General features: G+C 38.3%; 1 long non-coding RNA gene across 1 annotated transcript; it reads right to left on the bottom strand.

Annotated features, from left to right (window-relative positions):
* Nucleotides 1-27,061: 27,061 nt before the first annotated feature.
* On the bottom strand, nt 27,062-97,823 carry LOC120541140. The gene is made up of 3 exons (XR_005635951.1): nt 96,972-97,823; nt 96,717-96,827; nt 27,062-28,090 (listed from the first exon to the last, which is right to left on the bottom strand). It is a non-coding gene; the product is annotated as an uncharacterized LOC120541140 (long non-coding RNA).
* Nucleotides 97,824-144,179: the final 46,356 nt, after the last annotated feature.

Here is a 144,179-nt window from a genome sequence, read left to right as displayed (position 1 = left end):
TGGACCTTATCCAAAGTTAGTTCCAATGAGATTCCTTCAAGCATATCGTGGGAAAGCTTGCCATTGATGCCTCATTGTCTGAGGTAAACAACGACCTCTGTGATGAAATGCTCCGGAGAGATGTCAAAACACTGTTGGATTTGGAACAGGCTTATTTTTGGTTTAGGGTCAGGTGACAAATGCCCTGTTCAGCCCACCATACAAATAATTGAAATTTGAAATGTATACAGAACTTTTCTCCTTACTCAAAGTGCTTTACAGAAACATTGGGGGACCAATTTAACCACCAATGTGTAGCACACACCTGAATGATGCAATGGCAGCTATTATTGTGTCAGTATGCTCACCACACATTAGCTGTTAGGTGATAAAGGGGTGAGAGAAAGAACCTAATACAGACCGGGGATGATTATGAAAATGGATGAAGCTGTGATGGACAATTTATCCAGAACTTCGGGATTAACCCTACTCTTTTCAAAAGATGCCAATGGATCTCTTTACGACCAGAGAGAGTCAGGACCTCAGTTTTAACTCTCATCTGAAGAACGGCACAATTTTTGCAGCATAGTGGGACATTGGGATCCACAAAGAGACCACAAAGTAAGCTCTCCCTGCTGGCCTCGCCATCGCCTCTTCCAGTAGCAACTCTAGCTTTTCCTAGTTGGTCTCCATTCCAAGTGCTGGCTGGGCCAAAACATTCTTAGCTTCAGGTGGATGACCTGTTCTGAAGCCAGAGTGGTATGGCTGCTGAAATATGACAACATATCTGAGCCAGTGCAACAACACCGATAGCGATATATATAACTGAGCCGATGTATGTAAGTCAATATGTATATCTAATCTAATATATATGAGCTAATATGCATACTTGAGGCAATGTTTCTAATGTTTGCAGGCAATACATATACGCAAAAGTAAGTCCAGCATATCAATACATTTATCTGAGCCAATGTATTTATTTACAAACTGATATTTTTCTGTCAGTTTTAAAAAGTGTATGCTATTATGAAATATTGTGCCTTCAGCGTTGCTTTAAATGACAAGACTGATGACATCTTTACCAAGGAAAGGTATATCATTCCAGAGATTAGGCACAGTAATAGCTAAAGGCTATGCCTCCAAAAGTAATTTTATTTCTGCTAAGAATTATAGGAAACCTGCATCTTGTTTTGGCAGTAAATGTTTGATATTAATAAATTCTGTAAGTCAACTGGTGTTAAGGCATCATAACAAGTCAAAAGGATAACATTACATTTGAATATACACTTTAAAGGAAGCCAGTGTACTGCTTTGCATTAGAGTAACTATACTTCAAATAAAAATTTGTTTATGGCTGCAAGTTCTTTTTACTATATATATATATATATAGTATAAATGGTATAAGTTAAGAATTATTACATGATGAATTTGTAATTCTAATTCAAAGATCCCAATCAGGAATCCTAATTTTTAATTTCTGAGACAAAAATATTATTTAAAATTTGGTCACTAAGGTCAAAACAGCAATACTTTTTAACGATGTCAGCCAGCAGCCATGCCACATACACTTCAGAGAACGTGTAATCCACCTGAAGCTAAGCATATTTGGGCCCAGCCAATATTAGGATGGAAGACCATCTAGCAAAAGTTTGATTTGCTGCTGAAAGAGGTGTTGGCAAGGCCATCGGGGGATGCTTACCCTGTTGTGCGAGTCCGCATCCCAATGTCCCTGTGCAGTGAAAGTGGTGCCATCCTTTAGATGAGACATAAAATTGACGCCCTGAATCTCTGTGGTCATAAAAGATCATCGGGCATCCTTTGTAAACAGTAGGCTATATTCTAACGTCCAGGTTAAATTGCCTATCAGTCCTGATCATTCTGAACCCTTAATTATCCCATGGCCCTATCTCCCCCATTCACCACCTAATAGCTAATAAGTGGAGAGCATATTGGTGCAAAATGGCTGCTGTTGCATCATCCAGGTGGATGCTGCTCATTGGTGGTGGTTAAAATGGCTCCCCACTCTCGATGTTAGGTGTTGTGAGTAGTATAAAAAATGCTACATAAATGTAACGTCTTCCTCTTCTTGATCTAAATATTTACTAATAATATTCAGTTTACAGTGTTTGATAAACATTTACTAAATTAGTCAAAGTGACTTTTCCTCCTAAGACGCATTGCACCCAGTACACATTGTAAGATGTGTGTTGTAAGATTAGGGGATCTGACGACTGGTCTCATAGAGCACTGCTGTTCGTTCCTCACCCCCTCGGTGTTGTGATCTACACAATCATAAGTGAAATGTAAACCGAGCAGACAAGGAAGGCTCAACACAAAGCTCTGAGCTACTCCTAATGGGCCAGGTGTGTGAATAAGTCTGAAACTGGACCAGTGCAGAATTTCAAGGCTGCCTGCTGCACTTGGCACCTGCCCGATGGCGCACTTCTTCAAAATATGTAAGCAGAAAAGCTGCCATGATTGACCCCTATGGCTTAGTAGGAAGTTTTGTTAATGACAATATTGCACTTTATTCTTGTTCTTTTAACTTTTTACGCTCGTTTTTGTTATTGGAACTTAATTTAAAACAGATGACTTCTTTATTCAGCCTTTATTTGAATGAATGGGTTTCTGTTTTTATGTTTTAATAAAACCTGTGCTGTAACAGCTCATAGGTAAGTCAATTTGAAACAAGAAAACTGATAGAGTTTAGTTCAAATTTTATTGAATATTTATCGAGGCAAAGTACATTTAAATGTTGTTTTCTAAAAATATTTACAAAATAACAGTTTGGACAGCCTAAATAATGAGAAATGTGAAATGACAAAACTCATTGGTGATCTTGGGCAGTGTGATGAATTCATATTACTTTATACTTTCATTAGATTTTTAGATTTAATTCTGCTAGATGGTGTGAAGTTAAATGTATAATGACTCTAGTGGAGCAGGAAAAAACTCAGAAGTTTAAGTACAAAATTATAATAAATGGAAAGCCCATTGGCTCAATATTTGTAAAATGTAATTGTGAAATGGCAGCACCTTTTTTGTATATGCTGTATATAAGAAATGTCAGCTGGTACCCCTAACAAATCATATCTTGAGGTACCCTGGTGAAATGAGTAAAATTATGGTTAGGGTTACATCCTGGTGTCAATTTTCATTCATTCAATTGAGTTCAATTTAATTAGTTCACATGTTAGCCAATTATTCACACTTTACTAAATCTTTAGTAAAACAATATACTGTATTTTCATTTTGATTCACAAAGACAATATGATTTCCTCATTGACTAAAATTCTGGAGCACCATTAATCCTAGTCATTGATATACTTCGTCTGGACCAGCAGCCAAATCAATTAAAAAACATGGCCTGGCTGAGAAGAAGACGATGGATGGAGCACTTTGAACAGTACGTATCCTGTTAAGAATTACTACCCAAAGCCCCAATCGCTCCTTTTCTAGACCAAGGAACATGACTTTATTTTTTTCAGGCTCCTGTAATGTTGGTGCTGACATTAATGAGGTAATCACCCAAACAACACCTTTCTGTACCTTTCTTTCATATTCATATCTGAAATAATCATGATTTTTTAGGAAAGAACATTGATATAAGAGGCAGTATTTCATTTTAAAGTATGCACACCTCCCAAAAATATGTGCTATATTAAAGCTGCGTAGTAATTGTTAGAATTTGTGAGAGCTTTATCCATGACTTTTCATTGGTTTTACGTTTACTTTTTTTGCAATTAGTTTATTTGCATACGTATTGTCATTTTTTTTATGTTTGTGTGTTTTGTTAGTTTATTAATAAGGTTTCTCTATAGTTTGCATTTTCTATTGTACGTTCCCTCTTTTGTGTTTTCAAAGTAGAGCACAAACGCAGGGTGACCACCAGGGCTCCTCAAGTCCCAGTCTTCCTTTCATTTTCTCTTGGGTTCCCTCGCAGATTATTTTGTAATCAAAGAAAACGGAATATTCTGTCACAATTTAATAACTTTACTTACTGTTTGGGAAAATCCATATATTTGGAATTCAGGTAATCTTAAGTTACAACACTTTATTCAGCTCTTTCTGAGAAATTGCCTTTCTTCTTTTTCAAACAGTCACAGTTAATGACAATTTAGCTGGATAGGTTTTGTGTTTAGTTCTGTTTCTGAAACTTTTGTTTTTTAATTCTTTTGATTTCTCGAATATCTTTGTTTTGTTTCAAGTTATGTTTACAGCAATTGAATTTACTTATATAGCAGTTGTTTAATAGGTACATATTCTCAGCAAATGGAATAACATTGGAATAATATTAAACCCTCTATTTTTTACGAGTCCTTGCCTTTGATCCCATCACAATTCTCACTCCTTTTTGTTAGGAATCAATATTTGTTTACATTTACTTATTTATTTTTGTTAGTTTTTTCATAATTATTACAGATTATTCAATCTTACTTCAACATTTGCTTTCAAATAAAGTCTCCCTCTTATCACCTGAGGCCTTGTCAGTTTAAAACAATAATGAGTCAGTGGGTTGGGGTCCTTTCAATTTCGAGAGGACGCCAGGAAAATGTCTTCCTTCCAAACCAACTATTTGGATATCTCTATTATGCCTCACTAAAACCAGCAAGAGAAACTAACTAGCCATGTTCCAGGACTCTGAATGGCCACCTTCACATCCACAATCAATAAGAAATAAATGAACACACAGACATCACATACAGGACCATCATAAGGGATGTATACGGTGCAACAGAAAGGTTACTTGTGAAGCTACTGTGAAGTTACTTTATTCCTGTAGTAAAACCTTTAACAACATTAATTAACCATAATAATATTTAATGGGAGAGTCATCAGAAAAGTTTAGTAAAAACATTCAATGTACTGCATAATTAATAGCCAAATGGAATCATGTAAGAAAATCTTGCTTATGCTTTTTCAAAATATTATAAACAATTCATGAAAGACCAGCTGATTTTATTTTCTAGGACATTAAGAGAAAAAAAAAATGATATACCAATAGTTGGAAAATATGCCACTTATAAGTACCGATCAAAAAATTAATGAACGCATGGCTGAAAAAAAATGCTTATGTGATGTCAACGAAGAAGAAAGAAGTAGATTCAGAAGTGCCCGACAGGCTGAAGAGTAAAAATCCTTTTACATAAGCCAAGTGTAACATTTTCAGAGGTTATAAATAGAATGCTCTCGTAGTGCTTAATGATGAGTTGTCAGGAAAGCCAAGCATTCTTAGCACAATATGCTTTAGGTGGTTTGTCGGAATAAATACAGGACTGCGTAGGCTCTCTGTGCCAAGTCGATTCTAAACACTACAACCAGCTTCTGTACAGTTCAAATGCCACAGACGGGTGTAATGAAATACAAAAAAACAGAAAGGTTTTGTCTATAAATCTCATGGATTCTTGAAAATTAAAGAAGAAATCACTAATTTATTCAATGGAAAATTCTCATCATGCCATTAGGGCAGATGATTTATTTTTATGTCAGCTTGTCATTCAGAGGACTTCTAAGTTGTGAATGAACAACAGTTAACATATTAACTGAGATTATGAGTGGTCCGGTGGAGCTTCAGAGTCCTGACATTAAGTCGGAGGTTAGGGGTCCTGTCTGTGTGGGGGTACTCGGGTTTTGTTTCACAACCTGTAGATGTGCATTTTAGGAACTGAGAAGAAATGGCTATCCTCTTCCTTTTTAAAAATAGTTTTATGTTACTATCAAAAATTGTACCATCATGTGTTTTTCTTTTATAGCTTATAATATTTTGTAATAATTTCAAGAAATGTTAGTATGTGATCAAAGTTACATGCTGCTAAATATATAGCCATGTATTTTTAATATTTGAAGTATTATTGAAAAGCTATGATTATTTGTATTCTTACTCCTTCTTTTCTTTTCTTACTATGTTTCTTTTTAAACATACTGTTTAAGGTTTCAGCCCGTTTTATTATTTGAACCTGACCTATCCTGCACCCCCCTACTGCTTCAGTCTTTAGTGTGGACAGTCCTCAGGTAGCCCTCCCATATACCATCCTCATGTGCCCAGGTGGCAAGTGACGGCAAGCAGGCAGTCGAGTGGCACATCTAGATTTATGAATAAGAGAAGACATTTCCTCTTCAGTGGGCAATTCAAAAGTTGATAGATAAATAAAAGGAGGCTCAGTTGAAATATTTAAATAAGAATTGGATGGCATATGTATTAATGATACAAGCTGTTGATGACTGTTATCAGTTTTGGTTTTTAAAAAGGTCAAGAATGCATCACATGTAGCAATGCAACACATAGGAGATGGAATTACATCAGAAGGTGCGAGAATTCTGTTGTGAGTGCAAAACAAAACTATCAGACATGATATGTTCAGAGTAATAAGCGGTTTTAGCCGCAGATGATGCATCTTTGTACAAACTAATGTGCTCACAATGCATTTTTTGTATATATAACATTTTATTGAATTTATTAAAATTAAATACCATTCCATACGAGCAAGACAAATCAACGCCCACCCATGAGAAAGAGAGCTAGGCCAACAGAGTAAAACTTTAATAGTAGAAAATGTCAATAAATAAATAGAATAAAAAAGGGAAGAGAGAGCGTGTCCTCAGTTTTAATGCGTATTCTAAAATGTTATCGATTAGATCCTGCCAGGTTTTAAAAACGCTTTGCACAGATCCTCTAAGTGAGAATTTGTTTTTTTCCAATTTTAGATGATATATAACATCAGTTGCCCACTGACTTAAAAGAGGTGAGTTAGGAGATTCTTCCAGGTGAGCAAGATAAGTCTACGTGCTGTGGAGGACTGCTGGCTTCTCATGCCGGTCCTCACCCCCAGGAGCCCTTCCGACAGCAGGATAGTGCCCCGAGGTCCAGCAGGGCCTCATGGACTTTGTAGTATTCATACACAGCCCTGCTGGATACCTTGGGGGCCACGAGGAGTCGCTGTGGGGGGGCTTATGGGCTCTTTTGTGCCTTATGACCGGTGCGTCACGGTCATGTGACGGGAAGGAACGACGTGCTCCCGGGTTGAAGTAAAAGACTGATTGCCCTGACCCGGAAGGAAAAAGGAACTGTGGACTGTTGGGACAGAAACACCTCCGGGTCAGGGGCTATAAAAGGGCGGAGCCTAGCTCCAGACAATGAGCTGAGTTGGGAGGCAGGGTGGCTAAGCGTCTGGGAGAGTGGAGGATTATTATTATTATTATTGTTGTTATTGGAGTATTTGGGAGTGGAGGGTGCTTTGTGCACTTTATTATTATAATAAATCCTATTATTGGACTTTTATCTGGTGTCTGACGTGTGGTCCGAGGGTACAAGGGTGCAAGAAAAACCCTAATCTGTCACAGTGCTAATAATGAAGTAAAGGCAATGACCGTTTCAGTCATTCAGAGGGGTTGTTTGTAGGTCGCCCTGAGTGTTAAGTTACCTTGCGATGTTTGCTATGCGGTGATCTTGTACCTTAGGCTTACTATAGTTATGTGGCGCAACTTCCGTAAAAGGCTGTTGCTTGTCTGTTGAGCACATTTGGTTCATCAGGTTGAAGCAGTAAGCACGTGTGCTTGACGATGGTGAGTTTTGCACAGATGCTTGCAGTCAGAAAGTGAGAAAGTAATGTGTGGAAATGCTTTAATTACAGCGCAGATGATAATAAAAGCAAATGTAGCACGTGAGAAGAGCCTTGGAGTTTCAGTGCAGGACCAGCTGGATCAGAACTTAGTGAAAGTCCAGCACTTCTCTGGCACCGGGACTGCACTTCAGTACCGTGACGTGTGGTCAGGGGAAGCAGGTGAGGCTCTTCATCAAAAGTAAAAAAACGAATAATAATAACATAAAATTCATTTGTCTACTGGCATGTGCTATACTTGTGTTTTCTGTTTGATCCCAATTATTGTTATCATATTTATAGTCAAAATCGGTGAATTTGAGCATTTCCTTATCAAATACAGGGGAGAAACGTGAGGTGCGGTAGCAAAGAGGCTCACTTCACCTCAGACTGCGCTCTCCCTCACACACTCACGGGGTTGATGGCAACAATTGGTGTGTGCCTGTCGCTGTCTCTCTGTATGTCACCAATATAAAGTTTGCAGACATGTTTATTATACACCTGACTTTATACAGTCTGTCTAATACCTTTAATGAATGTGTAGGACATATTTAGTCTCGCTGATCGGACATAAAACCATAGTGAAAAGGCACAAGATGAGTGAAGCAGACAGTACCACGGCGCTCTGAAGGGGGCGCATGTGAGCCCAACAGGTCAAGTGCACTGCAGCAGGCCATTTATTTTTAGTTTATACATTTTAGATGAAATCCCTATCATCCACATCGGGTGCATAGATATTTATCAAAATCGAAACTAACCATAATGATGATATGTCTCCCTTTAGGATCAGATACTACATCTGATACTACAAAAGAGACTGTTCTATGTATAAGAATTCCCACAACTCTAGTTTTCTTTTTAAAGCTGGAATGGAATATTTGGCCAGTCCAGTGTCTGTTCAGCAGGAACTGGTCCTTCAATAATACAATAAGTGGGTCTCCTGTGAAAATACTATTTTAGCGTTTAGACCTGTTAGGTGAGAGAATTCTTTCTTTCTTTTTCATTTGTAATTGAGACCTTTAACATTCCAGCTCACAAAATTAACTCTTTGGTCATGGAGACTTTGCTTCTGAACTTTTGTTGTCATTTTGTAGTCTTAATTTAAGATAGTACATTATTACATAAGACAGCTTTGACCTTAATTTCTGATTTTTCCAGGAGTTATTACCATGAAGCCTACTGTTACATTCGCACTTATAAATATAAGGATTTAAAGGATACATTAGAAATAGCTTGCTCTCTTTCTCGCCCCCCATTTTGCCTCCCCATGTGAGGCTAAGCCACACTTCACAAAGTCCCAGTCCTCTGACATACCCGACGATACATTTCTATGCGCACAGTGAGTCCAATTTTTTTATACAGACATTCTAAGTGATGCCCATTTGCTTTAAACTGCTGAAGCTCAGGAGTGAACCAGGGAGCAGAGTGTCTAAAGAAAACAGTCCGGGTTTTTAGAGGTGCAAATATGTCCAAGAGGCTGTCATTGTAGTAAGAAACGAATTCATCAGGAGTAAGTAAATCTTCATTGCTGGTAAGGTTATCAATTGCTGTAGTCAAGGCAGAGATATTTATATTTTGTATGTTATGATCACACATATAGCGTTGTTGTTTAAGTTTGTATAATGGGCAATTAACACTAAAACTATTAGCACATTCTTCCCATGTTTGCTTGGGCTTTACTGTAAGTAGCACAGTTCACAGTTGTGTGTATTTGACTATTGGTAACTCAAGTGCTTGTGTGGGTGTGCAAGTGAGATTGTCTTGTGATTGACTGGCCCACCGTACACGTCTCATTCTTGTCCTGTTTTAAGTGGCTTTAGAGAATAATTGAAAATGTATTTGTGTATATGTATGGCTGAGTGCTGGCAGTGTGGCATAGTGGTTAAGGATTTGGACTTCAACCCCTGAGGCTGTGGCTTCTAATCCCACCACTGACACTATGTGACCATAAGCAAGTCACTTCTTCTGCCTGTGCTCCAACTGGAAAAATAAAAAGAAATGTAACCAAAGGTGTCAGCCAAATAATAAGTACTATTTATAATAGAAATAATGCACTTATTTTACTGCAATTTAAATCCAGGTACCATCTCACTGTGCACCTCTACCTTCTGTAAATTACAATGTCACACATTTCTGGCTTTGCTCGAGTATAGCTGACATGTTGATTCTTTGGTGGAGCTAACTCTTTGAAGCCCAGAAGTCATTCATCTGACTACTGACTTTTTTTAGCATGGGTGAAACCTTCTAGCTTCAATTGCTAACTGCATATCTCTCACATGTACTTAATTTTATATTCTCTAAGAGCATGGCTTTTGCTTGAGGAGTTCCTCTTTTGTGTTCATAAGAATTATTTTGAAGGCTTTGAAATCATTTCATTTTTTTTTTTGTCTGGCACCTTCTGACTCATCTTGCTGTCCAGTTATGCACACTGTCACTCTTTTTATCACTAATATAGGCATGTGGAGTGTCATTTTATACTATTTCAAGGTTGCTGATCATGACTATGATAGTACAACGTTTTGTATAATAGAAGATGCTGAGGAAAGCAGCCAAATGTTTGTATGAGCAAAAACAGGTTAGGAAGTGCTAATAATTTGCATCAAAAGCATTGCCAAAAGGGAAAGAAGCACCTGAAAACCCTATGTGTGGAGTACTAGTCCAAGGAGGTTCTGCTCCAGCTTCATAACACACTGGTGAGGCCTCAGCTGGAGTCCTGTGTGCAGTTTTGGTCTCCAGGCTACAGAAAGGACTAGAGAAGGTCCAGAGAAGAGCGACAAGGCTGATTCCAGGGCTACAGGGGACGAGTGATGAGGAAAGATTAAAAGAGCTGAGCCTTTACAGTTTAAGTGAAAGAAGACATGATTGACGTGTTTAAAATTATGAAGGAAATTAGTATGGTGGATTGAGACTCTTATTTCAAATGAGTTTATCAAGAACACGGGGACACAGCTGGAAACTTGTGAAGGGTACATTTTGCACAAACATTAGGAAGTTTTTCTTTGCACAGAGAACAAGAGACCAAGTAGTGTGGTGGACAGTAAGACGTTAAGGACTTTCAAAACTCGACTTAAGTGGATAGCTTTGTTGGGCTGAATGGCCTGTTGTCTTCTTGATTGTTCTCATGGTCTATATTATGTTTCAACCAGTGTTTATTTCTAGCTTAAGTATGTTTTCATTTTTTTCTGTTTTTGATTGATTTGTTTTGTCATTTTTATTATTATGTTATTTTTGGTAATTGTTATGTTTATTTATGATTTAATATTTATGTATTTATCTTTTTTATGTGACCCTTGTATTTTGTACTTTATCAAGGTTCTTTGTTGGCCTATTCCATTAAGTCAGAAGTTTTTATGGTTTTCTCTCTTTTGGGGGACATTTTTTTTATATCTTGGGCATTTAAAAGTATTTTTGAACTGTTGAAAGCCTGTGCCCCACTTATAAGTCTGAGTAGATTTTAAAATCTAGCTGTTGAGTTTGGGGTCAGGGTGCCTGTACTGAGGCCTGTTTCTAGGCAGACTGGTGAAGTTTCTGCTCCTATTTTGCCATCTGTGTTACTATTTCACAACAACCTGTTTCAAACTATTAACAGGCTAATCTAATCCACCAAAGAAGAAAGACATTCTACAAGCTATTTCTTTGGAGCATGAAAGGCTGATTTCTTATCAAGACTTGTAAATCTGATTCCTTCTGGTTGGTTGTTAATACATTCATTAGAAAAAGCAAAAATATACATACTTTTTAAAATTCTCATTTATGTCTTCTACCAAATGATGTCAGCCAGCTTTACAATCACATCCTTCTATCAGACAGAAGATGCTGGATTGTTGATTCCTTACGATATGTGTGCTGTTCAAGGGATGGATGTCTAACTTTATTCTAATCACGTTACCAAGTATGAGTAAAATATTTTCATATTTATTGCTACAGTTCGCTCTGTCTGTTAATGATACTTGAGCCAGGAGCATGGGATAGAGAAGAGCTTCTGGTGCTTCACAGGAAAGAGGCACCTCCGGTAAGGTCATGGTAACTATAGAAGGAAAGCCATGCCCAATGAGGTCACCTCCAGACAAAGTGTGGTCAAGTGATATCCAGGAAAGATAAAAAAGGCAAACAAGTCTCAATAGGGGTAGTTAATTCCAAGTGTCTGTATGAAGAAGAATTCCACCATAGCTGAGCCGGGTGTCTTGGTAAAGAAAGGAGGCCAAGCCCAGAAAACCAAGACAACAAGAACTAAATGACTGTTTGAAGAGAACTGAGTTCATGAAGTAATAATTGACAGACTGAAGCGCTCTCCCAGAACTGCAATATATTTTTTTTACTTTTTGAAATAAACATACCTATTCCCTTGATCATGGAAAAATAAATAATTATGGAAGGTTTGGTGTCAACGTCTTTGGCTGGTTTCCCTCAATTACGATATTTGTCCCATAATGCAAATGACTCCAGATAATTACTCAATTTTGTGTCGGGACATGGTTATTTTTTTTTACTATTGACTTCCATAAACTTATTTTAATCATGCAGTTTATTCTTTAAAAGTTCAGGATACTTTTCTAGTCATTTACAGAACACAGATGAGATCAACTGATTACCCAAGACTTTTCAAAAATATAAAAACAGTAGCAGACTACTCCAGCAAAGATGGATATTGGATTTATTTTCTCTGACTTGGCTTTTCATCTTGTAAGATTACAAACTTTATCTTTTCTCGAGTTTCCAGTTTGCAATCTATTTTTTGACAGTTGAAAAAGTTTTTTCTCTCCTGCAGAGCACCTTTTATCTCGTCTTCAGAAGCTGCCAGTGGCAGCTCAGGCTACATTCTGCTTAGTTGCCTCTAATTCATTCTGCTACAGTTGCAGGAGATGTTGATTTTTGTTCTCCTTCAGAAGAGAGAATGCAGCAAGCCCTGTAGCCAACCCTTGGCTCATTTGTTTTGTTGTCGTTTTTCAAATCATCTTTGTTTCTAAATGCTTTTTCTCATTTTTTTTTTCTATCTGAGCTAACATCTAACAAAATCAATCTGTCTGATGTTTTCCAGTCTGGATCCAGATGTAACCAGTGGGAGCCGTTCTTGTTCATCTTGTGACTGACCGCCTACTAAAAGTTATGGCTGAATTCCCCCCTGTGATCACATCTCCTTCACTGCACAGGTGCTTTTCCACATCATTGATCAGGGTGACATCGCAACATGTCATAACAGAAGAGTGCCTCTGAGGTGTCTCTCCTACTTAAAATAAGGAATGTTTTTATTTCAGATACGAGGCGGCAGCCAAAAAAGAAAACAAAGTCTCCGAGTAAAAAAGACAAGACAAACAAAATCATGGCTGCCCCACTGGGTCCTGCCTGTGCACTTTATGTGAGGCAAGGTGGCTTCCCTACTTTTTCACTTCCAAGTACCACAGCAAATACTCTCCTTCTCATCTACCCCTCTCTGTCATTTTCAGTCTGTCTAGCCTTAGACCTCTTCTCTTCTGCTCCTTATCCTTTATCTAACTAGCTTGCCATCTTCAGACTCATTCTCACACTGGTATTCTCTTTCTTTCCATGTCCAGTCAAAAAAAGACCTCTTTGCAGCAAAGATGGCTTTGTCATTGACTTCACTTCCTGTGTTCCTGCCAGCTATTTAGTAAAATTAAAACACACCTTATATATGTAGCTGAGTTAATTTGATGTAAAACTTTAATGCGATGTAACCCCAAAAAGTTATTTTAAGCAAAAATGTAAATACTATGGTGTGATGACCAGAATGATGAATCCATGAAGTAGCAACATTAACCACAACATCACCGTATCACATTTCTATAAATAGTAAATAGATATTAATTACCCTTTTTCTATTTTTGCATTACCCGTCATTATTGCTGCACAGGACTGTGTGTCAGAAATGGTGGAGCACCTCAGGGATCTGTCCTGTCTCCCTTCCTGTTTGTCCTCCACAAAGCAGACGTCCAGTACAACGCCTGCGCTTGCCATCTTCAGAGACTGTCAGGCGACTTGTCTGTCAACGGCTGCATTAATAATGGAGACACACCAGAGTACAGGAAGAACTTGCCCTTGTGGTGTAGGGACCACTAGCAGCAACTCAACAACGGTAAGACAAGAGAGCTGGTGGTGGACCTCTGATGGGCCAAGAACCCTCTGAGACCACCAAGGAGAGGATATAATAATAACTTTATTTATGTATCACCTTACCGTACCTTTACATGCAACTGAAGCTGTTTTCCACGGATTAATCAACTAAAACAAAGTTATTCCACATTTACTTGGACCATTACAATTAATTATTACTATGATAATTTCTAAGAAATGTAAGTATGCTAAATACAAAAGCAAAATCACAAAAGTGTAAAACAAACCTTTACTGTTATCAGATAAAGAATTTCTAATGAAAATATTTTTATATTGAGGATGACAGTAGAACAGCCAGATCTAATTAAAACATATAAAAATAAACATATACAGTATGTATCTACATTTTACCTAGGCATACAGTATGTATATGGCAACCCAGTGAGAAGAAACAATTTGATGTTATTGAAGTTGATAAAAAGATCCATAGTGGTTTCAGCTGACTTAGGCTGTAGATGAAGTTCTTGATTCCTGAATGTGATTATTTGACAAGCTGACATGGAGGCCAGGAAAACAAAAATTCCTAGAATGGGCCATAGGAGAAATATAAACCTCTGGAGGGCCGTGGTAGGAAGCAAGTGAATCAAATAGTCTGGTCTGACGGTAATCATTTTCTGCATCATGAAAGTCAGAATGGCCTAGGCCAGCTGGTCGCCCACCCTCCACTGGGCACAGTCGATAATAAAGGTTTCCAAGTCCTCCTCATTTCCTCCAGCACCCCAGGTGACTGAATAATAGAGCACTTTGAGTAGGTGTGAGTGGCGCATGGGAAGGGGGACAAAAAACAGAAAAGCAGTGGATTAATCCTGGGCACTTACTAACGTATTAAAGAGCTGAACTTATAATCAGATCACTATATCTCTCTCGATATATAAAATCCAATGTTTGTCTGTCTGTATCGAGGGAACTACTTTTTTGAAGAATTTGATTGAACATTCCGGTTGATTTCGCGACCTTTCTTGTCGCACTATGTATCATAGTTCTCGTGCAGTGCCGATTTATTTGCACAAATCCGGGAGACACACAATGGGCCGAGGAGAGGGCGGCGGGGCCCTCCTCACACACGCTCCAGCCTCAGGGTGTGTATCTTACCTCCGCTTAGCTAGTGAATGAGATTAATACCTAACGGATTTAGATCGGGTTTTTTTCTATAATTTGCTTGAACATTCCGGTTGATTTTGTGACTTCTCTCATCACGCCAACAGTCATAGTTCACTTGCAGGAGTGATATATTTGTGCTAATCTGAGGCTGAGGCTGCGGGCAGAGGGGAGAGGGACTTGTGACACCAGGAGTAAGGAGCCGGGCACTGCCCTCCTCACTGTCTTTTTTCACTGCTATGTGGGCGGAGCCACGGGGGCACAGCTAGTTTAGATATCATTACTGGAAAGCCAAATTTAAAAAAAAAAAAGATTTAGAAGAATTTCAGATTCACAGATTTAGCCTGCTGTGTTTCTATTGACAAATTATTCCAATTTGTAGGTGCATAAGAACAGAAAACTGCCTTACCAGTTCTTTTATGCTTAAATGCAGGAGTAACAAGCAAACCAGAATTTGCAGATCAAAGACTGTGATTTGGTACATAAGGAAACAAGTACCAGGGGTCACATAAAAAGCAAACTGGAATGGTCTGACACTACAGTGGTACTGTACAAGAAGAACCAGAGAAGACTGGACTTGCTAAGAAGATTCAGGCCTTTTGATGTGTGCAGCAAGCTGTTGGAAAAGTTCTACCAGTCCATAGTAGCCAGTGTGGTGTTCCATGCCTCAGCCTCCTGGGGAAGCAACCTGAGCACAAAAGAAGCACACTTATCAGGAACTCCTGCTCCATCACTGGGAAAACGCTGGACACGCTGGAAGCTGTTGTGGAAAAGAAAATGATGGCAAAAGTGGGTGCCATTATGAAAAATCCCCTCCTCTCCCTCCAGGAGGCGCTGTCTTGGAGCTGTTTTAGCCACAGGCTCATTCCACCACCACCTCTGGGGGTCTTTTCTGCTCACTGCTTCTACCCACTGTACTTGTTAAATGTATTTTTGTTTATGTATTGATTGACTGATTGATTGATTGATTGGCTGTATTATCTGTCCTGTGAGTCTGGGTCCTTGTTTTTCATATTTCTGTTGCTGTATGTATCTGAATTAATAAAGCTTTTCTAGTCTAATCTAATATATAGTACAGTAAGTAGGACTTCATTAACTAGCATGTGCAAGGAATTATGTAATTGAATGATTTAGAGAGGTGAAATTATAAACTGTTACGTAACTATGGCACTAAAGTAGATTAACTTTAAGCAATTCATTTTGTGTCAGTTTATTATGGGTAAATACATATTATTGAGAAATCTGGCTATGGGATTAATTAGAGATATGATATAAAGATTTATCTATTAATTTACTTTGTGATTTTCTGTGATTTTTGCCAAACAACGTTGATACAACTAAACTGATGACAAAGCCAAAATACACAAGGAAATAATAAGTTGCAGGTTGGAATCATTCTTGCCATGCGTACTCTTTTCATTATGGGAGAACTGAAAGCCTGTTATCCACCAAAAGCTTTCTAGGGCACAGCTTTGCAGGAATTATTTTAATTGGCATGATCTTCTAATTATTGTGACAAGGAGAAGCAAGAGGAGTCCCACAGAACTTCAATTTAAGATATTCTGTCATTTCTGCTCAAGAGCAGGGAGTCTGATGCCAAATTTGTCTCATGCTTTTACATCTTTTCCTTTTAGGCTTGAGGCAGCAGCCTGACATTTCTATTGTTTCCCTGCCATCACCGCCAGTATCCGAGCACACAGTTTTGACATACCTCCGTGGAAAAATGCAAATGGAAACAAACTGGTCCGATTAAATTCTCTTTGAGATACAGCTTTTGGAGGAATCAAGAAGCTAAGTGAAATAAGCATACTTCTCAAATAATTATTAGCAATGGATTCCATAAACCTAAAGAAATGCTCACGGAAAATTAGAACACGTTTGCTGTGTGTGGTAGGGTCTCCCTGCTGCCCGACATTGGAAAAAAGTGGGCAAAGAAAACCAACAAACAGAAGGGTGGATGGATTATCATGGTACACCAGATCTGTACGTTGACTTGTTAGTATTTTGTTACGACCAGTAGCTCAAGCCGTGACCGTTTTATCTGTATCACAAATCATCACTGCTGTACCCTGTTTATCTACTTCTGAGTTGTAAGTGCAGCAATGGCCACAAGACAGAAACTAACATGGAGGGAACAGTTTGCATGGCATACACCAGGGGTCCTCAATCACAGTCCTGGAGGGCCGCAGCGGCTGCAGGTTTTTGTTCTAACTCAGTTGCTTAATTAGAAGGCAATTCTTGCCAATAATTTGATTTGATGGCTTGTTAGTGCTTTAACTCTGCCATGTCAGGTAGTTCTCATATCCTAGATATTTTTCCCCTTTCTAAAGATATCATCCAAATGATTTGGAGGATAAAATGGATGAGTAATTCTCAGTCCTTCACTTTTTTCTCTTCACTTTCCTTCCAAGTATTTAATTAAACCCAATAGTGCATGATAAATACATACCGGTGTAAATAGTAACTAGTTAAATGGAGGAATGCTGGTCTCTTTTGTCATTTGCCTGTTATTGCTAATTAGGAGCCATTCAAAACCAAGAATACAGCTGTTTAAGATTAAAATAAGCAATAAGGTTCAAAATATTAACGAGTGTGACAACTAAAGTGAAACAGAAGTGTTACTTGAGCAATAAGTGCTTCTTATTAAGCAGTTGGGTTGGAGCAAAAACCTGCAGCCACTGCGGCCCTCCAGGACCGTGATCGAGGACCCCTGGCATACACAAAAATAACTACACTCAATCATTCAGTGTCAGCTTAACATCCCCAATGAGCCCATCAAACATTGTCTTTGAGATGCACAAAAAGTGGAGTAACTTAACATCAACAGCTTTCTCAAAGCCACTTAATTCAAGTCAAGGTCAAAGGAAGTTGGAGCCTATCCCAGGAGCAGTGGGCACAAGGCAGCAGAAAGTCCATGTCATCATGCTGCCGACTGAGATACACTGTCATTGGTGACAAATCGACAGTACGTGTTCTTGAATGTGTGAGAAAAACCAGAGTGTATAGAGGAAAGGACATGAACATTTCTCACTGGTGTGGGGCTCAAAGACAGGATGCTGGACCCACTAGGCAGTACAACCCATGCGGAAATGAGAGATAATGCTGACTTTACCCAGACAATGCCCAAGTTAGAATCTGAACCCAGGACAGTGGAGCTGCGAGACAGGAGCACTGACTACTGCATCCCTCCATATGGCTTATTCAGGTGATGTATTAAGACTAACATCAGTTTGTGATTCTTGTATAGAGCGTCAAGTCATTTGGTGGGCTCCATTTCATTTTTTATGCTAACAGCAACAGATCATGATAATGCAATGCAGCCACCCTCATTGTCGAGCACCAGTATTCAACTTATGGTTTTTCTAATACACAAATTGTGCTATCCTGAACGAGCTGTGATAATTTAATTCCCAGATGGCCGTGTAGTGTCACCCATTCTACACAGTACTACTGAAACTTTGAAGTTGTTGAACGTGGCGGTTGGTGAGGATGCTAAGTAAAGTCAAGCGTCTTTGAGAGACATAAGTGGCTCAAGGTGGGATGAGGAGATGTATATAATGATGACAAAAGTAGATCATCCATCAAGCCATGATGTGCTCACTTCCTGTCCAAGAAATCAATTACCAGATTGGATCATCCACCCTATGCACATGACTTGTGAATAGCCAATTGTGATTTCTGGTTTGACCCAAAAATAAAAACTGCCATGTAAGAATGAAGGCTGTCAGACATTTCTGACATCCAGCATAGCATGACAAAGGAACTCAAGGGTATTCCAGAGACAGAGTTCCAGAAATGTTTCCAACCAGGACAACGTCATCTAACTAAATGTTTTGAAGATTTCTTTGACGGTGACAGTAGTTGCTAACGCACAGACATGCACACATTTTCTGTACAGGTTCATTCTGGGAATTAAATTGTTGGACCTCATACAGTACTTAATGCATTATGTGTAAGAAAGCTACTATCTTTCTTGTAAAATAGTTTTTTTAAATTCTTCAGTGTGCCATGAGAGATGCCAGCCATAACAGTATGTGCCTTTAGATGGACACTCCGGTCAAGCCGCCTGGAGTCAGTGTCTCTTTTACTCTTCACCTGCTATAGGAAGTCCTGCCTGTTTAATGGATGACTTAGCCATCCGAGATTTGAAAGTATTGACCTGTGCCTATTTTCCATCCATTCATTTTTTTCACACCCAGTTGTTTCATTTCAGAATCGGGGCATCAGAGCCAATCTCAGCAACGCCACAGACAAGTTGGAGACCGTCTCTGTATGAGTCTCTCGCAGTTGTATGACAGATTAGCTAGCACAGGACTCTCAGGCTGGCACCCATCATTGATCATACAGCGACAATGTATAGAGTAATGATAATAATATATAAATGATTTATGAGTATAACATGTATGAAGAACAAAAGGTAATTGTACTCCCAACCAGATTGCTTTTTGTTTTTGCATTGATGTCATGAATATTTAGCAGAGAATGCATATTAAGTCACATCAAGCAAAAAGCATTCAGCAAGATAATTGCCCTTGCATTTAATGCTTCATGTCGAGAGGGATACCAACAAAGTAGAAACAATCAGCAGATGCTTCATCAGAGAAGAAACTCCATAACTAAATCAAACGTCCAGGTCTGCTAATCATATTTAAATGTAAGCAGGATTCAGTGAACATGTGAGCATTTGTGGAATTAGTTATTGCTTCTCTGATTTCGGCAGACGTGTGATGAAAAAAATGACTCGCCATACGCTCTGATAGACTATTCTTTATTACTGGCAAAGTCTTCTTTTAGAGTTTTATACAAAACCAGCAATCTGAGTCTGTCAGTGTCGTGATTTGACATTTATAGGTCATCCCTTGATATTTAAAAATCACTAAGGCATTGTTTTGAGGGTTTGGGATTTCAGCACTTACATTTATTTTTTATTTAGTGATGTTTTTAACATTGTTAAAAATGAAATATATTCTTCCACTGTGCTCTTTTCCTTGTATTGTCGCCTCGGCCACTTTGTTCTTTTTGTCTGGCCTGTTGCTAGTTAGGGCGTGTGACATAGCGAGAGGTCAGCATCGTACACTTCCTGATTGTCCAGGTTTGTGGATATTCAAACAACAACTCAGGTGTTCATGGTTTTGTCTTACCTGATATTCCTGCTACAAATTCTCTTCCCTTTCCATCTGTGAGATTCTGGCCTGCATGATGTTCTGTTACTTGTCGATTTTCCTGGCTTCTGAACTTTTCTCACTTTTGTATAGTTCTCTCGATTCTGGTTTATTGTCTTTAGCTAGTTTGAAAGATGTGTTTGACTCCCTAGTATCGACCTTGCCACAATTTCGACTTTGACTCCATCTCCTGATTTCAATATTTCATTTTTACTATTGTGGTAGGCTACAGCAACAAAGAATTACAGGGGGCTGCGTTCTGTCAACTATAACAGATCATTGACGTTGGAATGGAGGCTTCAGGTCATCTTTATCCTGCCCCTTTTTTTCCTGCCACACTCCCACTCTTCCTGATCCCACTTGCAGACATGTCTTGTGGGAAACTCCAAGGGGGACCCCACCTCTACTCTTTGATCTGACATCCATGTACAGCTCATGTGAACGTTTAAGGGTTTCCACCAAGCTCTTCGGCCAACACCTGCGTGCGACTTGCACAAAACCCCAAAGGGGAAAATCCCCGAAGCCCGCTCTTCAATCAACAAAAATATTTCCTTCAAAACTCAATGGTTTGGGCGTGACATTTTCCATTTTGCTTAGGACAGTAAAAAAAAAACTAGAACTGGCTCCATGAACATTAAGATCCTTCCTGAAGACTTGTCTCTTTGATTTTCTAGACTGAATCCATTTTTCTTTCAGACATTGTAACTTTTGTGGCAGTATTCTTATTTGTATCTTTAATTAGTTTACTCATTCATCCAATATTCTAGATTTGATTCTGGTAGTTATACACTTTGATAGACATCCATATGAAGATAAAATAATTGACTAAAATACCTCGACTTTTACAAAATTAGTAAATATCTGAAAACTGCATAAATGTATTCATAGTAATGGCTAATGGCTACAGACCAGTGAGACCACTGAGAGACGGGTCCTGGGCTATAGGAGTCTTTCTGTGGTAGACCACCTGGACCCATTGCAGTTTGGCTATTGGACAAAGATTGGAGTAGAGGATGCAATTATCTATGTGTAGCACTGTGTGGATTAAAGGGTTAAACACGGAGATGTGCAGGTGGATGAGCCTGTGGTGTCCAGGATAATGGACCTGTTGGGCAGACGGCAGTTTGTGAGATTCAACTGCTGTGTCCCTGACACGAATGTGAGCAACACCGGAGGACCACAAGGAAAAGGCCCGTCTCCTTTTCTCTTCACTCTGTACACCTCATGACTATAAATATAACACCAGGGCATGTCACTTGTAGAAATTCTCAGATGATTCTGCACTTGTGGGGTATGTTGATAAAGGGTAGAGAAGTTTGGTTCTTGGTGAAAAGAGAATTGTCTGCATCTTAGTGTCAGCAAAACCAAGGAACTGCTTAGTGACTTTCACAGCACCAAAGAGCCTCTCTGTCTGGTCGCTGTTCAACTTGTAGTTGCTGAGGTGGTCCTCCCCAACAAGCACTTGATGATCCACATCAATTACAGGTTGGACTGGTCTCGGGACACAGAGAAAGTATGTAAGAAAGAGCAGAGCAGGTTCTTTTTCTTTAGGGGACTGTGTTCCTTCAATGTGGGAAGTGACATCCTTCACATCTTCTATAATTCTCTGATGGTCAGTGCAGTTTTCTATGCTGTGGTGTGCTGGGCTGATAACATCACTTCAAGAGAGGCCCACCAAATCAACAAGTTAATGAAAAGGACAGGATCAGTTTTGGGACACATTCTGGATCCCCAGGAGGCCATAGCAAAGGAGAGAATTACAATAAAAGTGACTGCCATTATGAACAATGCTGCACATCCTCTGTCTGACACACTAACATGGAGGACTTTCTGCCAACAAATTATTCAGCAGAAGTTTGTCAGAAAACGCTACCCAGTCTTCAACAGCAATACGTCTTCATAATGCCTCACTGGGACCCTGAGCTTTGCAATTTCGTCTATCTGTATACTTGTATATGGTTGAGATGACAATAAAGTTCACTTTGACGCTTTGACTGGGACTGCCAAGTCAGAAGTTTTCTTTCTTTTAAAATTTTCTTCCCTTTAAGTGATTCTGGTGTGTGTTCAGACCATAGTGTGTGTGTGTGTGTCTATCTATCTATCTATCTATCTATCTATCTATCTATCTATCTATCTATCTATCTATCTATCTATCTATCTATCTATCACTGATGGTATTCTAAGTAATGTGACCACCAAGACTATGGATCATAAAATATTCAGGTTTTAGCAGTAATAAAATGATTGAAATCAAGTGTCAAAAATGTAGTAGTTTGGGCATTAACTTGCCACAGATTTGGTGATATACGCAAATGATTTTAGCCATCCGGTCACACTACTTTCTTATCCTAAAGGATGTAAGTAATGAAAAGGTTAAAACAAACAAAAAAGAATCTGTCCATTTTAATAAGCCAACAGCTGTGAATGCTGTCTGATCTGGCTGGTGTACCCCTTAACCCCGGTTATGTAGTGCCTGAGGGATTTCCGTGTACTTCAGAGGACAGATGCCACCGAATCTGGAATAAAGCTAGCATCCTACTCAAGTTATTTGTATTCAGCTCTTACTGAAATCTTCCCTTCAGATAAATATAAAAACATCCATCTGTTGACTGAGGGTTTTAGATTTTCAATCTGATAATAATTTAAACACAACTCTTTGCTGACCCTTAGACATCCTAAATATCCCCAGCCATTTATTTTGCCTTGGGTTCATCATGGCAGATCAGTTTCTTCTTGTTTCAGATACAGTGTATTTTTAATAATTTAATGGGGCTTATTGCCTTTAAAAGAAAAATGGTTTGGATTGTTAACCTTCACACAAGGGCATGCATCAAAGGCCGCTTATGAAACATATCACCTTCAGTAGTTTAGTAATACTTTTCTATATAGTGCCAATAATTTTTATAATCATAAACTCATTTCACAGGCTATAATCTGAAATATGTAAAAACAGTTAAACACACAGCAAGCAGTCACAAAAGGGATCCCTACTGTGTCACCAGAAGAACCTTCTAGAGCACCATGAGAGAGAAGAGGCAGCTTCTGAAATCCTAGCTGCATTGATATGGCATTGAACAATGGTGTACTGGAAATAATAACTTTATTATTTGCTCATTAAAGCTTTAGTTGACTGTATGTGCATAATGGATAAAAAAACTCTTGTTATGTGCCAAATTTAATTTCTTTAAATTCTATTCCTTCTCTTCCTGTTTATTTTACTGTTTTTAAGAATTATTTAGTGGTTTGTTTCCTACAAGTTTTGAGTACTGAAATGTGCCTCTCCTGTGGCTCTTCATTACCAGCTCTCTTAATGGCCGTATTTTAATGGGATGTGGCATCCTGTTTACTTCAAATGCATTCTGCAGGTCATATTTTTACAAGTAAAGCTGCCAATTCTTTCAAGCTTACATAGAAGCGTACGCTACGATCATGATGCTAAACAACAGAAAGTACACACAGCACCTGCAACACCATATCGTTCATGTTTACCATTGATGTCTTTGAATGCCAATGTATAATCTGATGCTTCAGAAAGGTATTTTTTCTTGCAATAGGTTAAGGTTATTTTTAAAAACTGTTTATGTCTATTTTCAAAATGTGCAATTTGCTCTCTGCACACACGACACACATTTATATGTCTAACTAGCCATGTGCGCCCAACCACGTTGCATGTGTTAAAGTTGTCTGTGAAGGGCTCCCTGTTTAAATGCGGCTGCCAGTCGTGAACTGGGCCCCTCGTCGCACAGCATTATGAGTTTTTATAAGGGAAACAAAATTACAAAAGAAAACCCTTGGATATTGATTCGATAGGAACGGCCTACTCAGAATCGCTGTCTGAATCGTAATTATGTGGTGGTGTAGGAGCATTTCTGTTTCTGTCCATTCACAGTCCGTCTCGTTTTCACAACTGTAGTTTCCTCTCACGATCTCTTCTCAACCTTTCTACAATCTCGCAGGTTGCTTTGTGGCAATCCAAAGAGTAAGACAATATAAACGGAGCAATGGTTATAAAAGGGGGACACACAGGTATCCAGGCTCATTAAAGCATAAATAGGGATCACTTCACTGACATGTGAGCAAGCCACGGTACAACTGTGAGACGCGCAGCACTCGCCGGCTACAACGTAACCATAATAATTTCCGGAACGTGCTGTTACGTTGTCATTCATTTTACCCACTGTCTTTCTTTCAGTCATATGTTACGTAGGCACGTACCTTTTATCTTCGGCAATCTCATTCTCTAACCATGCCTTAGGAGCTAACCAGCGTAACACTGTCCACCACCCCTTTCGTTATTCCGGCACATTGATGACATCCGTGAGTAACAACAACGTACTAAACTGGAAGGTGGTCTACGCATGCGTGGAATTCACAGACAAACAAAGATCAAGATCTAAATGAAGATCTTTTTAGTTAGTTTAAAGCACAACAATTTGTTTAGTTTGAATGTCTGTGTTTTGAGGTGTGACTGGCGTACTACAGTCTTCAGTAGTAGAAGCCTGGAGGAGATTCTTAATGCAATGCCTATGTTTTAGCTGTCTCTCTACTGCCATCTAGTGCTTCGTCTTCTAATTCATTCGCGGACAAACAAAGATCAAGATCCAAATGAATATTATATATAGAGATGGGGTTTTTGTTGGAGACTTTATGACTGAAGACAGTTCAATGTAAACAGAAGCTTACTCTCTGCCAGTCCAGGTTAACAAGGGCATCTCTGGTCTTCACAGTTCAAAATCACTGACCCCCTACTTTGAGTTCCGCCTTCACATGACGTTTACTTTACTTTACAAATGTGACATTCAGGGAGCCATTCAATTGTTCCCATCCAGTTTGAAGCAGAATTCACTGATTGTTGTCTCCAGACGTATATATATATATATATATATATATATATATATATATATACACAGTGATCCCTCGCTATATCGCTTCGACTTTCGCGGCTTCACTCCATCGCGGATTTTAAATGTAAGCATATCTAAATATATATCACGGATTTTTTGCTGGTTCGTGGATTTCTGCAGACAATGGGTCTTTTAATTTATGGTACACGCTTCCTCAGTTTGTTTGCCCAGTTGATTTCATACAAGGGACGCTATTGGCGGATGGCTTAGAAGCTACCCAATCAGAGCATGTATTACATATTAACTAAAACTCATTTAATGATATACGATCTGCTTCCCCGAGTAAATTGTTTGCTTTTTTCGGTCTTTCTCTGACATTCTCTGAGCCTGACGGAGGGGCTGTTTGCACAGATGCTGTTTGTTTAGAAGATACGGAGGCTACTCTAAAAAATGCTGAAAGACTACCTTCACATTGCTCCCTCCTTTGAAGATAAGATCTATTTGCTTTCTTTTAATTGTGAGAAAGAACTCTCATCTCTGTCTTGTCATGGAGCACAGTTTAAACGTTTGACTAATGGGTGTTATTTCATGTCTAGAGGGCTCTAATAATGTTAACAATGTGGGAGAGTTTATAAGGGCTTAAAATATATAAAAATAACCATACAAACATATGGTTTCTACTTCGCGGATTCTCATCTATCGCAGGGGGGTCTGGAACACAACCCCTGCGATCGAGGAGGATTACTGTATATATATATATATATATATATATATATATATATATATATATATATTATATATCTGGCTTCAGCGAGACTATACTGTATCTAATTATTATTACCATTGGAAAGCTTCATTGTATACAATATTCTACTTTATACATTCTAGTCTTATGAACCCCAAATAGCAAAATATAAATCCAGAGACAACATCTCCCCATCCAGAGTAATATGGAGCTGTGGCACTAATTAAAAAGTGAAATGTAATGGACAAGACATTAACCAGAGCTTCTTGGTTAAAAAGCAAGCATACTAACCATCACACGATACGTGGTGCTATTGCTCTGCTCATACTGTGCATCTCAGTATAATATTTCATGCTAACCCAAAGCCACTGGTGTACAAGGCCGTACTTTTATGTCACAATCTGAGTGTGCAAAAAGAAATTGTGCTTTATAGATATGGAAATAACTTTATGAACTGTAGTAATCTGAAAGTATATACTGTATATATATAATATAATATATATAATATATATATAAAATGAAGCATGTTAACTGGAAGGTAAATACTGTTTACAATAACACGTGTCTGGAACAATGCATAGGATTCTGACAGGGTGCCATTTTAAATTTTTCTGACTTGCCAGAGAGAAGAAACTGCTGGATCACTTAAAAATATGTCTTAACTGATTGGTTGATCCTGGAAAAAAGCACTCTAAAGGCTATAAGCAGAGAAATCCTAAAGAAAGCCTGAGGGCCTGCCGCCAGACAAAGCCAAATCATCATGAGCTGCAAAGGAACTCTAAACTGATGAAAATGTTCTCCATGAGCTCTGTGTAGTGATATTTATTGACCATAAGCATTAAAGCAAGCCAAGTACATTCTGTACAGTACTTTCATTGCCTTTATGTTCCTTTACTTGTGGAGTGAATAGGGAAATAGTGTAACTCTATCATTATATTTAAAACAACTGAATACGAAAGACGGCAAATCAATGAGCACTTTTCTTTATACCAAGTTGATTTGTGTACAGGTGGTGTGGAATGTGATGCAGATAACACCTTAGTAGTCATCATTCCTCCAAAATATGTTTGCTATTGATAAAAAGAAACAAGTAAAGGCATCTCAAGTTTACTTTCTGTCAGGAGAACCCACTTACTAAAAAGATCTTCCTGTCTCTCCACCCAGTGGTTAGCGCTGAGAACTTCAGGGGTTTCTGGGTGAAGTCGGCATGGCCTCCACAGGTTTGTGGAACTTCCGCAGGTCTGCTGATTCTTTACGTGTTCCAAAGATATGCATGTTAGTTTAATGAGCCACAATGAAAATAGATAGATAGATAGATAGATAGATAGATAGATAGATAGATAGATAGATAGATAGATAGATAGATGATGTCTACAGTTACCTCAAACCAAGGGATATTGTGAGCTGGCTGAGAATCTTCAAGCTCCACGTATCTTGTTGTACAGGCCTGCTATTCATTCATGATTCCGTTCAAACGTTTCAGACACTTATTTGACAGTTGCAGTATTTAATTAAAAATGTTAATTTATTTTGTATAATTTTGTTCTCACTGGTTTACATCTCACCACTCTGAACAGTTTGGTTTTAAGGCAGTTATGGAACTGAGTCCACTTGGTAATAAATCCTGCAAATACATCCAGCCACGAGGCTGCTTCAGTATGAAAGTCTTATTTACATCACGCCTTTTGGAAAACATTCAGTCAGATATAGAAATCGGGGTGTTTGTTCAGGGGCTCAGTTACTGTTCTTTTCATTTGTTTTGTATTGATTTATTTGACATATCAAAATCATTTTAGTATAAACAAAATATCTTACAATATATTCACACAGTTATTAAAAAGGAGCAAATGTCCGACTGACTAAACTGTTGCTAGGTCATTCTTTCACTGTGTCGGTTCATCAGTGTTTTGCACACCAAGGCCTGCTGCCATTCCTTCTTCCTTCCCCTTCATCCTCATAACATTTTCTACTGATGCTTTTGACATATTTCCATACATACCATGATGTAATAGTCTACACAGGAAATTGATAACTGACAAGACGGTTTAACCATGTAGTCATTTTCATTACAAATGAGACATGTTTTGTAATTCATGCATGTTTGCTGGCAAAGAATACTGAACTGATCCTTCATCTGCTTTATTTGTGCTCCATGTAATGTACATTTTTTTCTTCGCAGAAATGGAAAACCCTTGTAAAATCCATTAGGGCGTTTGTTGCCGTCATTTGCATCTGGCTTCATCTTAATAAGGAAAATTGTCAATAACTGCAAAAGTATTCATTTAGGCATTTTCACCAAAGCGGTCCACCTGCTGGTGTGCTGACCCAGGCAGATCATTCTGTTGGCTCATAATGTGGTGTATATATACACAAAAATGATAACAATTAAGTTCAGGATGGTTCCAATAATCCCGAGCATCGCCAGTATTGATTCCTCTTTGCTCTCCTTTTCTTGGTTGCATCGTTCTTCATCAACAGCAGCAGTGTTTATCATTTTCACAGAGAGTTTTTCTGCAGCTTCCCCTTCAGTCTAACCTGTTTAAAAGAAAGAAAGAAAGAAAGAAAGAGAAATGAAAAACTGTCTGAAAGAAGGTCAAAATGCAGGGAAGTGTGTGTGATAAACATCGCATTTAGACCAAGTTTTATAAATTACAGAAAATCTGCTCTCAGCTGTGAGACAAACACAGCCTATCACAATTATTAAGATGTTCCCAAAAATGAAAGAATGTGTAGACTAAGTGTGAGATAACAAACCCAGTCCTCAGAGGATGTGAGACAGCACCCTAACCACTGAGACAAACTACAGTAACTTGGTAAGCACCATGCTGAAGTATGACGGCATCACAGTTAGGAGCACACGTTGATACAGCGCATCGCCGCACCCGCCACACTACAAACCAACTCAGGATCCCAGATTAGGACTCGAGTGCAGCCATTCAACAGGTGATACCTCAGCACCACGCTAGTTCAGATGTACCCTCCACATTATATCATCTGATTAGGACAAGATGAATGTATACTGACATTTTAAAACCAATGAATGAATTATCACACATGTAATGTAACACAAAGGAGATGACCTCAAATCAGAGATATACTGTAACCTCTTGTCCATTGTGAGGCTACATTCCGGTCTTGTGCCTGGAAAGCCGCCATAAATGCCAATTCCTTCAATTGCACTTCTCCTTCAAGTAAACATGCTGTTATTTCACCAATTTATGCCTTTTTATGTCATCCCAAAAAGAGTCAAAAAGGTTAATTCATTTTATTAGAGTTTCATAGGTGTAAGCTTTCCTGATTTTTTTGTATGTTTTTCCCAAAATGTCTTAGTTATTTAAGCTATTTTTTGCTAATGATCACATAAGTGGAAATGACCTCACACTGGCTTTTGTACTTGTGCATTCTACTTTTAGTTAATTGTCAGTCTTTGTATTCAGTACTTCTTCTTAAGCTATTTTCATTTTTATATGCAGTTGCTATTAGTTTTGACTAGACTTCTATATGTAGAGATCTCAGTGTGATTTTTACAGACAGATGCTTTTCCTCATTTGCTGCCTATAATTAAACTTCTACATTGATTACTTGTGTTTTTCTGATCTCATTCTGTAGTCAGGATACTTCAATGAACATTTGTATTTGTATCATATACCATAATACCAAGGTGTGGTTTTCTTTTTTTATCTCACTAATGTAATTTTTGGACATTTTTCTACCTAATCATATTCAAACAGCAGACATTAACCAAGTGCAGACATTGGTTAAGACAGGAGCTTCTCACTCAGTGATATTACCACTGGTGTGGTCATCAGCAAGCAAAGGCTTAATTAATGAAGGCATTTCAAAATATGTAAGACAGCAAAATCGGGTCATTCTGGCAATGTTAAAAACCAAAACAGCTCTATTACATCATGCGTTATTCTCAGCCCTGGATTAACCATCAAGCCAAATAAGCACACGCACAGAGCACCAAGGAAGTTGGCCACCACTTCCTTGGCTGCCTTTCCCTTTTTACTTTTTCACTGCCAAATCGACTTTAGTTATTATTTGTAATTGCTCTGACCTGCCATGTTTATTTTTAATCTGCATTGTAAAAAAAAAATATATATATATATAATAAAATATACTGTATGTAGGGTGGTCATGGTCTAATTATGCAAATTTTCATTACGCTATAACTTATTAAGTTTATTACATAGAAAATCACCTGAAAAATCCCAGACCATGAAGAATCGTCTTTGCGCCAAATTGGAATCGTCCCCACATAAATCAAAGTCATCCACATGATCTGGATCTGCATAATTAGATCTGGACCACCCTGTATACTGTTATATATACACACAATACAGCTGTGCTACCAGGTTGAAATCTAATTAATAAATGTAGACCTAAGCATTAATGTTTGCTATACACCATCTATTGGAATATACTTTGTAATGCATGTAATAATAAAATGCATTGCACTTGTCATTTCAACAGGTGGCACATGACACACATTTGTAATAATAAAATGCCATCTGTTAGACTGACAAATACAATGCATTTTATTACTACAACTATTTGTGATGCACCATCTGTTAGAATGTTAGAGACACAGAGACTGGAGGGACACACAGACACTTGTATAAAGTGTATTTCTTAAGTTAGTTAGTATAAGAAATAAAACAATCAGAAGTACAAGAAAAGCGAGAGAGGTATCTAGAAAAGTACATGAAAGTAGATTGAAGTGATATGGACAATCGACGAGGAGAGACAATGTGGGCAGATGGCTGATGGCCATGGAAGTGCAAAGGAAGAGAAAGCAAGGGAGGCCATAGAAGATGTGGATGGATAAAGTAAAAGAAAATCTGAAGGAAAAGGGCTTGACTGCGGAGAAGGTGCAGGACCGAGCTGTTTAGAGAAGGTTGGTCCAGCACAATGAGCATACATAGAAGTGAGAAAAGATGAAGAGAAAGCAGAATTACTATTTTTTTTGTAAAGCACCTGGAGCTATACTTAATGTATGCAATCTGTTGCATTAATACAATTATTAGTATTACTACATTCCTATACAATTTGAATAAACGTTGAGGTGAATTTTTGGATTAAGCTCCCCTACCCTATACATGACATGGTAATTAAGGACATTTTCCCAAACAGCCCCCCAGTGCCTTAAGCAGCAAGAATAGTCCCGTTCAAATTATTTTTATAATGTGCCCTTTACGGAGGACAGGCCTCAAGGCATGTGCACAAATCTACAAGTACATTTTTTTTTTACAGCAAATTGCTAGACCATATATTTCAATAAAAACACATAAACTAGATTGAATCTGCAGTTAAACAAAGCCAAATCTGATTAAAATAAAAAATAAAATTATAACAATGTAGGTCCATTAACATTATAATTGAAATATAGTCAGTTGGCAAAGGAGGAAAGGAAAACAAAAATTCCACAATCAAGAACATTACTGGAGGAAATAAACCTCTGGAGTCCATGATCAGTTTTGTGAGACAAAGTGAAAGTCAAAGTCAGACAAAAGTCACTGGTCTGATGACCAAGGCCTAGTGGGCGCCCCCTGCCTCGTTGCCACCTGTACAGTACGTGCATAAAGAAGATTAAAACCCTTTCATTGTAAAGTCTGCAGTGCTTCTTGCTAACAAGTTCTGCCGGTGCATGCACACCCACTCAGAGACTTCCGCCATCATGTCTTCTTTGCCTCAAGCTTCTTGTTGCTTCATGATGCAGAAGTAATGCTTTGAGTGTTTAACAATGGCTGCATTAAAAGTGTGAAAATAGAAATATCACACATTAGACATTTTCTGCCCATCTGTAAGCACACATCTGCCTTGCTTGCAAAATGAAAGCCCTGCAATGTTTTTTTTCTCTGATGATTCACTCATGACAAACAGGTTAGTCGTGCTGTTCAATGTCAAGTAGAAGGACAAGCCATGCTTTTGTCATTTCCAGACTGTTTCTAGCATTGTTAATAATATGTTGATATTATTAATGCTGCGGAGTCCTGGGTTCAAAACTCAACTCTAAGCACAGCCTGAGCAATCGACTCCTACATTCTCCTCATGTCTTTGTGGAGGTTTGAAGGATTCTAAACTGGCCCAGTGTGAGGAGGTCTAGTTGAGGGAACCATCCCGTCATGGTCCTCTCAGTTACCAGCAGACTTCCAATAACTCTGGAACAGGACAAGCAGATTAGGAAATAAACGGATGGATACAAATACATCAAAAACACAAATTTACCTAAAAGTCTTACAAAAGGAATATGTTATTTTGACATATACTACGCAGGCGGCACAGTGGTGCGTGCAGTGGTGGTGCTCCAGGGTCCGTGTCCTGAGTTTGTATGTTCTCCCAGTGTCTGCTTGAGCGACAGGCATGATACATATTAGGTGAAAGCAATGCTAAACTGGCCAGTGTGTGTGTGTGTGTGTGTGTGTGTTCACCCAGTCCAGGGTTTGTTCCTACATTGTGCCCAGTGCTAGCTGGGATAGGCTGGGATAAGCTGCAATCCCCCTCCCCGCAATTTGATGCTGGTCTGGATTAAGAAGGTTAGACAATGACACCACATTTAATATGCTACTTCATCCTTTTTATTTTTGCATATTGTTTTCACAGTCCTACACCTGATTAGGGTTCGTTCCTCCATTGTACTTGATTCTGCAGGGCTAGAGTCTAAGCCCACCTTAAAGGTAAGTTGGATTTGGGAATAGTATGTTATATTATATTTATTGGTGCATATGTTGCTGCAAAGCTGCATTACATTTATAATAAAACACAATTACCGTATATACTCGCATTTAAGTTTCCTGTGGATAAGTTAGGGCTTCATTTTACCATATAATTTCTGGTATTTTATAATGTCAGTCGTATAAGACAAATGTGGAAAACTCACGCTATTGGGCCAAGAGATTATGATATGCTAACGCCCACCTGAGTGTACGGAAGCACTTATGTCGAGAATAAAGTCGACATGTTGACTTTATTCTCGTATTTTATTTTGTCGTTAAAGTAGAACGTCGTAAACGTCATTTTAAAATCAAAGTTTAATTTACTAGATTGTCTCAAACACGTTTATAAGTAACAGATGAAATGCTTTGTGTTAAGTGTTCCCTGGCCCATGTTACTCGCTACATGCTTCTTTAACTGACTTCCTCTCTTCCTCTCCTCGACATATACTTTATTTTTCTTCACTGTGTCCATATATATTTTTTTTTACCTGCCTGAGAGAGTAACCACGGAGCACACGGCCTTTTGTTTTCTATGTATTGTGCCTACGTGACCACACAGTAATACCCAAACTTTTCTGAAGCGACGTTTGCACTGTTTAGTGTTTTTCGGATCTCACACCCTCATACATCTTTATCGTAAGAGCCTCACTTATCTACAATAGAGCGTTCAATCTGAAGAAAATATGAAGCTGGTTTTAAATTAAAAGTCGTTGAAGTTGCAAAAGAAATCGGTAACTGAGCTACTGCAACAAAATTCCATGTGTCTCAGAAACTGGAGCGAGACTGGAGGAAGCAAGAAGATGTCAAAAAAATAAATAAATACATTAAGTGTCGTAATTTTGAATGGGTGGATAAGTCGGGGTCTGATTTTATGATCGAATGATAAAGCAGGAAGAATAAGTAACAGTGGATAAACGGACACCCAAACTTTTAGCCCATCCTTAGCCGTAAAACTATACTGCTTTCTAACCATTTTATTTCTCCGCCAGCCTTTTTTCTTCACCCCAGTTCTTTCTGTGCAGGATTGCAGGAGGTGAGACTTTGTTCAGCATTTAGTTCAAGGCAGGAATTCAACCCTGCCATGTACCAAGTCCATTTTTGAATATTTATCAGAATAAAATATTCAGAGTTTGTATAGATAACACACAATGAAACCCTTCTGTCCCAAGTCAGGAATGATTGTATTAATATAAAGGGATGTATCAGTTTAGAGCTGATTGACCTTTCAACTTCTACTGAAATGCTCCTCAGATGTTATCAACTGCATGTTACTGTCAAGCTCATTGCTTTCAAATCCAAGCTGATTCCGGAGACTATAAAGTTCTGCTCAGTTTCCACGTTGTATGGTGATGGATTCTGGGTTGGGAATATCTTGCCATATACCGCACTCCTGCTTTCTGTGTGTGTGTGTCTTTATGTTGGTATTGTATTATTGTCAGCTGTTATGAGGAGACATGCAAGTAAGTATTTCATTGTATTATGTATACATAAACAACAATGAACTTGAACTTGTTCTTTTGTGTTGCAATGTATATGAAAGTTAACATTTGTCTTGTTGACAACCCTGCTTTCTTCTTTACTTTGTTCTTTATTAGACACTAGGATTCTAACTGGGACATATGGAATGATACAAATGATACACTGAGCTTCCCAAAGCTTTACATAACTGCAACAAAACAAACTAAACAGGAAGGAATATGATATTTTCCTTTTTATAAAGTTATCCACCCGGCCATTAATGCATTTCATATTAGCTATGCCAGCACTGGGCACAAGACAGGAGTCAAGGCACATTCATAAACATACTTACAAACAAACTGACAGTGGGCCAGTTTCAAGTAGCAAATCAGCCTAACGTGCACTTCTTTGGGATATGGCTGGGGATATTGGAGTACATGGAGAACATGGGAATAATGTGAAATCTGAACAGTGCATGGTGGAACTCCATTCATTGCCTTGGAGCACCAAAAAAAAATTCTATGTAAAAATGGTTAACCCTGAGTAGTACTCTGGGCATAAGGCTTGGAACAGTATTCTGCTGTCGTCTTGTGGATAAAATAACATGATACTGCAAAAACATCATGAATTTCTCTATGGATTCTACCACTCAATATTCATGTGTGGGGAGAAGCCGTCCACCTAAAACACAATAGGGTGTAAACAGAAAATTGTAAAGCCAGTTTTATAACAAACTGCAACTGAACAATCAATGATTCAATATACAGTGATGACAAAGTGAATTGTTCATCTGATGTTGACAGAGATAATGAAACTGATGCATAAGGCACTACATGACCAAAAACTGGATATGCCTGGTGAATTTGGTTGGGTGAACTTCAGTGTGGTGCTTTGCTTGGCAAAAAGGCAAAAGAGCTGTGATCAAGCAGAAGGACAAGAAAGACGTTAGTGCAGTTCACAATGCAGCACCTGTCAATGCATGTGTCAGGGGAAATGTGGAGGTCACTAAGCCCTGCACTATGGTAGCCTACAATAAGACAATGGGTGTCACTGATCAAGCATATCAGTCACTGACATTATATCCTCTAGGAGCGTGAGAAACAGAAAAAATATTATAAGAAACGCATGCATAGAAACACAATTCTATTGTCCCCATTGCTTTGGTGGCTGTTTCAAAACATGCCACATGAAGGACGTGTACTAAATCTACAGTATATCAGTATAGCAGTGAACAATAGACTTACCTTTCCTTTTGTCTTTATGTTGTAGTTGGGATATAGCAGGTTGGATAATGGATGAATGGATGTTTCTGTTATAAATATTGAAAAAATGTTATGTTTTTGGTTTGTTTTTCTGAGGGTAAACTTAATGCTTAATAAGTGAAACCAGAATCTGATTCTGATCTGCGGGTCATCCTTAATATCAAACCAGGGTGTTCTGTCATTGGCCATCAGAACCCTGTTTCTAGTACAAAAAGAATGATGAGTGAAAATTTGACATGCTATATTCACAGATGATACATTTATTCTACTGTAGTCACATATCTTAAATTGATCAAACACACAACTGGTTCCCTCATGAACCCTCCTGAATTAGACTCATGATTGACCCAAACTGGCATATGTGGGTGAAGAAGCCACCCAACATACAGTACTTATTACTACTTGGACAGTAAGGGCAGACACTTAGGAAAGGCTTACGTGACAACACATGAAATAGTTAAGGCAGATATTAATTGGTTACTTTAGGGAATATCTGCCCCACAGCATATGTTTTACAAATTTCTATGCATAAATATCCTACATATCTGGCAAGTTTACAATTTCATTCTATTCAGTTTAAAATACAATTTAATTCAAGCTGCATGCCAAATCTGGTTACTTACATTATCTAGGACTTTGAGTGAGCAATTCATTATGAACTGGAAGCAGCTCAACCACAACAACAAGAACAATACCAACCATCAGGCAACAGAAATTCTTTGGAAGGTCAGACGCTTAGATGATTTGTGTGCAGTTTGTGGTGGAGCTGTCAGCATCAGAGCTAGGGTATGGCTCCATGTGGATTACATTGGGTGATATTTTGTGCCCCATAATCGTGGGATTGGACTAAAATGAATGGATAATTAATAAATGAATGGCTCAAGGATATCAAAGGTCCACAGCTGAAACGTGACATGTCTTTCATATACATTGCCGTGGCCACATTATTAGGTATATTTGCTTATTAAGACAAAAGCCTCCTCCTCAAAACAGCAAAACATGTGGCTGGAACTCATACAGCATGCAGACATGGTCAAGGGACTTGGTGGTTGTTGGACAAAATGACTTTGTCCATGGCATAATTGTCGGTGTCAGACCTCTGCTCTCCTGGGATATTCATTCACTGAAATCTCAGAACCTTACAAAGAATAGTGTAATGAAAAACAAACAAATACCCAGTGAATGGTAGATCAGATGGATAAAAACCATTTTGTTAATAAAGGAGGTCAGAAATAATGTAAAAGACTTGGTCAAGCTCACAAAAAGCTAGAAATATTCCCATAACAGCTCTTTACAACACTAGTGTGGAGAATGGCATCTCTGAATGCACAACACATCAGACCTTGACGTAGATGAGCTACAGCATCAGAAAACCACACTGGGTTCCACTTTTTCCAAAGAGGACATAGTGGGAACACACTTGATTGAAAATTGGCTTGCACACAGCCCACGTGTCAATCCCTTAAAACACCTTGAGGATGACAAAAGAACAGGAGATTAGTAGCATAACAGTGTGTGGATGCTAGCAAGTCAGCATGGACCACAATGCCTGAGGAATGTGCTTAGACCCTTACTGAATTCATGCTGTGCAGAATTCAGTGGCCACCGAGTGTGTATGATATGACGCTATATGAAAAGCCATCCCTACTTTAACCGTGCACTGTAAATATTAGGGTGCCCTAAAGAGCTATGATACTCTTTTAATCTTACACCTTCTTTTTTAAACATTTAATGTTGTGCATATGCTTCACTGTGGAGAGCTTTACGCAGTCGTTTTAAATCAGGACAACTGCAGCAGTCATAGGGTTAAGTAGACTTGAAAAGTGAAAAGCACTCATTCACATCAATTACCATGCTTGACTGCATTTCCTGATGAACCCTGAATGCTTTGATATGGCACCTTCACACCAAAAGCAAAGTGACGCAAAGCTGCAGTGTGGTGAAATATGTGATGGGGAAAAAAGAACCTAAAAAAGCACATCTCTGCAGAAGAAAACTGCTGAGAAATCACATTTAGCTCAGTACAGTCTAATGTATAATGGCATCAGTCACAGAGCTCAAAATATGATGTTTTTAATAAAAAGAAAATCTTAATTTAGTCATGCCCTGCGCTCCATAACTCTGGGAAATGCTCCAGACCGCATACCCACACTGGTAACTCTCAGTTGGATAAGTAGGTATGGAAAATGGATGTACTGTACATACTGTAGCTCCTGATAAGCACACTTAACATGAACAATATGGCCTATTAGGCACAGTTCCTGACTGGCACAATGACACAGTAGCCGGTATCACTGCCTCCCAGATCCAACCCAGTGCTTGTTCATTGTATGCATGAAGTTCGGACATTCTCACGCTATCTGCCTAGGACTTTCTCTGGGTGCTCCCATTTTTTTACACCTCATTTTCAAGCATGCAGATATGCAGGTTACTTTACCTAGACATTCCAAGTTGGCCCCAGTACAAGTGTGTGCATGAGTGTCACCTACAGTCAACTGGCATCCCGTTCAGATTGGATCCTGCCTTGTGCCCCGTGGTGCTCCGACAGGCTTTGGCCCACCGCTTCCTTGAACCCAATTAAATTGTTTTCAGATTGCCCTGTTTTGTAATTTCAATGATTGTGTTGGTAACATTGACATCATAAGGTTACTGACTGGTCCGTTTACTCCACTTAAGTACAATGACAACTGCGTGGTGCTTCACCTGGGGTTGAACCATCCTTGGCCTTGATCATGCTAAAATTAATTCTTGCCCCCTTGGACTTCCTTCTTTCTGGTGTTACAAAACAAAATGTCATCTGCAAAAATCACGCACCAGGGGATTGGTCATTTATCCCATGAGTCAAAATATCCATATCCAGATCAGAGAGGTAAGGACTTAAAGAAGATTGCTGGTGACTTCACAAATGGCTCCAGAAAGATTGCAGATTAAGTGTTAAGTATCCACCTTAGAAAAATCAAACTTTATATCCAGGTAGCATTGATACACAGAGCTTGGACCATTGTTTAAGTTTCCGATTGGGTTGTTTTCTGTGTGGTCTTTGAATATTCCCCTCATGTCCATTCTGATTACCTTCTGGAATCTAAAGATTGGTCAACAGGAGTTCTTAATACAACCTAATGTGCTCTAAGAGTCACTTTGTTACATTGCTTTTTCTGCCATAGGACAGACAGCAGCTTTAAGGGAATGGGAGATGAAAGACAAGTTCAAAGAAAAGATGAATGGGTGGATAGTTGGATAGTCGAAAGTCAGCTGTTGGTTTTCAATTTTAATGTTCAAAGACTAATGACACTACCACACATAGCCCCCATTGTGTCATCTCCATTGATTTCGGTTAACATTTGGTATCTTTGGTAAAGTAGTTTGAGAAGCATAAGAAGCTTTGATGCATGGATGGAGCTTTCAGTTCTATGATTTCACAAACCAATGTCAGGTGCAAATATCTTCCATTTAAAAAATGCATGTTTGAAACCCAGGGCTGCCAGTCCTTTAAATTTTGAAAACTAAGGTTAAATTATTCTGAAAGGGTTAGCACCCCGGCCTCACAGCTCCAAGAGATAGTCACTGTCAATGTGGAGTTTGCATTTTCTCCCATTTCTTTACACACTGCTTTTTCTTTTGGCTGCTCCCATTAGAAGTTGCCACAGCGGATCAACTTCTTCCATATTTTTCTGTCCTCGTCATCTTGTCCTGTTACCCCCATCACCTGCATGTCCTCTATCACCACATCCATAAACCTTCTCTTAGGCCTTCCTCGTTTCCTCTTCCCTGTCAGCTCTATCCTTAGCATCCTTCTCCCAATATACCCCTCATCTCTCCTCTGCACATGTCCAAACCAACACAATCTCGCCGCTCTGACTTTGTCCTCATTTCTAATCCTGTCCACTCTCGTCACACCCAATGCAAATCTTAGCATCTTTAACTCTGCTACCTCCAGCTCTGCCTCCTGCTTTCTGGTCAGTGCCACTGATGCCAACCCATATAACATACAGTAACTGGTCTCAATATTGTCCTGTAGACCTTCCCTTTCACTCTTGCTGATACCCGTCTATCACAAATCACTCCTGACACTCTTCTCCACCCTGCCTGCACTCTCTTCTTCACTTCTCTTCCACAATCCCCATTACCCTGTACTGTTGATGCCAAGTATTTAAACTCATCCACCTTTGCCAACTCCTCTCCTCTCATATCTCCACCTCTCCAGTGTCTCCTCAACCTGCTTCCTACTCTCACTACAGATCACAATGTCATCAGCAAACATCACAGTTCACAGGGACTCCTGTCTAATCTCGTCTGTCAACCTGTCCATCACCATTGCAAATAAGAAAGGGCTCAGAGCCGATCCCTGATGTAATCTCGCCTCCATCGCTCCTACTGCAGACCTCACCACTGTGACACTTCCCTCGTACATATCCTGTACCACTCTTATGTACTTCTCTGCCACTCCCGACTTCCTCATACAGTACCACAGCTCCTCTCAGTCACCCTGTCAGATGCCTTCTTCAGCTCCTCAAAGACGCAATGCAACTCCTTCAGGCCTTCTCTCTACTTCTCCATCAACATCCTCAGAGCAAACACTGCATCTGTTGTAATCGTCTTCCAACATACATGCAAATGATGCACATAAAAGATATTTTAGTTTAGTAATGTATACAGTAGCAGCAGCACAGACATCTAATTCTCCATCTCCATGGTGGCAATAGCAATAACATAGCAAAAAATCATAGCAGGAATTTGGCAACTGTTATGTAAATGTTATCAAAATCCTGCGCAGGCACACCCTATAAAAAGAAGCATCTACACAGCCGCCTTTTCTTCGATCTAGTACTGACGGCTGAGTGAGCAATCTTTGCCAGGACAGCAAACCAATAAACAGTCATTAAAAAAGAGCTTCAATCCATATAAGCCATGCGCTCTGGCACCGTACGTCACTAAAATACTTTATGCAGAATGTTATGCAGTACTTTGCTTTGAAAGGCAATGTATAAAACTGATTAATTGACTGGAAACACCATAAACAAATGTAGTCGTAATCCTAAGTAACCACCTCCTACTGTATATGACAGCAGTAGCCAAATGTCATGAGTGGGTTCTAATAAAAAATGGTAAATGCAAATCATCCATTGATCCACTTTTAAAGGGCTTTGGATAGCCAGAGACCATTCCAGTGACAGCTGGCACATCTAAGCAGGACCCAATGCTGGATGAAATGCCAGTCCGTCATAAGGCACACTCATGCACACACCCACACATTTTTAAAACAGGCTGATTTAGGATAGCCTTTGAATAAGAAATACTGAGGAAAAAAAATAAAGCCACGTCCATCTATAATTTAATTTGTGAGCCAAAGCTACAAAGTCATGGAAACTACTAGACTTGAACAGCTTTCTGCTGTTAATGGAATGTATTTAATTAAGAGTGGCACAATTTAAGTATCTTACTAGGATTTGAAGGTAGGGCAGCAAGATAGTTTATTGGTCAGCATGCTAATCCATTCCCAGTTGTTGTCTGCGTGAAGTTAGGGTTACTTTCTCTCTCTCCCCTGTCTATGTAAGGATTTTTTTGCCAACATCCCAAGAAAGTGAGAATTAGACTAATTGGTGAATGGAAACACACACACACACGCACACGCACACGCACACATACACACACACACACGCACACACACACACACACACACACACGCACACATACATACTGTACACATACACCGGCTATAATTAATGTAAAACTAAAACGCAGGCAGCACAAATGTGCGCCAAACACCCAAGCAGGTAACCAGCATGAATCTGTGAACTGAGGCCATTCACATTCACAGACGATCTCAAGGCAAGAATGCAAGAAACATGAACTGCAGAAAGCACAATACTAATAATCATCAGATTAGGATGTACTTGGATGTACTTGGATTGTGCAGCCATTTCATAGCAGTGCACAACAGAAGGTCATATGACAGAGCTATAAGATAAATGACTCATTTGAAGACATTATCCACTGCCCAGGTGTCTTTCCCTACCCACCTATGAAATATACACAGTTAAATACTGTCTGCTATGAAGTGTATAAAATTCAAAGAAAAATTCCAAAATCGAGAGTTAAGTTACTCTGGTCACCTGGAATTCAATTTCTGTTTTAAAAAAGATTTCACTCCTTATCTAAGTGGCTTCTTGGTGGAAATGGCGTATCTACGAGTATTTAAGGTGTTAATGATCAATCAAGTCCAAGATCAAGCTCGTAACTAGTCAATCACATAATGGATCAAACTCATTTGTGGTGAAATAACCACAGAAGACCTGAAATGACGCTATTGTAAGCTGGGGACAGATGGTGTCTTGCTGTCCTCCTTCATTTATTGATGGCTGTGAAGCTGCAACGCTTCACAGACCACATCAACATCTGTTCATCCATAAGTTTATTAATTACATGATTTGATCAGCATTATTCTGGAAGCACCAAATGTAAGTGTAATTCTTTAAATCCCAGTTAAAAAAGGTTCTTCCTAAAATTCAAAGAAATGCATTAACAAGTAATCTAGGTTCTAACTCACATCACTCACAGATAAGCAGGTTGGTGTGGTTCAGAAAGGTTATTGCTATGGCTTAAAGTTACTTTTTGTGCTTTTAATGTTTCGTTTGTTATTTATTAAGTTCACAAGTTTCACTATTTTATTTTTTTTAATGATACAGTATGTTTCTTTGGTTTTATAATTTTTAATTGCTTTCATTGTGTTTTGTGACGTTCCCTCATGTTTCTTCCGCTTTGTGGGTGGTTCCACAAGAGGCGGGGCCACGCTGACATCACCATTCCAGAGACTCCGCTCCGGCTTAAACAGAACAGAGATCTGAGGAGCGGTTCATTGACGTTTACTCGAGTCCTGTGAGTATGTTGTTTCTTGAGGATTGACTGGTTTTGCTTATATTTGCTTTATTTCTTAGATCCTTCTTTGATTTAGCATACTTGGAATTAAAATATTTCTGAAGCCCTTTTTAAGGGCTCTAAGCAGGCCATTAGAATTGTGGTTTTAGCTATTTGGTGTGATGCTTATTATAGGCAGGCCTCACACCCTCTTTCACTACACATCATGACAAAGACAGTCTTTCAGTTTTTAGGACCTGGAACATCCTACGATAAGTTGCACCTCGTTTCAGAACCAGCTTTCAGATAAACAGATGTAGTCCCAAAGTGTTTTGATTACTGCCAGTTTAACAGGTAACATTACATTGATCCTTCATGGCCTGTCCACCAGGCAGTTGGTGTCTAGCTGCACTGTATTCGTTAAAATGAACTTAGATATGAACAGGTGGTCTGACTGAGAGCTAACTGAGCTCTCAAGAAGCAAGCAAGCTCTAATGTAGCACAACAACATGAGACTGAGGGGACCGATTCTGAAATATTGATAAGGCAGATTATTACATACAGCTTGTTTCTACATTGAAGGCGTATTAAAATTATTATCAGATAATTTGGCTTCAGGTCAAAACAAGTCTAATTTTTGTCAAAATAAAAATCTTTTCATCTAAATATTTTGTAGAGCAAGACACTTATAATTTCTTTTATTTTCACCTCATACATTTAGGCAAAATTGATCTTGTGGTTGGTATTCATCTGGAAACTTAAAGTTTTTTTAGAAAGTGTTCCCAGTATTTAAAAAATAGTCAGTATAAGTGGGTTGCATTAAAAATAATCAGAAAAATATCCATCCATCCATTATCCAACCCACTATATCCTAACTACAGGCTCACGGGAGTCTGCTGGAGCCAATGCCAGCCAACACAGGGCACAAGGTAGGAAACAAATCCCATCACAGGGCGCACACACACACCCACAACACACTGGGGACAATTTAGAATCACCAGTGGACCTAACCTGCATGTCTTTGGACTATGGGAGGAAACCCACGCAGACACGGGGAGAACATGCAAACTCCATGCAGGGAGGACCCGGGAAGCAAACCCGGGTTCCCTAACTGTGAGGCAGCAGTGCTACCCACTGCGCCACCGTGCCGCCCCAGAAAAATATTCAAGCACATATTTAAACAAACATTTAAAATATAAATTAAGAAACAAGCCTTAACACCAAGTGTCCTGGAATTTGACTTTAAATGCTTCATTGCATAGTACCCACACAGGACCACTGGCAAAGTTCAAGGAGCACTTATCTGCTGATAAATTAAATGGGCTCAAAGAAATTTCTATTTTAAACAGGTCTTATGTTCCTGCTATAAGTAATCTGTGAGTTTAAGGCTGAAAAAAAAAAAAACACCATCCCATAACAGGAAAAATTCAGAAGATTCTCAAGGATCTGGACAATGTTTACAAAAGATGGGTATGGGATGATACCAAGATAGCTCAGTTATGGGACCCATTTTAGAATCATTACTGACCCAGGGTACAAAACTAACTAACTAACTAACTAACTAAATAAATAAATAAATAACAAAATCATTTTTTCTGACCTCTCGTAATAAATTAAAAAGCCCATCTGCTATTGTGACATGAGGTTAAATAATACAAATTTAAATATCCCATGACCTACTATACTGTATAATGAAAGCTATTTTAACATTTAATGAAGATGCGACTTCTTGTTTCAGTGTGCTATAGGCATGTCTGTGATTTTGACTAGTAAAAGCCGATTGACTTTTCACATTGATTTTTATGAAGATTTTCTTTAGAGATACTATTATCTACTAGATATTATTACAGACTGATTGATCAATATTAGAATTACAGGTATGTTTAATTGATTTCAATTAAAATATAGATATGTAAAATGCAGCTTTTAATCACTGAAAGTATATAAATAGTAATTCAAATGGAACTACAGTTGTCACTAAGAGTCAAAAATGTCAAAAACCATGTCCCTCAGTTCTGACTCTTTAAATTGGAATTACAGATGTCTATCATTTGTAATCTGACCAGTAAATCATATATTGTTGATTTTTTTTTATTTGAACTCTGACAAGTCAAAGTTTAATTTTAGATGCATACAATGTAATATTGATTTATCAAAATGTAATTAAACTAAAGCATAAAATGGTGGTTTGACAAAATCAAGTGTCAAAATCATCCATTTTCTGATTCTGCTGTTTTTTGTATAGGAGAGAAGAAAGTTTGTTCCTATCCTTATAGCCTTGGGAATAAAGTAAGAGGTAACACTGGACAGTATGGTAGAATATTCTGTACCTCATAAATGAGTAATCTTAAATGCAGTACTTGCTTCCATTTTTTTCTTTAGATAAATTCTGTTACAGGTTATGGGAGACATGATGCATCAATGCAGAAACTACCAGAACATCCTGATAGTCCACACTGCAAGTCAGCAAGCAGATTTACACGAGTACAGTATGTTGTAGGTATTGAAGTTTCATTTCTGTACTTACTATACAGTATGGGGACAAAATGTCTTTAGAGTTGTCTAGTGCAAGTTATTTATAGAATGCATTTTGTATTAATACTACATATAAAATGTATCTTTAGACATGTTACACTTTTACAATTAATGACTGTTCAGTTACATACTTTTCTGTCTGTCATTATTTTACGATTTCTCTTTACAGATCACTTTCTTTTGATGGGAATTCAAAACCAATTTAGTCACAAATGGCAGATTTAACGACACTGAGATGTTCTTTTCACACAAATGTTACTGTATATTGTGAGATGGCACTGCTACATGGCAAGTAATTAACTTCACCAAAAAAAGCTTGCTCTCATTTTATTCACACTTACAAAAAGTGCTCATTTCAACAATTAAAGGCAATTACGATTAATGGTTGCCAGACTCATTGGAGTTACAAAGTTCAAAACCTGTTGGTGGCTATTAATTTCGACATAAATGATGCAGTTTGAACAGGGAATCTTATGATTAGGTTTATTTAAATGCATGAAGAGATGCTATTAATCAGCTTCACTTAATTAAAAAAAAAACTAAAAAATCAACTGCTACCTGCAGTTTACAATTTTTAAAACAACCTTCATGAACGAATGTTCAAAGGCAAGCTAACTGCAGAAAATCTTAAAGTAAGAAACATAATATCTAGGTTTTGATTGTTTATACCAATGGTCCGTATTACAACCACTGCTACTTATCTATCTATCTATCTATCTATCTATCTATCTATCTATCTATTATATAGTGCCTTTCACTCTATCTATCTATCTATCTATCTATCTCTACAGTGCTTTACATAAGCGATATCATGCAGCTACTGTATTTGCAAAGTCTTTTCTTACAAGTGAAGTGCTCACCACTCAGTTGTTTTAAGTGGGATTTCATTCCGGTATTTGAGCTCCAGAGTTTGAAGGCCACTAAACAGTAGTATGTTGTTTTAGCATCCCGATCATTTTAAATACCAAACTAATTTGTGTTTTTTTGCTTTATCTTTGTCTCAGTTTATATAAATAGGGAAGATTTTATGACTATTTTTAATATTTCTGGACACTGTGGCGTCACATGTACTATATTTCATCATGGGGGTTTGGTCCAAGGTTATATTTCACTTTCCTTTGCCTCAAGTATCTGCACAATATGAAACTTTCCACTTCCTCTTGAGGTTTTGTTTTCTCTGATTAACAAAATGAAGCCATCTTCTAGCTTCTCAGATGTTTTATCAACTTCCTTAATTTTAAAAGTTCTACGCTCTATTGGCTCTAGCCTAGGGTCTGTTATTGACTGCTCTCTGCACTCTAGTTGTGTCCCCAGTTATTTTAAATATGCTGTTGTTCATCCCCTGTTGAAAAATACTAATTTAGATCCCTCCATTGTAAAAAAAATTATAGGCCCATGTCAAAACTGCCGTTCTTTTAAAAAAATGTTAGAAAATGTTGTTGAGCAACAACTGGCCACCTTCTTGAGACATACAAGATCTTGGGCCCTTTTCAATCATTGCTTCGAGAGTATCATTCCACAGAGACAGACAGCCCTACTAAAATTCTCAAATGACTGATGGCTGCAGACGCTGGCAGGTACTCTCAACTGGTATTGCTTGATCTTAGTTGAGCTTTTGATACTGTTGACCATAAGATCCTTTCAGACAGGTTGTCCCACTCTGTAGGCATCTCTGGCTCAGCTTTAGCCTGGTTTTCAGTTTGTGCGGTCAAGTCCACATCAGTCAGTGCTTCGCTGTGTTGTGGGGTGCCTTAGGGTTCTATCCTTTGGCCTATTCTTTTTTGTTAAATATACTAGCGTTAGCTCATATGTTCAATTCTTTTATAGGATATTTCTTATCATTTCTGGGCTGTTGGCATCCAGCTATATTGTTTTTTTACAAACCAATAACTATACAAGTTTGCTATTCTTGATGATTGTCTGACAAAGATTAATTAGGAGCTCGGAGCCAACAACTTAAAGCTAAAATCTCAGAAAACGGAGCTTCTAATTGTTGCCCCTCCTGACCTATAAACAACAAACAGCCAAAAGCTTTCATCATTTTCTTTCTACACAACGTAAGTATTGTTTAAGTTGCTCCAGCTTTTTTTTCATTTGAGAATCTATCCAAATTAAGGACTGTTGTTTCTAAGGCCAATATTGAAATGCTTATTCATGCTTTAATCTCATAACGCTTTGATTTTTATTACTCTCTTTATACCTGTCTAAGCAAACCGGGATTAACTTGCCTTCAGACCATTCAGAAGACAGTTGCCAGGCCTTTAAAACGCTGCCACAAGTGGACTCATATTACTCCTGTCTTATTCTCTTTGCATTGGCTTCCAGTAGAATTCAGGATACGCTTCTAGAGCCCTGAATGGCCAGGCTCGTCAGTACAAAGTGGATCTCCTGCACCATCACACCACTAATCGAGCCCTGAGGTCCAACCAACAAGGCCTCGTTCTGCTGAAGACATGTAGGGATCGGGCAGTTCAATCTGTTACTCCCAGACTGAGATCGGTGCAACTGGTTGAATAGTTTAAAGCCCAGCTTAAAATGTACCTTTTTATACAAGCTTTTGGGTAGTTTTTGTAAGTCTATTTCTATTTTATTTTTATTATAACTTCTTTGTTCTTTTGTTTTACTATACAGCACTTTGTGACACCTGTTTGAGAAAAGTGCTTTATAAGTAACTTCTTCTTACTTTATCAACTATGCTGTCTTATGTGAAGATCGAGACAGCCTGCTGCTCCCCCAAGCAGTCTTATTTTTTCAGAGGGCTTATTAATGATCAGTATTTTAGCTGCTTGGTAGTAGTAATTTATTAAAAAAAAAAAAGTGTTGGTTAAAGAATGTGCTCCGATTTTAGTTCATTAATTACTGTCATTAATGTTATGATTTACTTTTATATAAAGTTTGGATCTAAAGAAATCCCATCTGTAATATCACATCCTGAGGAACAAAGTACTTTAATGCCTTTTTCCATCAAAATGGCAGATTATTGTATAAAATTATTTAGTTGGTGGAAGCAGTTAATTACATTGATATAATTCTATTTTCTCTTCCTTATTCTGGTTGGGATGGTAGAGAGACAGAGTGAAGCCCAAAGGCAATGGACATATGTTATTAATTTCTCATGGGTTACATACATGATAAGTGAAGCAAAATGACAGGCACAAATCACCTTTCAAAAAATCAACCTTGCAGAAAGATTTCACATTCATACAGAATGTACAACAGCCTGAACTAATGTATACTCGGTACACTGCTGAGCCATTATATTAAATGATATTATTACATCGCATTATAACATAAACATACCATTCTCAGACTCACTAAATCATGATCACAAGTGACCAGAGTCTGTTCTGTCAGTACAGGATACAAGGCAGGAATCATCACTGGACAGGAGTGCTAGTCCATTCCAGGCCCACTCTCGCGCACTCCCATACACATATGGGGCCTGTTTGGAATCGGCAATGATCTAACGTGCATGTCTTTTGTGAATGTGTGAGGAAAATCGGCGAAGACACTTGGATATACGAGAAGACATTACTACATTACTTTATATTTACTGTACATTACGGGATTAGTCACTATTTTATACAGAGTTATTCATCCATCCATCCATCCATCCATTTTCTAACCCGCTGAATCCGAATACAGGGTCACGGGGGTCTGCTGGAGCCAATCCCAGCCAACACAGGGCACAAGGCAGGAACCAATCCTGGGCAGGGTGCCAACACACCGCAGACAGTTATTCATCCATCTTAAATGCCGTTATTCAATTTTAGGGCAGTGGCATGACGGACATTATTCCAGCAGGACTGGGTACAAGGCGAGAAGCTGTGCTCGACATGGTGCCAGTCCATCACTCACCCATACTGGACTAATTTATTTTTGCTATTCAAGCTAACACAAAGATCTTTGGGATATGGGAGGAAAACCTTGCCTGAAAAAAACACACAGAAACACAGGGAGAATCTGCAAATTATACACAGATTGAATCACAATTTAAAATCTATTTTAAAGGACTCCGACCTTCATCATCAACGTTTGAAAATTTGGAGTTGTTAGTTAACATAACCTGTATATGTTTGAGGAAAATTAGAACACTTGAAAAAAAAAAAAGAAATTTGGGGAAATATTCTAGCACCATGCAGGCAATAACTGGGATCGAAATAAAGGATGCTGGATTTGTGAGGTAACAGCCCTCTCCATTGTACCCCCATACTGCCCAATATAATATAATATAATATAATATAATATAATATAATATAATATAATATAATATAATATAATATAATATAATATAATATATCCATGGAAAGACAAGCATTCTTAGAAAGAAAATGATTTGTCCAAGCCCTGCTTATCCACAGTGATCAGAACTTAAAATGTGTTTTTTCCAATAAAGGCACTCTGGTATGATTCACGTGATGCCTTGTCCAGAGTTGTTTCTGAACTTGCACCCAAGGTCACTAGGATAGCCTGAAGCCCCCAAGCCTCCTTAACTGGACTAAGAGGGTTTATTAAATGAATAGAAGGACAATATGAACACAAAAATGCTGATTTTGTTTTTTGCTCAAATGAGCAGGAGAACCTTTGTACTCATGAAATTATGGAACAGGTTCATTAACACAACTTGACAATACTCACATATCTGACTCAGTGAAAAGCAGGTACGGCTTTTTTAATTAAAAACGCCTGAATAAAATGGAACCTTTGTAGAGTTTCTTCTAAGGGTAACCTCAATTTATATGCATTTGTTTCCATAAAAAAGAGTAAAGTAAATGCTTTAAATGCTGAATGCACTGGCAAAGCATTTCATTTTCGATCAAAAGATCCTGGTCAATGAATGGGAATTAACTTCAAAATTCATTCATAGCCATTGCTCTAAGGTAGCCTAAAGAAAGTGAAATATGAAGGGAAAGTAATCCTAGGTCATTCTCAGAAGAAATGGACTAAGAGAAAAAGCATGGCCTCTGTTTCTTATATCATGGGGAGTTGTACAAGTAGGCAATAAAACCAGAGGTTGGAATGAATCTCAAATACTGAAATATTCACATGAATAAATATTTAAGCTTTCTTCACCTCAGTAATCTAATGCCACCCTTTCTAACTGCATTTTCCGCTTGCCAAAGTTAATCTTTCATTTGCCCAAGAAGCACCATTCACCAATATGACATATCTTTTCATAGAATTTAGCAAAAAAGTACATACAAGCACATTACAATATACTGTACTAGCTGTTCCCCGCGACTCCGCCCGTGTAGTAGTGAAACAGGACAAACTTTAAGAATCAATAAAAAAATTTAAAAAAAACTTAATAATTTGTATTGAAAAAGAATTTATATTGATAGCTCTGAGGATCTGGTGCATTCAGAGTAACATGGAAAAAGATGATCCGCTGTGTCAACCCCTAATGGGAGCAACTGAAAGATGAAGAAGAAGAAGGTGCAGTGAGAGTAACGACGCTAAAGCAGTTATGGTACTTAGAAAACTTTGGCCATTCTGTGTACCATTATATTGTTACTGGTTAATTACAATTAGATGCCCTAAACTAATAAACAATATGCAGTTAATTTCAGTGTATTTATAAAGCTGCGTCAGAGATGTGGATCTAAAAAAGAAAGGGAAGCCACACTTGAACAAAAGCACTGCTTTGACGCTGGGTGCCGTCAGTTTGCAAAACTGAGTGGGGAACTTGTGTACACCAGGGTTTTAGCTACCGTGAAAATGTGCGTGGCTTTACACCAAGTTTAGGTTATATACATCGCGATTTGAACGTGGAAATGGGCTTATGCAACATTTTTGTGCGTACGCACCATTTATACATGAGGCCCCTGACATCCCGCCTCCTCCTCCTCTCGTATTCACACAAATAAATCACTGCCACAACCAAACTATGATACTTAGTGTAATGAGAGATGTTGCAAAATCAACCGTGATGTTCAAGCAAATTATATAAAAAAACCTGATCAAAATTCGTTCAGTAGTTCTCTCATGAAAAGTGGACAAACATACAGACACACAGATGTTGGATTTTATATAGAGAGAGATGTATATTATGAACATAGATTTGTGTGCGCGGAAGTATATCTACAGTACTGTATCAAATGTGAACAAAGAGGTAAATGGTGCAAGAACATCATACAAACTTCAATAGGCATACAGTAGTCTACAAAGTACAGATGAAGGAAAGGCCAAACTAAAGATGCAGTCACAAAACATAAAATAAGTTTTGCTTGCAACTACTTACATATTTTCACTCTTTAGCTTATGCTGTCTCTCTTTTTTTTAAGGGTTATCCCCAAAATGTTATTGTCCACCTGGTGGATCCTTGAGAATTTAAATACTAATCTTGACTTCTTCATTTAATAGCTCCCAGTGCTATCTCTACTGACAACAACAGAATGGATTCCTATTCCTGCCTTTTGGACTTCCCAACTTCACACTACAGTATTGGAAAAGAATTAACAGGTGAGTCTTAGAAAAGTGAAGAGTACCACTTCAATATTAGCATTTACTGGAAGTATGCCTATGAAAGGAAAAACTGCAATTTAATACACCCAAGTGTTTTTGCAATATATTTCATTTGTCACATATAGTGATACATATAGAAATTAAGCACTGTTCAGTTTACCAAATAAACATCGAGATTCCTTCAATAGCCTGTCTCCTTCTAACTCTTTTATACTTGAATATAATCTATCTATCTATCTATCTATCTATAACAATATCTGAATACAAAATATTTAAAGTGAAAAGAACAAAAAACACATTCTTACTGGTAACTTTGATAACAAAGCTGGAAAAGCTGCTGAACTTAAAAAACAGAGTTGGTCCCTTATATTGTGGAAATTCTAAGAAACTTTAATGATTACTAAAGGTGAAGGAAGGTGTCAAGTTAAAATGGTAGGTCACTAAGAGGTACCAGCAGGTAAAGAATCTGACAGCTGTGGAAGTTTCAAATTCAAAACCCGGGTGCGGCAGCAATTTACTGAGGGATCAAGAAAATTTGATTTTGGAGATCCTTTAAACAGATTCCAAAAACCATTTTGCAACTAAGGAAGTGTAATCAGACCATCAGCAAAGCTGTTCTCAATAAATGTATTAAAATGTTCATCTCTACCCTGGGATATTCTAGAAGAATTAATTTCAATATAGAGCAAATTCAATTCTAAGAAATAGTAGCCAACAAGTGTGTCACTGCAGTTAATGTGGCAGCTTCAGGACAGTTTTGCGGTCTTATTTCACTTATCTTCCTGGTTTACTTATTCAGACAATTTCTCTTAAATATAGATGTGTTATGGGTTACATCAATCTTAATTATGGAAATTCCATAGATATGAACAGGCAGAAAAAAATTCAACTGAATTAATTTTGATCTAGCAACTTCCATTTTTTTTACTTATGAAAGAAGCAGACTAGTTTTGACAAAAATGAATAAGCACCAAAGAAAAGTACTTTACACTACAGACTTTGTCACCATTCATTTTCATTTTCACATGCACGTGTCTCTGAATGTAACCGGGAACATGTATAGCTTTTCATTAAGCAGCTCACATTTACCTACATCTAGTAATTTCCAGCATACTAAGTATGCATTCGAGCTGTGCTGTCCCAGAGAATAAAGCTAGAGAGAGGGGTAGATGACAATCAGTGATCCATCAGGAAAGACAGTATGCGTCATTGAATGAAATGAGCAAATTAATATGCTCTGTCTCAGGTAAGCAGCTGTTATGTTAACCTGAAGAGAGGTAGAACCTGCTACTTGTAATTCTCAGCTTCCTAAGTAGCTGTCCCAGCCATGCTGCTGAAAGAGGTTTGCAACTCTGTGATCCCTCGACAAAGACAGCACGTCTCTGCTGAGGGACCAATCGTCAGTTAGTGGTGGCTTTTTGTATCATCATCATTATGCCTTGTCCAACTCAACAATGAAGTACTGCATCATTATCAAAAACTGTATTTAAGCATAAGGTTAGCATTCTATACAAATCCATGGTTCATGTTAATCTTTTGTTTGTATTTTGTAAATTTAAAGTACAGTAATGTTATTAACTAGTTTGAAATGTTCTTCTGTAAAATAAGGAATAAAGCATATTTGCCAATATTTACGTTAATAAACTTTTTCAGTTCAAGTTCCCATTTACATCTAAATTGTTGGTAGGAACAGAACTCATTTGTAATTCGGGGGCTTCTTGTATAAGTTAGGGTAATTTCCAAGTTTGGTTTAGTTGAGTCAGAAATTTGACAGTTGCATTAATTATGCACATCCAGATCGTCTGGATGACTTTGATTTATGCGGGGACGATTCCAGTTCGCACACTTCTCGAAGGTCCAGGATTTTTTGGGTGATTTTCTATGTAATAAACTTAATAAGTTATAGCGTAATGAAAATTGCATAATTAGATCTGGACCACCCTATAGACTGTTGTTATGGTATGTTTTAAAGAGTCATTAAAATTTGAATAAAATAAACTTTTTTTCTTAGCAAGAGCATTCCTTATTAGCTGGTTAAGTGCATCATGGGGATTGCCAATTTCAGTGTCGGTTAACTATACTTTGGTTGGATTTAACAGGTATTTTCATAAGTACTCACATGTTAATAGGCATGGCTGTTTTACCAATTAAACAACTGAAGTCTACTGCCCTTGAACTGAACAGGTTGCTTCTCAAATCATAGCTTCTTGTCATTGTCCTTGAAATCTAGCAAATCGATCCTTGCAGAACCTAAAATTATGCATTAAGCTCTATTTTCCTCCTTTTTAACTATTAAACACAACTTGTTAAATCTCTTTTCCTAATTTCCTCATAATTACTTCTGCCATTGAGAGTCTTTATCGTGCAGTAACTTGGCAGTGCAATGAAGAACATCATTAACGTCACCTTGCCACCCCATTTGCAACAATTCATCATGCTCTCTTTGACCACGTAGCTGCGACTGCTATTATCTGTTAATGTCCTCTCTCAACTGTTTCATTTTTGTTCCAATTTTACAAGCCAACTACATTTATTTTGAGCTTCCTGCTACCTGATTTTTTTTTCTTAGAATTCAAAAACTAGAATGCAAATCTTGATCATCTGGTCTAGCCCTTCTGCAGTACTGACAAGCAACCATTGCAGTCAGGTTAAAATTCTTCTTTCTGATAAGAAGGTTACAAAAAATGGTCAGGAAAAGACAGAATGTCAAAACACAAGTAAGCCCAAATAACAATATCTAACAACTCAAGGGAAATTCTCAAAAATGAAGACCCCAAACAAAAATAAAAAGAGTTTTCACAAAGGATGTAAACGAGTACCAACCAAATGATACGACCACAGTAAGCGAGACCATGATTCAGATGGTAAATAAAGAGCTGGTCTGACCAGGAGATGAAAACAATGAAAGAACAAGAATCAGATGTTTAGTCAAGAAACAATCAGTGGTATATGGAGTACTGGGAAGTCAGTCAATAAAATGGCTAGTAACGCGAAATATTATCAAACTGAATACAGAAAGAAATCTTAGAATTAAAGTTTTAATGGAAGGATCTTTTAACTTCCACCAACACTAATGAAATGCATTTTGCAATAAAAAGGTTCATGTAAAGTGACGATTAAGTGACTGGTATTGGGTATTGTTACTAAAAACAAAATGACCACAGCTAACTTGAAAAATAGTAAAAATAGTAGAGACATCAATGAAATCAGAACCACAAATTAGTGACATAATAACAAGAAAAATAAATTAAACGTGCACAACACCATGAAAACAATTCCAAATGTCAAAAACACTTCTTTTTTTGCATACTTTTACTATGTAACTGCAAGAAAATAGTTGTTGCCAGTAAAGTAATAGGGATAGATGGGTGAAACAAACGCAGCTTATGACAGAAGAGCGTCAGGGGGCACCTTGACATAAGTTTTGTGGACTTGGAGAAGGCTAATGAGTGTGGGATACAAAGCAGCCAGCATCAACAACAACAACAACATTTATTTCTATAGCACATTTTCATACAAACAGTAGCTCAAAGTGCTTTACATAATAAAGAATAGAAAAATAAAATGCACAATAAGAAAACAAAATAAATCAACATTAATTAACATCGAATAAGAGTAAGGTGGTTCAATGGCCAGGGGGAACAGAAAAAACAAAAAAAACTCCAGACGGCTGGAGAAAAAAATAAAATCTGTAGGGATGTGATGTAGCATGTGCTGCAAGAGTATTTGGCTCTGCTACTACATTTCACTCACTCTTCATAACTGTGAACCAGGAGTTGTTTGTGTAACAGTCCGATTATGGTGGCTATTGGACTCAATCAAAAGTGTTTTGTCTAATCTCCTATTTATGATTCTCAAGGGTACACAAGATTTCAATAGCTAAGACTTGACATATACCCACTTTAATTGCTCCTTTTTGTAGAAGACATTTTCTGTCTGACCTCATACAACGTTTGTATACAAAGTGCTCTAGATAACAGCAAAGTGTGACGTGTTCTGGACGAGAATCAGTACCCCTAATTCTGAGAACATAGTTACCTACTTTCCAGAAAAGACTGTTTTGCTCTCTGCAATTGAAGGGATATCAGCTTCACCAAGGACAAAAGTCTAAGTACCACGGAATCTTCCCAGGGATTATGTAAAAGGGGGCTCCTGAGATAATTACTGGTTAATCTACTATACTTACATTCCTCCCCTTACCTTATAGTCAAAATATCCGGGTAGTGATCCAAATATTATAATCTTGACTACAGGCAGCTGTAATTGGAATCCTTTGTGGAGTTGCAAGATTAAAATCACTGCTCTCCTGGATCAAGAAGGACCAGTTATGGTTGTTTAGAAAACTAGTCAGGATGCCCCTGGATGTCTCCCATGCAAGTTATACAGAATATGGCTATAAAGAGTCACCAACATTTCTACAGAGACTGTAAACTGTTACCTGGGATAAGGGAGTCTGAAAAGCAAGCCCTGCTCAAATTGTTACCACTTTGACCCTCAGCACAACATGTAAAGTGAAAATAAGGCAGAAAGGAATAATAGCATAATCCTTTTTGAAAATATCAGACCTGACTGTTGAAACACGAAAACAGGAAGCATTCCCATAGATACTTTATAAATCATTTAAAGTGAACTATTAGACCGTAAGTAAGATAATGGAGAGAAGATACTGTAAGTCCACAAACACTGATGCCTTCCAAGAAAGTAACTAGACACTGACAGAAGCTGCCTTTATCCACTACTGCAAAGGAATGCTATCTGTCTGAGAAGCAGACATGAGTGTAAATGTAATATATTGCAATGCACACCCATCCCCTCCGCCTGATCAAAAATATCTTACTAAATTCAATTTTCAATGGCATCGCATAATTCGAGAAATCTTCCAGGAGTTCCTATCCATTCTAAACACAACTGTAACCTAGTAAGGACAACTATTGATCATACAACTGTTTTACTAGTCCAAATCAATTTACAAATCCTATAGTAATTCAACATTGTCAAACTTGCTTGTTCGGGAATCTCTGGGACCAGAGTCTATCCCAGCAGCGCAATTTTCAAGGCTGGAACCAACCGTGGCCAAGTCCCCAGTCCTAGTCATGCACACACCCATGATAACTTTATACACGGTCGGACTGGAATCACCACTTAGTTTAACCGCACATCTTTTGGGATGTGGGAGGAAAACCAGAGTACCCATAGAAGAGTCCCTTGAAGAGAAGGAACAAATTCTACATGAACAACCACTGGGGAATGGAATTTGAACCAAGGACACTGGATCCGTGAGACAGAAACACTGTCCACTGTGCCAGCTTGCTCTCTTGGAAATGTATCCTTGACTCTCAACACATTCATTTTTACATTATATAGTTTTAAATGTAGCCTCTTAAATAAAGTGCTACACATATGAACACTGTCACAGCTCTCTATATACAGTAGCAGTCTCAAATAGCCAGCCCAGGTATCTAATTAATGAATTCCAACTTGTGTTAGAAATGACAGTGTTGTTGGACTGACAATTACAGGGCAGCAGATGCACATTGCAAAGATGAAACCTCACATTCTCTTAATTTACAAAAACATCCTTTCTGAAAAGGTGAATCCATTTCTTCAGCCTCTGAAGGAAAGTATGTAAATTCTAAACTTTTCTGTTTGCCTAACCTCTTAGAAAGTCACAATTATACAGTAGCTCTAATCCATACAGCCATGCTGGCAGTCTTTTCTCCTCTCCCAATTATGTATTAACTTCAAGACCCTTCAACATTTGTAGTTTTATTTATTTATTTTTATTAACAGCACCGCTATCGGCATCTTCTAGAAAAATAACAAACACAAAATGAGGACAAATATCTATGTTCTGTTTGATAAGATTAAACTAATTTAAACAGCATTACCATGTCTTCTACGATTGCTGTAGCCATTTGATAATAGTATTAAATATCTCTATCAGATAAGTAATTAAAAAGTATTTCTCTAGTGATAGACCATTTTGAATACTGTACAATTGAACAATTTTAAAAACCAATTATGGTTTAGCACTTTTTAACAAATATTTATTTTTCAAATTAATGTATGCATGAGATTTCATTATTGTATATGCTATTCGATAATAACTCTATAAAACGTGTTATGTTTTTCATATACTATGTATTAGTCAGTTTTGCAGTTTTCTGATGTAAGGACAGTTTTATATAGACTGCACGTTGTATCTTTAGGGTGGTCTAGTCATACCTGGATGCATGAAGCTGGATTTGGTACTACAGATTTAACAAATAAACCAAACATCTAGTACTCCAAGAAATATATTAGTCATTATTGCAGAGAAACAAGCTCCCATTGATCTGAAGCATAAGGGGTCAAAACCATTAATTTTCAATAAAAAATAGTGTCACTTATATATATATATATATATATATATATATATATATATATATATATATATATATATAGTTGTCACAGTAGTTGGCACTGCCACCTCTCACCTCTAAGAGACTGGGTTCAAACTCTGTCTGTGACTGTGAAGTTTAACATTTTTTGAAGATGAACCTGATTTTCCTTTAACACCTCAAAGACATGCAGGTTAGATTATTTGGTACCCTCAGATGAACTGGTGCCTTGTCTTTGGTTTGCTCTGTGTTGATAAGTGGTGGCACCCCTTAGTGTGAACTGTCTTAAACAGGTCAATAATGAATGGGCAGATGCATTTTAAAATATTTACAGTAAATGAATTTAGAGTTAACTTATTTAGATGTAATGCTTTATACTTCATCAATTATCAGCTGTAACTTAGCTATTGTCTTTACTGTCCATGGTGTCCAAGTTATTTAACTGTTACATATATTTACACCATCCAAAAACAGAGTAGGATTATCAGACAATTAATAAAACCAAGATAATATTGTCTAAGTGTTCTCCTTGAACATACAATATATCTAAAATGTTAACCACTTGGAAGAAAAAAGTGTGATATCTCCATTCCCCTGCCTACAAATATGCAAACATGGCTCATTACAGGAATATCACGTCAAATGCAATAAAGTTTAAGTCTACATAAAATGAAAATAATGTCCAGAAAATCTCAAACCAAACTGAGTTAAACTGACTGGTCACAGACCTATGTTGATTACTGGGGAGTGTATCATTAGAACATTCGAACAATTTAGACGAGAACAGGCCATTCAGCCCAGTCCTATCCACTTGTTTCCTCCAAGAAAACATCAAGTCGAGTTTTGAAAGTCCCTAACGTCTTACTGTCTACCACACTACTTGGTCGCTTATTCCAAGTGTCTATCGTTCTTTGTGTAAAGAAAAACTTCCTAATGTTTGTGCGAAATTTACCCTTAACAAGTTTCCAACTGTGTCCCCGTGTTCTTGATGAGCTCATTTTAAAATACAAGTCTCGATCCACTGTACTGATTCCCTTCATCATTTTAAACACTTCAATCATGTCACCTCTTAATCTTCTTTTGCTTAAACTGTAAAGGCTCAGCTCTTTTAATCTTTCCTCATAATTCAACCCCTGTAGACCTGGAATCAGCCTAGTCGCTCTTCTCTGGACCTTTTCTAGTGCTGCTATGTCCTTTTTGTAGCCTGGAGACCAAAACTGCACACAGTACTCAAGATGAGGCCTCACCAGTGCATTATAAAGGTTGAGCATAACCTCCTTGGACTTGTACTCCACACATCAAGGCGCTATATAACCTAACATTCTGTGAGCCTTCTTAATGGCTTCTGAACACTGTTAGGAAGTTGATAGCTTAGAGTCCACTATGACTCCTAAATCCTTCTCATAAGGTGTACTCTCGATTTTCCGATCGCCCATTGTGTATTCAAACCTAATATTTTTACTTCCTATGTGTAATACTTTACATTTACTGACATTAAATTTCATCTGCCACAAATCTGCCCAAGCCTGTATGCTATCCAAGTCCTTCTGTAATGATATAACGCATTCCAAATTATCTGCTAATCCACCTATCTTGGTATCATCTGCAAACTTAACCAGCTTGTTACTTATATTCCTATCTAAATCATTTATATATATTAAAAATAGCAGTGGCCCTAGCACTGACCCTTGTGGTCACCACTCTTAACATCGGCCAGTTCTGATGAGGTTCCTCGCACCATCACCCTCTGCTTCCTGTGTCTGAGCCAATTCTGCACCCATCTAAAAACATCACCCTGAACTCCACTTCTTTTAACTTGATGCCCAACCTCTCATGTGGCACCTTATCAAATGCTTTCTGAAAGTCCAGATAAATAATATCATAAGCTCCACTTTGATCGTATCCTTTTGTTGCAACCTCATAGAATTCCAACATGTTAGTAAAACACGACCTCCCTCTTCTGAACCCATGCTGACTGTTCAGAATAACTCCTGTCCTTGTCATGTGTTGCTCAATCTTATCCTTAATAATTCCTTCCATTAATTTTCCTGTGATGCTTGTTAAGCTTACTGGCCTATAGTTGCTTGGATCTGCCCTGTCACCCTTTTTATATAATGGGATGATATTTGCCATTTTCCAGTCCTTTGGAATCTCTCCAGTGCACAGTGACTTCCTAAAATATGTGTCAAGGGTTTATATCTGTACTCACTAGCCTCCTTAAGAACACGAGGATAAATATTATCTGGGCCTGGTGATTTGTTTGATTTCATCTTATTTAATCTGAGCAGCACTTCTCTCTCTACAATTTCCAAATCCTCAGTACCTCCTTAGTAGTCCCTGTTACTGCTCTGAGGTTATCCACTTGCTCACTTGTAAACACCTCAGAAAAATGTAAGTTTAGGGCATCTGCTATTTCATTGTCTGTATCTTTTAATTCCCTTTACTATTCCTGATGAACTTGACCTCCTTAACTGTTCTTTTACTACTAAAATACTGAAAGAATCTCTTGGGGTCTTCTTTCGCCTTATCTGCTATATTCCTCTCCAACTGTCTTTTAGCCTCTCTGATATCCTTCTTAATGGTTGCCCTCATTTTCTCATACGCGCTACGGTTCTCTTTGCAGTCATTAGTCTTATATGCCTTATACAGCATTTTGTTTCTTTGTAACTTCTTTTTTAAATCTTTATTAATCCATCGTGGAGTTTTTTTTAGTTTCCTATTACTTCCAAATTTAGGTATGTATCTGTCCTGCATTACATGTAAAACATTTTTAAACCTGTTCCACTGCTCCTCGACTGTCTCCACATTTAAAAGCTTATCCCAGTCTATCCTACTTAGACTTTGTCGCATCTGCTCAAAATTAGCCTACCAAAGTTCAACTTAACAATTTTAGTCTTTGCATCTGTACTCTTACAAAATACTGAGAATTGTATTACATTATGGTCACTTGACCCTAGTGGTTCAATCACCTCTACACCCTCAATTCTATCCTGATTATTACAGAATACTAAATCCAGACAGGCTTCACCCCTGTTGGCTCTTTAACATGCTGTGTTAAAAACAGTCGCTGATTACTTCTAAAAACTCCTGCTCTTGTGCTCCTCCATCTGTAAGGTTATCCCAGTTAATATTTGGATAATTAAAGTCCCCCATGACTATAATATCTCCAGGTAAACTTGCCTTTTTGATATTACTAAAAAGATGTGTGTTGAAATTACTGTCTGAATTGGGTGGTCTATAACACACTCCTAAAATAAGACCTGTTTCCCTAATATTTTCCAGGCGAAGCCACATGTCCTCACTAAGATGGGGCTCATCAGCCAACTGAAGATGACTTACATTTAAATCCTGTTTGGCATAAACAGCAACCCCACCTCCTTTTCTGTTCTGTCTATCCTTCCTAATAATGTGTATCCCTTTATGTTACACTCATCCCCATCTTTGTTATTTAGCCAGGTTTCCGTTATTGCTATAATATCATAATTATGCTCTGCTACAAACAAACTTACCTTATTTTTGATACTTCTAGCATTAAGGCAAGCTATTTTTAATGTGCTAATCCTTCTACCTTTACGTGTTTGCTTAAAATTTACATTACTATCACAGATAGATAGATCTTCATTTGTCCCCAGGGGAAGTTTATTGTTGCAAAAATACAAAGTAAATAAAGTACAAATGAAGACCCCTCTAGGTCTAACAATTCAGGTGAGCCCCTCTCTCCCTGTGAAATGGATGATCATTTTATCCATCACCATATCATCACAAAACTCTCTCATATAACTTTTTCTCTCTCTTAAACCCTCTTCCATTCCACCAGTTGTTTGTCCTACAGTCGGCTCCCAGCACCACCCTCAATTAATGTCTAGTAAATACATGGACAGATACTTTATTGATCCCCAGAAGAAACAGCAGCCTAAAACTATCCAGAATGCACTCACTTCTAAGCAGAAAAGTAAATAATTACATGAAATGTGAAAACACTGTCATAATTTATTTTAAAATTCATGTATTAAAATTGCAGGATACATTTCAATACCTGATGCCAGCTTGTTGTTAAGATCCCCGCGAGTACTCCCTGGAATTAAAGATGTTCCAGTGGTTGAATATGTGTCATGGAGAGGGTTTGAGAACATTGAATGCTTTCATGGGATTACTTGGAATTAATTCCATGACAGTCAGAACCACTTGCAAGAAGCCTTGAAATTCCAAGAGCCATTGTCTCAGAGCTCCTTATGGTGGCCACATTTTGAGCCCTCTTCCACTGAAAGTCAAGGGAATCTGGATAAACTTCACACACCCTGTCCTCCTGTGTAGCAAGTATCCACCTATTCAGTAAAGGAGCTTCATCGTCCACAGCGTCATTAGTTATGGGGCACTATTTTACTAAATCTCCTACAGTATAAATATCCACAATCTGATATAACACATGGAATTCCTACTGCGCCATCGAGCACCATCGTTAGCTTTTTGCTTGTAATAATTTTGTCCACCAAAATGAATGTCACAATGTGCAGCCAACTCTGATCAGTACTATATTTTGGTTGACACCTTTGGACTAAGGACTGATGGATTTCTTTCTTTACAATGTGGATTTTATTGTACCATTCTGACTATTTAAATGAGTAACACTCATTTTTTTTAAATTCAGGATAAACAGTTGTATCAAAACTACAATAATTATCATCTATTTTCCTGTACCAGAATTACATGTCAGTAATTGGCCACTTTTATTTGTCAGCTTATAGTAAACATTTAGGGTGCCATTGATGACACATTGTCTTAGAAAGGGGACAAATTATCCATCATTCACCCTTCGCTGACACTACCATTCTACCTACATCTATTTCATCTTTTATTTACATGCCTCTCCAGCTATTTAATTATACTTTGCAGACATTGTTTTTAAATCAGCTTCTCCAACATTTCTTCAATTTGACCTTTGATATAACAATTCAAATAATTCAATTCACACTAAGTTTGAAACAGACTTTCATCTGATCACTGACACATACTACATCCACATATGGTGTTGATTATTCATTATGGTTAGAAGGTTGCGGTTACAAGCAGACATTGCAGCCTCTTTGTTATGCTCTGCCCTCAGACAGATTGCTAACCTGAAGATTCACAACTCACTCTGATAGTATGATAAAGGCGGCACCTTCATAACCTATAAGTTACTTAATCTTGGAAACACGCAAGTAGAAAAGAACTATTTACCTGAATTGACGATGCAAATGTGTCAAAACAGTTTCTTCTGTTTAAATTGCCTTAGTGCTGTTCCAAGAGTTAGCCTTTCTCTATGTTATGCAATACAATTTCATAAAATTCCTTTAGACTGACCAGGGAGATATACCTTCCCAACATTTTAAAATACTAAAGATTACCAAGTTGTCTTGAAAAAAGTAATCAGTTTCTGAACATGTTTATGAGCTATTAATGGCATGCTATCTCCATTCCCATCTCTATCACTGATCTTTAGGCCACGTAAAAAGAATTGTAAGATATGGACATAAGTATACAGACAGAGTTTAATTTAAATCTTTATAATATTACAACAAAAACATATAGTAAAATGAACAAGAACTCTATCTTAAATATTCTCAAACCCACTTTATCCCAAACAATGTGATGAAAGGCTAAATCATATCCCGACAGCACTAGATACATGATAGGAAACAGCGCCATACGGGGTTATGGTCTGCCACTGGGCTCACATACACACACGTACTCACTCACATTAACACTGAAGCCAATAACCTTTCTAGTCAAATAACCTAATAAGCGCTACTTTAGGGAGGAGAACACACAGAAACATATGAAGAACATTTCAGACTCCACACAGACAAAAACTAAGTATGGCATACACCCCTAAGATGCTGGATCTGTGAGGCACCAGTGCTAACTGCAACACTTCCATGATGACATCCCTCACAGAGCAATCAGTCGACATTTCTTCTGTTGTGAATAAACACTATCCTCTGTGTGGTTATCCACTCCCATGTTCTCTCAATTCATCTGTTTGAATGGCTGTTTCTATACTTTAATGAACAAGGGACAAGAGATCCATCTGCTGCCCATGTAGTTTACAGCTGAGTGGATATGAAATTGAGGCAATGGTTTAGAATTGAAGGCTCAGTGTCTGCATATTAAAGCATGGAAAGCAATGCTTGTTTTTGGCTAACAACAGTGGCAATGATGATAATGATGATGATAATGATGATGATGATGATGACTAGATCCTGAATTTAAAAGTACAGCATTCTCATGGTGTCAACCTGTATTCAGTAATGTTTGATGACTGGCCATTACAAATTTAGGGTCCAGTCACAAATAACTATAAATGTGTAAGGGGGTGAAGCAAAAAAGACAATGTTAATGATTTCATTTATAATTAAACTGCCAATGGACTGGCTTTAAGGAACACTGATCATCTCTGGAGTCAGGATCTGCATAAGTGCCAGGCATTGTGCGAGAGTTTTATCTTATTGAACATAAAATGACTATCAAAAAAAAATAACAGCGCAGGTTTCAAAATGACAGAAACGTCAAGAGAGATACACAAATAAATAAGAAAATCAATTACTAGATAGTATTTTAAGAATTGTGCTGGAAAATGCAAATAGGATAAATAATGATATGTACGATCAAAATGAAAATCACTGGAAAATTATAAATAAATGATAACACATTATGTAGGTGTGAATTAAAAAGCCATCTATGTTTATAGATAAATTCTAAAATGTGTTGCATATAAATGTGCATTACTACTTTCAACCTTCAGCTCATGCAGCTCATAGTTTTTTTCTTCTTCGTTCGGCTGCTCCCGTTAGGGGTTGCCACAGCAGATCATCTTCTTCCATATCTTTCTGTCCTCATCATCTTGTTCTGTCACACCAATTACCTGCATGTCCTCTCTCAACACATCCATAAAACTCCTCTTAGGCCTTCCTCTTTTCCTCTTCCCTGGAAGCTCTATCATTAGCATCCTTCTCCCAATATACCCCTCATCTCTCCTCTGCACATGTCCAAACCAACGGCATCTCGCCTCTCTGACTTTGTCTCCCAGCCGTCCCACTTGAGTTGACCCTCTAATGTCCTCATTTCTAATCCTGTCCATCCTCGTCACACCCAATGCAAATCTTAGCATCTTTAACTCTGCCACCTCCAGCTCTGTCTCCTGTTTATGGTCAGTGTCACCGTCTCCAGCCCATATAACATAGCTGGTCTCACTACCGCCCTGTAGACCTTCCCTTTCACTCTTGCTGATACCCGTCTGTCACCAATCACTCCTGACACTCTTCTCCAGTCACTCCACCCTGCCTGCACTCTCTTCTTCATCTCTCTTCCACAGTCCCCATTACTCTGTACTGTTGATCCCAAGTATTTAAACTCCTCCACATTCGCCAACTCTACTCCCTCATCCTTACCATTCCTCTGACCTCCCTCTCATTCACACACATGTATTCTGTCTTGGTGGTCCTACTGACCTTCATTCATCTCCTCTCTAAAGCATATCTCCACCTCTCCAGGCTCTCTTCACCCTGCTCCAGTCTGAGGGACAGTAAACTTAATGCACAGTGAAAGGCACGACTGAACCCAAACCTGCATCCTCTTACTATCTTCTCTTCAAGACATTTCTTCCAGGCACAATGACCACTTTTCTTGAGAAAGTACCAAAAAGCAGAAGAAGACACATTTATTTTATTTAAAAAAGTCTTACAATATAGCACAAAGATGTTATGTTTCAGCCAGAGTGAATTCCCTAGCATATGTTTCTTTTCTTTTGTTATTTTTGTTAATTCTAATGTATTATTTTTTAATGTGGTAATCAGTCGTTCATGGCAAAAAGAAAAGAATTCCCATGTGTGCATTTGTGTGTTAAAATATTATTAACTGTTACTTTCTGAAAATCCTGCATTGAATTGTCAGGACAGACATAATTCCCACCATACTGTATTTTTGAATTGAAGATCCACCTCTTCCACTCATTCATTTCCTGTCTTCCATTAAAATTGCACTGTATTCTGGGAATGATGTCTTTCCTGTTGATATTATTTTTTTTTCTTTGCCATCAATATAAAATATATGGATTAAGTGATACATAAACAAAATATGTTTTTGTGGAGTATTCCTTTAAGGTTCCTCTCTTTTGTGGGGCATTTATGTGTGTTTTTCTTCAAAATAAAAGAGTAATTTTAATCATTTGAAGGTAGATTCCCTTTTGGGCCTTTGTTGGCTGAAGCCTCCCTGTGGAATTAGGGTTGGGCTGCCTGAGGTGAGGCCTATCTCAAGACATGCCTCTGAACATTCTAGCCTGGTGTATGGGTCTTTAATTGGCCTCACAACCTTTTTTTATTGCATTCACATCATAACAGAACAATGTCAACATAACACAAACACATCTAGCCTAATTAAGCAACTTGCCCCATACAATTTCATGTGATTTAGTAAAAATGCTAAGCTAAAATGCATACTTTCAAAACAGGCTCTGGTATCAGACACATTATGAGCCTATTAAATTAATTTTTTTCGATTTCGATGTTAATTAATGTTGATTTATTTTGTCTTATAATTGTGTCTTTCATTTTTCTATTCTTTAATATGTAAAGCACTTTGAGCTACTGTTTGTATGAAAATGTGCTATATAAATAAATGTTGTTGTTGATTTTGGGCATGAGGAAGGTGAGTTCTTTAAAATTATTTACTGGTAAGTTGGGGGGAGGGGGGGTATTGTGGCTTAACTTCAGGTACATGAGAATCAAGAGTTGGCATGGCCATTAACAGACTTAAAACCAGAAGGGTCACTTTTGCGCCTATCAGTTTAGTGCAGTGTAAGGTCTGAGTCACTGTAAATTAAGAGAAGCACTCGGGTCTTCATTTGTGACCATAACAGTTCTGTCGTCTAGTATTCACTACCCTTGGGCAAACCTGAAGTCATAAGTAGCAAATTACACAAAAATCGAAACACAATAACATAAAAATAGGTTTTACAAACATGTTGTTTATTTTTATTTGCTGTATTTGTTTTTTTCTTGTAAATAATAAAGGTATTATTTAGAATGCAGCTTTGTAATAGCCTGTCCCAGCAGTATGAGGTGTAAGACAGGAGCCAACACTAGACAAGGTGTTAGTCCATCACAAGGATTAGGAATAGAGTACAGTTCTACCCTTAGCTGTGTCTTTAATTTAAATTGCAGGGCAATTCCCGCCTTTGTTGATGTCATTTTCCATTAGGCTGCCCTTCGCTGTGGCTGTTAGAACAACAGAAGACGCTCAAGCATTGTGTAATAAATTATTATGCAACAGCCATCCTCTTCTCTATTCTTGGAAGTTTTTTCTTTTTGTTTACTACTACTACTTGTTGACTTTTGGATTTACATTTTTATCGGGTGTTCTCTTGAATATCTGTTTATGATTCTCTACCAGTTTGCTTCTTTACATATTTGATTTGTTGATATTTCCTAACCCTACCTTTGTTTGACCCTCTGTTCCCTTTTTTGTGGATTCTTTTCTGTACAATTTTTAAAATGGCTTTAATTCATTACTCTGTTATGCTAGTTTAAGTCTGTTCATTCTGATCTGCACATCACTCTGGGTTTGTGTAGCTGGTCTCACTTTACTGAAGAATATGCCACAGATTGTCACAATAGCTCTGCTTTTCTGTAACGTGGCCAGCACTGAAAGACTGTGCAGATATAGCTGTCACTTCTCTGGGTGAATCTGGACGAAGCACCTGACAACAAGGCCCATTCATGCACACATCCACACATGGACAAATTAGAATTACCAGTTCACCTAACATGCATGTCTTTGGGATGTGAGAAAAAATCTGGAGTATCCAGAGACACTTACAGTACATGCTGATGTGGAGACAAAATGCAATTTCCACAGTGTTCAGGGGCTTCATGTATAAACGGTGCGTACGCACAAAAATGTTGCGTACTCCTGTTTCCACACTCACATTGCAATGTATAAAACCTAAACTTAGCGTAAAGCCATGCACATTTTCATGCCAACTAAGTGCTTGGCGTACACAAGTTCCCCGCTCAGTTTTGCAAACTGGCGCCACCCAGCGTAAAGGCAGTGCTTTTGTTCAAGTGTGGTTTCCCTTTCTTTTTTAGATCCACATCCCTGACGTGGCTTTATCATATATACTGAAATTAACTGCATATTGTTTATTAGTTTAAGGCATCTGATTGTAATTAACCAGTAACAATATAATGGTCCACAAAATGGCCAAACTATTCCAAATACCACAGCTGCTTTAGCGTTGTTACTCTCACTGCACCACTCAGAGTATTTATATCCGAGTGTGGAATCACAGCTCTACAGCCGCTGATCGGAAAGAGAATTATCAGTATACAGCATCAAGCACACACTGCCTCAGCCATGCTGCCTATTTGAACTGCTCTCAAACGCTTCATAGCCTTTCCTGTACGGACCTCGCGGTTCACAAACAGTTTCATCCCCAGGACTACAAACACTCTCAATCAGTTCATCAAGTGCTCCTTGTAGAACTGTTTGGACTTATAAGTACAATCACCTCACTGTAAACTGGCGATACAGTTATAATATTACGCAACCTTAGCCTCTTTATAAAGTGCGTATTTACATATGATGATGATATCATTTTTAAGATGAAATGCAGCAAAATATGTTTTTTTACATTATACAGATAAAATGTTAACATCATTTAAATAATCTATATTGTTAATAATTAAGCATGTCAGAATAGGGTGTTGCAGCGATAGTGATGAGCTGGCGCCCCATTCAGGGATTGTTCTTGCCTCACGCTGTATTCTTGTTGGTGCTGGCGTGAAACTAGAAAGATAGGTGGAGGGAGTAATTAAACATGTACTACAAAGATATTTCAGTGTTCCTTAAAAGTTTTGAAGAATCAGCGTTCTCAGCTTACAGATGGCTTAACGTCTATTACTGAGCTGATTGTGTGGCGATCGGTTACTTGGGGAAAGAAAAGCAAGGACAGGAATTGGGGGTTAATACGTTTGAAAGAGACAGTACTGCTGCTATAAATTATTTCATCAAAGGTCGCACATGGCGCAGCAAGCATCTTGCAGGAGGCAGGGACAATTTCTGGACCGGGCGCCACCTTGTCACTATCACTGTGCCACCGTCTTCCCATTTTTAATACCCTGCTTTAACTCTTATTATCATGAAAATGATATCAAGTATACATCTCAGTATTTTAATTATTCACAGAGCTGTAATATCACGAATGTAATGGATTCTGTGTCCTGTTGGAGAAAGAGAAAGCCCATTTAAGAAGCACGTAGTGATTCACACACACAGAGCACATAGAAGAACACATACAATACAAATCATTTAACATGCTACTTTAGTTATGATGAGATTTGAGAAACTATTAAATTAAACGATTTTAAGATGAAATTTATGATAATTCTACTTTAATGACAAAATAAACTACGTAATTAAAGTGGAAATTTCGAGATTAAAGTTGACATTTCAAGCTTTTTTTTGCCACTGTGTGCCTATTTTTTGTCTTTTCTCTGTACCCTAATAAGCTTACGTATGACTCTCAGGTGGTGGGCTACGACTCACCTTTTTACGGCGACTTTGATATGTGACAACTTCTTTTTTATTTCGGGCACTGTGCAAATTTGTGAACTTGAACTTTCAAGTTTCTCCGACACTCTGTGTCACTCAATCAACTTCCTTTTGTTATTTATCCCACTGTTTAAACTAACAAATAGTATGTTTTTCCTTGCCTCCACTTGGTATTCGCTGAAATTCTATTTTCCCCCATGATGTTGCCATTGTCTTTTCACAGAATGCTGAGCTTAAGGGCTATTTACATTGATTTGCATATTCAAAGAGGCGTAATTCTGGGAGGAATTTGGGACTGGCAGCAGGTGCGTGCACATGCATTACTTTTCACGCTGACCGGGATTTATGTGGTGGAAGAACGTGGAAGTTGGTGTACGCAGAGATTTATGTATCTGGATTTTTTTGTGCGTACGCACATTTCTGCTTTTGCCGTATGCCATGTTTTAGTGTGAATTCTACCCACGGTGTTATGCATGAGGCCCTAGGTGTTGAATTTGAATTCAGGAGCCTGAATATATGAAACTGCAGTGCTACCCACAGCGAACATGTTGAACAAGCTTGAAGCAGCGGACAATTTTAATTGGTTTTACGTCTGGCAAGGGATTGTCGGCTGCAAAAAGTGCACTGTTGAGAGTTGGCAGTACCTGGAGGAGTCTGGAGTACTCTTCAGGGACATCAGAGGGCAACTCAACAGCACCTGTGGGTTTGCCAACCCTAAAAGATGCAGCCGATTAGGGCAAATGGTGTGGCTATCAGAAGTCTTCCAGGATCAAGTTAAACACAGTTTTACAGTCCTGTCCCTTTAATGGTTACAGTGGTACAAGAATGCCAGGAGCTGCCAGAGATCACGGTTGAGGCTTTCCTCTCTCCTGTGTCTTCTTGGTAACATCTTTTCCCCTGGCCAAGGATACAAGTATCTTGTACAGTGTAAAGCCCAACCACTTTGAAAACGCACAAAAGTTACAAAATTAATTAAATATAGTTTTCAATTGTATAAAATAAATTCATTTAAACAATAACAACGCCAAAATCATTCATTTAAACAGCAATGAAAGTGCATGTGTTTATTTTAAAAAATTTCTTAATAATAGCACATTCATTTTTGTTTGGCGTTAATTATATTATGTATTTAAATCAAGCTGAAAATAATTGCAAGCATATGTGCACTTCCAGTCTTAAAAACAGAAGGTCAAAAATGGCAGACTGAGACTATATTGGATGTTTTTTTTTAACACCACCTAATAGCACGCCAGACGTTTTGGGCTGCCATCCATCCAGCGTTTAACTGTTGAATTTTTTACTGTTCTATTATTTTTAAAATGTAATTTTTGTATGTTAAAATTAGTACAGGGATGAGTGTCAGTAATGTGAATTGAATTAAGCTGCCAGGTTACAGAAGTGTATCATTTTAGATAATCAGCTTATTATCAATTTCCAAATGCCTGGTTTTTGACAGACTCCTGTGCCTTGTGCCTGACGCTGCTGGAAATGGCTACACTCTCTCAGACCCTGAAATGACGCATGTGCAGAATGTTGTCATTTAATAGCAAGGAGCTTCTTACAAGGAAGACAGAAAGCTGCTTCTAATTATACAAACTATGCTGTCTGCACTGTGGAGGTTCCACATTTGACAGGATGGCAGAATTTGTTCTTTAATAAATTCATCCTAAGAATACTGTTATAACAGGCCTGGGTGCAGTGGTGTAATCTAGCATCCTTCCTATCACGGTGCTTCAGTTAGAGGTTTTTTTTTATTATTATTATTATTTATTTAATAATAGATGAGGCAGAAAGGAAACTCCTAAATATTGGTGGGAGATTTAATAAGGAAAGCAATTTATGTACATCTCCGAAGACTGGTGGCCTGGGCAAGGGTCCGTTGTTCTGTAAGACACTTCAGCTGCATAGACTAATAGAGTATCAAAGGATGTCCGTACATCAAAGGGTGCATCAAGCACATTTCATGTATTTTTTAAATACAAAGGATGTTTCTTTTCCATAGAATGTAGCGGAGTTCCAAACAAGAATTCATAGCAGACAGTTTCACACACCAGTTCCTTACTTTTACCTGCTTTTGCTGAAAAGCCAACCTGTAAGTGTCCCTGAACACATAAACTATCCAGCTACCAAGAAGTATCTCATACAGCCAAACATAAATTTTTTTTTTTTTCTGAATGAGAAGCTAAATTATTCTCTGTGCTGCTTGGAACCACTAATGAGAAGTTCTAATATCCATTGAAGGCATGAACAAGACACAGGGGGAGGTTGTCTGTTCCTGACCAGCAGTGACGAGACTCGATACATTTTGAAGATTTAGATGCACCACTTATACCCTTTTTTCTGTTACACTGTTTTGGTAAAAGTTAAATGGACCGAACTCTCCTAAGTTGGCAGGAAAGTGGTGCAGTGCTGAGCGGCGTAGCTTCACAGACCCAGTCTCCTGGATTTGAATCCTGTACCAGCTTATTGTTCACGTGGAGATCTTTCCTGTGTTTACTTGGCTTTTTCTCTGGCCATGTCCCCCAGCATGAGTCTGAGATTAATAGGGGATTCTCATTTGGCCCTGTATCCCTACAGATTTTATTATTTTGTCTCCAGCCATCTGGAGTTTTTTTGTTTTTTCTGTCCCCCCTGGCCATTGAACCTTACTCTTATTCGATGTTAATTAATGTTGATTTATTTTGTTTTATAATTGTGTCTTTCATTTTTCTATTCTTTAATATGTAAAGCACTTTGAGCTACTGTTTGTATGAAAATGTGCTATAGAAATAAATGTTGTTGTTGTTGTTATAAGTGTGGATGAGCCCAAGAGTTGATGGACTGACGTTTTTTTGACAAGGAAATGTTCCTGTTTTGTGTCTGCTGTTGCCTGGAGAGGCCAGAATTAAATTATGCACAGTTCAGAGTCTAATGTTATGCCTTTGGTGAAATAACGAATGCTACGATGTTACCCACATTAAAAGAAATACAACTATTAAAATAATGCTCATCTTCTTATTTCCTTTTCTTTGTTCTCCTCTTAACAAGATGCTGAATCCTGTAACCTGCCTTTAAATAGGCACACTGCAGGAGTATAAAAAAAAGAACAAATAAAAAAAGAAGAAATCAAACACTATGAAAAGCAGTGAAACAAATCAAGGATAGGCACATACACTTTGCAAAGTGAGCTTTAGGGAAGTGGAGCACAAAGGCTTCTTGCAGAAGTTTTTGGGGTCCCTTTAGGCCCAGCGATTACTTTTCAGAGCAGAACCTGCCTGTGGCTGACCACTTAAAATGCAGATGGTGTCCAGCGAATGATTCAGCAGGTATCTGTAAACCATTGTTCAGCTTGAGCTACTTGTAATAAATTAGATTTCACACAATTGTTTAGTGCAATTAACATCTGCAACAAACTGATTAAACCTCATTTGTGAATGCTTCGTTGATATAATTGAAATTTATGTAATCTAATAAAAGAGCTGCATTGTGCTGTAGCTTCAGTTTATTAAAGTTCACAATTGCTGTGTTAGTGAAACCTTCGCCCTAGGAATGGAACAGTATCCTGGGACTGTTGTAAGAGATGACCGTGATTCCCAAACCTTGCATTTATGTTTTATTTGAAACAGGGGCAATGAGATAAGAGGGGATACACAAATTCCATGCACTGTTCCACTATGAAGATGGAGAGAGAGGTAGCTTGTCAAATCCCACCTGCTCTCTGTGTGAACGTATAGCACAATGAGATAAAAGTCATTCGATTTCAATTTTACTGTCTGATAAAACCAGACAAAAGTCCATGTGGGGTGGCATGGTGGTCTGGTGATTAATGCTTTTGCTTCACACGGGCTGGGGTCCCAGCTCAGACACTCAGTGCGATTTGCTCAGATGTCCTTCACCATCCAGAGGACATGGACGTTAGGTCAACTGGTGATTTCAAATTGACATACCTGCATGGTTAGTTCATGGACTGCGGCCCTAAAATTGGATCAAGCAGACTCTGAAAAGAAATGGAAGTTCACCCAATAACAAACCAGCTTTACTGAATTTAGGGTCACGGTTGAAAAACCAGAATACCCACAAAAGCTTCTGCAAATACAAAGAGAATACGCAAACTCCACAAACTCAGTGCCCAGTTTAGGATGCATGTTCACTACTATGGAGTTGTAATGCAGCACTACTAGCCACTGGAAAAACATGTCATTTTTAGTTAATTACTAAAATATTTATATTACAAAATCTGTAAAGATCATCCAAACAACTTCTCTTAAGGTAACATTAGGTGCTGATAAAGGTCACATACTACATGGAGGCCAAAGGTTAAGATCCAGAGGGGTCTGGGCAGTCTCTTGGTCTGGAATCCCTACAGATTTTAGTTTTTGTTTGTTTGTTTGTTTTTTCTGTCCCCCCTGGCCATTGGACCACCTTACTCTTATTCTATGTTAACTAATGTTGACTTATTTTATTTTCGTACTTTGTCTTTTATTTTTCTATTCTTTATTATGTAAAGCGCTTTGAGCTACTGTTTGTATGAAATGTGCTCTAGAAATAAATGTTGTTGTTGTACCCCTCTGAGACTTTCAGGGTTACCATACAGTCAGTCTAACCAAATACATGACTGGCTGCATTGTCTCCTACTCTCTACTCTCATCCTATCCACTCAAACAAAAACTCTCTCTGCTACTTTTGCCTTTTTACTTAATGCTGTCTTCAAGTCCTTACCCTTTCAGGCACTCTGGGTATGTGGCTTATCACTGTCTACTCCTCTTGACCACAACCTCATTTTTAAGAACATCACTTTTGAATTTAGAATTCTCAATCATCGGCACATACAATTCAAATTTGTTCATCGCCAATACTGAATATCACTCCACGTAACCGGTTTGTAACTGATTTCCTGTGTTTTTGAACATTAGAACAGACCATTTAGCCTAACAAAGCCTGCCAGTCCTGTCCACTAAATTACAATACAATACAATTTAGTTTTGTTTAGCCCAAAATCACACAAGAAGTGCCCCAAGGGGCTTTAACAGGCCTTGCCTCTTGGCATCCCCCCACCTTGACTCTCTAAGAAGACAAGAAAAAACTCCCCCAAAAAAAACCCTGTAGGGAAAAAAACGTAAGAAACCTCAGGAACGGCAGTTCAAAGAGAGACCCCTGTCCAGGTTGGTCAGGCGTGCAGTGGGTGTCAAAATAAAAAAGGGGGTCAATACAATACAATACGATACACAGAAGAGGGCACAAGTAATTCTCAATACAATATAATAGTAACATCAAATATTACAAGTACAGAGCAGAATTTAACAGTATATAATATCACATAATAGGATTTGAATTCTTCCCAGTGTGATATGAATAAAGCTTCCACAAAAAAAGAAAAAGGTTTAGGGATTGTCCCCATACATTGTCTCCCAGACAATTGCAAAATAAACCGATTCAAAATGACTTTACAGTACAGAATGAATGAATCAATGGTAACAAAATGGCGTTTATATAGCAGAAGGTATCATGGGAAAGGAAATGGTTGGCAGGAAGTGATGATTGGAGGGGAACATGGAAGCATCGTCATCAGGAGCAGACCGAAGCAATGGATTGTGGAACCGGAAGTGACGTCATTGCGGCCATTTTGAAGCCGGAAATGAATATGTTTATTTTTCTTCCAGTTTTCTGTGGGTAAGAAGAGATTTAGGTAAGCAGCACGTGACAGTTCCTTGTCTTGCGAGATTTCACTCACCTTTAGGCTCTTTGACTGCCTCCAACTCGCACGTGTGTGACACCAGATAACAATAATTATAGTTTTGAATGCCCCTAAATGCCCCCTACTGTCTACCACACTACTTGGTGACTTATTCTATGTGTCTATGCTTCTCTGTGTGAAGAAAAACTTCCTAAAGTTTTAAAGTAACATTGATCCACTATACTAATTGTCTTCATAATTTTAAATATTTCACATCTCTTCTTAATTTCCTTTTGCTTGAACAAATTAAACTGAAAAAGCTTGGCTCGTTTAATCTTTCCTCAAAGCTCATCCCTGGCAGTCCTGGACTCAGCCTAGTCAGTCTTCTCTGGACCAAAACTAGCAAACTATAAGGCTTCAGGATAACCTCCTTTGATTTCTCTTTGCTCTCCTAAACCCCCAGATACTTTTTTTAACATATGCACTGGGAGTTTCCTAAAGTTTCAGTCTGTTGGTGAGCCAAGTTGCAGTTTCTTTCTTGTGTACTCTCCCATAATATCCCATTTACTCCTCAGGTCTTCTTTCTGTTGGATCTTTCTGCTACTTCTCTTTCATCTTTCAGCAAAGATTATTCTGTTTTGGCACAGATAGTACAAAGTTTGCCCCAGCTTTAAGCTGGAAATCCTGACTCTCTATCCTGTTACGTCTGGAAGTCCTCTTTCTAGGACCTTATGCTTCTTGAGCTGTCTGCTGCTAGACTTAATGGTGCCACTGTCTCAGATATTTCTATGTGGCAAAATGATATACTGGTCTTGTGCAGACTCACCTGGATGGGGACTTAGTCTTTCCTGTGTGTATCTGTTCCTTCTCTCTTCCATGATTAACTTGTGCTATTTGGAGCAGTGGGATGGGATGGGTGTTTTATTTTGTATTGACCTTTTTATGGTTATATTTATTTAACTGTTTTTTGTATTTGCTATTCTCCTAAAATATATATATAGTAGGCTAATAGAGTGGAACACTTTAAAACACTACTGAAAACTCATTACTTTAACATGGCATTCCCATAACTTCATCTTAGTTTAATCCTGATGCTCTGTATATTCAATTAATTATCATTATTATTCATGGTGGCTCTAAAATCCGTACTGATCCCTACTTTCCCTTCTGTTCTGTTTCCGGTTTTCTGTGGTGGCGACTTGCACCACCACCACCTGACCAAAGCACCGTGATGTCCCTGCATTGATGGATTAAAGGCCAGAAGTCCACATGACCGTCATCATCAAGTTCTTCCATGAGAACCCTGAATAGCATGAGGACTGATTGAGGTCATTGATGTTAGGTAGAACGCCTAGAGGGGGCTGGTCAGGTGGTCTCGTGGCCTCAGGACCCCTGCAGATTTTATTTTTTTCTCCAGCTGTCTGGGTTTTTTTTTTTTTTTTTGTTTATTCTGTCCTCCCTGGCCATCGGACCTTACTCCTTTTCTACGTTAATAAGTGTTCCCTTATTTTAATTCTTATTTATTTCGTCTTCTTTCTTCATCATGTAAAGCACTTTGAGCTCATCATTTGTATGAAAATGTGCGCTAATAATAAATGTTGTCGTTGTTGTATGTATTTTGCAAACAATAATTTATTGCATGCTACTAAGCCAGCGTTAGTTAGCAGAGTCATTTACATTTAGAAAAATAATAATAGTTTGTAATTCTAACAGATTTATTTTTGATTCATACCCCATCATCAAGCTATGACTGGCTGTTTCTAATATCATTAGATTTTTTAATAACTTCTTACATAAACTTTAATAAATCCTTCCCATCAAACTGTGCCATGAATAGCCCTCTCATTATTACAGGACCATACAGTCGGTGTGAAGTAATGAATATTTCACCTTTGAAGTTTACACATCCATCGATAGCTACCATTGTTTCACAGCACAGGCACCTTTACCAGCTTTGTCTTGTCTTTCAGAGCTTGGGGCGAAATCTTGTGCTTTCCCTCACTAAACATTAGAACTCAACATAAGCTTAAGAAACAAATATTGAATTAAATGAAATAATTTTCTTTTAGTTAAAAATGGATTGAAAAGAAAACTAAAAGCCAAGGACACTTAAGAATCAGGTTTAAAAACCCATTAATATTAAATGAAGGAAAATAATTTGGAAAATGTAATGTGGATGTCTGCAGGCTTTATTCGACTGCTCACAACAAAATATTCAATGTACAATAAAGGTTGACTTTTATCGCATATATCAAGAATGAACAGTACAACTGAAATATAAAATCAAGAGCAGATCAAAGCCCCAGAAACTGTGTACACAACTCCGAGCTTAGTGGGTCTCGCTGGCTCAGGTGTATGAACTAATGTGGTGTTACATGAATTAGCACTCTCTCTAGTGAGAGAGCAAGAATAGTGCCAAGGGGTGAGTCTGGAGAGCACTCTTACTGCTTGAGGGCTTGCTGATGACTATTATTCATTCTGAACAACTGGCAATAAAGCTTAGGCCAAGAGCAAAGTGCTTGTAACCTCTTATCTTTGCAACGGGCTTGTGTCGCATTATCTCTGCAGCTTAGCGCCAGCCCAGCTGTTCTCATTTTCTTTTCATGTTTTATTTTGCTCATTAAATACTGATATGCAGAATTACACCTGATCTCTGTTTTTTTTTTTTTAATACCTTGCAGTGTCGTACATAATTATAGTCCTACTGGCAGAAATGAGCAGCAATAAAGTGGGATTAAAAATGTGCCCCCTCCTCCTTAACATTTGCAGTTAAGGTGATGATAATAATAATAATAATAAATGTCATTTATATAGTGACTTTCTCAGTAAAAGACTTTGCAAGTGAGCTGACTTTAAATTATCAGTCATGTCTTATACAACACAGATACTTCTTAGGGGCTGAAAAATAAGATGCAATGCAGTGTCATTTACAACATTCACCAATCAGCGTTTTCTGTTTAACGCTCTTATTTTTTGTTACAGTATGAAGCAAAACCCATGCTGGAAAAGAACCTCTGCCTCCTTTTAACACTGAATCCATACAAGCATAGAGTTTGTGATTCAAAGAGATAATTCGCTTACCTTTATGTACAAAAAGTGTCACAGGCAGACATTATCAGACCAAGCCGTGAGCTCTGTTAATATAAAGGATAAAGATGAGCTGGTGGTGTAAAATAGTACAACCTTGGAGGAAGTCTCTTCTGTTGAGCTTTCATATGACATTTAGTCTAGAAGTTTTAAAAATTAGGATACATTTACCTTTTACTTGTGTAAGAACAATTCCCGTGGTTTATAAATACAGACAGCGTGCAGTATGTGAATGGGATAACGATCTTTATCTAAATTTGAGTCAGGATGTTTTTAGTGCTGTGTATTTTTATTTTCAACTTTTAAACACCAACGTCTCATAGAGCATAATAAATAGTCATAAGAAGCCTGCAGGATATTCTGTGCAACAAGACGGTACTTTGAAAACCTTTTCAGTGGGGACTGTGAGGAGCATTAAAAACAAATACACAGAGCTGGAGGCAACAGTATCAGTCTTTGACTCTAATAATGCAGGAACTTGGCTAAATGAGAGTGATGTGTAGGGATGTTGTGTCAATTGCTATACATCCTCCAGGAAAGACAGACAAGGAAGGAAGAATGTGAAAAATAATATTCAGATTCATAAAATCAAGAATGACGTGTCAGAATCAATGCAAATTAAGCAAATGAGCCAAAAGTAGAGAGATTTGTGGCCTGGAGTTGGCTACAGGCTTCTAAATTTTGATAGTTCACAAACTAGAATATTCTCGTGCAATAAAGAAGCTGAGATGATCATGGGAGATTTAGACTTTTCAAGGTTTGGGAAGTCTCAGAGGAAATCGGGCTTAATGAGGATGAGAAATGATCTAAGCAACAAAGAGCTGGAAAATAAAAAATCTGCAGCCATCTGCAAAAGATGGTGTCATCTAGAGATATATTGATCAAGATCCAAAATTAATATATATGAAAAATAAAATGAAAAGAATAAAGCCAAACTTGATAAATGAAGACTTCATTTAAAATATGAGACTAAAATGGTCATAAGAAGAGTTAAAAATAGACAAACATTCAGACTTCAAGGAATACTGGAATCGGTTGAATAAAGTACTGAAAAGGTCAACAGAGAACTCGAAAAAGCCAAAAACAAACAGCAAACTATTTTCCCAAAAAAAAAAAAAACCCAAAAGAACAAAAGCATAAAAGTACAAATGTCTTCTGAAACAATGCTGAGACTTACAGGTCTTCTGACACCCTGATACCCCGGTTTAGGTGTCCTGAATGTCCGACTTTTCACCTCGGGCCTATTTTATATCGATTTACCATCTTAACCTTTAGTACTGTCAAACAGATGATATTTACTATTTTTTATGTGTTGTGATCAAACAAACTACCCTAAAAGTAGCACTGTAGAATATCCATGGTTGGTCAAAACTGTTTTACAAATATTGGGATGTGTCATTTTTTTATTGTTCATTTACTTGGGGGAAATGTAGAACAAGTCACGAAGTTTCATTCACAGTAGATCAAATTTAGGGTACTACAATATTTAAAAAACCTCAGAGATATACAAGAAGAAATCATTCAAATTCAGTACCAAATAACAAATGAACTGAATGCATATTTTACCTAAGTGACTGTAACAGAAGAAACAAATATAATGTCTCAGGCAAAAGTAAAAATACGTTCTGACTTTAAAGGTTTGAAACCAGTACAGTTAGATGGGCTTCAGGCCCACGATGCATTGCAGACTAACAAAACTCCACAGCTGGAAAGTTTGCCAATGTCACACCATTGATCCTAATAATTGCTAACCAGTAAGTATTGCTTTCTATACCAAGCAATATAATAGAATAATTAATGAGAAATAATTGAGATGATCAGCAGTATTGAACTAGTAATCAAAATAACCGATAGCTCAGGTTTGTGAGAGGAAGATATCAGTTAGACTTCCATGAATTTATAACTAGAGCAGACAAAAGCAAAGCAAATGATCCAGTTTACTAAGACTTTCACAAAGCCTTTGATAGAGTTCCACAATGAAGATTAATTTTGAAATTAGAAAGTACTGGCATGACAGGAAACATAAGAAATCTGGATTTCAAGTTGGTTAATCAACAGAAGACAAGAATACAAATAGGATGACATCATTAGTAGAGACATTCAGAGGCCTGTACTTGTTCTGTTACTTTTTCTATGTTTATATTATAATTATTATTATTATTATTATTATGATAATAATAATTCTTTACATTTATATAGCTCTTTTTTTTCACTTTTCAAAGCTCTTTTCATAGTGTTGGGGGAGCCACGTCAACCACCACTAAAGTGTAGCCTCCACCTGGACACCAGAATAGACCCGGCTCTTTATGAACAATGCCCAGGGATCTTTTCTGACCACAATGACCATTATGACCTTGATTTTGCATGTCACCCGAAGGATGGCACCGTTTTCTTTACACTGCACTGGGGCACTGAGATCCACTTTCAGAGCACAGGCTGAGTGCCTCCTAAGAGCCTCACCAACACCTCTTCCAGCAGCAACTTAAGCTTTTCCTAGATGGTCTCTACACTCAGTAGTGCCCAAACATGCTTAGTTTCTTGTGGATGACCTACTCTGAACTACATGTGGTATGGTTGCTGGCCATCATTTATGTAAATATATATTAATGAAAATGATTCCAGTATATTAAGTAAACACGTGGATTTTATTTTCTTGTGAATTGTGGAATTTGCATATGATATTAAACTTGGAGGGACAGCAAATCCTCAAATAGAGCTGGACAATCTTCAAAACTGAGTGACTACTTGGAAATGGCAGATTAATGTAGGAGATTGCAAAGAGCTATATATAGGCAAAAGGAACAATAATTATAAATACAAGATGGGGGCAAGTGTCTTACAGAAAGCATCCTCTGAAAAGAATTTCGGGTGTACCTTAACAATATGCAGAAGCAATTAAAAAAGCAAGGTTATTATAAAAACTGTTTGATATAAACCAAGCTCGGCCTATAAAGTATAATGCACTATTATGACAGCATCCGGAGTACTACATGCAGTTCTGGCCACCACACTTCAAAATGACATAGAAAATGTGCAGAGGTGAGCAGCCAAGTGCATTCAGGACTAAAGGAAATGTCCTACTCTGACAGACGTGGGAGAACAAAATCAATCTCTTTACTGACAGAGTTGCTTTGGCAGAATCCTTTGAACATGCAGTACTCTAGAACACAAGTGACAATTAAGGAGAAGTGTATTTAAGATTGAGCCTGGAAACCACTTCTTCACACCAAATACAGTAGGAATCTGGAACAAACTAACAGTCGTGTAGCTGAAGCAGAAACCTTGATAACTTTTAAAAATTACATGGATGAGGCATTAAGATAGCTTAGCTATTGCAATAGCAAACGAACAAACCTGATGGACTGAATGCTTTCCTTTTGTTTGTCAATCATTTTACGTTCTTCTGCACAACTGACACCTGAAATGTCTTTGATCTGCTTTGAGTGAAAAGATAGACCACATTAAAGGTAAAACAAGAAATGAAAGAAAACTGAAGATTAATAAAAAATGCAAGGGTTCAAATGACAGAACTCAAAATTAAACTGAAATTCAAAACACTGACCAGAAACAGTTGTTCAGGCCAAAAATCCTTATTCCATGAAGTGCTTTTTAAATAGCTAAACACAACATACTGGTTTGTTTCGATAAATTGAAATCTGGACACAGAAGTTACCAAACCTCCACTCGCGGGTTACGTGGTTGCAACCAAACAATAAAACATCCTTTGAGGTGCATTGACGTAGCAGCAACTATGATTCAGAATAAAGTGTAAAATGATAAAGTAGTGACATCAGGAAAATAGTAATGAAAAATAGCAATATACTGAAAAATCATTTAAATGTACAAAATAACTTCAGAACCTAAATCAGGAGGATCAAAAAGCACAGTTCTCATGATGTGAAAGGTGGAGACTTCCAAACGTGTCTTTTAAGTAATTTCAGATGTATTCCCCTATATACCACACATTGTAAGAAGGTTTCTGAGGTCAACAATATGGTCAATTGTGAAATGAATTAGAAGGAAACAAAATTGACTCTCACTCTGGAAACTATTCTTGTTACACAGGACTACCAGCCAGATGCCAAGTGTTCTGATATTCTACAAATATCCTCTAATTGCAGGGTCTGAGCTTGATTTTAGAAGAGTGATATGAGTTCCTGAACATGTATGGTGCTCATCTCTTAAGGTCTCTCTTATCAGGTCTCAGAAAATCATAGTATGATTCAAGTTACGCTAACCTATCAGCAACGGCTGGAGGACGTATAGGCTATAAAGACAAAAGTTAAACGCCCTTCTGCTGAAGCAGTTCAGACAGTTTAGGACTGCTCAGACTGTATGGAGTGAGATGTTTGCACTGATAGGGTAAACACAGAAATAAATCCATTTAAATATGCTAGAAGGTGAAAAAAGAGTGTGAAAGGTGATTCAAACCAATAAAGTAACATATAAAGACAGAGTAGAACATAATATAGCATAAGGTTCTCAATCATGCTTAATCCACCTTAGGTTTGCGGTAGACCAGAGTCTATCGTGGCAGCTTTAGGAAACAACTGTGACTGCTGCGCCAATCCATAAATGTGAGCACCCAAACACAAGCTAACATGGAGCCAATGTAGAATTACCAGTTAACCACCACACACACACACACACCTTTTGAATATGATAGCTGAACTGGGAAAAAGCTGTGCAGATACAGAAAGAACATGCGTACTCCACACAGAGACGGACATTCACATTTGACATACATAGGATCAAATTATAATGTCGTATTACATTACAAATTCATCACTGATTTAATGGCTATTTTCACAATTTACCAAGGTTATCTGGTTAACCCACTAAAATCTTTTTCTCTCATCTGGGTATCCTTTGGGGTGAGAGCCATTCTTTTCATATTATCTAACAGCACTTCCAACCTCTTCAGATTCACTCTCAGGTTCATCTCTTCTTCAAACAATTATCCTTTACCACCTTAGTCTGCTTCTCCTCAACATAGCACCTATCTCCTCCACCCCAGGTCATTCTCATAAGTCAGCGTCCTTCTTCCTCACACTCTGTGACATTAAGCACATCCAGCTGATCATTCTTATCTGGTTTTTCCAGATTTGCTTCATGTTCTGTTTAATGGGCATACTAGTCCTTCTCATGCAGCTTTGAAAGACATTTCCTTCCAATTCCAGAAAGTCTCATTTAGAAGTCAGAATGGCAGAATGTATTCCATGCGTATTTCACCCTGGCTTTCACTTTTGTGCCCACACCACTGTCTATACTCAGAATGTCACATAAACAGTGGAACTTTCCTTCTTTCTCCAAAACAGCTTTATTACCGTCATTTAAAATTTCTACATCAGCAATCTTCACTCCTTTAACACAAATTCTAAAAAACAGGTCAGATAACCCCTGTCACCTGGGCTAGAATCCATTTATTTCCCTCTTGTATGTATGTCCTAAATGCTCATTAAAGGAGGTTGGCGTCAAGCAACCAGCCTTAAAACTTTTTTTCTCTAATACTCTCCACCCCAATGATGAAATGAGCTTAACATGAATTTGTTTAATAATAATAATATTAATAATAATAATGCTAAGATTACAAATATTTGAGGCTTATATGGACAGCACTACATTACTGTTGAAAAATAACATTTTCTAGCAAATCCTCTGAATAATTTCGATTGTAGTTTAGATAACAATAATTTTATTTTAAAACATACAAAGGTAACAATAAATAATGGATATTCCATTTGATACGACTTGATGCTCTTAAGCCACAATTGAAATGTGCAAATTTCCCAGCACAGATGACACCAGTTGTAAAACATTATGCAGGTCCATCGACCAGTCAGAACTTTCTTTTCAGAGGCTGTTACAATGAACAATGAACAATGAATACAAAAAAAAAACAGATTGGATTTTCTCAGTGCCGCAGAGCAATACATAAACAGCCATTAATTATCTAAATCTGGTTCTTCTAACTTTAGTAACAATAAAGTGGTTTTGAGAAAAGAGTATTAGAACATTTTCTCCAACACCCTACAACTCTTTACAGCCAAACCATTATCTTCCATTTATTGAAATCACAGTTAGTAATGTTAAACATAACTTAACACAAACCTACATTACCCAGCTTAGGTTGACAGTAGGGCCAGAGCTGATCCCAGTAGCACTGGAAGGAAGGTAGAAGCCAGCCTCGGACAGGGTGCCAGTCCATCACAGGGGCTACTCACTCACAAAGCTAGTCTTTGAATATCTGGAGACAGCTCTGGTCAGCATTTCATTCATATATGTTAGGAGTGTGCTCAATACGATTAACCTGCACCTGCTGACTAAGACGCTGAAATTCAAAGCTTCAGTAAATGCGTGTTTGAACACTTTTCTCATGTAATCTAAGTACTCCATTATACTTACAAACAATGAACACTTGCCCTGTAAGACTATGCTCTTTTCCCAGTACTGCATATTTTACACACAATTGTGCAGAGTGCTTCATCTCTAACTTGCACCATTTTATGATCCAATTTTTCCAGTGAAACGCCACATTTTATGAAGTGGTGCACTAATACATTCATTTAAGTAAATGTGGACAAAAGAAATGAGCCAGGAAAGGGGAAAAGAAAAAGACGTTAGTCCCAGCCTTCTCACATAAAGAATTGGTTAAGTCATATCCTATGTATAGTTGGGAACTAACATTTTCTGACTGTTCCTTGACCAGAGTTAAGAAACGTTTAAATAAAACAAAAGCTATACGTGTTACATAAACTGACAGATTTCACTTTTAATTGTGTCATGATCAGTAAAACATTAACTTTGTGGCTGTGTTCAGAAAAGACGTCACAATTAAACCGATAACTCGAAATAGTGGTCACAAACTGCAGCATTGTTTAGTAGAGAAGCAATAGCAATCATGTGCAATAATTTGAAAAGTGAACAAGTTAAAGGACAGGCAGAATAAGTCAAAGTCAAAAGCAAAGTAATTTCTAATTTATTCACATTGCTCAAGATAAGAGTAACGTAAAGTTGCTCCTTGAAAGTTTTTAATTTTAAAATTCAGGATGATTTGAGCAGGCGTCTTTTACTACACACATAGGATGAGGCTGTGTGATACACAATTCATACACCACATGTCGAGCTTCCATGTAGATGCCCACATACGAGGGGAGTCAAGCTAAAGTTAGAAAATGGGGATTTATTAGAAAATGGAACGGATCTTAACAAAACTGATCATGTCGTTTCTCAATGTCATCTCCACCCTTCTCAATGTACTTGCACCAACTACCTGGACGTGCCTGAATTCCAGCAGGATAAAAGGTTTTGTCTCGTCCTCGCAGCCACTCGTGCACCCGACTTATTGTCGAACACTACATGCCGAGGGGTACTACAGTCGTTAATGCAAGTTACTGTGAGTTGCAGGAGACCAATGTAAAGCCTGCTATTCGACCCAAGTGGTGGAGACTGCTGTCTCAAGATGTCCTTTTGCTCCAAGACTATGCCCATCCACACCAAGGCTTGTCTGGAGAAACTGAAGTTTGAGGTATTGCCACATCCTTCTTATTCACCAGATTTGGCACTGTGTGATTTCCACCTTTTTGAACTGCTAAAAAAAAACAACTGGCTGGTCGTCGATTCAAGACAGATGATGACGTGAAGAAAGCAGTGCACGAATGGTGGCGAGAACGAGACAAAACCTTTTATTGTGCTGGAATCTGGGCACTTCCAGGCAGGTGGCGCAAGTGCATTGAGAAGGATGGAGACGACATTGAGAAATGACATTAGCAGTTTTGTCCATTTTCCGATAAATCCCCATTTTCTAACTTTAGCTTGTCTCCCCCTCGTAAAACAGACTTGCAAAATGGCAACCTTGTGATATCACTGAAACAACAATAAAACAAATGAACAAAACAATAAAAACTGGTAGCAAACAATGTAAGCACAGTGATAACATGTTCCTGACAAACTGCCCCATTTTATACGTGCTCTGCTCATCTGACTTACAGAGTGTTCTGTCCTTTGGACTTGTCTTTGATTTTAAAAAGATAAACCGCAGCACAATTAGAGCAACAAACAGTCGCTGGAGCTGATCAAACGTCTGTGGAACAACTTTATGAAGACCTAAAAAGCTTTGCATCGCTCATTTTTCAGACTATACGTTCATTTTTTACAGTTTGAAAGAAGCTACAAAATAGTGCGGTATAACAGATCATTTGAACCTCAGCAATCAGGCTGTTTTGTGGTAAAGATTGGGTAAAGAAACGGAACTGATCCCAAACAGTTACTGTTAATTTATTAATTTTTACTAAATATTTTCTCTGTTTTATTTTACTTTATGACTTTCTCTTTCCTGTTTGGGTTGCTATTGTTATTCAATTGAATTACACACAATCAGACAAATTGAATATTTAGAAATAATACTCACCCTGATCACAACCCACACATTAAATCTTGACGGACTTCAAATTTTCAGCTACTTTTACATTACATTAGATAAGTTAGCTTTAAAGCTCCTTGAAATAAATATCCTCAGTGGTTTCTTTGTATATTGTATGCGTTGCTAGTTTTTCCTGTGTGAAGAGCTTCCTTTACATTCTTAATTCTTCATTTTAATTCAGTGCTATATGTTTGGTGTCTGCATGTTTTTTATTCAACAGAAATTGGATCTCTGCAGTCAGTGTCAAACCATAGCTTATTTTTTATTTTACTGAGCTTGTTTTTCGACTCGTATTACTCCAGCTACCTATTTGATTTTCTAAACAACTCAGGCCTACAGAAAATCTTTGGAATTGGAGAGGAAACGAAAAACAGAATGGATACTACAGTATCTTTGTTGTTGCTTTACAATTATTCAGCAAGTGTCCTGTCTATGTAGTTAGTGCTGCTTTTTGTCCTCTTTAATGCTTTGTCCTGTCCTTTTAGAAGAACATTTGTGGTTTCAAAGATTGGGAGAAAGGAGTTTGGAGTATTTTCAATTCAGATTTTATTTTACATGAACAATAGCTTGATACTGACCTGACAGAGAAGTTTTATGCTTTAACTGCAAATGCATTAAGTGACTCTTACATCAGATTAGCAAAAGTGCAGCTGACCGCCATTTTACAGTACTTACCACCTGGTTTTGCTCTGACCTTCACTACACTTTCAAAGCTTTCTGAGTACTTATCTTTGTGTCCTGGGATGGACGTGGTCCATCTGTCAATCTGTTATTTCTATCTGTGCTAATGCAGGCCATTTTCTCCAAAGGTCTTGTTCCTGAATTCATGGTATGCCGCCCTAATTTTGTAAGAAGGACATGCAGGTAAGGTAAATTAGTGCAGCTATAATTGGTGCCCATATTGGTCTATGTGTATGTCTTCAGCCTGCGATGGACTGGTGCCCTGTCCAGGCATTGTTACTGCCTTGTGCCCGGTGATTGATCAGATAGGCCCCAGCTGCCCCACGACCCTGGATAAGCAAGTTAGGCAATTGGATGAATGGATAGTACAGACCACTGACTGTATATAATTATTACATCATGTAATGCTAATGATAAAAAATAGAACTACAACGTCATGTTGATAATGAAAGTAGCCCTGATGATTCGCAAACCCAATTTTCTGTGTTCAAATCTGATGCCCAGGTGTTGGTCAAGTACAGCTTGCACTTTCTCTCTTTGTCTGTGTAAGTTTTTCACTCACATCCCTAAAGGTATGCAGGTTAGGTTAATGGGTGATGCCAAACTGACCCGTGGCTATGTGCACTAGTACAGCCCATAATAAACCGGGGTCCTACTTGGCTCCAGCTCCCACAACCCTGAACTGGATTAAATGGAGTTGAAATGTTATGTTAATTAGATGTTTCTTTGTATTAATCATAAAGCAGTACAAATGCATCTTAACGCAGCTCAACTTCAGCTACAATACATTCTGCAAAGATTTATAAACTTCTTCACTATGGCAAATGCAATAGCAGTGCAGTCGTTGAAGTGAGAATCACTTATACAAAGTCAAAAAAGAGATAAGTATCAAACTGCTTTTAATTAACAACTTCATTTAAATATTCCTTACAAAGATCTAAAAAGAAGCTTATGACCTAGTAAATTAATTAAAAATAATCTATGAGTCCTTTATGACCCTTCTAAGGTCCCGTACACGTCAACCAACTTATATTAATAATGACTCGTGAAAACTAGCAATTTAGAGCAGGGGCTCTCCAATTTAGCCCTTGAGCAGCTGCCGGTTTCTTCAAATCCAGTTTGTTTCTTCTGCTTTTAATTAAACCCTTGATAAATGAGCAGGTAAGCTCAAAAACACCTGAGTGTATATTTTACTTTTGATTTTTCTTTAAAAATTACCAAAATAAGAAAAAAATAACACAAATTATTAATTAATTATTTTAGATTTGGAGGCCAAATCTATGCAAGGCAACATACGGTACATTACAGCTGTTTTACTTTTGGAGCACAGGTAGGTTAAGGGTCAGGCTTAGGGCTCACACAGTGGCAGAGATGGGGGACTGAATTAGCAACTGTGGGGTGTAAGATCCAGGGCTTTAAGCTCAAATGCTTTAGAAAACTAAAAGTATGTTGATAGATAGATCGAGAGATGTGAAAGGCACTATATAACAGATAGATAGATAGATAGATAGATAGAGTAAAAGGCACTACATACTAGATAGATAGATAGATAGATAGATAGATAGATAGATAGATAGATAGATAGATAGATAGATAGATAGATAGATAGATAGATAGATAGAGTGAAAGGCACTACATACTAGATAGATAGATAAAAAATGGTAAATGGCCTGTATTTGATATAGCGCCTAACTAGAGTTAGATAAATAGATAGATAGATAAATAGATAGATAGAGTGAAAGGCACTACATACTAGATAGATAGATAGATAGATAGATAGATAGAGTGAAAGGCACTACATACTAGATAGATAGATAGATAGATAGATAGATAGATAGATAGATAGCGTGAAAGGCACTACATAATAGATAGATAGATAGATAGATAGATAGATAGAGTGAAAGGCACTACATAATAGATAGATAGATAGATAGATAGATAGATAGATAGATAGATAGATAGATAGATTAAAAGGCACTACATAATAGATAGATAGATAGATAGATAGATAGATAGATAGATAGATAGATAGATAGATAGATAGATAGATAGATAGAGTGAAAGGCACTACATAATAGATAGATAGATAGATAGATAGATAGATAGATAGATAGATAGATAGATAGAGTGAAAGGCACTACATAACAGATAGATAGATAGATAGATAGATAGATAGATAGATAGATAGATAGATAGATAGATAGATAGATAGATAGATAGATGTATGAAAAATTGTTGTGATTTAATTATTTTTGTTTTTTTCTGGTAACATGTTTGTCTGTGTAACTCCTAATGGCTGCCAGCCTGTTGAACTTCATGGGTATTTAAAAGTTCATATGTGACTTTGTGGTAAAGCGAATCACATATCCTGCACAAATTTGGTTTAAGTCAATGCCACTGATCCTTCATTTTAAAAATGCAAAGTCACTTCTTAAGCTAATATGCACAACACAAAGCCTTACTTTCCTTTTCACCAAAAATCACATTCCGAGCCAATTTGTGCGTGATACATTACAAAACATTTACAAACAGGGAACATTAAATGGGAAATTATGCTGCAAAGGTTATACAAAAGATTGCCTTTTGAACGCTAACATAAGACCAGGTCCTGCTTAATCCAATTCAGCATCATGGGGTCTGGAGCTTATCCCAGCAGCAAATGGTACAAGACAGGAGTCAGTTCATCCCAGGACCCACTAGCATACACAGCCATACCCACATCACACTTGCTAATTTTTTAAAAATTATCCTTCAAGTGAGTGTTGAAACATACCCAATAAATCTTTTTCTTACATTTGGCAGTAAAAAGATTAGGAGAATATTTGTTGGTGCTTCATTATTTTGTGATGTCCCCCAAACAGCTGTCTCCAGTTTAGTTTACTCCTCCTAGCACATTCAATTGAAACACATTTTTTAAAGCAGTGTACCCAATGGCATGTGTATATTATTGCTCTTGTGACATATCTTTTTTGATTTTTTTTTACCAATGGCAGCCATAGTTATCAACAAAATCAGCACAAAACGTTACATAATCAGTATGGTAAAGCACACATTTTGTCAAATTTAAAACATTGCTTTTGGAAAGGTGAGATTTTATTACAATAGACACAAGAGTACCATTTCAGTCTGTCCATCTTCCTTCACCTCCACTTACTGGAGTCATTTAATCCAGTTTCAGGATCATGGGCACCAAGAGCCCACCCCGAAGCAACTCTGGATGGCATTTCAGTCCATTAGAGGGCACATTCAGTCACACACAGTTACTATCCTCTTAATAAACTAAGAATCGTGCTGCCGAGAGCGGGTCTAGCTATCTTGAATTCCAATAAGCATTTTTAAAAAATGGACGGACGCATGTTTTAGCACAGCCACACCCAACAGTTATTAGAAATGGAGGAAGAGAGTGAGACACTAAAGCCAGGACAGAGAAGCCCTGATCTAAACTTCTGAAGATTGTTCCTTACTTTTTCTTCCAAAGATTCTAAATATTTCACACTTCATGTTAGAGGATGAATTTGAGGATGATATCTAGGGAACCTTATTAAATGGTCACAAGACTGCAGATTTGTTCTTCTCTATAATGACAATATTCATGAGTGTAATTGCATTGTTTGTTTACCTTGGCAGTCCTTATGCTGTACACAAACAATCACAAATACAAACACATTCTTGTGCACAACAAAGTAAAAACACGTTAATAATTACACAGAAATAAATTAAAAAATGATGCAGTTTGGCTTAGTATGCCAATCCATATCCATCTACTTGCTCACATTGAAACCTGAGCTTTAGTAATTAATATTCTCAATTTCAAGCACACAACTTTTATTTTTATTACTATTATTACCACCACAGTATTCTGGATGGACTAAAACCAAGCCAGCCGATACTAAGCTTCAATGGACTAATGTCATGTGTACTCTTGTTGGTTTCTTAGAAGGCATGTCATCAACGTTTTGGATTCTTAGTAACAGTCTGAGAGCGCTATTATAAAATAATATGCAATTAACAATAGAAATTGTGCTTACATAATATAGCAAGACTCTAAAATATATTCAAATACAATACACTTTTAAAAAAAAGAGTAGCAAAGACATTTGTAGAGTAGTGGCCTAGGGGTTAAATCCAACACTGTGTCGTATCTCCAGGAGACTAAAATAAAATCCCCGAAGTCTCTGTCTGTGTGTTCTCCCCATGTTTCCGTGATTTCTTCCCCAGCATCCAAAGCTTAGGCCAAATGATGACTGTGACGTGTATATGAACGGTATGAGTGAGTGTGGGTGCACCGAGAGATGTGTCCTGAAGCAGCCTAATGCCCCTAAAATGGGCTGCAAGCCCTAAACTAGATAAGGGAAGGAATGACTCAGTGAAGATGAATGGGCAGCCACATGTTTAGCAGTTTTATTTACAGTCTCTAGCGCACTTAATCATGTCCTGACCCTGAGCTGTGTCTCTTATTTCTGTAATTACACCTCTAATCCTCTCACAATAATGAAGCCAGTCATTGTCCAACCACAATAATGAAGTAAACACGTCAAATTAAACACATCAATTACTGGGCCATTTTATTCTAGAATGAAGGATTTTAGGAGCTAAAAAGAAGGAGGACTTGAGGTTTCTGTATTTTTGTTCCTCATGTCTTAATCACTTGAAAATGCACCCACATGTGTGTTTAAAAGACAAACTTGAATGATTTCCCTTAAATTTAAAATGATAAAGTATACATAAAATCTTTGCTTTGTGCAGATATTTCTGCAAGATAAATTATCTAGAGTCATTATACATTGCAATTAAAAAGAATGTTAAACAGGGGATAGCAGTTCTGTCTCACTCATCCAGAGAACGGATTTCAAAATGGTCATTGCCTGTATGGAGCCTGAATATTCCCTTGACGTCTGTATGGGTTTTTCAGAGTGACGTCTGTGGCAGGTTCATTGATGACCCTAATTTACAGTGGTATGGGTGTCGTCATCTGTGAGCATGGATATAACCCCCTTTGGTATACTAGCAGAGTTTGTACCAAAATGTCCAATTATGGCGGAGTGGTGGCTCTGAGGCGAGGGATCTGTACTGGTCATTGGAAGGTTGACGGTTCGAATCCCATAAATGCCAAAAGGGACTCTGCTCTGTCGGGACCTTAACCTGCAATTGCTGAGCACTTTGAGGAGTGAGAAAAACGCTATAGAAATACAAAGAATTATTATTATTATGAACCAAATGCTCGTTTTCTGTGTACTGAGTGAAATGTCATGGCAAATACTCCTTCAATCAAAGCTCTTTCAACAAAGGAAATTTAGAGTTTTCATTTTTAATCTGTTGAAGACAAAGCTAATATTACCGAGTAATACATAGTCGAGGAGACTAAGGACAGATGAAAGAAGAGAGAAAGAAGGCGGCATCCTCAAAATTCAAAGGGATAAAGTGCTACCTGTTTATTACTTACTGACTAGGAGCCACAGTTCTTTCAAAACACACGGTCAGGTGGCACATTGTGATGAAACCCTAGGGTGGCAGGCAAAGCCAAAGAGGCGCAGTAAGCCCTCCAACACAAAAAATAATAAGATATGAGTCAGAAATATTCATTCCAATCTTTATTACAAAGACATTTTTGAAAAATAATGTTAACAATTCTCAGCAAGGTAAGACTTGATTCCAGGGCTTGTCTCTTACTAAGGTCTAATCTTTGTAAGTCATCAGCATGTCAAGGAAGTTCTAGCAACCAAATGCTGAAGAAACAATATGGCCCTTTCAAAACATTGACTTAGCACTGATACAGAGGCCAGGGTGACTGGTAGCTTTAAACTAAATGAGTGCATCCCATCCAGGGTTGCTTTGGCCTTACAGTCGGCTCCAACTCGCTGTGAACTGAATATGCAGGGTCAGAAAATAGACAGACAGACAGATAGATAGATAGATAGATAGATAGATAGATAGATAGATAGATAGATAGATAGATAGATAGATAGATAGATAGATAGATAGATAGATATAGTGAAAGGCACTATATAATAGACAGACAGACAGACAGATATAGTAAAAGACACTATATAATAGACAGATAGATAGATAGATAGATAGATAGATAGATAGATAGATAGATAGATAGATAGAGTGAAAGGCACTATATAATAGACAGACAGATAGATAGATAGATAGATAGATAGATAGATAGAGTGAAAGGCACTATATAATAGACAGACAGACAGACAGATAGATAGATAGATAGATATAGTAAAAGACACTATATAATAGACAGACAGATAGATAGATAGATAGATAGATAGATAGATAGATAGATAGATAGATAGATATAGTGAAAGGCACTATATAATAGATAGACAGACAGACAGACAGACAGAGATAGACAGATAGACAGATATAGTGAAAGGCACTATATAATAGACAGACAGACAGACAGACAGACAGACAGATAGATAGATAGATAGATAGATAGATAGATAGATAGATAGATAGATAGATAGATAGATAGATAGATAGATAGATAGATATAGCAAAAGGCACTATATAATAGATAGACAGACAGACAGATAGATAGACAGATAGATAGATATAGTGAAAGGCACTATATAATAGATAGACAGACAGACAGATAGATCTATCAATAAAAATACATATGTATATTGTATAAAATTTACAATACTGCAAACAATACAGTATATACCGTATTCAAAGGAGTCTGCAATTGGTGGCATCAGCATGTAGGTGCAAAAGGAAAAAATTAAATAAATATTATTCTATTTAGATAGATAGATAGATAGATAGATAGATAGATAGATAGATAGATAGATAGATAGATATAGTGAAAGGCACTATATAATAGATAGACAGACAGACAGACAGAGATAGACAGATAGATAGATATAGCAAAAGGCACTATATAATAGATAGACAGACAGACAGATAGATAGACAGATAGATAGATAGATAGATAGATAGATAGATAGATAGATAGATAGATAGATATAGTGAAAGGCACTATATAATAGATAGACAGACAGACAGACAGATCTATCAATAAAAATACATATGTATATTGTATAAAATTTACAATACTGCAAACAATACAGTATATACCGTATTCAAAGGAGTCTGCAATTGGTGGCATCAGCATGTAGGTGCAAAAGGAAAAAATTAAATAAATATTATTCCTATTCTGAAAAAAAATAGTAAAGAACTTTAAAGACATTATATTTACAACCATCTTTAGTGTTTTTTTTCCGGAGAGCAGCTCTTTGTTCTCTTCGTGTAGAACAGGTTTTTTTTGCATTGTTATTTTATTATTTATTACATTTGTCTGTCATGCACATGTGTTACAAACACACACAGCTTTATATCCAAGACTCTATGAATCCTTGTTGGGAAAATGCAGCGGTCACGGTGACCCTGTCAGAGTCAGTCAGCAGATAGATCATACAAGCATGCCAGGTCTACCGATTGACTGATAAATTAAACTTCTTGCTTAGAAGTCCTTGAACTTTAGTCGAACTCTTTCCTGGAGCTTTTGGTCCCCGTTTGTGGGTCGATATAGGCGGCCATTCCAAATGATAACTCTGCTGCTGATGTTCAAGAACACAAAAAGTAGACAGAGTGCAGTAAACTTTTTAAAACTACAGACAAATGTAACCTGTACAGGTTTAAACCACTTGATAAAATGTTTCTTGTATACACCCTAAAAGTGTGTAATAAGTTATGAGGATCATGGCGTCTATCCTGAAAGCATCAGGTACCAAACGTAGAATGGGAGCTGCTCCATCACATGGCACACTTGTGCAAACTCTGACTTTCACTTATGCCTGGCAAATGTAGTTTTCAGATGCATAAGAAATGCCGCAATACATGGAAAGCACCAAAGAGGCACAGGAAGAACATGCAGATAACGCAGACTACAACTGGGCTAGGATTCAAGGGCAGCCTACTAGCTGGAGCTGTGAGCCACCAATACTGACCACTGTGCATCTCAAATATATATTCTGTGTATTCATATTTCAAATCAAGCTGTACACGTTAAGCTGGTGTAGGAGAATATATAGTTCTCATATTAATATAAAATTAGGTGTAGATTTTTTAAATATTAAGAAATGTTCAGAAAAATCTCCACTGCACATTCTGGAAGCTGTTTGATCTTATCTGAGAAGAGGAGCAATGCATGACAATTATCATTGGATTCTATTATAATAAAGTCATTAAATATGCCTTCTTTGTTTTACAAGTGATAACATTCTTGAAAATATAACTTATATGAATTCATCTAATTCTTAATATGCTGCTTTACACTATTTCAACAATTACAGATATACTTACTAGTAACGGTTATTATTATGTTACTACTGGCAGGATGCTAAAGATTTAAGTTGCCTCGTAGAACAGATGTTACAAAGTAGGAAGGTGACTTTTCTTTGCTTCAGTAGTTAATCTGCATATTGTATGTCTTTGGGGAAAATATGAAACCATTTCTGCTTTAATTTGCCATTTTCATTTCTTCAACTATGCCTTGATAGCTATCAAAAAGTTTTAATGAGGAAGAAAAAAAGAAAAACCTATAGGTGCACATCTGCATTTTAAACCTTGTGCCTGGAGCTGCAGTGGATCAGTGGCGTCTCTTGCATATAAAGTGGAAGGAAGATGATAGTTGTTGAGTATCGGTGGCGTACAGCGTTCAGTTAACACTCTAAGTCAAGAGCGGAATTACAATTTCCAAAAAGATACCTTTAAGTATTAAGAGTTAATTGAATACCCATAGTTAAGCTAGACGCAAAAGACGAGCTACAAATTCTTTAAACAAAAAGATTTTAAAAATATAGAATTGTCCATTTTTTGCATGCCCCCGCCCAAAGGAAAACGAGCACATTAATTATATTAAAGAAGAAGAAGGTATAACTAACTTACTATGCCAAAAGAAAGATGAAAGAAAAAGAAGCAGAAATAAAAATGAAAAAGTTATAACGTTTAAAATGTGTTGTGCTGTGCTTGTGGAATACAAGATAATTAGCCGTAGCTTTCACAAAACCTAAACAGTTTGTATGATTTATATATTAAAAAAAAAAAAAAAAGTCAGTTTGTCTCTGGATGTCCAAATATGTCATCAGCTGGCGTTACTGCACCATAAAGCATGCAGCCGGCCAGACTGCCATTATCGGAGCTGTTTAGTCCAGTTCAGGGTCATAAATAGAGAGGTCCACTTAGTGCACAAAACATTCATAGTTTAGTTAAAATATGGATTAATTGTAATCAGAATTCCTTAATAGGACAGAATGTGTTAAGTTTAAGAAACTTGTGCCCAGTGTTAATATTTCTGTTATTTACACCAGCCAATGAGAGAAATCATGTTTTTAAAATCTTCCAACGTTTTAATAAGTTAAATTATTAATACTGTCTTGAGAAATCTGCTACCAAAGTACACACCAGTTCATTGTTTGCACATTTTACTTTTTTTAAATGATACTTTTCATGCAAATCCACCAATCTAAGATATTTACGTGTTTTGCTGTTTTCTTTTCGTCTTATACGTATATGTGCAAAAAAATATTAGCAGCGTTCACAGAGGGTGTGCTAATTCAAATTTGGACTCAGACTGCTTAGAATTTACCTTTTCTTTTTGTTCAAAGGCTTTGCTCCCCGCCTGGTCACGTTGCACTATTCTGTATGTATTCTTCATAAAAGTAAAAGCATCAGATATTCACAATTTCAGATCCTGTAGCGCTCTCCGGGATTCATTTATGTCACACGTCTAATAAGCCTTTTACCTCCACCTAACTCAGCATGTCACCACATCCAAAAAGTAAAACCCATTTTAAAAAGAGCGAATGCCGCTGAGGTGCTCTATACTATACCCGCTATAGGTGTACGATAAGGAGGAGCTGCTCTCGCAAAAACTCTTCTTGAAAACTGACAACTAGCTTTGACGAGCCGGCCGGCGCATCACCATCTCGAATAAAAAAGGGCATCCTCTGCCAAACATTGCAAACTACTTTCCTAAATACGAATGCACTCCTTTGGCCCATTGCTGGTAAAGTGCGCAGGTGAGAAGTTCTTACCGCGTCGATCATCGGGACTACAGCAGAGGCAGAGCACGGACTCCAAGCGGGGCCGAATCCATACCACGTCCAAGTCTCACAGAAACAACCACGAAGCTGGCAGCGTTCATTCTGAAAGAAAAAACGGAGCAAAACCTCATAATGACATGTGAGTGTGAAAGCTCTCCGAACGTGGAGAAGTGTCATACCGATGTATTATCACACACACACACAGACACACACAGACACAGACAGACACACACTCACCCTCCCCACCTCTTTGCTTTGCTTCTTTTCTTCCTGTTTGCCAGTTTTTATCCCTCTCTCTGTTTTGGGGAGAGTTTCAACTTGGAAGTAGCAGCTTCGACCTCTCGGAAGAACACTTCACTCTCAGTGCGCGTGTAGCCCCTCGCATGTCGGCTTGGACTGCTTCAGGTGCTTCGAGCAGAGGAGAGCAACGCTCTTTTGGGAAGCCAGCTTGAGGTTGCTGTTTACTAACTATTGCGCCTTCACTGACGATCAAGAGCTGGCCAGCCTGTCAAAGCTCATCAGCACAGAAGCTGCTGTTTCCTTAGATCCCGACGTCAATTCTGCAGCTTTGTGTGGAGCACCTGGAGATAACGTGTTCTCTAAGGGAGTAACAAGCTTCTTCGATAGATAGATAAATAGATAGATAGATAAATAAATAAACAATACAAAGAAATACAGAAATCAGCACACAGAGAAAATCTGTGGTATTGTTGGCTGGAGAACTTGAAGCATTATTTCCTCCACTGGTACACTTTTCCGTCTGCGAGCAGCGGCATTAGTTTAGGAGCGAAGTGCTAAATGTCTCCCGGATGCCACATTGAATGAACCCATTCCGTTAGTTAGTCATACCACGCCGCTGTCCCGCTCTAGGAGCCCAGGCATTCCCTGCTCTTTCTGCCTCGCATATTAATTGAGGTGGGTTGCCTAGCAACAAGCTCTGGGGAGCCACACAATGCCTGACGACAAGAAGCGTTTGTGACAGCCGTGATGGAGGGGAAGGTCTCCTCAGCTGCTTTTTAATTCATGGGGTCTGCTTAGCTGCTCGGAGCGAGAGCAATTACTCTGACCCAAGGAAAAGTCCATGTAGTGCCAGTGGTCCATGTGGGATGACAGGCTCACACGAATTCCCTTACCTCGGGATGACAGCGAAATGCTGCTGAAGGGATTTCACTCCCACCAAAGTGTGGAGCTAAACTGAGGAGACTTAGGCAAGTAATGCATACAATGATTAAACATGAAACCTGCCTGGCTGGGACGCTGCGCTTTAAACTAGGCTCTCACAATTTTGCTCTTCTACTTCTTTTCCATTTCTTAACTTTAATTAACCAGAAGCCTGAAACCCACTGTGCGGCAGTGGGCTACAGGACTCTTCCGTCAGTGTACTTCTGCTGGAAAATCGCAAGCTATATCTGTCATTTCATTGAAGACTCATCTGTATGAGAAAAAACAATCTAAGGTACGGCCACATGAAGACTGGATTTAAATCAAGCCTTTCGTTTCTTCAAATGTGCTGCTAATAGTTAACACCAGTTTGTGGCCTCATAGTTATTGGAGTTTGGGTGCTTTTGGTGTGGACTTTGTATGATCTTCATGGTGTCCTCCTACATTCCAAAAACATATTCAGCAGTATGAAGCAATGACTCATGAAGAATGACATCCAGTCCACCTTAACGTTGCTGAGATACACTGCGACTGTGACTGTGTTCACTTAATAGGATTTAAGCAGCACCATGCATCGAGTACACCATTATGACACAAAGAAAGCTGAGAGTATGTAGAGGAGGTTACATGAACATCATGCAAAAACAATCTAAATGTTGAGAGCATTTTCTTTCTCTTTTTGTATCCTTTGAGTTTTTCATGCTTTGTTTAGAGCCTAGAAACACTGATACGCCTGTTCTCATACATTTATAATGCAATTCCTCGGACCCCCTATTAACCTTTGTACCTACCTCCTCACCCTACCATTTCCCTGCCTAATAGAAGAGTCATGAGTTCCCCTTTCTCATTTATTATAGCCTGATATCATTTCTGTTTTCAGAAATACTGTATTTGAACTTCATCTAAAAGACTTTCTATGTAGCAGCCTCTCAAAGTAAATGGCTTGTTGCAGATACAGTTATGTGGATGGCTGCCGATCAGCCAAAGAATTGTGAAACGATAAAGTGTTGATACTGTCAGCGATGTGCACAGACATTTTGGTTGGGGAGAAAGAGCACTTTACAGGACAGGATTTGTGACTGAAATGAGTACCCACTTTTATTTGGGGTTTTAATTTCAGTGGAAAGTTGACTGTAACTCTAAGGTTACTCACAAGCATAACAAAAATGTGTGTCCATAATTTCTGATTTTGTCAGATTCTCAGAACACACACTACCCGCCTCTACTGCACATACAGTATACAGTGGGTACGGAAAGTATTCAGACCCCCTTCTATTTTTCACTCTTTGTTATATTGCAGCCATTTGCTAAAATCATTTAAATTAATTTTTTCCTCATAAATGTACACACAGCACCCCATATTGACAGACAAAAAAAAAGAATTTTTGAAATTGTTGCTGATTTATTAAAAAAGAAAAACTGAAATATCACCTGGTCCTAAGTATTCAGACCCTTTGAACCCTCAGTATTTAGTAGAAGCCCCCTTTTGAGCTCATACAGCCAGGAGTCTTCTTGGGAAAGATGCAACAAGTTTTTCACGCCTGGATTTGGGGATCCTCTGCCATTCCTCCTTGCAGATCCTCTCCAGTTCTGTCAGGTTGGATGGTAAACGTTGGTGGACAGCAATTTTGAGGTCTCTCCAGAGATGCTCAATTGAGTTTACGTCAGGGCTCTGGCTGGCCATTCAAGAACAGTCAGTCACAGAGTTGTTGTGAAGCCACTCCTTCGTTATTTTAGCTGTGTGCTTAGGGTCATTGTCTTGTTGGAAGGTCCCAGCACTCTGGAGAAGGTTTTTGTCCAGGATATCCCTGTACACACTGAGGAGAGGCAAGACACATGACAGCCCGCATGGAGTTTGCTAAAAGACACCTGAAGGACTCGAGATGGTGAGAAATAAGATTCTCTGGTCTGATGAGACCAAGTTAGAACTTTTTGGCCTTAATTCTAAGCGGTATGTGTGGAGACAACCAGGCACTGCTCATCACTTGTCCAATACAGTCCCCACAGTGAAGCATGGCGGTGGCAGCATCATGCTGTGGGGGTGTTTTTCAGCTGCAGGAACAGAACGACTGGTTGCAATCGAGGGAAAGATGAATGCGGCCGGCCAAGTACAGGGATATCCTGGACAAAAACCTTCTCCAGTGTGCTAAGGACCTCAGACTGGGACCTTCCAACAAGACAATGACCCTAAGCACACAGCTAAAATAACGAAGGAGTGGCTTCACAACAACTCTGTGACTGTTCTTGAATGGCCCAGCCAGAGCCCTGACTTAAACCCAATTGAGCATCTCTGGAGAGACCTCAAAATGGCTGTCCACCAACGTTTACCATCCAACCTGACAGAACTGGAGAGGATCTGTAAGGAGGAATGGCAGAGGATCCCCAAATCCAGGTGTGAAAAACTTGTTGCATCTTTCCCAAGAAGACTCATGGCTGTATGAGTTCAAAAGGGGGCTTCTACTAAATACTGAGGGTTCAAAGGGTCTGAATACTTAGGACCAGGTGAGATTTCAGTTTTTCTTTTTTAATAAATCTGCAACAATTTCAAAAATTCTTTTTTTTGTCTGTCAATATGGGGTGCTGTGTGTATATTAATGAGGGAAAAAATTAATTAAAATGATTTTAGCAAATGGCTGCAATATAACAAAGAGTGAAACATTGAAGGGGGTCTGAATACTTTCCGTACCCACTGTGTATGATGTCCTTACTATATTACATCTTAATAAAATGAAAGAGTTGGCCACGAGTGTGGATTAAAGTTTTGCCTTACTTACTCCTGCGTTAATAAAGTTGGACAAATTTCCGCAGAGGTGGAAAGTGGAATCTTTACGCATGTTTACAACAACTCATGCTACAAAGGACCACGGCTCTCTACTGTACCTGTCGTCTAAGCCATCACCCAACTCTTTTGCAATACAGTTTAGCTGATAGGCAGACATTGTTGTGTGATGTGAATAAACTTGAATACTGGGGAGTGGCTGAGAATCGTAGCAAGCAAAATGAAAGAGCTGACTTTAGAATTAAAAGTGAATAAGCACAGCTTGTGCATTGGCATTGCATGTCATGATGCTATATCAGCACAGCAATATTTATTAGAGATTTTTATGAAATGAATAACAATGATCATTGACCATATTTTATCTGCATATGAGATCCTAAACTCATTGCTTATCACTGCTTATTCAGTTTCTTACATTTGGATCAACACTGGGAAGAGGACAGGGGATTGAGGAACTGCAGCCGCCACTTTGCACACGTTCTCGAACACTGCTGTGCCTCAGCTACAGAAACATAAGTGTAGTGTTTGTACCCATAGCCACACAGATTTTCTCCTGCATTTGAAGGACATGTAGGCTATGAATTGCCGACTCTGAATCAGCCTAACGTGAGTGACAGTAAAACTGAAATCCTAGCCATGACTGCTTTCTGCTTTGTGCTTAATACTTCTCGGAGACGTACTGGCGCCCTGTAAAGTGGTATAGTATAGTATAGAAGTTGGGAAAATGATGGATGGATAAAGTAAAATGTTCCTGCAAACTGTAAAAGACTGTCTCGTTTGGAATAATAAATAACAGATTGTATTCATAACATGGCATTTGTCCATATTACCTGGCTACATCTCCAAAAGGAAGAAAAAAGAATGGAGCAATTTTGAAGAATAAATAGTGATGTTTAAAACATGAATTCTATGTGCAATTAGCAAAATGAAAGTCATTATTTTTGAGTTTTTTGGTTATCTTTCATTGACCATGTACAGTAAAATGTGGATCTTGAGTGCAGTCTGTGTCTTGTGGTTGAAATAAAACCAAAGTCACAGCTTACCATGTCATGACTGTTCGAGTTAACCAAGAGTAACTGGGACACAAAATGTGTAAGGGTGTAGAGCTCTTCATGTCTCAGGTTGTGCTTCTGTTATCCTCCAGCTTCAATAGTCAGCTCCAATGTCCTTTGAGAGACACCCAAGAAGGACAATGGCACTCTCCGCCTATTAGAAGACTACATATTCCCATTGGAGTTTCTCCTTTGTTACATTATTTGGCCAAATGTTTGTGGACACCTGACCATCATATGAATATGTAGGACATTCCATTCCAAAGCCATAGACATTAGTATGGAGTTGCCACCCCCATTAACAGCCTCCACTCTTCTGGGGAAGGTTTTCTATGTGATATTGAAGTGTGTCTGTGGGAATTTGTCTCCATTCCACCAAAAGAGATCAGGTACTGATGTTGGAGAAGAAGATCTGGCTCCCAGTTCACGTTTTAATCATTCCAAAGGTTTTCAGCCGAGTTGAGGTCAAAGCTCTGTGTAGGCCACTCAAGTTTTCCATGTCTGAATGGGCCAGGCTTTGTGCATCGAGACATAGTTGTGCCAGAACAAAAAGGCCTTCCCCAAACTGTTCCCACAAATTTGATTGAGCACAATAATCTAAGATGACTTTGAATAGTATGCTGCAGTATTAACAGTACCCTTCACTTTAATCGAGGGGACAAACCCAAACCCTAAAAAACAGCCTCACAATTGTCCATCCCTTACCAGTCTTTGCAGTTGGCGTTATGCAGTCTGGACAGTAGCGCTCTCCTGGCATCTACTAAACTCGTATTCATCAATCAGGCTGCCAAATAGTGAAATGTGATTCATCGTTCCAGAGAATAAGTTTCAACTAGTTCAGATTGTGAGTGCTTTGCACCATTCCAGCTGCCACTTGACATTGCGCATAGTGATCTTAGGGATGGCCATGGAAACCCATTTCATGAGGCTACCAACACCCAGTCCTTGTGCTGATATTGCTCTTCAGAGCCAGTTTGGAACTCTGTTGTGAGTGATGCCACACAGCATAGGTGATCTTTACATGCTGCAGCACTTGGTGGTCCCATCCTATGAGATGGCATGGTCTAGCACTTCATGGCTGAGCTGCACTTTCCAATACTAGGACTTATAGTTGACCAGGACAGGTCTAGCAGAGTAGAAATGTAAAATTCTGCCTTTCACATTTAGAGTTACTGAGTTCTTCAGTATGAGCCATTCGACTGCCAATGTTTGTCAATGGAGACTGCAGCATTATGGGCTTGATTTTATGTCCTTGTTAACACTGGGTGCTATCAAAACACCTCAACTCAATCATTTGAGTTTGGCCGTATAATCTCATCTATCTATCCATCTACTACTGTCACACACGTGCGCATGGGAGGCAGCTAAAGGGCTCGGGTAAGGACAGTTCTGAGACATACCAGGATGTGGCAGAGGGCACTGACTCTTTTTCTTCCTTGCCTGCAGGCCATTCCCGGTAGATTCCACCTGGCTCTTCTGACGTCACTTCCGGGACCGAGCCTATCGAAGGAGACCTTGCCGGCTCCGGCCCCTGTGATGTCACGTCTGGGCTCAAACCAATGGCTGAGAACCTCAATGAGCCCGACCCCTATGATCTCACTTCCTGTCTTCCCCTTTAAAACCTCCTCCTTTTCCCTAATGCCCTCAGTTCTGTATTGGACTCGGTTTTGTGCACAGCAGTGCTACCATTTGTAAAGAACGCTTTGCAGCCAGGAAACCAAATTATACGGGCGGTTGCCCCAAGCCTTGCTTTGTCTCATCGTGGCTTTTGTGACACTACTTATAAGGAATTTCACATCAATTTGTTTTTTGATATTTTACACATATTTTATTATACAGTATATTATATTGCACATATTTATCTAATCTAGTCAGAGAAACCTATAGAATTCTATGTGTGTAATATCCTATTTGTCTTATCTATATACATTATAAATAGCAATTTATATCTACCTGTCTGTATAATCACTGCCGTGCTTATCTATTGTTTGGTATTTATGCACCATGCACCTATCTAAGCTGGTCAGAGACAGTATTTCTCTTTATCTATCTTATATAATGCCTTTCATATCTACCTATCTGCCTGTTTTTCTGGTGCCCCACATAGTTGCAAGTTCTCATTCCATTATAAAATACATGTGGAATAAGTTAACAAACAGTATGTTTTAGACAGTGGGACTCTGGGGACTTTCAAATCTCACTTTAGTTGTGTTACTTTTTCCTTTTCCATTTTGTAGTCCTAAAGAAAATATACTTGTGTCATAGCTTTCATTTTTTTATTTCCCCATAGGGATTAATAAAGTATATTCAATCTAATCTAAAATTGTTTTCTTCTTTTCATTTATTCTGTTCAGTGGTCTTGTTTCCACTAATTTTTCTGCCTTTGCTGTATTCAGATGGTGTTAATACATAAAGAACAGAGGAGACCAAGACACTAATGCCACCAAAAACTAAAGGGGAGCAGCAACTAAACTGTTATTCTCAGCAGCAGCTTAAATACCCAACTCATTGTAGCTGAAAAAAGAGAACAAACATCCTACACTGGAAAGTAAGAAATTCTAATTAATTAAAGAATGTAAAATACTCAAAAACTTGTCATATTCTACATAAAAATGAGAAAACTCTACTGGATAATTCTGGTTTGACCCAGTAAAGGAAGACCAGGAAAATAAGAATAATTTCAAATAAAACAGAATTTCAGTTAAAAGTACGAGTGGTTGAAACCATAAGGAGACATAAGACCATATTTATGAACCTCTGAATTAAACAAATAATTCTAAATGTAAAGTATCAGTAGCCAAAAAACAATCAAGAAGCAGTGCTCATGTAAGACCACCAACTGATTTCTGTTTACAAAGCACAAATGTTCAAAAGATTTAATATAATAAAATATTTTAAAAACTGAGAAATAAAAAAAAAATCCTTGTTTTGCCAAAGTCTGTCACCTAAGCACAAGCTTATAGACTGGAGCCTCCATACAAATCCTACATGGAGATCTAGAGAACACTCAAATGGAAGGTAATGCTGGAAAGTGATCCCCAACCGTAATCCTAAGGGAGTGCAGTGCTGCTTTTTATATTATCAAGATGTAAATCCACACGACATGTGCACATATTATAGTTAAGCTACAGTATGTCTGTACCTTTTAGACTGCAAGTGCAGTAAATAAATATTAAGGACTGGGGTTTCAACACCAAAACAAATGGAAATGTGCAGAATGGATAGGCTGATAATATACAGTGTACAGTACCCATGTGTACAACTCTGTCTATTTAAACCAGAGCTTAGACAAGGTGTTTTTCTTAAAGTAAAAAAAAAAAATTATTCCACAGAACGCTGATCAGGGAAATACTGTACACTAGAATCCACAATGATCTTCACTCTCATGTCTCTGCAAAGTGTAACATGATTACCTGGGCTTCTAGAACAGAAGCAGAATTATATCTTTGGGAGTTAAAGAAATAAAAATCAATGTGCAGCTTGGCTATGGAGTCATCATGCCTCAGGTTAGCAGAATGCAGGTGTATCAGTTACACTGCAATTACATAACACACTGAGAGGCCACTGTTTTAGGTGAGCTCACGTAGCAGCGAGCTGGTCCCATTTTGACTCTGACAACAGCCTGAATTAAAGAGGACACGGCATTAAAAGTGTGGAACACGAATGTTGGTGCATGTCGACTTCAAAGTGTCTCGTAGTTGCAAGGCATTAGCTAAGGTGACTGCCTGCTCTAAATATTTAGGACCTTCTGATTCCACAGATGCCTAACTTGATTCAGATCTGCGGACTGGGGACACCATCTTATTAGGCCAATCCACTTTCACAGTTTTAAAACCATTGCAGTGTTTTGTTGTTGAGCAAATTCCTTCTGAAAAAGCCCAGTCACAGACGGGTACGCTGTTGGCACAAAGGGGTTCATTAAATGAGCACCAATGATCAGATATTCAGTAATACGTAATTATTGTCCTGTTTGTTTTGGCCAGACATTTTATCCTGTATGTGTCCCACAGTCAGAACTCACATTGTCAGATTAGTTTCTGAAATACTTTGACACGTCCATAGTTAAACAGTTAAATAATGGCCTGTATATTGTTGGGTTCCATTTGTTTCAATCAGTTTCAAACTACTTTGTTTTTATGTCTATTTCAAGAAATCTGTTTAAGAGAAGTGGGTTGGCACCCTGCCCAGAATTGGTTCCTGCCTTGTGCCCTGTGTTGGCTGGGATTGGCTCCAGCAGACCCCCGTGACCCTGTGTTCGGATTCAGCGGGTTGGAAAATGGATGGATGGATGGATGTTTAAGAGAAGTCATTACTGTATGTACTTCATAATTTGTAAAGTTTGTAATTGCACTTTCTGAGAACTTGTCACAACACTTTGCATCTGCATTCATTGAAGAACATTACACACAAATAAGCTGAATTGAATTCTTCTTACCATTCACAGTGCCTACCACCATTTTGTTTTTCTTATTCCTTCTGGGCATCATCAACAAGTTTAGAATTCTGCTGCCAGAGTCCTGAACTGAAAGCAGCACATTAATGTTTAGCTAGTTCATCTACGCAGGCTTCCTATCCAATAACGAGTCACAGCGTATACTCTGCTTCTGAGTTAATCCATACAGACAATGGGGGTCTTCAGACATTGGCCTTTTACTGCTTGATTTCACTTCAGTCCAGATTATTTGCATAAAACTTTCCTATCTTACATTAGCTTTTTTCAATTAAACTGTATTATCTAGTGTTATGGTGAAAAATTGTCACCAGAAGGCTTTCTACCTGAAAATGAAGGCTATTAGGACTCAGGATAGGCAAACAGAGTTTTAAAGGTTTATTGCAATAAAACAACACAAATAATAACACGGACTTAACCCAATACGGCCAAATTGAGTCGAGCCCCGAACAGTTCAGCAATCAAAGTTTATATAATAATTTCTTATCACTCCGACCTCGCTCAATTAGCTCATTTGCTGTTTTTCTCTGACTCCCTTCTACACCTGTCCGGCCAATTTCTTGGGTTCTCATGAGAAACATTATTATCTCTTGACATCGCCCTGCAGTGGGCCCTGGTATTTCACTGTCTATTGTTCATTACTAGTTTCTGTTTTTGCTTATTTCTTTCACTGGCCAAGGCCGGTACAGATGTTCTCCCTCTTCCATTTATGGGCTTCCTCTCGTCACTTCCTCTTTCTCTGCTTTCAAGCTAGTTTAATTGGTGCCCAAAGCTAAGCTTTAATTAAAAAAGAAATATGGCATGTGTCTTTATTTAATCATTTGTTTGGCATGCTTGATTTGGCTTAATCTCTGCACTAATTTCAATATACTTTTCTATATTTATTTATGCTAGTGCTTGAATATACTCATTTTGTTTTTCATGCATTACAACATTTTGACCTTGTTTATAGTAAGGCCTTCTGCTGTCTTTTTGCTGATTCACTATCCCAGCTGCTTTCTCACACGTCTATCAAGGCCACCTTTATCTTAGCTTCCTATCTTGTTTACCACAAGTGCACGGGCAGTTTCTATGCGTCATTCCTGTCCTGTCCTTCTTTCCTATACTCGCAATTCTGCTTCAAGCCTAAAAAATAATGCAATATGACTGCTTTTTATTTAGCTATTTGCTTGACGTATCTTATTTGCTTGACATTCTAATTTATGCTTAATCTAATGTTTCAAAAGCTTTTAATTACTTTTATGGCTATTTATGCTAATATGCTATTTATGCTAATATATACATTTTTTCTCTTCCATACTAGCAGTAATAATTATGCACGCAGCATCTCCACATTTGTTTTCAGAGTTCAAACCTAGATGAATTCAAGCAAGCTTCAGAATAGGGCCTTAAATTAAGAATTTCGTATAATAAATGGAAACCCACAAGCTACACTGCACTGTGCAGAGGCTCAGCTAAAAATGTTGGATCCCACCCTCATCTTGACTAAGATTGTCCAAAATATATCCAAGCTTAGACCTAAACTGTGAACGATGTCATCAAGCACCTTCGTTTGTTAATTCACATATTTTTGGAATGCCCTTTATCGAGGTCATGTTAGTAAATATACTGCTTAAATCTCAGAGAGTTTGGGCCTACCAATTAGTTCAAACGCTTTGATAACGTTATTCAGAGTAACACCTGACAGGGCAAAGTTTTGGAAAGAAAAACATTGCAATGTTATACACTGCTTCAAATCTTAACTTATTCATCTTGTCATGACTCAAAGGAAATTGGATGTTTAAATTTACTTCAAATTAGTACAGATTAGGTTTTCAAGAACTTAATAATGCTGGCGTTCTGAGATGATCTGAAGGATTTCCTCCTATTAGATCTCTAGTATGGGTAGGGAATTAATTGGTATCAGGACTGATTTTAAGCAGAAATACTTGAGATGTAATTCTGATTGCATTTTCACTTGTCGTTTTCTTACTAGCTGTAATGTAATTTTATAAAAATATTAATAAAACAATACTATATGCTTCCACATATTGTATACAACCAGTATATTGTTCACTAGTTACAAACTGCAATTACTCTGTTATGCCAAATTCTCACACATTTTGACCATCTCTCCATGTGCTTTGGTCCATCTGTCTTGTCATTGCAATCTAAAATGAAGACCTACATGCTTCCTCTGGCTTTTTATTTGCTGTGCCTTCTGTGTTGAGTTTCATCAAGCAATTATTTTTTTCATTAATAGACTGCTGACACATTCTAACTTGGTCTTCTACCTTTGAAAGCCCCCAACCCCACAATTTATGCATTGTCATGTACTGCTAATTTGTCTCCAGATATTGCCTTGAAGCCATCTTGGTAGTTAAATGCTGAAGCTGGGTTTAATTTCTATATCCTAGACCTCTTTTTTGAAATCTGCCAGATAAACAAACCTGTTGTAGTATTTATCTGTCAGGGCTGCATTTTCTTGCTGTGTATTCATTGTAGTGCTCAGTTTCTCAATTTCATTGTAGTATCATAATCTTGTTTGCTCTGAAAGTGCCTTGTGATGGGCTGTGCTGTTAATGGCACTATATGAAATAAAGATGAATTGATGCTGTCACTGACAGAGCAGTCAATTACATTGGAAGGGCAGGTATATCTAATTAAGTGGCCTCTTAGAGTACATGTGTAGTAATTACAAGTTAAGTACCCCCAACCCCCCAAAGTCCCATTTCAGTGGAAGTCTCCATAGCTGCACTGCAATTATACAGCTTTTACTCCGTAATTACCTACAGTAGGTAAGTGCAGTGTAATTATGAATTGTTACAAGATATTCACTGAGCAGTACAGGAAAGCAGACAATGAGGCATGAAGTAGTGATGAGAAGAGCCTACCTGTTTAAATGGTTACTCAGTTTCATTTCTTTGCATACAGAGCACACTTCCCATTTATAAACTCATTATAACATATTAGTCACCAGTCCACTTAATTCAGTTCATGGTTATATTCTAGGTGTATTTGGGGTAACCCAGGATTCGGCCCCAGTCCATTACATGGCCCACAAACGCACACAACCAATCCATTTTGGAATGGTAATTAACCTAACCAACATGACATTGTAATGTGCAATCAAAACCAGAGCACACAGGACATTAACAGAACTTGGACAATATCTGGATGTCGGAATTCAGTCCAGGACATTGGACTTGTGAGATGGCAGCGCTACCGACTACACAATTCTGCCACGCACAAGATCAATTTAATATTGTTAAAAAAAGAGTGCAGTCAAAAAGCAGAAATTAATCTCCAGACTTATTCAGGTAAATGATCACAATTTACAGTCATGAATTAACATAACTTGCATCTCTTTAGGTTTAGGAAGAAGCTGTAATGACAGAAGAAAGCACACAGATACCGGAAGAATGTGAAAACAACCCCACAAGTGCAAGGCCAGGTAACAAATCAGTTCCCAGGAACCACTGTGCATCCTTATATCTTTACAATTTCTTATTTTTACTTACCATTCTCAATCGAGGATAGAACCCCAAATGCTTAAATTTAAACATTGATGACCAGGTCTGTTTCATTGATGGGGCAGCCATTTCTAAAGATTAGGGATAGCAGAGCCCCAGGGGCTGTAAGTGTGAATTCTGAAGATCTAAAATGAATTGAGAAACCAGTATGTGGGTGGTCAGGTAGACTTGAGGAGGGATCTGCTAATGGTATCATTGGTTTCGTTTCTTGAGTGTACGATTTTCAGAACTAGAGAAGCACTTTTGTCTTCTGCCTTGCAGATCACTGCTGTCTTTTACTATTATTAATGTAGCAAGAAACATCTTATTTCAAACATAAGAGTTACAGTACATCACTTCCGGGTCCCTGTCTTCAGGGCTGGCTTCCTCTAAAGGGGTTTCCATCTCCCTCTTGAGTCATTCTAAATGACATGGATTTGGGAAGATATTACACTTATTTTTGCAATTTTCCTTTTTGTTTTGTCAAAAATATACGCCTTCAAGGTGCCCCAACTCTTTATGTCTTTCCTGTGTTTTATCCTACTATATCTACTACAGTATATAATGTATATGTATACATAGGGAGAATTATTTCTTAATCCATATTTCTTCTATATTGTACAATGTAAACAAAAAAAATGCAGAAATATGCAATAAATTATATAGAATATTAGTTCTAGTCTGGTATATTTTGTGGCGTTACACTTTAGGTATAATTCTGACTGATGCTGCACATAATCTGCTTTTGTAAAGCATCAAACATTTTCCTGTATGTTTCTGCAAAATTAGCTGACTTCAATGCAGATTCATTTTGGGAAACTATGCCCTACTTCGATTACTTGAACATGAATTGTTAACATTTAATAATTCATTGTGATGATTAAACACCATGTTAATAGGAATGCACTGAAGCAGGCATAATTGTTTTGTTACTGTATCGATGAATTCTTTGTTAGTGTCTAATACTATGCAATTGTTTAATTATTTAAGACCACTAAAGGTTACCAAGTCTGAGCAGAAATGTTTGCATTATTTAGATAAAAACATCCCTTCATTCATTCATTTTGTGGACCTGCTTATTTATTCCAATTGAATGTTGCACGGAGGTAACGTCTGTTCTGGTATTATGAAATGAATGTTGATGTGACTGCAAAGATTTTGTGATGGGTGTCCCTGGCCACCAAGGAAGGTACAAAAGGTGCAGAGCTCAGAAAAGCCCTAGGAAAGAGTGGGAAGTAAAGTATGCCCGTACATCATCATCAGATGATATGCCATCTATGTGTGTTGGCTGTCCCACAATGGATATAGTATACGTATATAGCTATGCCCAAGCAATAAAGAGTGATGTGTGGCCTGGCAGAAACAGAAACCATACTGCCATTAACAGGTGACCCAACAATAGGGAAGAATGCTTTGCCTTCTCATAGAAAGGTGATAAGACCTGCTGGGAATACGTTAAGAGACCTTCAAGCCATTTGAGAAATAACACAACATTTTCTTCTGAGAAAGAAGGAACACCAAGTGCTTTCCTAGATATGTGGTCCTGATAAGGGGTACAGGGACACTAAAGGCTAAAACTGGTAACTCTAGCCTGGTGTAACTACTGCAAAAGCAGACCTTTTCCATAACTTGGAAGTGTTTCCAAAGCTTGTGTGAAGGTTGTGCCTGAATGGGATATAAAGCTGACATTAGCCTATAGACTCATTGAGCTTGGAGTTAGACAAAGAGTCATGGAAAAGGACATTTCCTCTTGCCATTTGCAGGTTCATTTTGTTTAAAAATGGTGCAGTTTAGTACATCCTGTCTTTCCACATGCCAGCTCATCTCTCTTTGTTTCAAAAACAATGCAGAACACCGCCTAATAGATCAAGTTCTACACCTGTAAAGAAAGACAAAGTTTGTTCATTTGCCACTTTGAGTTTGTACGAGCGTACTATGTTTATCCCTCCTTAGCATTTGTTTGTCAATTAATCCTCTATTTTTTATAACTTGCCATCCATGGCATTTTCAGTGGAAATATTTTACTTGACCTAATTATGCTCTTCAATTGATTTTTCCACATATGTCTTACTATCCAGTATTTAAAATATGATTCTGAAAGACGAAGCCTAAAAATGCATTGGAAGATTTCATTCACATTTTGCTGATTGTGATTTTGTTCGTTTGGCTGAAGTTATGCTTCATTTTCCTTTTCAGACGATGTCACATACTGTCTGGACCCAGGGTCTCTTTATCTCTTTCTGTTTCCCTGGACTTTAAATTGTGGTGTGATATTGTTTACCAAGAGATAAAAAGGCAAAAAGGCAGGAGGTCTTCACTTTTCTGTTCTACTACATTATTTAAACAAGCTTTATTCTCTCTGTTTTACTGTTCTGAATGTACATTTCTAATAACTTTTACCTTGATAGGTGCTGTTTGAGCAAATATTAATAAAAGCCAAAGTTATGTGCACATAAGAAATGTTGTTCACTCCATCAGACTTGTAGGGTTAACTATTGGTGAGGTCAGTTTTTGTTACAGGTGAAGCGCAAGCAGATTTATTGACTCACTTAGGGCCACACAGCAAACCAGAGGCACAAGACTGGCAATTGACTGCTGTGTGCTTTTTAGTTCCAATGCCTCAGACAACAGGTCATTAGGCCATTGGGCCATTCTGCCTGCTACATACAGGAAGTTGCAGATTATTAAGACACCAATATGTCAAGCCAAATGAACATTCTGCTGTATATCAAATGTCATAAAGTGTCATAGAATTCAGTTCAAGTTATTCAGTATCTGTAATGAATTGCTGAATACTGATATAGTAGTATTCTGATACAGTAAATACTCCAATTTATTTTAAGATGTCTACACTTGAACTCTAATGAGTTTTATATTTAGCATAGTGACAAAGCATTCTGCCGTACACTGTAGTCCTTCTAGTTCAATTCCCCATCCTTAATTCACTGTTCAAACTGCTCAGCCAGTCTGAGTACTTATTCTTTCTGAGCTCCGGCCGTGAAAATATTCATGTGGAAAAAACAATATGTAGATTTATAAGTTGTCTTGGGAAAAGACATTTACCAAATGTACCGTTATGCTGCAGTGACCTGGTAAGGGTCAAAGCTGCAACACACTGAGCAAGATAGACCAGGCCACCTCTTCCCTAGCAACAGTCTCCAGGTATTTACGGAGAATATGCAGGAGCTCCCAAGCTAGATGAGAGAGATGATGTATTCTCGTAGTGCCTACTGGGTCTGCATTGAGGTCTAATCACTGTGGGCCACACCTACTGTAGTACCCATCATGCACCTCGTAGGCATTCTCTTTGCAGGCCACAATTGTCTCACACTCGCCTCTCATGATCTGGAGAAACATTTCTCTGAGGTCTTCTTGCAGTGCCCAGATCCTCACCCTGTCAATAAGAGAGAGAACAACCACCCTGTTCAGGACTCTCTTTCAAGTATTAATTCTGAAGATATCATTCCCTCAGCACCAATAATGTAGACTGAGTTAGAAATGCCTTGTCTGTTTTAAGATATATTATTATGCTTTTTACACAAAACATAAAATTCTCAGACCCACTTGATCCAATTTGGGATTGTGGGGCCCTGCCAGGTGTAAGGAAGGAAAAACTTTGGGAAAGTTTCCAGTCTTTTGCAGGATTCAGTATTCTGCCACAAGCTAGAAAGTAAGCAGGCCATTAGGGTGGAGAGAAAACGGACCAGGAAATGAAAGCAGTAATCAAAAACTGAACTCGAAATACAAACTGAGTCCAATATGTGAAGCAAGCAACAAAGTCAGAACAACCTGGCCAAAAGTCGTTCATAAAAGTCACAGCAGTATTCATGAAAGGTTTTGTTTAGCATTCATCGACTTGGACAATGATTTCTGCGTGATACTGATTTAAATCCCATCACATCTATGACACCATACTGAGAGTCTTTCAGGACATGCGACATGACGTGCACCAAACAAACACGAAACGTGACAACTAACCTCCTAAGTCCCGTGGCCTGGAACCCCTGCAGATTTTATTTTTTTCTCAAGCCGTCTGGAGTTTTTTTTTTATTTTGTTTTTTCTGTCCACCCTGGCCATCGGACCTAACTCCTTTTCTATGTTAACTAATGTCTTATTTTAATTTCTTATTTTGTCTTTTATTTTTCATTTCTTCGTTATGTAAAGCACTTTGAGCTACTTTTTGTATGAAAATGTGCGACAGAAATAAATGTTGTTGTTGCTGTTGTTGTTGCTGTTGCATGCAATCCAGCAATGTAAGTGTTACTTGTAACCTTTTACCTGTTTCATTGTCCTTATTGTACCCTGCATATTCAACCCTAGAGACAATAAGTGGCAGGCTGCTTGCTGACTGGGAGTGTCGTTTATTTTTACTCCTTAATTTTAATCCAGTTTACCACCAATAGAGGACTTTGTAAAGTGTCTTTTGTAACCAGCACAAGGAATGACAATCTGGCATTTGGCAATACTAGTAATTAATAACTGGAAGTTCACTTAAAAATACATATTTATTTGGATAATAACTCCTAGTAGTAAATACAAGTAATGCAAAGAATTGTACAACTAGGATGGGTTAATTAGTCTTCATAGAGTCCCAGATGATGGTACCCAGATGGCCCAGTTCCTTAGTTAGCGATTGTACATCCTTAATTGAAGAGTGAAAAGAAAGGTTTAATGCCGGAGACAGGGCTCCTTGGAAAGCGTCCAGCAACTAAGCAGATAGCTGTGGCTCAGAAAGACGTCAACCAAACCCAAGTGAGCTCTTTTTGGAAAACATTCTAATAAAAAGGCAGCCCTTCTCACCCATAAGCACAAACACCTGGCTTACTGTCCAATGGCAAAGCAGTTAACATTTTTGCAGTTTCTCAAAGCACAGAAGAGTCATCACACAAGCTCAAGGTTAATTTCCACTAAGGAACAAACAGACTGGCGATACAAAACAGCTGAAGGCCCTGCTTTGAATTTCAGTTTTCCCAGAATACACTTCACTTCTGTCCATCTTGACAAGTCTTTCAGGCCTCAGAAGTTTACTTGGAGCCTGTTAGTTAAAAAGATAAATGTATCCCCCATACAGACCCTCTGACAAGGGGATGATGCATCACAGCAACAGTGCCACAAAATGGCACCAACCACCAAAATGATTATTCAATACATAACATTAAATGAATTGAACAATCAAAATATACAAGTAAAATAGCATTACCATGAGATTCTCTGAAGCAAACAAACAAAAAACCTGAAAATTTTTATAGGTGTCTGGAAAAAAAATGTATTCATAGCAAGAAAAATGAACAAAAATTCAAGCAAATTATGAGCACAGACTACCAGGTAGAGAATCCTTCAGAGGCTGGGAACATGGAGACTCTACATAGACAAAGACGGGGACGACAGGATTGCAACCAAGGCCACTGGACCCACAATGCAATAGCACTAACAGCTGCTCTATTAGGACACATTCATACTGGTGACTGATTTTTCTAAACTGACCCCATGTAGGCGAGTCCTGAGTTAACTTCTGCCTCACACCAACGCTGCTGGTTTACACTGCACAATAAACAACGTAGGCAGAGAAAAATGGATGTAAGGATATCTTAGACTATGTTTAAAGATATTTCAGAAGGAGAAAGAGTTTGGTTTGTCTTAAAAGCGGATTCCAGAAAATGGAAAGTCTGAAATGAATACCAGAATACATTGAAATTTAATTTGCAGAATTTTCTCAAAATGGACAGGAAGTTATTACAAGAACACTCCGAACAGAGAAGAATTTATTTCAACAGAACTCAAAATTAACTTTCAAAATCTCAAAGTGAATGACATTTTATCTTGAAGCTTCTGGTTATATCAGACATTAGCTTCACGTATGGTTTAAAATCCATTTCAGACAACCTTAAACAAGTCTACTAGGAAACAGCTTTAAATTATTTCAAGATTCTTAAAAAGTTCATCTTAGCTCGCCAACATAATGACATAGTAAATAAAAACCTTTGGGGATGGGGCTTCACTTTGTATAACAAATTTAATTTTACAGGCATCGGTTGCTTTACCTGATGAAATCAAATCAAATAAAAATAATGCTGCCAGAATACCCGTTCTCATATCATCTCAGTTCAGTGAAAATTGAGAAGCACATGCCAAACACAAGCTGCAGTGGGCTTTGCTGAAACAGACAGACAGACAGACAGACAGACATTGCTGTTGTTCTGCAGCTTTTCTTTCATACACTTCTGTCTACAGTTCAGCATTCATTTTATGATTGTCTGCCATGGACAAAATAAGAAGGGAGGAACAAGGCTACTGTATGTGCCCACAAAATAAACACATCGTTACACATTTAATGTAAGAAGGACAACATAATCACAAATGGAGAAATAGGAAGAGTAGTGAGCAGAGTGAAGACTGCTAAAGCTCTTATATTTGAATATTATCTTCCTTTAACTAGAAATATTAACACATTTTGTATTATAATTTCAAATTCAACCGAAATAAGATTCAATTATTTTGGCCCACTTACGTTTTCTGACAACAGACTAAACAACTAACAATTTTAAAAAGCAGGATAAAGTTTAACAAGATTCACTGTGCCTGTGTTTGCGGTGCTCGTTACTCAGATTGGCCAGAGATAAGCCAACAGAAGTCATAAGCCCTTATTTATTTATGCTTGTGAGGAATGGCTTTGACAGTGTTAGAGTTTTTCTTAGTCTTTGTGATTTCTACCAACTCTTCGTTAAAAACAACAACAAATGAATGCACAATATAATTGACTATTTATAATATGCATATCTGATGCAAGAAAATCCTGTTTTTCCCACCTCTTGCTTCACAAAGCGTTGACTTAGGCATATGCATCATTTAATGGGTTGTCCTGGTTTAAAAAAAAATAATCTTAATAACATTTACAAAGCCAGAAGACCAGGTTTGAGGTGTGGAGAAACTTTGGCAAGAATATGTGTGTCAGCTCTGAGTGACAGGAAACAGAGCTGATTTCTAATACTGTTTATGTACTGTACAGCTGCAGCAGGCAGTAGAACTGTGTTGTCCACATCTAAGACCGCTGTAATATTAAGCAGTGAGACAGTCAGTGAGTTCTGCAGCTGGTCAAGCACTACCTTGTCATACAGTACAGTGTTGTTGAAAAGTCAGCACAACTAAAAAGGTTCAACTTTGCACGCTGCTTAATGACACTTCCATTGTCCATCCATCTATTACTGAATCTTTTCATTGCATTTCAAAGTCAGTTTGGGTTTTGATTTCTGTTTTATGATTTCTTTTAATACGCTGAGTACAGTTTAATTAGTGTTGCCAAGTCATTTAAAATAGAAAGAGGATGAATATGTCAGTATACTAGGCTTAGAACAAGAAGACACCACTAATCATCCGCCCACTATTTGGCATACATTGTGAACATCCTATTGATACATGTTGACGTGACTGTGGAGCAAAGAGATGTATTTCATTATGTAATCAGCTAATTAATGCTGTTTTAAAAGTACTAAATAATAAGGGTATGTACATGGATCAATTGATTGATTAATCTATCAGTAAGAGGTACAATACCTTGTTGATTAATTAAACAGTTATTATCAATATGCCCATTAATTAGTTAATTAAAAATGATTATTAAACATGTGCCTTGATTAATTGATTGGTTAGCTACTTAGCAAGAATTGTGCATCACTTAATTGATTAATTGCTCCATTATTGATTAATTATGCATTAGCAGGAATTGATGTACTAATTGATTAATTAACCCATTATTAAGAATATTTGCATTGTATAATTAATGAAATGATTAATTGATTTGAACATTAGAACAATCTAGATGAGAACAGGCCATGCAACCTAACAAATCTCACCAGTCCGATCTACCTAATTCTTATATATATATATATATATATATTGTGGTCCCCGGCCGGGACGCCCAGGAGGATGTGAGGAGGGCTTGTGCCTCCTCCAGACCGTGAGGGGGCGTCCGTCCTGGTTCTGTTGGGAGCCACGGGTCGAGGGCATGGAAGCCCTACCCTGTAGGGGCCCGTGGTCACCGCCAGGTGGAGCCCCAATGCCGGTTTATCCCGTACGGTCCTCGGCTGGGGCTGGAGCCTTCAGGGACGCTTTGGAGGACCGGAGGAGGCGAGTGCCTCCTCCAGACCGAGTGGGGGCGTCCGTCCTGGTTATGCACGGGGCCTCGGGTACAGGGCTTGGAAGCCCAGCCCTGTAGGGACCCGTGGCCACCGCCAGGCGGCGCCCCAGTGCCTGTTTATTCCGGGAGCCCGGCACTTCCGCCACACCAGGAAGTGCTAGGGGGAAGACGACAGGGGACACCCGGACGGCTTCCGGGTGCGCAGCCGGCATTTCCGCCACACGGGGTGTGTCCGCGGAGATTGCCGGGAGCAGCTGGAGCCCATCCGGTTCCTATAAAGGCGCCTCCCTCCAGTCGTTGACAAGAGTCGGGTGGAAGAGTGGCAACGTCTGGAGGAGGAAGGAGGCGGTGGGAAGAAAAGAGAAAGTGAAAGAAAAGAGAAGAAGAAAAGAGAAGGCATTGGAGTGGCCTGGACTAAGGAGTATTGGGGTTGGTGAGCAGAGTTGTATAAAAGAATAATGGAAAATAAACCAGTGTTTGTGGGTGACATTGACGTGTCTGCCTGTCTGTGTCCGGGGCGAGGTTCACACTATATATATATATATAGTAATTAACTAAATAAATAAATTTATATATATATATATATAAATACACACACATACATATATATATATATATATATATATATATATATATATATATATATATTGTGACTGCTGCCACCCTTCAGAAACCCCCTCTTAAACAGTTTTTCAATGGGGAACAAATTCACTCTTCCACCTCCACTTTGCAGGGTCAGCTGCAGGCTTGCCATGAGACGTGCTCCTCGCGCAGACCCGTGGCCATACTGAGGTCTCACTCCCCTCTCTCTCTTCCCCCAGACTCCTTCTGTTCCAGCCGCTGCTTCCGAGCCACTGTACCCACTGGATGAAGACGTCTTTGTGTTCTTTTGAGCAGAAGTCTGGCCGAGTCATCAAGTTTTAACAGCTGTTCCTTGTGTGGCCGTATCACCTCTGAAAGAGACTTTTGTTTATATCTGCTTGGACAGCAATAAAGTTTGTGACTCAAGCATATATATATAAATATACATACAGTATATATATATGGATTTTTATATTTATTTTCTTAAAAAGCTTTGATAGCCTAAAAAGCAATAAGTAAAGAGTAAAGTATGAACACCTGCTAATGCCAGAGGCATTACGAACAAAAGACAGACTAAACTTGACTGCCCCCTAGCCATTCTTCAGCACTCCGCAGTCTAATATAATGCCTACAAAGAGTGAATGATGCTGGAAGAGTACAAAGACAGACTGATGTTGGGTCTGTCGTCGTTGATGATACATCCACTTTGATGTCCTGCTCCAACTTAGATCAAGATGGCAGAGGCACAAAGTGCTGTATTTGAATACTGTCTGTGCACTCAGCTTTTTCCGTGACATAGATCTGTCAGTAAAGGTAACCAACTAATATTTTATGCCAGAACAATAATGCATTGGTACCTGTAACACAACTCCTTTACACAGGCACCTGTTTTCTGGTAGGTGGAAAACACTTTCTACTTTTCCTGTTATGCCAAAGCAGACCCAAACACTTCCTTATGCTGGATTTCAGGAAATGTTTGCCTATATTAAAACAATCAGAAACTACTTTTTGTTGAAGCCTAAGATGTATTTGCTGTAAAATTGAAAATTAAACAAATTTCAGATCTCATCCGCAGCAAGACCACTGGCCAGAAAGGACAGCTTTAAAAACCAAAGCATAAGGTCACTGTCTGATGTGTCTGGGGTCATACTAAAATCTCTGCAGCTTCCAGGTGCTTCTCAAGAGTAATGCATATCAAACCCAAAGTCACCCGCCATTATTCACTGAATCATGGTGACCCATTTTGCTCTTTAATAGTGGTTGTGGCTGTGTGGTACCAGGCATTACCACTTTAATAGAAAGTCCTAAGAATACGGTAAAGTTGACTTTTGCAAAAAAAACTTTAAAACACTTACCTTTTTATGTCATTAAGTGCAGAATGTACTTTCGCAGTGTGACAGTAGGGGGCACTGGTGCTCCCTTGAACCCTCAGGCACGACTCCAGACACTGGATAAAAGTCCAAGACTTCTTTATTATCATTATCCCAGTGCACCAAGCACCTTCCACTCTTCTCATAAATCACCAAACACACACAATAATCTCTCCTCTTCTCCCAGACACTTCGCCCTCCTACCTCCCAGCTCAGCTCACCGTCTGGGTTTTCCCAGAGTCCTTTTATACACCCTGACCCGGAGGTGTTCCTGCCCAATCAGTCCACAGTTCCTCATTCCTTCCGGGTCAGGGTAAACAGTCCTTTTCTTCAACCCGGGAGCACGTTGTTTCTTCTTGTCACGTGACCCTGACGTACTCCCGAGTTATAGGGCACAGATGAGCCCACGAGCCCCCCTACAGCGACTCCCAGCGGCCCCCAAGGTATCCAGCAGGGCTGTGTAAAAACACTCCAAGGTCCATGATGCCCTGCTGGAAGTCGGGGTACAATCCTGCTGTCGGGAGAGCTCCTCCTGGTGGCCTGGAGGGGAGGACCGGAGTATGAAGCTGGCAGTCCTCCACAGCAGTCATTTTAACTTTGTCTTTGGCAGGTTCACACAGCGGGATGCCGGAGACGGGTTGGGTGCGCCTACAGGCTAGTCCTCCTGGAGGATGTTACGCGTACCCTTTCTTAACCGCAAGTGTCTCTTTAGTCCTGCCGTTAGCAAAGAAAGGTGCGAAGCATTTTAGTTAACACTAGAATTACCAGAGCCTACTGCATTAGTGCGACGAGGGAAAAAAACAACTTATTTTCGTAGTGCATATTGGGTCTTCCAAGGGAGCATGTTGGGATGCACTCCAGTTCGCACATGCTAGGCCGCTAGCCCTATTTAATACATGCCTTGAAAAGGTAGAGGGGAGCACCTCTGCAAAATACACCTGCGTCAGTCGTGATTGGTGAAAGGGAGCAACGTATCGTGTGATTGGCTAGAGATTTGCTCCCCACTTATAAGAGGCACTTCCTGCCTCAAAAGGGGTGTCTTTTGACTCAGCCTGGTGTGGACAGTGTGTTGGTATTGCTCAATCGCTTAGTATACTAAACTGTGTCTTGGGCCTTATTTTGTATTTATCTCCTAATCACAGTTTGATTTTGGGTGGAGGTTTTTATAACGATTTTGGGTTTGTAGTGCACTTGGTTTTTTCTTGTATATATGCTGTTGTTTTTTTTTTTCCTTGTAAATATTTTTGGCATTCTTTGGATTGTGATGTGTGTGTAGTTTCTTCCTGAACACGTTTTCATCACTTAGGAAGACTGCTGTTTTTGTGTATATACATTTTTGTCTTTATGTTTTATTTTGCGTCTGGAAAATTCACAGAACATATATTTCACTATTTTTGATTGGGAATGTTTTTTTTGTGTTTTTTGGTGCTCCACTTTTGTTTTGAAAACCCCACCATTTTGTGTCTCTGTGTCTGACTTCTCACAAATCTGATCCTGGTCGGTCCTCCACTACAAGGAGCCTATCTATCTAACCTAACCTAACCTCTATCTATACGGATTACAGAATTTTATTTTTCATTAAATTTGAATTTTTCTGTTATGAAAGATGGTAACCGATTGCAAAATAACATGTCCGTGGTAAAGCACACCTAGGACGTGATTAACCGAACAAGCCTTCCAAGACTAAGCCCAAGTTGAGCTATCTGTCTACTTCTTCCTACTTTCTGAAGTCACCAACAAAGAACAAGATGCAAGACCCACAGGTGATTCTCATTTCATGGTCACTTCCGCCATTCACAATTTAAAAGGATATCAACATTCCCTTTCTGATTTGACCAACAGAACAAAGTGGACTTGTTTTCATTTATTATGCAGAAGGCAAGCCCGTGGTATTCGTGTGTATCTTGTTAACTACCTCTAAATATTAATCACTCGGGTCACCAACCCTTGTCAGGTTTCCTGTCTTTTCTTTATAGAAGCCTTACTTGTGTTCATTTTAGATCAAAGTCTTTTATTTTAGACAAACTTTTACAGCATGGTGGGGGTGTCAGGAAGATAGTATTACTTTTAAAAAATATGCACAGAGAGAAGTTAGTTAAGATGCTTATTGTTCCATTAGTTTAATGCTCTACAATGAAGAGTAATGAAGTTGTAACAGCAAATATGAAGGGAGTATGAGATCACTTCCTGCTTAATGATTTTCTTTATTTTCAGGGTTCCTCATCTAAATGTACCCTATAAGGTATCCAACTTCAGTTCTTGTCAAATCATAGAGGAAAAGCCCTGCCTTGTTATGTGCAAGTTGTAATTAGTTTGTTAACTTGCAGTGAAGATTCACCATCCACTACACTCCACCTCCCCAAGCAGCCATGTGTGCTTCACCATTGACAGCTATGTAGGCGAGCAACGTGTAGACAAAGGCAGCATTCACGGGGTCAAAAATTAATTTGCAACACAGAATATTTTAAGCATTCATTATCATCTCTAAATGCGTTTTGGCAAATTGGAAAGAAGGTGTCATTGAAAAGGGCAGAAAACTTAATATGCACTAGTGTGTTTTGCAATAATTATGTTTTAGACCAGTTTTATTCTCCTTCCCTCCTAGAGGGTCATTAAAATACACATATGGTTACATTCTCATTAATGCTTCTGCAGTTTTTATTCTGCTGATGTGCTGGGCTTTACTTCCTTTTCACTTCTTATCTGTCAGCCTCATAAAATCATACATGTATGTTTATAACTAAGTGGCAAGGTGACAAATGTGTTTCGTTGGCACTAGAAATAATCATTTTATAGCATATTTTTAAGGTAAATGCTGATCTACTACTCTTCCATATTCAGATTAGCTTTTCTGGATAATCCATTTATAGATGAATCAAATAGTCACTTCATATACGGCCAGTGCGACTGACAAATAGTGGATAATAAAAACTTTGTCTTTATCTCTCCACCTCAAAATTAAACCAATGGGCTTGATGGGCTGAATGGTCTCCTCTTGTTTGTGAGATATTTCTTATGTTCATGCTGTTATTATTATAAACATAGCTGACAACCTTTTTGTTTTGCAGTTGAAACAGAAGAAGAATAACAGACTTACTGCGGCACACAGTGTGACATGCAGGAGAGGACTGAATTGGTTTAGCAATTATTTCATACTGCCATCTGGCAATTTGGGCTGAGCTGAGCCAATTAAAAACTGGTCATTCTGATTTCCTTTTTTGGGTTAGCACATCCTCACAACAATGAGAGAAGATGCACTTAATTACCGTATCACCTAAACCCTAAGTGAAATGTCAAAACCAAGTTTGGCTTTCAGTATAAAAAGCCATCTAGTTTAGCATTTTTGGTGTGCCTCACCAGCAAATTCCTTACACACACATAAAATATGTCACTCCTAGTATCTATGTACGGCATGACGATGGATTTCAGAAATTTGAATCTAATAAGAATACAGTAATCCCTCCTCGATTGCGGGGGTTGCGCTCTAGAACCCCCCACGATAGATGAAAATCCGTGAAGTAGAAGCCATATGTTTGTTTGGTTATTTTTATATATTTTAAGCCCTTATAAACTCTCCCACACTGTTAACATTATTAGAGCCCTCTAGACATGAAATAACACCCTTCAGTCAAAAGTTTAAACTGTGCTCCATGACAAGACAGAGATGACAGTTCTTTCTTACAATTAAAAGAATGCAAACAGATCTTCCTCTTCAAAGAATGCGTGTCAGGAGCAGAGAATGTCAGAGAGAGAGAGAGAAAAGCAAACAATCAAAAAATCAATACGTGCTTTTGGGCTTTTAAGTATGCCGAAGCACCACGATAAAGCAGCATTTTGTAGAGGAGCGTCCGTATCTTCTAAGCAAACAGCCCCTCTGCTCACAGCCCCTCCGTCAGGCGAGTGAGAGAAACAGAGAAAAGCAAACAATCAAACACCGCGCGGGAAGCATATCGTATATCATTGAGGAGTTTTAGGTAATATGTAATACATGCTCTGATTGGGTAGCTTCTCAGCCATCTGCCAATAGCGTCCCTTGTATGAAATCAACTGAGGAAGCATGTTGCTTAAATTAAAAGACACATTGTCCGCAGAAATCCGTGAACCATGGAAAATCCGTGATATATATTTAGATATGCTTACATTTAAAATCCGCGATGGAGTGAAGCCACGAAAGTCGAAGCGCGATATAGCGAGGGATCACTGTATTCTCACATCTAGCATATGATAACACTAAAAGTGTAGATCATTTTAGAATTACATGCATTATAAAATATATTCCAATACATGACATACTGCAAACAGTGACACCAAATATGCCCAATCAGGTGTAACTGCCGGATGGACAGAAATCGCATTACATTATACACTTATATCATTTCAGTGTGTCTGTTGTCACAATTTGACAGCATTTGGTACAGGATTCTGAAAAGCAGTGCTGATGTTTGTGACGCATCATCTGATGGGATAAAAAGACATTGGAATTCATTGCTACATGCATGACAAAACACATTCTGATGAATGCCAGATCACAAACGTTAACACTTATACCCAACAGACAATAATATTTACTGTGTGCCACCCATTTAAGAAATCTACAAATAATCAACATAGACATCAGCATTCATTTGCATATCTCTCTCTTATATGCTATTTGGAATAGGATCAGTAAAAGCAGTGTTAATCTTTATGATGCGCCATCTGCTAGAAAAACAAGTGCAATCTTTTGGAATGACAGACATAGCCACTGAATGGACATACAGGCAGACCACAGGCACTTAAGGTGGATATACAGTACAGTACATTGTCAAGCAGCACACAGGTATGAAACATCCAAAATGAGTGTAGTGAATATGTCGATAGTAATAAACACGCATCAGAACTCGTTTGGACCACCCGTCTACAGAACGGAGACTTTAAGGCTGATGCAGATACTGTATGTATATTTATAACCCTATTACTACATTCTCTCTTGTACTGCACTTCAGCATGGAAGCACGTGTGCGCTTTCCTCTGCTGCTGTCGCTCAAAGAAGATGACGATTCTTGACTATTGAATGAGGGGAGAGGTGGATCTTCAGTTCAATGCACAGCATTATTGGAATGTGACTTTCTTGTCTACCCTTTATACTGATTTTTCTAGAAGTAAGTATTAATAATATTTTACCAAACAATGCAAGTATTTTACACTTTCTGGCAATACAAATAGCTAACAGAGACATCAATTATGCAACACAAGTTACATGAGAATTTTCTTTTTTTTGTTTTTTTCTATTCATTGTTTTTTTCTCCATATCAAACAGATTAAAAATTCTTCTTGGCCATCACTGCAAACTACATGGTGTAAGTAACATATAACAAATAAATGATTTCTGGGTGGAGGATTCCTTTAAAGCAAGTGATCCTCTTCTTGGGTTTTTGTTTCTGCCTGCATTTCTCCATCTGTGCCGTTAACAGCTACAGTTTGCATTCTTATCATAACAGTGGTGCAGATATTCTGAGTGTAGCATTGATATAGTAATTAAAACTTCACTTTTATTATGAAGTTCAAATAAAAAATTCAATTTAGCTCAATTTCTTTCCGTTAAAGTTAATTTAATGCCAGCATTAGTCAGTCTCATACCTTTAAACTTCTATTTTCATGTCAGTGAAGTAGCTGAGCCATATTTTAACAAATGAAAATGGGATTCCTTTTTTCCAAACTTCAAAGACTTCTTGATTAGATTTTAATGAGGCAGACACATTACTGTAGTCTTTATCCCTGTTTTAATTTTTTTCTCGTCGCATACAACCCAGCACCATTATTAATGAATTCTCGGAATTCTGCTGATAGGGACAATTTAGACTTTTTCAAGATTTTAGAACTCGTGTAGAATTGATTTTACAATTACCTTTCTTGCCGATTCAATTTAGTGTCAAATGCCTTGTATGATAAAGTCCTTTCTAGGTCTAATCCTGGCAAGCCCATCGATTATGGTTTTGGTAACACTTATCTGAGACATCCTGTTTTTGACTTGTTTTGCCCTGATGCAGAAAACTTGAAATTCAAAATGAAAGGAGTTACTTCTGATGACACCTAACTTTGTTTTTGATTAATTGAAAATCTATAAATAAAATCAAAGATCTTTTTTTTTAATCCAGGTGGATATTGGTATTTTCCATCAGTTCTAAAGCCTGCTGAATTCAGGGCTTAGGGAGCTAAAGCGTATCCCAGCAGCTTTGGACACAATGGATGAAGCAACTCCAGATGGAGAGCTAGTCTACAATGCTGCACATTCACACTGTCATGGGTAATGTATAGGAAACAACTGAAGGGCTTAAGTGACAAGGACAAGGGATGATAACAATAAAGAGCTGGGGTATCAGCCTAGTAACCCCACATAACTGAATTGAAAAGCAAAGAAAAGAAAAAACAGGCACTAATTGAGAAGATGTCTTTTCAGACACACATTTAGGATAGAACTGACCAGGATGGTGGAGCTTCCAGTTTTCATTCCTTCCAGCAGGAAAAGGCGAATCCAGGTGAATGGAAACCAGAAGTGACGTCAGTGGTGTTACAGCTGTCAATCATACGGTCTGCAGACGGTGGAATAAAAAAGGCATTAGAACACAGCGCCAACCCCTAGAGCCCATTAGCTGTACCCTGTGCACTTGCGCATGATAATACACATACAGCACTAAGTTAGGATACCCAAATCAACGAACACACGTGTCTTTATGATGTAAGAAAGAAAAACATCCCGCACAAATATTATGATATGTGCAGATTTGCAAAAGTCCAGGCCAGAGTCCCAATGCAGTCTCACAAGGGCCAGCTCGTCCAACTAGGCAATTGCTTAGGTCAGCAAGATTTAGGGAATGACATCTTTTTAAACAGTACAGACTCTGATTTACAAACACTAAGACCAAATACGACTGTCTGAGTCCCATTAACCCAACAATATTGTTTTATATCAGCAGAATTCGGTCAAAGTCGGTCCTGGGGGCCCACTGTGGCTTCAGGTTTTTGCTTCAACCAAATTCATAATCAGCGACAACCGCTAACACTGATCTCAATTAATTAGCACAGCAGTATGATTTGTACATTTATAAGACATTTAAAAATATTTCTGCTTTTGCTCTAGATTTAAATGCTTAACTAACTTTTGTTGCTTTCATTATATTTTACCTTTTCTCTGTGCAGTTTGCTCCCTTCATTGTATCTTATTAATGACAATTAAAAACGAGCAGAGCAGACACCTGCTACATTATTCCCATACATAACTGCTTAGGACATTTATATATATATATATATATATATATATATATATATATATATATATATATATATATATATATATATATATATATATATATATAGTTTTACCAAACTTAGTTTTCTAATTTCTATATTGTTCCCAAAACACAGAATCTGGGCAATAACAGTATAACAGTTCACTTAATTAGCCCAGGATTCCAATAAAAAACAGACGCTGATTGGAACAAAAACCTGCAGCCACAGGGGGTCCCCAGGACCGACGTTGAGAACCCCAGTTTAATATAACGATGTTTAGTCTTGATATTTGATGACCTACATGAGACTATGCCATTGAACGAAGGTCCAAGTCTTTAGAGTCCTGGTACTTCCTATCTTGCTATATGGACGCTATCCAGTGACCTGAGACGAAGACTGGACTCTCTCAGTATTGTGTCTGTCCGGAAAATCCTTGGGTACCGTTGGTTTGACTTTGTGTTGCTCATGGAGTCCCGAATGAGGCACATGACCTGCATTGTGAAGGAGCGTCAGTTACAGCACTACAGCCATGTGGCGTGTCTCCCCAATGGTGATCGGCTCCTAAGATCCTCATTGTTGGGGACCCAAGTGGCTGGACCAGGCCAAGGGGCCGTCCACATAACAGCTGGCTGTGGCAGATAGAGGGTCATTTCTGGAGGGTGGGACTGGACCGCGTGCCAGCATGGGGGGTTGCCAACTGGGATCCCAAGTTGTTTCATTGTGTAGTGGGTGTTGCAACACGCTGTACCTGTGCATGCTCCCCAACTTGACTTGACTTGAGACTACTATGGATGATTTTCCAAATCTTAGGATACATCTTACTCAGCTTCTCAGAGACTCTCTTTATGTGAACATTTTCATTTCTTTATGTTCTTAAAGAGCACATTAGAAGTTTTACTTTTGTTTCCATAGGTGCCGATATGTCATAAACATGGAGGTTGATGGGAGTGAATTGCACAAATCATAGGCTATACAATTGATAATAATAATAATCCTCAAACTGGCATATCATAGGACACAATAAAAACATAGAAACAATAAAAAGGGTAATACATTGTTAAAGGCTAATTTAATTCAAACTATTATCATCTCCCAAATGAGCTTACATTAAAACATGTGATAAATTTTAGCAGATATTGTTCTCTGTTGTTCACCACCATCTACGACATTTGCCCTTGACACACTAAAAAACCTTTCAATAGTCCGTCTATTAACTGGAAAAATGTCTTAGATTGTACACTGACCGGAGAGTTATATTGTGTTATTTAATAATAATAATATTTTTTATTAATATAGCCCCTTTTCCATTTGCAGATGTTAGTGAGGATACAGTAAAGGGAAATCATGGATAATCATACCTCAGCTTTATCTAACTTTGTCACTATATTAAGCTTATCAATTTATTTCATTAACCTGAATTAAATTCATACAGTATGTTTATGGGGCTACCTTGGTATGTTGATAACTACATTGCAACCATCACCGTAAGCTACATGTTAGGCTGGAAGTTCGAAACATACGTGTAGTTTAAGTCACAACTTCATTATGTAAGGCAAACATACCTTGACGTCCCGTCGAATAAACACACTCAGGAGCTGCTTGTCCATGGAAGTCTTCCAAATGCCGACTGGCTTGGTGTGTGGGTTCACTTTTACATAATTGACATCCTTTTAGATAGATAGATAGATAGATAGATAGATAGATAGATAGATAGATAGATAGATAGATAGATAGATAGATAGAGATACTTTATTAATCCAAAGGGGAAATTCACATAATCCAGCAGCAGTATACTGATACAAAGAAACAATATTAAATTAATAAAAATGAAAAGAATTAAAATAAAATTAATGTTCGCATTTACTCCCCCAGGTGGAATCGCGCCCCCCTTTTTGTTATTTCTCTAACTCAAGTTTACTCATTGCTTACATACTCATTTATATTTTTTAAATATTATTTTGTATATTGTATTATTGAGTATGTCTTTGGTTTTGTTCTTTTCCTGTGTATTATTTATGTAATATTATGCTGTTTGTTAACTATTTTGTGTAATGTTAATGCTATAGATGTTAGTTTTCTTCATTTTGTTGCCGTCTCCCCTTTACGTGAAACCTTGGAAGGCTGGACCACCTGATAAATCAGTTTTGGTTTTTGTTTTTTTAAATTTTATTGAAATCACACAACATTCCATACAAATCGATCAATTTTACAAGAATAATAAATCAGTTTTATACGTGGAGAAGCTGCTGTACCCAACATAGCTTTGGCACTGCATTTTTGCTTCGATTCCTGTCTTTTGATTTGCAAGTCTTCATGATATTTGGATTTCCTGACTTTGCTTCTTTTGTTCTGCATTGCCTTTCTTGTTCTCTTTGAATAAAATTCTTAAAATATAAACTGAAAAATGACAGGATTCTAACTATTTTGCTCTCTTCAGGTTCTGGACATTTTTAAAATGTTTGCTCCCTGAAAGCCTTTGCATTATATCTGGGCCTGTGCAGGCAAAAAAGCTTGCCTTTTGGTTTGGGGCTACTCAATAAAGGCAGATTTGTGTAGAGGGGATGTCTGGCTTCTGGTGATTTTTGAGGCCTGAACCCCTGGTTTCATATTTTAAATTTAATTTAGCTTAAAGTAGAATGAGAGCCATGCAGTCTTCTTGAATTGGCCCATGGCTTTACAGTTTGTTTTCTCCTCTAGTATCTGTTGAACCGTTTTATGCATTTCACCACTGGTATTCTCCTTTTAGTCTTGTCTGGGGGTCTGGGGAGTCAGCTGTCACTTAGCCACCCGGTAGGTGAGTGACAGTTCAGCTGGCCAATCTTTGTTCTTGGTAGCCCATATACTCATACAGTATTTATCTATTCCTTGCAGACTGCAACCTCACAACTTATCCACAACTTCAATGTCTTGCTAGGTTTATTCAGGTAGACTGCCTCCCATGCACGAGCAATCTACTCCGGTGAAAGCATTAGCATTTGTGAAGATGGCATGTTTTGTGATATTTTTGAACATTTTAAATTGTTATTTTTACTACATTTTCTTTCTCTTGTCGATAACATCACTGACTAATATGTTTATCTGTGTATTTGCACCGTTAGTTTGTGTTCTGCCAACGTGTCGTGGTCTCACAATCCTGGGTTTGAGAAAAATTGCAGTGTGCTTTACTTTTCATTTCCAGGTAGAAGCAGTCCTTGTTAAGTCCTATTTTGTTAGTTTCAGATTCATACCCTTGCTGTGTACTTTGACCATATGATTTCTCCTTCTCGTTAGGCACTTGTCGCCATATCATTTGCTATTCCTTGTCCCAACTCTGCCAGTCTGTGACGATTTGCTCAGAACCTGTCATCAGATTATTTCCTATTCCATGCTTAGAACTTGTTGTCAGATTGTTTGCTATTCATTGTGTGCCGAGTCTGCCTGTCCTTCTTAAGGAAGTTTGCTTGCTTCTTGAAGAAAGGCCTCCAACGTTTCTAATCACATTATTCACCATAGCACAAAAAATACTTCATAGACCTATGAATCATAACAGAAATGCACTCATGTAGAAAGCCAAGAAGCACAGAGAGTCTTTACACAAAGGATCTGCATGGGTTTTTCAAACAACTTAGCTTTTAATACACCAAAGCAGCTTGAGAGAACCGATGTGTTCCTCTCATATGTAAAGGTTGTTATTGTCTTACATAGCATGTATTGATCAATTGATCAAACTGCAGCCAGGGCCATGTTAATGAATGTCAACACACATACCACCTCATTCATAACTGTGTTAAAAAGTCTACTTAGAAAAACTTCATCAAAAGAAAAAATCAAAGACTCAGGTAACAAGAATCAAGAAGTGGATGAAATGGCAACAACAAAGATCAGTTCTAATGAACACTATCACAGACTGTTTCTCAAAATAGTAAAGAACTGGTTCATTTATTACTTTACCAAGAGGGAGTTTTTTAACTACAAAGCGAGGAAATGTGTGTACCAGTGCTAGTTCACATGTTTCATACATTAAAGCTAATTGCTTATTATCAGCTCCATTGTACACTATGTATCCATTGTAGGAACATCAGCCCTGGGAAGTATTCTGACATTTTAGAAAATGAACAAGATAATGTGGCATGAAGAAAGACTTTTTTTAAATCAAAGTTACCTTTTATTTTTTAAGGCAGAAAGACCATCTGAAAGAAAATGTGAAAGTTAATGATGGCAACATTTTCTCCATTATCTAATATGGTCAATTTCTTTTCCCTTGTTTTTTTTTCTTTGTAGGTTTTATTTAAAAAACGTAAAGTGCATATTATATTTTATGGTACTATTAATTTATTGTAAAAAATAAAGTGCACACTTAAAGTTTTTATGCTGATATGCACCTAATCTTAATGAAGTTGTAATAATAGTAACAAGTAAATAGTCATATTAGATAAATAATCTAAAGGTATTCTACCTCGTCATTAAGCACTTAACAAAAAATAGTCAACTGATGCATGAAGCCATTCTTAATTCTAGTTAAGAGGCAAAATCTTAAAGGAATACTCCACTCCAAAATGATATGATTTGATGTTATTTACCCCACATGCTTTGCAGTGACGGCTAAGAAAAAAAAATAATTGAATATTGTTACGCAGAAGAGAAATAAGAACCATTTGGACAGAATCCGTGTCTCTGGAGACCATCACAAGACCACAGTAAATAATCTAAAAACATCCATGAAAGCGATCTCACATTAATCGTGTTGCATAATCCACATGTCAAGTCATTCAGTTGTATTTTCATCATGGACCAAATGCTAAAATATGGTTAAACAAATCAGAGCCGTGCATGCAGAGGAAACACAGTCACATGGAGTTAAAGATCCGTCTCTCTCGTCCCGCTGCTTAAGGGTCCTTACTTCAACTCAGAAGCTCGTTCTTTTGTGAATCCATTTCCACTGCTTACATTGCTCAGGTATTTTCAAAAAATGACAGATTAAAACGTTTACCTTGGCCTTTACATCAAACTACATAGGCTAAGGAATATATAAAATGATAACATTTTTGTGAAGAGTATTTCTTCAAGCACACAAGTATTAGGGTGTGATTATGTGAAAACATTGTGAATTTAATTTTAATGCAAGGAGATGTCACAGCCCAGACCAGGGGCCTCATGTATAACGCTGTGCGTAGAACTCGCACTATAACATGGCGTAAGCACAAAAGCCGAAATGTGCTTACGCACAGAAAAATCCAAATGCAGGAATCTATGCGTATTCCAACTTCTGCGTTCTTCCGCTACATAAATCCCGATCAGCGTGAAAACTAACGCTCGTGCACGCGCATTATGTAACGCCCCAAATCCTCCCAGAATTACGCCTATTTGAATATGCAAATCAATATAAATCGCCCTTAAGCGCAGCCTTCTGTGAAAAGACAATGGGAAAAGCACGGGGAAAATATAAGAATTTCAGTGAATACCAAATGGAGGCAAAGGAAAAACATACTATTTGTTCAAATAAACTGTGGAATAATCAACAAAATGAAGTTGATCGAGTGACATAGCGTGTTGGAGAAACTTGAAAGCTCTCATTCACAAATCGCACAGTGCCGGAAATAAAAAAGAAGTTACATATCAAAGTTGCCGTGAAAAGAAGAGTTGTAAGCCCACTGTCTGAGTGTCATATGAAAGTTTATTAGGGTACAGAGAAAAAGGCACACGGTGGGGAAAAAGCACGAAATGTCAACTTTAATCTCGAATTTTCCACTTTAATCACGTAGTTTATTTTGTCATTTAGTAGAACATTATAAACTTCATCTTAAAATCGTTTAATTAACCAGTTTCTCAAAATTACATCGTAATTAAAGTAGCACGTTAAATGCTTTGTTTTGTATTTGATCTTCTACTCGTATGTGATCTATGTGTGTGAATCACTACTTGCTTCTTAAACTGGCTCTCTTCCTCCAACTGGACACAGAGTCCATTACATTCGTGATATTACAGCTCTCTGAATAACTAAAATACTGAGATGTATACGTGATGTCATTTTCATGATGATAGGAGCTAAAGCACATTATTAAACATGTGTTTCATGAGCCTCGTGCTCATGACAAGCATTTATCTTTTGTCGAAATTTGTCGCATGTTTTTAGCTGTGTTGTTATTTTCTCTTTCTGTTTTATATTCAATATATATTGGCGTGGCCGCCCCAAGAGTCCTTGCTTTTCTTTCCCCAAGTAAGCGATCGCCACACAATCAGCTCTGTAATAGAAGTTAAGCCATCTGTAAGCTTAGCGCCGATTCTTCAAAACGTTTAAAGAACATTGAAATATCTTCGTAGTACATGTTTAATTATTCTATCCTTCACGACACCCCCAGTGAAGAATATAGATTATTTAAATGAAGTTAAAGTTTTATGTGTATAATTTAACAAACATATTTTGCTGCATTTCACCTTAAAAATGATATCGTCATCATATGTAAATACGCGCTTTATAAAGTGGCGCAGGTTGTGAGATATTATAACTGTAGTGCAAGTTTACAGTGGGGTGATTGTACTTATAAGTCCTAACAGTTCTACAAGAAGCACTTTATTGAGTGCATTCAAAGTTCTTGGGATTAAACTGTTTCTGAAACGCGAGGTCTGTACAGGAAAGGCTTTAAAACGTTTTGCAGTGGCTGAGACAGCGTGTCCTTAAAGCTGTATACCGATAATTCTCTTTCCGATCAGCTGCTGCTGTGATTCACACTCAGATACAGTGATATAAATACTCCGAGTCGTGCAGTGAGAGTAATATGGAAAAAGATGATCCGCTGTGGCAACTCCTAACGGGAGCAGCTGAAAGAAGAAGAAGAAGAAGAAGTGAGAGTAACAACGCTAAAGCAGTTCTGGTATTTGGAATACTATGGCTGTTCCCTGGACCATTATATTGTTACGAGTTAATTACAATCAGATGCATTACACTAATAAACAATATGCTGTTAGTTTCTGTGTATTTATAAAGCCGCGTCATGAAAATAATGAGTAATCACACAAGAACAGTAGCACTGCTTTGACGCTGGGTGACGCCAGTTTGCAAAACCGAGCGGAGAACTTGCGTACGACAAGGCATGAGGTACCGTGGAAAAGTGCGTGGCTTTACGCCAAGTGTAGGTTTTATACATCGCGATTTGAACGTGGAAAAGTTCTTAGGCAACATTTCTGTGCGTACGCACCGTTTATACATGAGGCCCCAGGACAGGACAGGACAGGACACCACTGTACTGATATACACAATTCCATTTTGTGATTTGCCTACGTCATGCATTTCTGTGTGTAAACTGATATTCAGTTTCGAAATCCTGACCATCCTTTCGGTGACTCTATATATTTGATATCTTTCTTGCAGCTCATTTTTCTCAACGAGTTTATGACAACTTATAGATATAATTAGACAAGATTTGTCAAGTCCCGCGTTGTGCTGCTGTAACAGTATAAATTACAAAGGCATTATATGTGCTGTCTTCTTTTTTGCTAAAGGAATTTAAATGCAAAATAATATAAACCCACATACAATAAATATATTATAGAGGGGTGCCAGGTCAGGGCTGGGACTGCAGGGATTTGAGATGGTAAACCACAGGCTAGCAGGCCGGATACTACGTACACTGCCATAAGTAACACAACTTCCCTTGCCACTAAAATAGCATGACTTCCAGCAGGGGGCAGAGTGACTGTGAGCCAGTAAGGGAGTGCGGTGCCTACAAGGGACACTGGCTACAGCGCCATTGTGCATGCTATGGATGGAAACAGGCTATGTTCTCCTGGGCATCAGGTGGCAGGTACCTCAACAACGGACAGCATTTCCTGACCCTCTACTTGAAAGATGGTACAGTATAGGCCTTTAAGTCTCCCATTTCCCAGGATCTCTACTCACGTGAGTGAATCTTGTTGGCAGCATTCACACATCCATGTGCCCCCATTTTCAGGTAACCTCCTGAATTCCACTTTCTTTTTTGCTCCGATACTTTAGCTCTGGTGGTTCATCTCTTTTGCACAACCGGCTTATGTGTGCTTTATGTGACTGTACCTTCTGCAGCACATGCAAACCAAAAGGACGTTCTTCTTGGTAGGCACAAAGTAACGCTGGAATGGTGCCGTGACTGCACTTGAAGGATCAAAATGAGCGACAGACCGCCTCGCTCTAAACTCTAAAAAGAGTCACCGCCAGTGACACTTCCACCTGCGGTGTGCCTCTGTGCTGCCGCCCTGTGCTTCATACCTCCTTACACCTACCATGCAGGTAAGTGCACTTCTCTAGAACTAATTATGAAAGGAAAGAAAAGCTGTAATTAGATACAGTACCTGAAACTTAACAATCATAATTATACGGCCTATCACACTTTCCTTGTTCCCTGAAGTAATTGGCAGGTGTGTAAAGCTGGTTCCCCTAATACTGTTCCTAGTTGTTAATTAATATAGTGTGATTCAAACATCTATATTGATGATTAGCAAAAATGGGAAGTTTGAAGTCTATGCAAACTGCATCAGTTTTTTATTAGGTTAATACATTAAATCTGCTAGATTAATCTCAATATAAACTGCTCCAAAAATTAAAGGAACACTTTGAAAACTCATCAGATCTCAATGGGAATAAAATCCTGCTTGCTGTCTCTACTGCTATGGACTGATATGGTATTGTGTTAGGAATAAAAGGATGGCACGTCATTTGATGGAATTGGAAATGATCAGCCTACAGGGGGCTAAATTCAAAGACACCCCGAAAACCAAAGGGAAGAAATGATGCGGCAGACAGGCAGGTGAGTCCATTGCCAAAATTTCATCACAGCAACTCCAAATCGTATTCAGTAGTTTGTATGGCGCCCACGTGCTTGTATGAATGCCTGACAACGTTGGGGTGGGGGTGGGGGCATGCTCCTAATGAGATGACGGATTGTGTCCTGGGGGGTCTCCTCCCAGATCTGGACCTGGGCATCAGTGCGCTCCAGTCTGAGGTGCAAACTGGTGGTGTCAGATGGGCCGAAACTTAATATCCCACCCAGAGGTGTTCTACTGGATTGAGGTCAGGCGAGTGAGTGTGGGATGACAGTCAATGGCATCAATTCTTTCATCCTCTCGCCACATGAGGCTGGGCATTATCGTGTACTAGGAAGAACCAGCATAGATAGCAACATAGGGTCTGACAATGGGTCCAAGGATTTGATCAGAATACCTTATGGAAGTCAAGGTGCTGTTGTCCAGCTGTAGAGGTCTGTGCTTCCCTCCATGGATATGCCTCCCCAGACCATCACTGACCCACCGCCAAACCTGTTACAGGCAGCACAACATTCTCCATGGCTTCTCCAGACCCTTTCATATCTGTCACATGTGCTCATGGTGAACCTGCTGTCATCTTTGAAAAGTACAGGGCACCTGCCAGTGATGAACCTGACTATTCTGGTATTCTATGGCAAATGCCAATCAAGCTCCACGGTGCCGGTCAGTGAGCACAGGGCCCACTAGAGGACATCGAGCCCTCACCCCACCCTCATGAAGTATGTTTCTGATTGTTTGGTCAGAGACATTCACACCAGTGCCTGTCTGCTGCAGGTCATTTTGTAGGCTCTGCCAGTGCTCATCCTGTTCCTCCTCAGCCAAAGGAGCAGATACTGGTGGGTCCTTCTGATGGGTTAAGGACCTTCTACAAGGGGCCCTGTCCAGCTCTCCTAGAGGAACTGTCTATCTGTCTCCTGGAATCTCCTCCATGCCTTTGAGACTGTGCTGGGAGACACAGCAAACCTTCTGGTAATGCCACGTATTGATGTGCCATCCTGGAGAAGTTGGACTACCTGTGCCAGCTCTGGAGGGTCCAGGTATGGCCGCATGCTACCTACCAGTAGTGCCACTGAGCCCAGCCAAATGCAAAACGAGTGACAAAACAGATGAGGAGGGGAAATGTCAGCGGCCTCCCTCCACCTGTTAAACCATTCATTTCTGTTTTGGGGGTCATCTCATTGTTGCCCCTCTAGTTGACCAAAGCAGCTGAAACTGATGAACAAGCCCCTCTGCTACTTAACTGACCAGATCAATAGCCCAGAAGTTTCATTGACTTGATGCTACACTCAGATTTCAAAGTGTTCCTAAAATGTTTTTGATAGTATATTTTTCAAACGTCAGTCCACCCAGTACTGAGGGAAATTTAAAGGGAACCCCAAAAGTTGTCACTTTTAGTTAAATTCATGTAGGAATAGCTTCAACTTTAATAAAGAGAATGCCCGCCTTACTTTAGGAGTCCTCCTACCAGAAGAGCCTAAGTAGTCTAGGAGATGGAGTAGTAATAGTAAAGCTGCAGCTCAGACTTCATGTCTTTGTTTATCTTTGTGTATTTATTTCAATAATTGTACAATATGTCTAAGATTTACAGGTTACTTTTGTAACAAATAACCTTTGGAAAAAGGTCTCTCCGCAAATAGACACACTGCTGATGGCCGTGCCCAAGAGGTCATTAAAGGCCTGGCTGCTGCTTTTTATCAGGACACTCCCAGACACTCAGACTCCTCACTTAGTCTCTTGAGACCCCGGAGCAGAGCTTCCATTGACTCCACGAAGATCACAGAATCGTCAGCAAAGTCAAGATCAGTGAATCTTTCTTCACCAACAGATGCCCCACAGCCGTTGGACCCCAAGGCCTTGCCCAACACCCAGCCCATACAGGCACTGAACACCCTGACGAACCCCAGAATCAACTGGGAAGAACACAGAGGTCCTGCCTCCACTCTGCACAGCACTCACAGTACCAGTGGACAGGCCGGCCATGATATCCAGCAACCTTGAGGGGATCCTGCGAACATCAGTAGGCAAATCTTATTTTATGTATTAGACTACAGTATACAGTCTGTTAAAATATAATAATGTATGAAAGACAAACATAAGATTATTAAAAGCAGGTAGGTTCACAGATCACAGTGGGTTTTTTTTTTTTCAATTCTGCCAACAATGACAAATGCGGAGATTGAGGATGTAAATAGAATAGAATTATAAATGCACATTTATAACATATGGTGCAGTGGGTAGTGCTGCCGCCTTGAAGTTAGGAGACCCGGGTTCGCTTCCTGGGTCCTGCCTGTGTGGAGTTTGCATGTTCTCCCCATGTCTGCATGGGTTTCCTAAGCGTACTCCGGTTTCCTCCCACAGCCCAAAGACATGCAGGGTAGGTGCATTGGTGATTCTAAATTGTCCTTGGTGTGTGGATGTGCCCTGCCCAGGGTTTGTTTCCTGCCTTGTGCCCTGTGTTGACTGGGATTGGCTCCAGCAGACCCCCTTGTCCCTGTAGTTAGGATATAGAGGGTTGGATAATGGATGGATTTATAATATATTTAAGGACAGAATGATTTATGTGCACTCAGACTCTCTTCCTATGTTCTTTACAAAAAGCAAATATATGAATGATAAGAATGATCCTGGGATGAGATCAGTTATTCCAGGTTTGTTGTTGCCATCATTGCTCAGAGATACTGACAATATAGCCTTAGATACATAGAGTGGCTTCTTTATTAAATACAGTTACCTACCTGCCTCCTGAAATGGTTGTCCACTTACTTTCAGAATAGTCTCAATTCATTGAAGCACAGATTCAGCAATGCGTTTAAAACCGCGTTAGTGAAATGGTAACCCATGTGTTTCCTTTAATAGCTGCAAATTAGTTCCTGGCAGACCTCCACTTTGAATAGTTTATCCCGCCTCATCCCAAAGATGTTTATTCTGAATGACATCTCTTGACTGGAGAGGTCACTACATCAAGATTGCTGTCATGCTCTTGGAAATGTTGTGTTTAATGTCCTATTTGTAAAAGGCACAAACTTTGTGTTCTGCTACGCCTCTTTCTACTACTTAAGAATTCAACAATTTGATGCCCATTTCTTACTCAGCCCACACTGTGTGCGTATCCTTCAGTCCCTGCCATCAACAGTCTATCCTTAATCACAGACCTTGCACTGGCTTCATAGTTTATTTATTCATTTTTTTGGCTATGGTCAGCTCTCCATTAAGTACACTTGTGACACTGTCAATGCGGAAATGTCCAAAATGTACTGTGTTGGATAGATTTGTGTTTGCACGTCTGTTGTCACTACCAAACTGCATTGAAACCGTTTCAAATCTTTTGGCCCACTCATTCTCAGCTTCACACGTCTATGATCTTGTGGTGCCACCTTTAATGCTGGCATTCATTTATCTGTCAGTCAGATCTGCAGTCTGGAAAGTGGAGGTCAACCTAAAATGGCTCTTCAGTGTGTGTCTTTCTGAATGCATGTTAAACAGTTATTTTTAAATAACAGTGGGACTCCACATACATTTAACACCCTAGCTGGTGGGGCAGAACCTAAGACCACTATTTACCATATTAGGAGGCAGAAACTGAGACCAAAAAAGTAGTCTCAAAACTCAGAAAATAGAGAGAAAAAATGATTTAGAGAGAGAAGGAAGGAGAACTAGGTGCTTACTGCATTGTTTGTTTCGTTTTGCATTTGAACCCTGACCAATTAAAAGCAATCTGAGTTGTTTGCTTGTGTTTCAGCATTCCGATTTCCACAAATGGCTCACTGCAAGGCCAGCACCAGGATAACAGGAAACACAGATGACACCCCATGGACAGCACAGCAGTGAAGATCAATAATGTCCGTGCTCCACTGTGATCTGTGCATTTAACAAGCTGTGAGTGCATTTCAATAGCCTGCATAGGAAACATTACTTACTCATATGTAATGTATATTTTGTTTCTATTTATTATGTTACTTTGCTCACTTTTCATTTTTTTTATTCATTATTAAGCATTTTTGCTTTTTGTTTTACTATTTTGCTGTTATCAGTCAGTGAGAAAAGTGTTCTTTGGGCCCTGCCTAGAGAAACTTTGAGAAAGCTCTTTGTTTCAACCGATTTCTACCGGAGGGTTGGGTGAAGCCCCTAGACAGACGCTAATTGTACCTAAACAATAATATCATATTATAAGTTATACAAATTGGCAGCACAACCCAGTACTGTATTTGAGCCTTTTTCTTTCATTTTTTGTACCTTTCCTGCATCATTCTCTGACCTTTCAGATTCTGGATTTGGCACTATTTACATCAAAATAATCTAATTATTTCACCGTTCTTTTCCCCCAATGGCATTTTGTTCAAATACGGATGCCATCATTTTAGAGCCACGGCATTTATAGTTACCATGGCGATCACACCTAGACTGACTCTTGATTGCATGACATGTGACATCACCAGAGTGACCGTGTAAAGGTCAATGTGTGCATTTGTGGACCATCTGTGGTTAAGGGTCATCGTTGGTGTGTGATTCTTTGTGTTTCTACCTGGTAATTAGAAGTCATTTTGCTACAAGACTACTGATTTTTGGTTAACATTTTGAACTTAATGACAAATCTGTTCTGACAGTTTGGTAACGACCTCTGCTTGACTATTGGCTACGTCATATCTTCTAATCATTTTCATTTAAAAATACAACAGAGGCCGCACTCAGAGTTGCACAAATTCAACTTAGCTTGTTTTACAAGGTTACGTTTCACTTGAAACACTGCTGTCCTCCCCAGAATTGAAAATGGACTCTTCTCTACCACTGGGCCTGGAGGTAGGTAGCAAACTTCTGCTGAAAGTGTGACGGGCCCAAATTAAAACCAATTCACATCCTGCAGAAAGCAGAAGATAGGGGGGAAGATATCTTGGTCCAGTTTTTAAGTAGTGAGACTTTACAGGTCTATCATGGCTATAATAAAATTCTGTGGCATCATTAAAAACTAAAAGAATAAAAAAGTCTCCCACACTAGAACTGATAAGGACAATAAACAAACACATTGGTTAGTCCATACTTAGCGACATTGCCAAATATATCAGGCCTTACGCATAGACAAGCAGTGATATTGCAAACTGCCTATTGGTGAATCACAAGCTTTAAACAGGAGTTCAAGATTTTAGACCTGATCATTTTTCAGATTTGATCAATTTTAAAATTTAAAGATGGAAGAAGAACAAAAAGAAAGACAGATCCGTAATAAAGTAAATTTTAGTGCATGCTCCGTCACGAAGTATAACCAAGACGACTCAAAAAAGAAGGGGTTCAGAATATCACAGAATCATAATCTCAGCACCAGAGAATCGCTACGACTCGCTATGATATACTGTATACAAATAAGGAAGCTTTTACAGGAATTACTTATAGGATTATAATTTGCACTAAAGGAATATTCCATCCAAAAATGATGTTTTGTGAAATACTTTGTAATGGTAGCCAGGAAATGCGGAAAGAGATCAAAAAAAGTTTATGATATAATAATACTAATAGAACCCAATGAAGACCAATACTGTACAACAGCAGACACTGTGAAAATGTACGTAATAACGTTTGGAAGAGTTGGGTTTTTGAATGGAAGACTTACCTAACACCTTCTTTGGACAAAAGTCATATCTTCAATTTAGAAACTGTTATGTGCTGTTTATTCTGTAAGTATCTAACAATATTTATATGTATTATTAAATGTGCTATTCATTATTTATGTGGTTTACATGTTGTATTAATGCAACTTGACAACTAACATGTGGATTATTTGACACAAGTAATATGAGATTTTTTTTTTCCATGGACATTTTCACATCGTTTCCCATTCTACAGCATTGGTCACCATTGGGTATTATTATATTATAAACATTTCTATTTATGTTCTCAATGAAAACATGCAATTCAAAAATTTCTGAGTCATCACTACAAAACATACAAGTAAGTAACACGTATATTGGGTGAAGTATTCTTTTCATTAACTGGTCTTTAATGAGTTAATACATACTGTATGCCTGCCTCTGCTTAACACAATGAAAAGTAGAAAGAGCCCTAGCTGGTATGACATTAACAGTACAAATATTAACTGCTTTGTAAAGAGCTTTTTTTCTACTTCAAAGGAAAAGTCTCGAAAATAAAAGAATCTGTTCATACTGTACTGTGTATGGTCGTTTGTTATTAAAATTGACACCCGTGTCATCGTATGCTGGGATAATTCCATGGAGGCCCATCTCTTTGACAGACAGAATGTCTCGGTCAATAAACTGGGAAAATTCCTTGTGGGGATGCAGTTAACAGTGTTGGCACAAACAAAGGGATTCCAGCTGGGATTGCCAGCGATTTGTTTTCTTTGTACAATACATACATTTCCTATACTGTATAGCTAAACTTATAATCCTTTATTTAAATATAAGGTATGACCTGAGCTGATATTACTATTTTTCAAACAGTGTGTCATTTCTAATATTCATCAACTTGTAGTTAATTAATAATTAAGACTCAAATGCCCTGAATATACATGCATAGATTACTCAGTCAAGGCCCTATAAAAACTTGAACACAAACGCCAGCAGAAACACGTTTGCTGCACAGCTCAGCAGACATAAAGCTGAATGAGGACCTTTTGATCATCAAGTGCAGTCCTGACAGTTCAGTCTTCTGAGGTTGGTGTGGCTTGACCAACGTTCAGTTTTATTATTAAATAATGTGCTTACAAACAGGCTGGCTGTTCGTAACGTGTGGTGACGTTTAGCCACCATGGAGGGAAGACAGACAATTCGTTAGCTACAAACTAATCCAATCCATTTGAAGTTTGTAAAGGTAAGTACAACATGCAGTTGACATTGGTGCTTCTGTAGGTTGCCAATGCAAAATTAATGTTGGGTAACTCCAAAAAAACCAAACATGATAATAGAAATCCCAGAGCTGACTATCAGAACATTTTTAATTTACTAATGAATTGCATTCATCTCTCATAATCTTGAGGGTAACCTTGTGCTTTTTCTACTGTTCTATGTGCTGATTTTCTTTAAGGACGTCGGTTGTGTTCTGTTCATTTTTGGTGTGCCTTGCTGTTATGAAAGCCACATTGAAGCACAGACCTCTTGGTGTTTTCTTTTGTTAAAAAAGAACTTGTTTTGTTTGAGGCATTTTTCTTCTGTTGGGAAAAGGAAAAAAGAAAGAAGTAACAAAAGACCATTTTGACTTGCTTGAAGCAACAAACTTGATTTTAAAATCTTTTAAATTGGAATACCCTTCATTTGTGTTTTTTATTAAAATTGGGAGTAAAAAACCCTGGACTGAACAGGGCACTCCGATTTTGTTTTCTTTCTCAATCTAAGTTGCAGTCACAATTTTAACATTTTTCTGCTTTGCATTTTTTCTTCAACTATGATCAATCATTTGAATGTTCTCATACTTATTTCACATCTTGACATGCCACCATCTTGGGTTTTTTTTTTGGACCTTGATATAAGACAAACAGAAGACACAATGTGTTATGTTACTATTGCAATGATATAAAATGTAAGTGTTGTGTGCTTCCTGTTTCTCTTTGATTCTAGATGTCAAACACAAAGATATTTTCCATTGTTAAAGGTGTGCTTTTCGGCTAAAGGGCATAGGACTATTCTGTGTGCTTCTTCAACTCAGTGTTTAGAATTGCACAGCGGCCTTCGTTTTCTTCAGTTTGACTTCCTCTTGTTATTTTGAACGTTCATCTTCTGGCCCATGCCCTTTCTCAGACAGTACACCACCAGAGCCGTGATAATTCTATGTAGATGTTTGCTTTTGATTCCTAAGGGTGACCTTTGTCTAACTGAGTGAGGCTTGTGCACTATGGGGCTAGTGGGGCTAGTCAGTCCCAAGAAGAAGGAAGCCATCTTGTACATATTCACACGTACAGTAACAGGGCGAGACATGTGTACCTACCTGACCACAGCTGTGTGTTTTATCAGTACAATCAGCCAGATCTCAGTCTCATCCTCATACGTTTCTTACATCCCTGCAGCATACCCAAGCAGCGTCTTAATAGAGCAGCAGCTGTCTTGGCTTTTCTCTTGCTAGCCCTCTGAGATGACAGCTGTTTGTGAATGTAGTCTTCGGCACTCGTCAGGTGGCTGCACCAAAGTGTGTATTCAGTTGACCTTGTTTTCACTCAGCTTCCTTCGATTCATTTAAGTGGTTTACTTTTGTTTTTAACTTTCTTTTTTGATACTTGCTTACCCCTACACCAGCACTACGGCGTGAATTTGAAGAACGATTCCAGAATGGTGTCAGACAGGTGAGGCGATTACACTTACTAAACTAAGGAGATTGACAAATATGTGAGGTTAAGAAGAAGCAGAAGATCAAAAAATCACTAAGCCCAGAAGTGACTGGATTGCTCAAAA

This window comes from Polypterus senegalus, chromosome 12 (assembly GCF_016835505.1).
Source record: "Polypterus senegalus isolate Bchr_013 chromosome 12, ASM1683550v1, whole genome shotgun sequence".
In the NCBI taxonomy this organism is placed as follows: Eukaryota; Metazoa; Chordata; class Cladistia; order Polypteriformes; family Polypteridae; genus Polypterus; species Polypterus senegalus.
The sequence above is the reverse complement of the archived record's forward strand: the minus strand, read 5'-3'. Positions and strand labels throughout refer to the sequence as shown.